The sequence below is a fragment of the Brachyistius frenatus genome, unplaced genomic scaffold (genome assembly GCF_029030835.1).
Source record: "Brachyistius frenatus isolate BFR_SWC_R1_liver_20210118 unplaced genomic scaffold, ASM2903083v1 Contig_48, whole genome shotgun sequence".
NCBI classification, from domain to species: domain Eukaryota; kingdom Metazoa; phylum Chordata; class Actinopteri; family Embiotocidae; genus Brachyistius; species Brachyistius frenatus.
Genome location: NW_027210647.1, coordinates 2,878,002 through 3,000,068, shown reverse-complemented (window position 1 = coordinate 3,000,068; position 122,067 = coordinate 2,878,002). Strand labels below are relative to the sequence as shown.

Sequence of the window (122,067 nt, the reverse complement as noted above, 5' to 3'; positions counted from 1 at the left end):
AATACAGTATTTTTAGATACAAGATACTTCTGCCATCTCTCTCACAGTGAAAACTGAGGGGTCTTTAAAAAAAAAAAAAAAGGATTGTACAAAGTGCCTTTCTGAAGTGGCCTGAAACATTTTGGCAATTTGGCATAACTGATGCATTATTATTAGAAATGCAAGGATTTAATCTCAAATTGAATGGATGGAGACACACTCTGTTCGGGCAATCACGTCTCAAGTCCACATTTTGCAAATATATGTATGCTGTATGTGGAGCTTAAACCATGAATGTTAAGCCAATTTTGCTCATTATTGTATCAGTAAAATCTGATTTATTCCCAGTGTCTTCATCACTTCCCACTATTACACAATGTCCCTTTTCTTTAGGCGGTGGTAAGTAAAAAACACATTGTTAGATACAAGATACCCACAGCGTGTGTTGCCAACGTTGTGTTGACTTCAAACACCACAGATGTGGTTGAGTTCAACAGTTCTGTCAGTCTGTCCTGCTCCTCCTCTGGATCCTCCCTCTCTTTCCTCTGGCTGAACAGCAGCTCTGAGGTTACAGAAAGTGACAGAGTTCAGCTCACTGATGGAGGCTCCACACTCACTATAGTCAATGTGACCCGCTATGACCAGGGACCATTGGAGTGTCATGTGTTTAATCCTGTCAGTAATAGCACCAGTGAACCAGTAAACCTCTCCATCAGCTGTGAGTTACTCAGCTACATGCTCAGTGATTTATCTGACAACATCTGCATGCAAACATTAGAGAGCCACATCTTATTTTTGTGTTGTTTCCTCTAAACTCAGTTGGACCAGAAAATATAAATTTGATGGTATCTCCATCAGAAGCACACTTTGAAGAAGGATCCAACATCAGCCTGATCTGCTCAGCTGTCTCTAGACCCCCTGCTCTGTTTTACTGCTTTCTGAATGGAGTCCTGCTGTCTGATACTGGACCAGAGCTCAGACTCATGAACATTCAGATGAGTCAAAGTGGAAACTACAGCTGTCAGGCCTTTAATAACAAAACTCTGAGATATCAGACATCTGAACCTTCAGCTTTCTCTGTGCTGAGTAAGTTAAAATTAAGAGATTTTGAGGATGTAGCATTGATGTGTCGAAGAGCTGTCATTTAAGTGTATGTGCACAGAATAATTATCTCAAATTAGTGGCAGTTACCATTAAATTGTAACTGTGGTAAAATAACCAATTTAAAAACATCAAACGGCTTTGAATTTAACATTAGATTACTTGAATTTTCAGTTCCAATCTTGGTTAGCTGATGGACATAACGAACATAGATTGCATATAAAAGTGGACGAAGCTTCCGGGTAAAAAAAACAATCAGTTCAATGTAGAAGTGCCTTAAGCTGCAACATGACTGATTGCCACTAGACGTTGGCTCCAGTAAGTTTCTGGCTCCATAGACTCCCATTCAGCTTCTCATCAAATTTGAAGTCTACATTTTTTCCAGAAGTAATTTTGGTGTTTCTAGCTACAGTTGCTCCTTCTTATTAGTTTTCTGGCCATTGATCTGAAAACAATCCTGTTGTTAATTAGAGAATAAGCCTCAAAAAGCTGTGTTTTTGGGGGTGTGTCTGTTTGATTGACAGGCCTGTGGTGCAGTCAGGTTACAGCTATCAGTGGGCAGGAAGTAGTATCGCCGGGTCTCCAATCAGATCAAGTCAGATCCACATAATCACAAGGTGCTTCAGTTAGGTTTAAGAAAATATCTCTAAGTTGAATATGTCACTTGCTTTCTCTTGGACTCATAACACCAGTCTTCTGGGTGAAAGTTTGTGTTTGATTCTTCTAACCACCTTCGACCTACTTGCAGACTTTCTACTCCATCACATGACTTCCTTCTTCAAAAACCTAGTCTCAAAAGTAGGAATCTCCAAGAATTTAAACTGTTCTTGTGAAACTAACAGGTTTAGTGCTATGGACCAATTTAGCGATTGCACATGGACACTGGTTTGTAGAGCCCAGAACAGCTGAAAGGAGAGTGAATGTTGTAAATGTGTCTCAGAACGGTACGTATCAGATGTGTAGCCTAAATAGGAGACTGTTTGCTAACTTAAACAAGGGTTATGTATCAGTGTTTAGTTTCTGTTCTGGATTTTTTTTCATTGCAACACCCTTTATCTTTTACCAACAGAGAGAATATCAGGAGCTTCAGTCACACCATCAACAAACCTGACAGTTGAGGGGACTTCTGTCAACTTAACCTGTGATGCTGCCGCCTCTATCTTTACCAGAGAGTGGAGAGTGAAGCATGAATCTGACGGGATCCGGGATGACAACTTTATACTTTACGACAACAACAGAGTGTTGTCTTTACTCAGTCTGAATAAAACAGACAGTGGAGAATATTTCTGTAAAATCAGCAACCCAGTCAGCAGCGATGAAGCTAGCTACAAACTGGTTGTTAAATGTAAGTAACATGATCTTGAGTTTACATTTCCTGTTCTCTCATAGTTTGACAAAATATTGAGCCATAAATGACAATAGATCACTGAAACATTTTGTTGTTTTGTTCAGGCAGTGGACTGGGATAAAAAAAACATTATTTGTGTGCTGTAAAAAATATTTCTCCTTTTTTCAGATGGACCAGAAAATGTTCAAATCACAGGTCAAAGTGAGATATACGTGAAAGACAACATCAAAATGATTTGCTCCTCTGAGTCCGTGCCGTCTGCCACTTACACCTGGATGTTGAATGGGAAAGTGATAAACAACAATTCAGCTGAGTTCTTTAAAGACGAGGTGGAACTTTCTGACAGAGGCAACTACACCTGTAAAGCACGGAATAGTGTAACGGAGAGAGAATCATTGGTGGTGCATCAACTGTCTGTAACAGGTACCTAGATTGAAGATATTGTTCATACTCTTGGATATTGTGGTCTACGTATAGTATTACCATGAATAATTTAAAGAGTAAAAGGCTTCCTGAAGTTTTTCCCTCCAGATCTTTCCTACCAACTAAATACGGAAGATTTAGTTTAAGCTCATGAGACAACAGTCGTTTGAAATGCAAATCTTCACTTAATTTAGCAAAAAATTTACCTGAGGAAAGATGCTTGCTTCACAGTGGATCCACCTTCTGCCAAACACAGGCTTCTCCAGCCAAAGGAGATATCAGTACTGTAATCTGAAGTGAACACTGAAATCTAGCCAAATATGAACTCACAAAAAGAAATAAATTATTAGATGCTTTTGAGATAATGAAACTGTCTGTTTAAAAAAAAAAAGAGTTTTCTTATTTATACCTTCCCAGACGAGATATGCCCATGTCCTGCTGGCTGCATCGCTGGAATAGTCGTTGCAGTTGCAGTCATTGTTGCTCTCGTTGTTGCAGCAGTGTGCTACATGTATCAAAAAAAGTAAGTGGAAAATAACTTTGAAATTCAGCCAGGCAAACATTCTTTTTTCAAATGAATTGATAATCACAACAATGGTAAAACTTTATTTCAAGAATTCAGCGGTGTAACTAAACATCAATGACAGGTTGATGTGCAACAAAAGGTCACTTGGCTGTGTGCAGCTTTTGGTAGTTCGAAAATATACATTATCTGTGTAGTTCTAATCCTTCGTCTTAGACTCCGAATGTCTGTGTAGTGCTTAATTTGCTTGTTGACGACTCATTATTTATTTAAACAGCAAACGTATGAAGCCATCATCCAATGGGAACACCTCCACCGTAACGGGTAAGTGTGTGTTGGTACATGCGAATGTGTGTTGGGTATATTTGTTGGTGCATTTGTACATTATTATTCACCCCTTTGATTAAACTTTAAGAATTCTTTATTTCTTGTTTTTAAAGGAGGTGCAGGCCAGGACAATGCAGCATTCTCAAATCAGGTACAAATTATCAGTCCCTCTACATATACTCAAATATGTAGTCATGAGACATCAGTTAACCATAATGCAAGACTTACATACAGTACTATCCACATACACACACAATCTTATACTGCACAGTACGGTTAAGCACAACATGTGCCTTTGTGCAGTATTAAAAGTAAATCCATAATTTCAATAAATGTCAAATAAATATGCATGAGATACTGAAATTATGCTCCCCATAGATGTTTTTTTTCAAACAATCTATTTTGTGAGATTCTTTTTGTAGTGGCTAATGTGTTTTAGCGGCTAATCTGTGATCAGGATTGTCTGGGCTGATCCACAGAGACTCCCCTCCCCCATCTGTCAAACTCATCTTCTGTTTACCAGTGTGCTCAAGATCAGACTTTGAACCAGGAAGAAAATATACAGTTAATACAATGGAATACAAGTTTATAAGTGTATTAACCCCACATTGCAGCTTGATGCAACTTTTTTTATTTCTTGTATACAGGGTTCCCAGGGGTCAGGGAATTTCAGGGAATGTCAGGGTATTAAAAAAAAAAAAAAAAAAAAAAAAAAAAAGTTTCCAGAAAGGAAAAGTCAGGGAATTTAATTTTTTTTTTTTTTTTGGCCAAGTCATGGAATATAAGGGAATTTTGTTTGCATGTTTAGATTTTAGTTACCATTTATCAAAATGTAATATTTTTCCATATATGTAGCTATAAAGTTGGTTACCTAGTTATAGTCAATGTGTATGTTTGGTGGCATTAGTGGTTACTGACAGACATTGAAAATGTAGCTTATTAGGTTGTGAGCTAATTACCAATATTGTTAGATAAAGTCTTTTCCTCTGCATCAGGCATTTAGACATGCATTTCATGTATTTCAATATCGGTGCAACCAGAGAGGCATGCGTCAACCTGTTTTTAACAGAAATGTTGCTGTTTCTTGTCTACTCACCACCACGGCTTTTTTTCTGTTCATTATAGGTCAGGGAACAGTCAGGGAATATGACATAGAGTGGGAACCCTATTCATATTTTGTTTATTGTGATTTTATTTTAAACCAAAGTTAGATTGCATAGAATTGAGATGATGAAATCTGCTGAACTTTACTGAAAACAGTTGTCTAATATCTTTCTCTTCTTCTTATTGTCAAGGAGCTGAACTATGCAGATATCAATTTTTCCCAGAACAGAGGTGGTGGGTCAGCCCAGCTGGATTCACAGAATGCCTCTACAGACTATGCTCAGGTCAGAATAAACAGGAGTCGTCCTGCAGCATCATCCCCCCCTTCGTATGATGTGCACTTGCAGCGAGTGAGGAGGCCAGCTCCTCAACCTGATGCACAAATGTACTCTCAGATCCGCAAAAACTGATCGCTTTAGAAATGATGGATCCTGGTAAGACTGGGGGCCAAAAGCAGCAGATATGAAGAGACAGCTGCACTTCCCTCTCAGCGCCTTTATGGCAGAATGATTTGGACCTCAGTTTACCTTGTCAAAGCACTTTATCAGTGGTTAATAATCAACCAGCGCCGACAATTATTGCCATGATTGATATCAGAAGGCACATTGTTTCCCAGTTTGCTGGCATGCTTTTAGTAGTTTTCCTGTCTCTATGTGTACAGGACATTAGTATTCTCTTTGTGATTCAGTTGTTTGCTTGGTCTTAATGTTTGTCACAGGTCTGATGTGATATTTCACTCCACATGTAAACTGTGTGAGATTCCAGTTTGCAGCTTTTCAGTTATAGATTAACTCTGATATTTATTTAACATTTTAGAAAATTTTAAATTTTTGACTGAGATTAGTTACACCAGTTTGATGCAGTATATAGTAATATTCGTTTAATTTATATTGTGAGGACATGGATTTTCCTGGACACTACTGGACATGAGTGGAGATTGTTGATTTGTCATTATGAAAGGGAGCTCTAATCATCTTTCGGCTGTCGAAAGATTAACGTTAAATTTAACTTTATCATCCCACAAAAGAAAGGTCTGGAGTCTCAATAATTGGCCATGCATGTAGAAATACATAAAATATTTTTTAGTTCTACTCAGAACCACAGAGGAAACAATAGATGACAAACAAAGTTAGAAGAGTCCAGTGGTTATTTGATGGATATCTACAAGCACAAAAAAAAAAAAAAATCCTGTAAGTCTTAAGTTCATCCAGCAGATATGCGGAAACTGAACTTAATAAGAACCCGTTTACAGTAAAGTCCGAAATGGTTATGATAAGATAAGGAGCTTCCTCTGTCCACAAATTTCAATAGTTGTAATAGAAAAAGGATGATAGTTTACATGACCACACACACTAATTGTACACAGTTAAATTAAGTTAAATTGATAAATATGATCAATTACGTATCAATACATAATAATTAATTTATATCATAATCACTTGTTTATTTATACATATCATGACAGTACAATCAATCATATATTAAGACATATTCAAATTAAATGTAAATGTCTTATTTTTATGACATTTGTCCTCTATAATATTTCTAAGGCATTTGGTACTGTTGTTGCATTGCCTTTTCTTTTCTTTTTCTTTTTTTTTTTTTTTTACAAAAAGGTTCTCTGTTCCATAAAGCAGAACACACTACTTGAAAGGGTTTATTTAGTTTGATTCAAGAGAGTTGCAACATGACACAGGTGTATTTAAGCAGAGGGACTTCAGTAAACATCTAAAGCCAGGTTTCTGATTAACCTCATTAGATCAACAACATACTCTTTTGTTAAAACTGTTGACCACCATCATAGTAATCTATTGTTAACAAACTCATGGTTCAGTGTTGCACAACGCATTTATTGAATCATATTTTATACACAAGCTCTTGGATATGGATCTTTTGTCCAGCTTTCCCTTCCCCCCCCCAGTTACTCATTACTAAAGATCAAAGTCCCTCTGTGTTGTTCACACGGCTGGCTTTTCCTGCGTTGAAAGGAAATATTGTTTTTAAAATGTAACTTTTTCAAACATTGTGTTTTATCATTACTTCTTTCCCACTGAACTCTGTCAACTCTTCATTTTTGTTTTACTATTCAACCAATGAATATAACTTATTAATAATAATTGTAATTAATAATAATGATGATAATAATAATTAATAATCTGATTGTTTTATTCAAATTAGTAATTTTTTTGTTTTGTTTTTGTTACTGGAGTTTGCAGAGCACATTCTGTTATTTGTGCATTTGCAAACATTGCACATGCACACATACCACAAAGTTCTCTTTTTTTCTTGTGTATACAAGTCTCAGTCCACAATAGTTTGTTTCTGTTATTTGAAATCCAGTAAATAGCAAACAGTGTGTCTTTTAAACAATGATAACACCCAGGCAGGAAATAAGTAAAATGCTTCTCTTTGCTCTCTGTAGTAACTGACCATGTCTTTATTAGAACATGCAAACTGGTCTAGCTTGATTTCATGCTTGTTTTCTTTGTGTAAGAAATGAAATACAAGGAGAAATAAAAACAAACAAACAGCTGTGAATGAATAAAGGAGGAAGGAGTTGTAGGCAGTATGCTAAATTAAATACATTTTCCAAGAATGGCACACCCTTTAAATTGCAGTAATAAATTCAAAGTTCAATGTGAAAAGACATGTTGCTGTGCGTACCTAATGTCATCACAGCAATAGAAATTACTCCAATAAAAGTGCTGTAAATGTACTATGTTAATGAATAAATGACAGAAGTTACAAAATATACTATTCTTCCGTGATGCTTTTACTCCCATTTAAAAGAAGACCTCTCCTAACAGACAGATTAGCGGCTGCACAGATAAACTTTTATTCTTTGTCTTTGACGTCTTTCACCAGGAGAGCCCCATCTGTTTGGACACAGACATTATTTACTGACTTATCATAGTGTGTGACAGCTGGGAAGACTCATCTCTCACAAGTCATAGTAAACCTTTAACTTAATAAAAACGTAATATTACAGAAATAAATATTGTTATAGTCAGGTAATTTTATCAGACGTACTTTACTATCTTGCTCACCGTCTAGCTTTCATGTAAAGGGACACAAAAGTTACATTCCTGTCGCTAAGTAAATACCTACCTACCTACCTACCTAAATAATGTCTCTGTTTAATGATCACACAAAGGACAAGAAAAGAGAAAGAACATATTGTCATGTTTGAACGAGATTTGCTTGAGCTGCTTCATACCAACCTGTTGCTAGGCTGCTGTAGTAACTACAATTCATTAAACACAGGCTCTATTTAGAGGAGGAGGAGGAGGAGGACTCTACAACTAATGATAAACTCCAGTCTGACGGCGCCATCTAGTGCTACATGCGGTGCTCTGCCCAAACTGACAACAATTGTGCAGATTTAGCACAGCTCTTTCTACATGTTGTGTCGGTGCTTTAGACTCATCATACATTAATGGAATTTATAATAACCCTAAACAAACAAATAAACTGCCACATCATCCCACAACTTGTAAAGCTCACATAAACAAACTCAACCTTCACACTTCACACATTATTTTGGAAATCTTCCATTGTTATGGATAATATTTCATTTAATTACCAAGTAAACAAGATGATGCAATGTTTATTACCATAGTCATACATTTTGAAAATAACTTCCTCCTCTGGTGATCTTAAATAAGACGGACTGTAAACCCACAGTGGAGTCACACCTGAGGAGTGTTCCTGTGATATTCTACTGGAAGAAACTTTACTGTGTTCTGCTGGTGGCACTAATGGGTGGGAACACTTCATTTCCTGACTGCAGAAGTAATTCTGATACAAAAATCTTGTACATGAGCAGATAGATACTAAATACTTTTAATTAAATACTTAATCTATCCATATTCGATAATCCTGACCACCCTCTCCACCACCTGCTGCAGGGACAGCGGAGCACTTTCTCCAATAGACTCCTCCAGCTCCGCTGTCACAAGGACAGATACAGGAGATCATTCCTGCCCATTGCAATAAGATTGTACAATAACTCACCTCTGGCCAAATCAATCACCCAACAATAACAACGTTGGTTGTTTGTTTTCTTGTTTGTTTAAATCCTTGCACTATTGTTTAGTTAGTTTAATTTAATTTAATATTATTCTATTTTATTGTATATATTGTGTATTTTTATATTTAATATTTTTTTACTGTGTTGTTTTATTGCTTTTCCTGTATCTATAATGCTGCTGTAGTGAAAAAAAATTCCCCTTGTGGGATTAATAAAGTAACTATCTATTTATCTATCTAGATGGTCTGGTGTGATGGTAATTAAGTTGATGATTGGATGGCTAATGTGATTATAGAGGCTCAAAAATATTGTCCTTGTTAATATTAATATATTGTTACGTTTTCTTATTCTGCTAACATACTGAATGTGCCCTACATATGTAGTATACTACTGTATTTGAGGATTATAACTCCGGATTTACGGATCTTTGTAATAATTTCACAAGGCCTGTAAAATTGCACCCATAGGTAATAACAAATAAGAAAAAAGCCAGCAGGAGGGCTGAAAAAAAAGTTCCACTCGTAATTCAAAAACAACCACAGAATTAATCATATTTCATCTAACAGTTAAAAAATGAAAAAGGATGACTTGCTTCTTTTTAAATATAAACTATTTTTACACGTCTGGTAATGCAGCTTTTTTTTTTTTTTCATTTGTGCTTAGAAAGCACATCAGAAAACAGTCTTTACTTCCTTCATGGGCATTGAAACCCAGATAAGAGAGTAAAACATTTACAAATCATGTGTCCTCTTCACATGTCTGATCTTATTCTTATTTGACATTGAAGCCTGATGATTCCTTGGTTTTGTGCTTGTTTATGGTGCATGCTGTCATCGTGACCTCACCATTAAAAAAAAAATACAGAGCAACAGTATTTTCAATGCACTGAAAATACTTTTCACCCATTCTACACGCGTAGAGTAAAATGTTGCGAGCTATGGGCTCGCTGCTCTGAATTCCATAACTAAGACTCTAGTGCCTCAGAAGTCAGCTTTCATCACAGCCTGATAATGCTTCCGGAAATTGTGTTTTACTAGAGTAACATTTACATAAAATTGATGTCTCTAATTATTGCATAACCGTTTGCTCATTGATAAGCCTGTTCTCGGTTACGTCCTCGCCATTCAAAACTCTGCATAATTAAGCTTTGTTTAACTGCTGAATAGAGATTTTTGTGGAGTCAAATGTGAAAATAAAACCTCTGACTCACTAACACTGCACACCTGAGGTTCGTGACTCACCTGTGCCTCCCCAGCCTTTCTGAAACTGAACAAATATGACAGATAAGAGAATCGCACAGAGAAAACTGAGGGAGACTGAAGATTTTCATGTGTTATGCTTCCACTGTTATCTTATGTGACTTAACAATAGTATCTGTTCCCTTTGTTGCTTTTGTTTTTTTGTTTCTCTTTTATGGATGAATCACCAGCGGTGGTTAATTTGGAATGTGGAAACAAAAGTAGAAACGGATTTAAAACATTTATTCATGTAAAGGAATAGAGTTGTATATTTTTCTGTAGAAACAGCAAACTACAAATCTGTTGTTTTTTCTGTAAATGTATGGTGGTGTTAGAAAAGCTATTAAGGTATGACCACCACTCAGCCTCTGTTCATGTTATAGTGCACCATCTATGTTTAACTCTCCCAAAACAGTGACTTTCTTGATCGGTTGCTGTCTTTCCATGGAATGACTGGTTTTCTTTTTTCTTTAATGTATATATGACACGATTAATAAAATGACAGAACAGCATTTTGAAATTCATGAAATTTCAAAATACTTGATAGTCAGTGAAGCATTGACAAAGGCTTCAGATCTGTAGGCTATTATGTAGGCAACAGAGATTCTTTGAGAATGAAAAACACCATTTATCCAACGTTTTATTCTAGTCTTTTGGTTTCGGTCAAGCTTTTTGATGAATTAATTTATTGTATTTTCAGTTTTTGGGCATGGTAAAGAGGAGGAGCTGTTCTCTCAGTAAGATAAGAAGTAATGTTAAGTTTAGCTGATACAACAGAACACTGAAGATACAATGTTAAGCTGATAAGGTGAAGTCCAAGACCTGTAGGATTTATAATGTGGTACTTAATGTGAATTGCAATAGGAAAGTGATTAGGCACACCACAAGCAAAACAAAGCAAAAAAATACCTGTAACATTATCATTAAAATCCCCTTAGTTTGATTATGTAACTGTGGGTTAATCTCACAACAGTTTCCCACAAACTATAATTTGACCTGGAAGCAAGAATACAATTTTTTTTTTTTTATATATATAGATTCTGACTAGACATGCCACTCAAGAATTCATACATCTATTTATGTCAAAATAGTCACACTTTTGAAAAAACAAAAAAACAAAAACCTTATTATGATCATAACAATGATAAGCTCTCAGGGCAAACTCGGGCCCCTATCAAACAGGTCTGTATCATTCATTTTCAGGCTCACTGCCATCAGGATGACTGTGCTCATTAATGATCAGGGTGTTAGATTATGAAGCTACGACATGAGAGAATCACGCAGCATGGCGCTTTTACTGCTTTAGTATTATTATTATATGTCTTCTAATTCCGTGTGCTTTGCCTGCCATGTCTCCGGTTCATATTTACGATATGTTTCCTGTTAAAATTGCAACATAACTTTGCATATGAAATATATTTAAAACACAATGTAGACTTCAATTAGGTCATGTAGTTTTATGATAATAAGACTGTTTAGATCATGTTTACATTAATTACAATAGGTGGTAGAACATGACTACAGTTACTTGAAGTTCTTATGTAAAAATTTGAGGCACCTGTAATTTACTTGAGTATTTTCATTTTAAGTCACATTCCTTGATGATAGATTTCTGAGGACAATATTGTACTTTTTACGTCACTACATTCATTTGACAGCTGGCTATTGGCTTTCATATTCATATTATTTAAAATATAACATAATAATTCAGATATAATCATCTGATACATTATATTGTAATATTATTGATTAACATACCAGTTTAAAAATAGTTCAAATCAGACCCAAGTTTTCCATCTTACAGCATCAGTTATGTTTCACATACTGTATAATGAATCAATAATTATCGTATGCAGTATAGTATACTCTATAAAAGGCCATACTGCTGTTCTGTAATAAAGTATTTTGGTAAACTATTTGATTCAGTGTTTAGAAACTGAATTTCTAAGTGCAGAATATTTGGCCTTTAAGCATGTTATTCACTCGCCATGCTCTAAAAATAATGTGACCTGGACATCAATCACCTCTTCTGTGTGTCAGGTACATAACACAGGTGCTCAGATACTGACCTTTGCACCACCACAGCTCAAATAATGCCACTGGGTGTGGAAGGTAAAATTATTTGCCTACTCAATGTGTAATGCTATAAAAGAGAGCTTTTCTTAATGTTCGAAACAGATAGGAGATTCATTGTTTCAGTTGTGAAAATAGCAGGTGTATTTATATTCAGTATGAAGCTGCTGAAAACATGTGCAGTATTGACGGGAAATTTTTGTGTTTGACACAAGAAAAAGAACAGCTGTGAAAGTGTCATATTTCAGGTGTGTACACCAAAACTTTCAGGACTAGGGGTGGAAAGAAGGGAAGGATCCCTAAATCCAAGAAAGAGTTCGTGAACAGAGACACAGGGCACTGATGTTGAGGAACAGCATTAATATTAAACAAAATGTGTGATATTAACTGCAAAAAAAACTAAGAAAAGGAAAGAAAGAAACTGCGCACAACCCCCTTCTCCCCAATCATGCCCCACATACCTTCTGTCATAATTTGTCATTTTGCTGATTGGGCATTTTCAGAACTTCGCCCACGATGGCAAACAAAAATGCCTGCATTTTGTAAGTTTGACAAGTGAACACCAAATAACCAGAAACACCTGCAGATAAGACCTGTTGTCGCTATATGCTTAAGGGTAGGGGGCTGGATGTACAGTGGGCAACTATAATAGATGAGAAATAGCAAGGAGATGGTCAGAACACGAAAAAAACATGGAAAAGAAAAGTGAAGGAATCTCAGCACTTGTACTCCTGGCTTTATTACAAGGTAGGTTAGTTGTATGGGTTTTTAAAATGAACTGTCATGGTGTCATTTGTGTCCTTTATAAAATTATTTTTTTCTTCCTTTTTGTCAGGGTTTCTGGCCTCTGGTGCTGTGGAGGTCCAGCCCTCTATCCACCCCGTTGTAGTCGGGAACACAGTGACGCTGTCTCCTTCTGTGACTCTGAACAGTGGAAACTGGGCAGTGGGAGCGTCCCTCATCCTCGCCTGGGCGGCGGGCGAACAGGTGGTTTTCCCCAGTCACCGTGACAGAGCGTCAGTCAACGTCCTCACTGGAGCTCTCACTCTGAGCTCCGTCACCGTGGCCGACTCAGGAGTGTACGTGGTGCAGAGCAGTGACACCCGGCTCAGGGCCAACACTTCCATCACTGTTCACGGTGAGACTTAGATTACTGTCACACACTGTCCTTTTTGGGAACACTTTGGGAAACTTTTGAGACTTACTCCAGAAGTGCTCAAATGTAATTATCGTTATTGGCCTTACTTGAAGGCAGGTGAATGCCGCCTCATAGCTTGAGCCCCTTACTCATCCTGAACTTCCTCCATTGTAAATATTATATTCATATTTATAATCATATAGTATCCATTTATAATCATATAGTTACATTTTATTACATATATTACTGACTTATATTGAGGACCGCTTTTAATAAACTGGCCATCGTTTAGTAAATACTATTAAGATAAATGCTATCGGGATGTTGTATGAGCATCCTTATTTCAAACCAAATAAACCTGTTTTATTTAAAGATCAGTTTGCCCTTGAAAATATGAAATAAGACTCCTGATAATTCCAAGTATAATTGATGCATTTCATATTATTTATCTAACTTTAATGATACAAGCAAATAAATTTAAAAAAAAAATATGCACAAATAGAACAGCATTAGTGGAAAACATGGAAAAATAAAGATACAGTCAAGAAAGAAGAATGTTGAAACTAGTATTTTAGTATTTTGTGACTGCAATGATCAAGTACAGGTAGAGGAAAAGGAAGAGAAAAATGTGCTGATGATTTGTTTATACTACCCTTTTTTACTGGAATAGGCTTCTGTTATTATGAGAAACTAGGATCCTAAACAATATTCAAACAGGGGTTGGAGAATGTTCATGTAGCTGCCTCGTGATATTTAGACTGACAACCAGCAGACTTAACAGCAGCTCGTTCCCCGCTGTACTTGTCTGCATGTGTTTTGGTTTTGCTGCCCTTATGCTTACATCACAGAGTCCTCTGGTTAGTTTCTGTCTGTGTCTGTCAACACTCACCTCCATCTTGTCCTTTTGTGTCATGTACTTGTTCTACAGCCGGCTTCTGCCGGGGAAAAAACATACAAGATATGTTCAACATGTTGTAAAAGAGGACTATTTTAACCTTCTTAAAGAAAGATATCATGCACGGCCGTTTTTATATATTTGTGTTGGACTGCATTATTAGCATCAACATTTCTTCATAAGTTTTATTTGTAAGGTGCTGCTGCTTGCCTTCTACAAAGCCTCGTCGTGTTCTGTGCGTGGATAAACATTTTGTCACATTCACTTGTCTTCCACAGAGCCCATTTCAAATGTGACGCTCGGCGTTAATCAAACCGACTTGATGGAGTTCAACAGTTCAGCGGTCGTTGCGTGCTCCGTCTCCTCTGGATCCTCCCTCTCTTTCCTCTGGATGAACAGCAGCTCTGAGGTCACAGCCAATGACGGCGTTCAGCTCACTGATGGAAACTCTACTTTGATAATAGTCAATGTGACCCGCTATGACCAGGGACCGTTCAGGTGTTATGTGTCCAATCCTGTCAGTAATGGCACCAGTGATCCAGTCAACTTTACCATCAGCTGTGAGTAGGACAATGTCAGTTTGACCAATGTAATCGTCCAGCTCCACCACACTGCTCTAATTCTGCATCCAACTCTCTTCCTCTGCCTGATTCTCTGTCTGTCTCTTTCTCAGATGGCCCAGATAACATGGCTCTCACAGTGAATGGACAGAACACAACTTCCTTTTTTGTTGGATTCAATCTGACCATGCTCTGTTCAGCACAGTCCAATCCTCCAGCTCAGCTTCTCTGGGCTTTCAGAGGAGAGCTTGTGAACGCGACGGGTTCGTTATTGGAGCTCTTAAGTGTCAGCGAGGACCAAAGTGGTCCATTTTCCTGTCTGGCTTTCAACAACCACACCAACATGCACAACAATATCACCACACATGTCATCATAACAAGTGAGTTTGTTCCTATAATGATAACAACTTCCATATTTCCCCCTTTTTTTTTGTCTTTCATTCTTACTTTAGTTTTGTCTATACAGAGTCTCCGTTTTCTGGATGTGAACAGCAGGCTGTGAATGTGCTGCTCCTGCTGATTTTGGCTGGATTCTTCTTCTCACTGCCAGGCAAGCTGTCAAACAACTTTTTGTTACTTTTTGTATTAAATTTATATCAACATTAAATCATGCATGGTTCCCATTTTTCTCCCAGATAAGAAAAAACATGTATTATCCCTTCAAAATAGTCATCAATTCAGATCATTTCTAGTCTTGAACATTATATCATGAGTGAAATAGTAAAACAATGTATGGAGCTGATATAAGGTGAAATCTATTTGGTAATCCAATGATCATTTTCTTTCACTTTGTGAAAATGAAAGATTTCAACAATTATTCAGATTCCGAGAATGTCTCCTACTTTTGTTTTGCCAAAAATATTTACATTATAAAGAACTGCACATTATGAACATTCAGCCATAGTTAGAATATAACCTAAGGGGAGGGAAGAAAATGGAAAAATATTTGTGACCACAATGGTACAATGGACAGACCTACAATAAGATTAGCAACATGACTAATAACTTGAATACCTTCTCCTCTTTCGCAGATGTTGGTGGCTCTTTCAGTCCATTGATGACTTTAATGTGTGAATAAAAACCTACAGTTGACTGTTTATTGTCAAACATTGTGTATGATTCCAGGTTTGGGTCCTAAACAAAGAAAATACTAAACTAAATGTATAAACTTCTATAAAAAAACACCTAAAGTCCATAATCACGTGTGTGTGTGTGTGTGTGTGTGTGTGTGTGTGTGTGTGTGTGTGTGTGTGTGTGTGTGTGTGTGTGTGTGTGTGTGTGTGTGTGTGTGTGTGTGTGTGTGTGTGTGTGTGTGTGTGTGTGTTCATCAGCATTTGTGCTAAATTAAATTTGTCCTAAGATTTGTAATAAATTAATGTATGTATATTTTGATTCAGAAATTAAATATGAAATATATTGTAAGTAAATTTTGGTTTAAATTACTGACCTTTGACCTTGTGTGTTGCCATACTGTGTTCACTAATCAAACACTTAAAGGGAGCAGAATATTCTTCACAACCACATACCTCAAACAAATAATCAGGTGCAGCTACATTAATTGTACTGCCCTACCAAAAAATATTGTATCCTTGACTTAAATGCCACCACATCGTTGCTCAATCCATATGCTTTGCAGCACTCATGATATCCTCTTTGACTGCTTTCATCGAGAAGATAAGAGGAACCCCTTTATGTAGTCATGGCTGATTTTTATGCAATCTTAAACAATAAGTCAGTCTTCATTGCCTTTGCTAATGCTCAAAAGAAACACACGAAAAACATTATTTGGCTTGATAGAGATATTTGGCAAAAGTTTTATTGCTAGTCTTATGGAAATTAAAAAGAAAAAGAACTCGTCCTTTGTTCATAGACAAATAGGATATTCACAGTCGGTCTTTGGTTACAGAAAACAGAGCGAAAGAGAAAGTAGTTATAGTAAAGGGCACATGGTCTTTTGTCCCGTATTAAATTTTTTCAGGATTAATATCGTGGGTGGAACTCATGACCAAACAACCCAAACACTACAACTGTCCAACAGGAAGACATTTATTGGTATGTAATGTTGAGCATTGCTTCCTTAGGTTTTTTGGCTCGAGATCCAAAAGAGAAATTTGGTGTTTCCATGGCACGCAATTAAAAAAAAATACATAATGAATTGCCATAATGTATAGACTTATAAGCTACTGATAAAAATTTTTTTTTGAAGTTTCTCAACACCTCATATGATGCTGGAAAACGCTATAATATTCCATCAGATCTATTTCGGGGGTTTTGAAAGTTCTGTTCCCCTTGAATGGCCTGGTAGACTGAGACTCTCAAACTTAGGCTTTTGACCCAAAATGGGTCCCGGACACGTTTTTAGTGGGTCGCCAGTCTAACGCGTACAATGCATTACAATGCAATAATATTCATTTTCCTCATAAAAGTACAAGAAGTGTGTTCTTTTTTTGCTATTTGAGTCTGTTCAGCTCAGATAAAGTGTGTGCGGGCTCTTTTTCTCTCTGTTCTTGTGTAGTTGACTGTTGTGTAGAGCAATGAGTGGCATGGCTGTATTTAAAAAGTGGTAAAAGAGATCTTTAGTAGTAGCTGCAGTGTGACCGCAACTATCGTGGTTGCTTTGCTTTTGGCAGCTTTCCGAGCATTTAATTTTTACTTAAGAGCCCAAGTTGGTATCAGCTATTAGTTTCAGTAATTTCATGGAATGAATGGAATATGTTTACTGAAAACATTGTTATTTTATGGGTCTGTTCAGCTCAGATGCTGTGTGGGGGCTGCCATTCTCCCTTTTCTTGTGAACCTGACCTCTGGCTAAGGTCACGCTGTGTAGAGTAATGAACATCGTAATGCAGCTGTATTTAAGAAGTGCTCCAAACCAAGAAGAGTTGGGTAGGCCCGCATTACATACAGTTTGTTTCAAAGTACACACAAAATGCCATATTATTGCAGAACAACACCTCAAGGGTCGACCGGCTCATTGTTCGTACCTGTCTTAATCAATCAAATGCCTTGCTAGCTCACAAGATGCTACGCTAAGGTTACCTGAATACAACTACCCACATTGCTCATACGCACAAAGTATTACATTTTCCTTCAGATAATCCTGCTGTCGAGAACACCTGATTCCACTAAATTGCCTTGTCATTCTTGTTACACTGCAGAGTCACATAGTGCACTTACAAAATATCCCCATGTGATTCTCTGATTGGTTAAAAGTTGCAGCGACAGATTCTAGTTTACAGTAAATGGACACTCCTCGGCGAGCGGTGAAACCTCAGTATACCAGGGCAAAACAAGGTGTGGCTGGGACTGTGAGGTGGTGATGGTAGACTAGGGGTAAGCCTTTGCATCAAGAGAACAGAGCTGGAGTGCTGTAGAGCAATTATTTGCTGATTATAAAGCTGTGACCGTACAATTCTGCCAAATTTGACTTTATCAAAACTAGAGACAAGTTTATTTAGCTGACAAGGAAGTTCTCACCTGAAAATAAACTGAAGAGCAAGATGGAGTCTTCGGTAGTGTTTGTTCTGATCCTGGCCATGATGACCTTTGCAGGTAAAGCTGAATTATTTTGAATTTGATCAGACCTATTCTCACCTCAAAGTATTAGTAAGTTTAAAGATCTTAATTATAAAAATGTTGACAAAAATGTTTTTAGATGTACTACTTTAATACATTTCAGTGTTTTTATATATACTTTTTCCCCCTATATTTCAGCATTTCTTGTGTGACTTATTGAACTGTTCTGAACTACATTCAGTGTTGACTAAATATATTCCTTTTGTCTCTGTTTTCAGATAATGTGCACAGCCAGGGCATATATGCCTCTGAGGACACTCTGCCAGTGGGCAGCAACGTTACACTTTACAGCCAGACCAATGTCACTACAGGGGCATGGATGTTCAACAATGATATCATTGTATTCATATTTCCTGGAGGTTTTGTCATAACTAACACCTGGACTGACAGGGTAATATTCAACTCAGCCAATTCATCACTGACTATCAGGTTTCTAAGGCTGGAGGACTCTGGAGTGTACAACTTACAGGCAGTCAATGATTTTCGTGCTCAGTTAACATTGTATGTTCAAGGTAAGACATTTTTCACTTTTCCCGTTTACTCACCAACACCAATGCATGTTAATTAAAGTTTAATGTACACGCACATGCATGCACATAAACTCTTCAAAAGCCTATCCATCCCTGTGGGTTAAAACCTGTTCTGTATATTTAAAAACATGCTAATATTCAAAACACAGTAATGACCACATAGCATTTGCATATTCCATTGTCTACTTCTATGTTTGCAAAGTATTGATTTGCAAGACAAAAAAGGAGAACATGATTGAGCAGTAATAGCTAAGTGTGACTGCAGCTATCGTAGTCACTTTGCCTTTGGCAGCTTGCAGATCAATTCAACTCTACTTAAGTCTCAAGTTGGTCTAAGCTCTTTGTTTCAGTAATCAGATGGGATAAATGGGAAATTCACATTGAAATGATCATTTTGTTTAATAGGATAAAACATTTTCCTGCTTATTTTATAAAAAACAAATGTACAATGACCAATATGCAAACATAGACTATATGTAAGAGTGAATGCAGTTTCCGGGTCTGAAAAGTGAGGCCAATGTTGAAGTGCTTTCATCTGCAATACTGCCGTAGGCCACTAGGGGTTAGCTCCAAAAAGGTGTTTGCTCTATACACTCCCATTCAACTTCTCTCGTGAAATACAAGGTCAATTAATTTTTTCCACAAGTCATAGTGGTGTCATTAGCCAAATTCACTCCTTATTAGTTTTCTGGCAGTCCATCTGAAAGTAGTTGCATCATTGTTTAAATATTAGGCCTCAAAAAGAGATATGTTTGCGTGCATGTCTTATGGCTTCAAAATAACAAGATGGCGACAGCCAAAATCTGAACATGAGGCTTCAGAGCAGCAGTTGACAAGCCAATGGGTGACATCACTGTTATCTGAAGCTTGGTTTTAAACAAGATGTAGCCATGCTTTAAGGTTTATAAGTATGCTGCTTTTTTTTAGCAGGCATCATGATGACCATAATAACAAATTGCTATTTAGGATGTATCACAGTGCAGTGCAGCTGAGGCCATTCAACAACTTAAAACGTTGACCTAATGATGGCACTAGATTAAAGACATGGTCAATGTGATGAGAGTTTATAAGCTAATGAACATGAATGTTGTGTTTGGACCAAAGTGGTGGACTGACCAAAAAACAGACCAGTATTGGCACAGACCCAAGCTGCTGGAAATTGAAATTTTGGCTTCGATCTGACTTCAGTTCATGTCATATAAGTCACGTTTTCAAAGTTGACAAAGGAAAGATGGCTGTCCATTGCTTTCCATAAAACTTGACACAATACTTTTTGTTTCTCTCTCTGCAGTGCCTATTTCAAATGTGACTCTGTGGGCAAAAACAACAAACCTGGTGGAATTCAATGACACAGCAGTTCTCATGTGCTCCGTGTCAATTGGCACATCCCTGTCTTACAAATGGCTAAAGGGCAACTCCACGGTCACAGGCGATGAGGTAGTACAGCTCAGAGATGGAAATGCCACTCTTGCTATTGTCAGTGTGACCCGCTATGACCAGGAGCCTTTCAGATGCAAGGTGTCTAATGGTATCAGCTATGGAATGAGCTCCCCTGTATATCTGAACATCAGCTGTAAGTTTCAGCCAAAAAGATTGTATGTACATGCATCTGTATTGAAAACAACTACAATCCTAACCCCTAAAGCAATTTCCCTCTTGTTATATCATCAGACGGTCCAAGTAACACCACGATGATGATCATGCCCATGAAGTACATTTACAAAACAGGATCTAATATCACACTGTCATGCTCAGCGGAGTCAAGCCCTCCAGCGATGATCCAGTGGATGATTGATGGAGTGTACCTAAACCAGTTTGGGCCACACCTTCAACTAGAGAAGGTTACAGAGAGCCAGTCAGGAAATTACAAATGCCTGTTTCACAACTCTGTCACGTCCAGGTTCAGCAGTACAAGTGCAATGATCAGGATTTTGGGTAAGGTTAGATTTGTAGTGTTTTGGAAGTTAATTTTCTTTCATTTGTTTGATTTTGCTTCTCTCAACATTGACACTAGATTATTCTAAAGCAAAAGTACATTTTGGAACATGTGCTTATTTACTTTCTTACATAGTTAAATTAGACGATTGTTAAGGCGTTCTGCCATGCAAAAATTCTAGGGAAGAATAAAGAGTCTCTGCTGGGTGCAGTAATGAAAACTTGCCACCATGAAATGACCAGGCAGCAAGCAGATTTTGTTGTTGTTGTTTCTTTTGTGGTAATTATTAAACTTCAGAGGTGCTGTAGGTGAATTTTTCTTCTTTTTTTCAGTCTTTATGCTAAACTAATCTAGCCACCTGCTAGCTATATCACTCCAGGATATATATTAAAATATATATTAATAAAATATATATATATAGACATATAAAGAGTGCTATCATTCTTCTTATCTCATGCTCTGTGTGCAACTCAGTCTATTTCCATGAACCCTGAATAACGCCTTCAAATTTTCCATTGGCATATGTCACATTCATTCAAACCTCACACATGTGTGAACCGTAATGATTTCCTTTCATCTCCTTTAGATCCATTAACAGCAGTTGTGGTGAATCATACCAGTGGACCAGCGATACTTCATGAACCGTTCACTCTGCGTTGTGAAGTGACTGGATCTGTTGACAGCATTCAATGGTGGAAGAATGGCAGTCTTATTTTTGCTGACAATACAACCGTCTTCCGCATGAACAACAAGATGCTGACCCTCAACCCTGTTCAACATTCAGACGGTGGAGATTATCAGTGTCAGGCTTTTAATTATGTGAGCAACATGACCAGCAGCCCTTACACAGTCAAAGTTAACTGTAAGTATGTGATAATCTCATCTCATATCCACATATAGTAGAATAATCCAAAATACCTACAGAAATGAAGTAAACGTCAGATTATTCAGAGGGGAAACTGCTTCCATGCACAGCTCTACAGTATCTGAATGCCTTGAAACTCATGTGAACATGCCTTCAGTGAATGTGATTTTTCCATGTGTTTAGATGGACCAAAGCTGACAATTATCATGGGACCAAATGTGGTGAAGACCGGAGACAGTGTCACACTCAGCTGCCATGCAACATCAACCCCCCAGAGCCTCTACAAGTGGTACTTCAATGGTTCTCTAGTCTCCAATATGTCTGAGTATGTCACATCTCCTCTCACCGCAGACATGAGTGGAAAGTACATCTGCATGGCCTTCAACGACATCACCGGCAAAAACAGCACCACCTACATAATGCTTACTGTTGTTGGTGAGATTATAGGGCTTTATTTATGTAAAAAAATAATTTTCTGACTTACAAATATTAAAGTTTTTTTTAGGAAAGAACTGAATAACTCATGGGTTTTGCTTTGTTTTCAGATCCAATTCAAAATGTACATGTAGAGGCACCAATGTATCCTGCCAAGGAAGGTTATTCATATCATTTAACATGCAATGTAACCGGACCTGCTGATCACGTTTACTGGATGAAGAACAGAAAACCACTGCACGAAGACAACAGAACTATTTTCTCTATGGATAACAAGAAAGTCACCTTCCACCCAGTGAAACGTTATGATACTGGACACTACCAATGTATGGCTATGAATGCTGTTGGTAACATGACCAGCCCTCCTTACGTGCTCCTTGTCAGCTGTGAGTATAACATTCAAAGGATTTATGCCACTGAGTGACACAGTTTTTATTTACCATTTGGATACTAACATCCTAAATTACATAAATGCAGAGTGTTTATATTTGCTGAAATGTGATTCAACAGTATTCTACTATCAGATAATTGGTGTCAAAGTCAACTATCTCCTTTACTTTTGCAGTTGGTCCAGAAAAACTCTTCATTCGTGGGTCACCTTACGCCGAGACAGGACGATATGCAGAATTGACCTGTTTTGCCATGTCGATACCTCCCAGCCAATACAGCTGGTGGTTCAATGGCTCCATGGTGGCCAACACTTCAGTGTTTACAGCTGGTCCTTTGTCCCTAAACATGAGCGGAGAATACACCTGTATGGCGTACAATGACGTGACAGAAAATAATAGCACAAAGTCCATGATGCTGACCGTGATTGGTATGTAAACTGCAGACCCATCAAATACTGATTTCTGTCGTGTTGTTAGAGTTTAAAAGTGCAACCAATGTGCCTTACCTTCGTATCTCACTGTTTATTTGTGTCCACAGAGGCCATAGAGTCAGTGATGATCCGAAACTACACCATTCCAATAAACTCTGAAAACTTCACTCTTACCTGTGAAGTTATTGGGCCCTATGACATGATCTACTGGATGAAGGACAACATGATACTCAGCATGAACCACAACATGAACCACAGCATGAACCACAACATGAACTACAACATGAACTACAGCATGAACCACAGCATGAACCACAACATGAACCACAGCATGAACTACAACATGAACTACAACATGAACTACAGCATGAACCACAGCATGAACCACAGCATGAACTACAGCATGAACCACAGCATGAACCACAACATGAACTACAGCATGAACCACAGCATGAACCACAACATGAACCACAGCATGAACCACAACATGAACTACAACATGAACTACAGCATGAACCACAGCATGAACCACAACATGAACCACAACATGAAACACAACATGAACCACAACATGAACCACATGAACAACCCTGCCACCCACCAACACATGTCCTACCGCATTGAGAAGAACATGCTACACTTCACCCCAGTGACCATGTACAGTGACGGGGCATATCGGTGTGTTGCTAACAATCGGGCTGCTCTGCTTTGGAGCCAATACTACATGCTCCGAGTGAACTGTGAGTATTTTAAAAACTAGTTGTAAAGGGTCAGTATGCCAGATGTCAAGTTAAAAAAAAAACTTCCAAAGTTAACTCAAATTAATGTACAGAATGTGAGGAAATAGCAGTTCATGTATTGTGTTGCACAGTCTACTGATGCTAGCACGCTAACCAGCTCTTTCCTGTCTTGTAATACCACCTCACACCTCATTCAAGTACTAACTAGCCTCAGGGTAAGAATACGCATAATTCGACCAAACTCCTGAAACTCTTAGCGTCAGATTGAGGGCAGACTGCCTGAACGCGACAATGACTCATTTTTGCCTCTTAACATACGTAGTTGTATTACAAGAAGGGACTTAAATCTTACATATTGCACCTTTAACAAAATCTGTACTTTTATTTTGAAATGTTGCACAAAAGATGTTTTGATACTTATATTTCTTCCAACAATAATGTTGGAAGGAAAAACCAAATACACTCATTTGACATTTTGTATTATCATTCAGTTGTTTGATCAGGCATGTTATACTTACATCACCTTCTCACTAACTGCTACTTTCTTTACCAGTGATAATAACTTGCACATGAGCATCATGTTGACCCTGAGATTATGCCACTTTTGTAGAGGAATATTTTACATTCAGCAGTTCAGCAGATTTTCATAACAATAATCATGATGTTTTGTTTTAGAAATACCTAAATTAGTTTTGGAAATCTCTTTAAAGGCCACACAGAATAAATGTGACTTTAGACCTGTGAACGATAGGACTCACGCCAAGGCAGTCTTATATGGATCAATTAACTGTACATAGTTCTGTCTCGTTCTGTCTGTTTGCAGATGGTCCTCTGACTGTGAATATCTCTGGTCCAGATTCAGCAAAAGAGGGCATCTCTGTGTCCCTAACATGCTCTGCTGATTCTCAGCCAGAGTGTGATTTCTACTGGTTCTTAAACAATAAGTCAATGGCCCTAAAGACTGGATCTGTTATCACCTTCTCTGCGACAAAAAAGAATGAGGGGAAGTACACATGTAAGGCGAGGAACCCTGTGACCAACATCACAATGTACCAGTATAAAACTTTTGCTGTTGCCGGTAAGTGATTCTTACTTCTCCGTCCTTATTTTTGAGGTATTCACTATCGTATCTCCATAAAAGGTCCTTTAATGATCTTGGATACAAGTCATGTTGTGATATCTGCAAATATAACATAAGTGAAACATTCAATATTGTAATAGGGTCATTTTAAAGGGCTTCTTTATATTGTGGAATATTTAAAAAACAAAGATGATTGAATTATTTTCCTCATGATTAAAACTCAGTGGGGACTCTACAACATGGCTGCAGATGTCTCACATGTGGAATGTAACTATCTCTTCTTCACTCAGAGCCACAGACATTTCTCTTTACTTCTCATCCTCAGATCACGCCTCTGCCATCCACTTCCCAGCCCAAGGCAGTCTGATGTTGATGTGTTTGTTTGCTTTGTCAGCCGCTGCGCAGTTCAACTGAGTCATCCACACTGAAAAGTCCAGTCAGCCTCAAAGACCTCCTCTTCCTCTCTACAGTATTTAACAACAATGTCACTGTAAAATGACTGGGAAAACACCCTATATATTCCCTATTCTTCATGTAGCATTCACACTGTGAGTAAAAGGGCAAATTATTTAATTATTGAAATGGCTGCTTTTTTAATCTTATATGCTATTATTATTATTATTAGCAAGTGAAAGTAGTTGTGTTAATGCTGCCATCGTGGTCTCTGTTGTCACTGCCCTCGAGGCTGTTTCAGAAGAAGAGTTGCAGAGTCTCACAAGGGAAAGCATGTGAGGGTGTTGCTCTAAACTACCACGATACTCCTTTGGTATAAACTGCAATTCGCCACTCTTAACACTTCAAATTTTCTCTGTTTGGTGTGATAATACTGAAACTGTACTGACACTTTAATTATCCGTATTTGTTTGTTAATCAATAAAAAACAACAATCAATTTTGTTAGAATTTTATTGAGGAGGATATAATAATGACTTTTTTAGACATGCATAAAGTTACAGTTAAGGCAAACTTTAGTCAGTGAAACATTGTCATAAGCACTTTGCTGTTAAAAAAAAAAAAAACAGAACTTTTATTAAAAAAAAAGAACTGCATGTGACAAAGATTAATACAAAAATATCAGTTTATATACAGTATAAAAGGAGTGCCTCTTCGTGTTGCTCATATGGGGGCACTGAGACCGAAGTTCCCGCGTTTACCGTTCTTTGGTTTGAAAAACCACCTGCACTTCTTCCGATTCTTATTTTTTTCCACGTGGCAGAAGGTTTTCACTTGTAGTTTGAAAAAATCCGGACAGATAAAGGAATAGGATAAGAAAAAAAATCTGTTAAATCATTAAACCTCCTAAAATATTTTTAAATCTGTAATTAACACTTTTAAAGAGTCCTTTAGTTTATAATCACCTTTCAGTCATGATGATATACTTACTAAATAAACCATTTTTCTTATCACCGATCCAGCCTGGTATCACGCCAAAGCATGTAATACACCCGTGAGTTCATTGTCATGTTTTGCTTCACCTAGGCGTGAAAACTACACACACGTATGACCAGGAATGTGACAAAATATGATGATGTCCACTTTGGAAGGAGCTCAGGAGTTGTCAGATGGAACGAACACAGGACTCTAACCCGTGAGACCGGTGTTTGAGTTTGAGTAAGCAAAAATCATCGTGGATTTTGTACCGTAACGTATTTACCTTGCAAAATGGAACCACATGGTTTTTGGGGCTTAAAGCTTAAACCTAAAGCAACCTACTTTCACTCTTAGACGTCGTAAAATGCAACGCAGACACGGTATCCTCCCGTGGACTAATGGATGTATTACAGGCCTCGGTATGATATCAGGTTGCTTATGCTCACTTATTACTGATTGCTTTACTTTATGATTTAATAAATTTCAGAAAGTTTAGGTAACTCACATTTCCGATGCATTCTGCCTCTGGCAGATGGCTGGCACTGGCAGTGGGTGTTCACCATTTCTCTTCCCTTTCCTGGGTGACCCAAATACACAGGAACAAAAGAGTTGAATGGGTTTGGATAACACACTTTACTAATACAGAGGCTGTGCTTACATAGAAAGGATTAGTTACTCAGTAGATATACAGCATATATATTCTACTTTATATTCTTTATAATACTCATTTCACCTTTACAGCTGCATGACCTGTTGTGCTGTCTTGGGGTGTCGATTGGACATGCGGTCGTCAGTAATTTTCCATCAGCAGTGGCTACAACACAATTTATTTCAAACTTAATAGCAAATAGATTGGTAATTACAATAAATGAATTAATTCAGATATAAAGAGATAACTTATTAACCAAACACTCTTGCTGAAGTGTGTTTTATAATAAATACAATTAATCTCACATACCATCATTGAATGTGCTGACAACAGCAGAGGACTGTTCATATGTCTCAGGAACACCTTTGGAAAATTAAAAAAAGGAAAAACATCACAAAAACATTAAGAGGATGTAAACTTCCTTTTACAAGTCATTTTAACATCCTGTTATTGTAAAGTATACAATACCTTGGCTGTGATTGGTGAATATTAGCAGCAAAAAAAACAACAGCAAAAGCATCCTTGGTCCCATGCTGTAATAAAGTCAGTAAAATACCAGTTTTGAGGGAAATAAATTCTGTGTACACTAACGTCCGTACCTCTGGGAATGTGAAATGTTTGTTGTCCTGGCTCTTTATAAAGGGTGGAGTGGATGTCTGAAATTCTAGCCGCAGTGCATTCATCAACTTCCAGTTGCATGACGCATGACCACACATCACATTTACAGTGGCTGGCAGGAAGATGTGCATTTTCCAACAAATCTTATCGTGGTTTTGAATAATGACTCATTGATGTTAGAAAGTGATGGATGATATTGATACTGAGCTGCAGTAGATGAGTATTTGAGTGCCAGATGTGCCCTTGTTTTTAAGTCTCAGGTGAAACTTCTTTGTCTGTGTTGTAAAATATGAATACACCTTTTCTTTAATATTTATGCTTTCTTTTACTGATCAAAGTTGGGATTATATTTCCTTTCCAGTATGCATGTTACACTCTTCAAAAAACATGTTTGGAAAAGATAAATCAAAGGGATTTTTGTGTTTATTTAACTTACTGCTTGTGTTTGGTGTACATCTCGGAAAAAGCATTTCTGTACACTGACTGGCTTAATATTGGTCACAATCATAGGTGCTTATTATCAATCCCATCAACACCACTGCAATGAATACTCCACTGACACATGTAAGATCATACCTGCTATTATCAGCCAGAAAAATGGGTATTGTGGTATTGTTTTGTGTGTGATGACTATTAGAAAAAGTCCCGCACTGATATCAACGAGGCAAAGCCAGACTTGTTCATCTTCTCAAGTTTTAGAAATGTAGCTCTCTGCTCACAGCCATGTCTGAGACTTGAACAAAGCCACTCAACCAAGAGCAATTTATCTCCTGTGGACATAATCTGTGTATGTGCCCTCTTGATGAACATAGAAGTCAGTGATTATGTTCTGCATCAGTGGCAATGACAGCGCCAGTATCAGCGCGCAGATCTCCTCAATCAATCAAGGGACAATCAAACCATTTTGTTTTGATATTTAATGCATTTATTTCCTCACTTACACATTCAGCCCTCCTGGACCACAATTCAAGTTCTGTAGCACGATCCTTATCCAAGAGTCTCACAAGCATGTTAGTGTGAAGTAAAGCCTTTTAAAAGGGTCTAATGAGCCATTATGTTGCAGAAAAGATTGAACTTGAAGCAAAGATAACTAGATGTATCAATACAACTTCACAACCTACTCGTACACATCTATGTTTGCAACAAAACACAATCTCGCACATGAAACTCTGTTGCTGCTACAATGGGTGAAGGAAAAAGATAAACGGGCATAATGAGATAACATGACATGATGAGAAGCAAGTAGACAGTAATGGTCATTTGTTTGCCACACATGTAGACAAACAAAATCCAAACCTTTGGTCATTCAAATTAAAATGTACAAAAAAAAAACATTAGACATAAACAATAAAGCCATCGCCAAATAAAAGTAACCTGTGGAACTCAGTGGAATTGAGAAGAGTCCCAAACCCTTCTCCAATTAGCTCCTGTTCCTACAGCCTCAATCTCAATCAGACAGAGTATTGCGTCATAGTGGGTTTCATTTATCGGAACTTAAGTTAATATTCAAAAGGTAATTTATAGTCTGATAGATTCATGAGAGCTGCAACTGAAGGGATTAGATCTGCAACATATGGTTTTGAGTACAGCTTTTAACCAGGATGAGCAAGTAGTGTCGTAACGAGAAAGAAAACGCTACTGCATATATTTTAAAGCTTTGATCACAGCCAATGAACATCTGGATTAATTTGTCTAGCTGCGTGTTCTCAAGCTCCTGACTGTTGGGTCCCTGGTGCCGGCACCCTTGGATTGCCCTATCTCCCGTCTTCTGTAGCATTGAAATTACATAATTCGTCAGTGGAAAAACATTTTGAGAACTAAAAGCTGGCGGAACAAGCGCTAACTGGAAAAATCAGGCAGGGCTTAGTCTCTCTAAAGCACAGCACGTTTAGTTTGTAAGTGTATCATAAACACACACAAAAAAAAAACAAAAAAAAAATATGGTCCCATTATCTGTAACAGTGGTCACCAACCCTGGCCATTGAGAGGACTACCACAAATAATTTGTCCAGCTCTTAGCCCTTAATAATTGATTCTATCCACCATTCAAGGTCTCACTAAGCTGAGTGCGATGCTCTCTGGAAACAGGGACGAGGACCACTGTAGTAGTGTAAGCTTGTAACCTGGTCGTTCAGTTCTCAGCGGGCTTATCTAGCATGGACTTGAGATGAGCGTGCAGGGGATCGCACACGGCCTGGTAGCCCTGAGGGGTCAGGTGAAGGTAGTCGTACATGTCTTGGTGGGAGATGCTACCATTGGAGTGGACAAAGCCAGGGTCCACGTTGAAGAAGGAGGCGTGGGGAAGAGATGATAAGGCGTCCTGGACTAGCTTGTTCACCATGGCATTTCGCTCCCGCAGAGGATTTGGCATTTTACCTCTGGGCAGTATACTCTAGGAAACAGATGTTGGAAAATGTAGAGACTGTTTACTATCTAAAAGAATGTTTAATAAAAGGACAATTAGGTTCAATCATACAATACTTATCGACATGTCAAAGGAGACTAAATATAGTGTGTAAAACTTTTCGCATATAACTACTGCAGTGCGTCCAGAACTCCATTGTTTACCTAATTTCAGAGAGCTAAGACGTAACTAAAAGGGTTGACATCACTGTGATGTTTGATGGTTGTGTGAACTTCATTTATCATTTTCAACAAACACGAAGGTGAGTAGATTAGATTCATCAGAAGAACTACCTACAAGTACAAGCGTGTTAGCGTGGGGCAGCTTGTTCTTGATGACTTGGATAATAGCCAGGATGCCCCCACAGATCTGCTCTGCAGTGTGACCATGATTGTTCGTGCCAACCCACAGCACCACGACCTACAACAACAAAAGACAAAAGAACGTGCGACTGAGGACAATGTCATTGATAGTTTTGGGGTCAATGTACCTGGAATTTGGATTTTTAGCACGACGTGACACAAACAGCCTTTTGTGCGATTAAACAAGCATGATCATGTTTTCTATTTTTGGCAGTGTGTCGGACCTTTGGGCTGATGTTATCCAGTTCACCATTGCTCAGTCTCCACAGCACATGTTGTGTTGCATCACCACCCACCCCAAAATTGAGGGCATGGAGAGGCGAGAACAACTGCCGCCATATCTGCAGACAAACCACAACAAGTAAGTGTCTCCATGTCGAACACTTAAGTTCACACAATTTTGAAAGCATTGGTAGACGTTACTAGAACATGACAGTCTATCAAGCAGAACGGACACATGTTTTACCCCAAACTGGTGCATTAGCTGGATAAGAGAGTCACCAACAAATAGGACATCAGGTTCTTTGTCTTTGCTGTCAGACACAAAGCGGTTGTGCTGCAAAGACAAAAAGGAAAACGTGCAGATTTGATTTTCTATCAGTATTAATACATTAATTGTGTTTTTCTTTTTTGACGAATTATCCACAACACTCTATAAAATCACACACAAAAAAATAAATAAATCGCAACTAACAAGTCATTTGTTTTCTTTCCACCTTAAGCCGCTTTCAACAATTCATGAAAATGCCTCAAGCAGTAACATGTACTACAATACCTGCACTGTTTTCATCTGCGATGCTTCCCATAATCTTCACTAAACTTGGCGAAACAATGGAAACGGGAAAACCGATATCGCAGCTTTGTAAAACTCACGGAGCAAGTAATACAAAACTCATAGCTGTAAGGTTATTTCACACACCAGAGACATCCATCGTCCGTCTCCCTGGGTGTCCTCACACGCAGTGGGTGTGGCGGCTGGATTTGGGTCTTCAGCACTCATGACTCGGCTCTACCTGTGTTGGAAAGCAAGTCACGTTGAGTTTGTGGTACTTTGAGCAACGGAAACAACCCGATTAAATCAACAGCACGTCGCTGTAATTGCTAGAAACAAACAAACAAACAAATCCAAGGAGGTTGACAGAATTAGCCACAGAAGCTAGCCTACTTGCTGAAACACAACATAGATGCACTTTAACAGAGATAACGGTCAGGCACGCGTAACACAAACTAACTAGATTATATACGCCAGCATTGTACAAAGTGGGGGAAGAAAAAAGAAAAGGTCGAGCTGTACAGCACGTTTACATTAAGAGGTATAAGTGAATACAGATTACCATTAAATCAAAAATATCTCCCAATTCAGTTTCAGGAAGTAAATTTTCACTGTGGTTGCATGTACCATTGTCCTCCGTGGGCCGCAATATATATGTTTTTGAGTATTTTCGAGTTTTCCGACATTTTATTTGCGTTTAGAAGTTTAATTTTGAATTTTAAAATACGATATTAGAAGAAACGATAAATGAAGCTCCGTAAAAAAAAATGCAAAAGAAGAGGAAAGCAGAGACCGTGTTACCTCCTCGTCTGTGTAAGTGGACTCGCCCTGCTCCTCGGTGTTCGCGGGAGTTGCTGCTGCGCGAAGAAACAAGTCTGCGGCGTGTTGCCGAGCAACGATAGATTTATATTCGATTAAAAAAAAAAAAAAAAAAAAAAACACAACGGCTGCTCATTGCGGTAAGATGTGATTTGTCAATTATAGTGATTTCTCGTGTGTATAAGAATGTATCTCGCCGCTTTACATGTTCTTTAAGGTAGGGTTAAGTTTCTTGGTTTCTTAGCAGCTTCACCTGCAAATCCACACACGTGTCGCCTCAAGATAAATTGCACCTGGTGGTTAACGACCAACTCGTTAGCATCGCCCAGTATCCAAAATGCCTGGTGCCGTGAACCACAGGGGACGTAGTTGCACGGATGTCACGGTCCCCCAGAAGTTGCTGATGTAATTGAGTGTTTCGAGAGATGTTTGGATGTATATTCGTCCGTTTCCAGGTTCAGGGCGCTCACATTTCCCGGTCCCTCCTGTCAGAAATGATGAAACAAAGTAGAAAACAGCTTTCTTGTTAGAATGAGTGAAACGAATTACCAAATATTTACTGATTTAGTTCATTACTGAATTGTAGAAAGTTGAAAGAAATTCAAAATTCAGATATTGTGTTAACCTATTGTCCTAAAGTATGTGCTACTTAACATGTTTTTATTTTTTTTATTTTTTTATGACTTACTGTGAGTTTATTGATTTAGGGCTAGTCCACCCATTCAGGTGCATAGGTCTAAAAAAAAAAAAAAAAAAATCCACATTTAATTTTTACAATTTGCTGAAGTTCAGGTCGTTTTGCTTAGTGCACATGGCACAAATACAGAATGCAAAAATGATCAAGAAATAGTCACTGCAAAATGTTTATTGTGCACGTCTACCCAAAACGCCTACCCAAATTAATGATCATGTTTTTAGGGGCTTTATGACATGCATCAGCTGCTGTCAATTGTAAATAAAGTGGTCAAAAATGCATTGCAATGTGGCTCTTGAGATCAGTGACATTGGTTGATAGGATTGGCTTATTCTGTCTTCTTGCCAGTGATAGAAAATCAAACACTGTGAATGCAGCATTTCAAAAGTTTGCCTTATGTGCATATTATGTAATTTGCTATGTGTTTCGTTACATTTAATAATATTTTTGCATGCAAAATATTTCATTATAATTTGCACTCTATGTAATATGATTTGCTCTCTACCTGATCATCAGTTTAAGAGCTCTGTTAATATTCATGTAAAGAGAACGTTTTGCCATACATTGCAGCATTATCTATCTCTGATAAACTATCCAAAGCAGCATATTCTGCACTCTTGCATAAATCCCTGACATTGCATTGAACTAAATACATTTTATGGCCAGATGGTTAAAAATTAGATTATTCTAAGAATAATTCAAATTATTCAACATGAATAAATTGTTTGATATTCTAGTGTTCTCGCGTTAACCTTTCTTCCGCAGTGGTTTAGCGGTCTGAGTTCTGTTTCTATTCCCTTCCGATTTACAGATAACGACTGTGGTTATCTTTCTACAGAAACCCCCCACAGTATGAGCCACATGTGTGGCAGGCGTTCATCAGAAAAAGCAGACTCCAAGTCTTTAAACTGTAAGAGTAAGACAGATGGACAGCACAAAATGAAACGCCTGCAGACCCGCAAGAAGAGGAGTCAGATGAGAAATGGTTGGAAAGAGACCTCAAAGACCAAATCACATCACCAACACTGTCGTCGCCAAAGCAATAATGAAATGGCACATTTCCATAACTGCTGTCATGGTAGCTGTCTTTGTCCTTCAAGGATAGATGCACCGTTTCCACGCGTTGTTCCTGTCACACAGGAGCCCAGTATCATCACAGACAGTCGCCTGATAGGACACCATGGCCTCTTCAACCATGAGGTGAAGTCTATAGATATTGAACGCTTCCTAAGCACGCAGAGGAAACTGGAACAAAGTGGAAAGCGAGTAATAGAAAAGAACAATGTTGCTTCACATCTGTCTGCAACATCCCACATTCCTGCTTCATTTTCCAGTTTATTGGAGGCTGATACTGGTTTTGTTGTGCCAAATGAAAAGGAGCTTGCTACAAAGTCCGACGATGACTGCCAGCAGAAGGAAAAGAAAAACCCTGAGTTGAATAGTCAGGGATCAGATGCTACCCCTAGGCGGCGACCTCAGCAACATCTTTCATCTGGAAGTTTGAAAAGCATCTCCTCTAAAAACAACTACCTCTGTGAAGTAACAACCAAGACCAAGGAGGTCAACTACGTCCCTTCTGAAAAGGGCCAAGAGTCACAACTGACTCCCACTGTTGAAAGAGACCATGTGAAGACATTCAAGAAGAAGATAAAGAGACCCCTGATTTCTACTCCTGAGCAAACTTTAAAGAACCGGCAGCCTCATGTCCACCAGAGGAAAACCGATGGTCTCAGCCCAAGCCCACTTCAGCTTTCCAGCCCACCAACTGCTGACAGCTTTGACATACAGCAGAGAAGACTAGATCCTGAATATGTATCCAGGTCTGTCAGTACAGTGGCAGCACGTTTGTGTGACTACCTGCAGTTCCCACGTCTGAGAGGGAGAAACCTGGTGTCAGAGAGCAGGGAGGTGCTGTTGAAATCTCTGCAGGAGAGGCATGGACCCTGGCTTCAAGAGAACCTCCTTAAGGTGCAACGATGCCTCAGCTTTGGTTTGGATGCCACAAAGGCCGTCCAGGATCAGGAGACAACAATGATGGGTGAAGATGAGCACCTTCCTGCAGGTAGGCATACAAATACAAAACTAGGATTCTCGGGTATAGAAACAGTTTGTCACAGAGCGAGAATAGCAGTGATTTGTTTTAGATTATTATTGTTTTTCAAGTGATAACTTAATGTTATGCTTTATATCTATCATTCTTATGTTGAAAGATTTTGTGGGATGCAGTTTTTATCGTTGAGTATGACTAATAAGTTACATTTGACCAAAATTGGAATTCTATAATATTCACATCGATGGCATCTGAGTATTGATAATATGGAAATTATATGGTAATAATTGCCCATTTTTTAAGTTTTCCTGTGGACTTTTAGTGTGTTTCTACATTCAGTCTTACTTACTAAAGCACATTGAGTGTTTCATGGGGGCCTGAGAAAATGCGTTGAAAGTATTTCTTTCCTCATAAAACATATGCAAGGCCAATTCTTAAAATATTTTATTTCACACATTTGTTTAATATTTGTGTCTACTATTGCTCAAAATAGCAGGAATTAAGCACATGACTTTGTGTGCTCTTGCAGTGCATGGTAGGAACAAAAATGGGTTCAGGACTTGAATGAATACAACAGAACAGCATGGATTCTCATCAATCTGTGCAGTCAATATCTTATTTTACAAAGGCAGTAGTAAGCACTGCTTAGTTTATTGGCAGTTTTTCAGTTGTGTTTCCATCTTTTTAGATACATCTGTCAAAATGACAGGAAGCAGGTACTTTAACTGGACGTCGAGCTTGCAGCCACTTCCGAGCCGGGAACAGGTGAGACCCTACGTTTACACTGCCACTCACTTATTTAGAGTAAAATATTTCAACTGTCACTCTTCCCCTTTTAATAAATAATGCTTTTTGGTGTTTCATGTGAAGACTGCTGAGTGGTTGGCGAGCCCTGTGGATACGTCTGTCGGTGTTTTGCATGATATCGTCAGACCTAGTTCCTCTTCTCAGTTCTGTATGGACTTTGAGCCATCTGGAGTTTCAGCAAGTCATTTGTTTTCCCCCTCTCCCACTTTATTCCGGGCAGAACGAGCCTCAGTGTCCGAGCACTGGGAAGACCGTTTCAACAGGTCAGACAGGAAAGAGTCAGTTATGTTTGATATCTTTGACAACAGCTTCATGAGCCACACCAGAGCAATTAGAGAGAGGAACTGTGAGCAGCCACATCACGACATCAACTTCCAGCCCTATTCTCCTTACCAAGCACAGCTGCCTGATAGATACTCAGCAGAGCGAATGCACTTTCCCCAGGAGCAAGACCCATTTGAAACTACCAGATACTCTTCTGCTCCCACCTTCCCTGCCCAAATTCTCCCTCCTCCACAGAGCAATCACTTCCAGCCTTTCAGCCAAGTCGGTCGCCCTTCAACGTACCCTCCCCTTAGGTCCCACCACACTGACATGATGCATTACCCTCCATCTCACATGCTTGAAAATGGCCCAGCACCTCCCCTTGCTTATTTTCCGAGCCCTGAGCACTGGTCCTTCCCTCCTATGCGACTGTACTGACGTGTGGGGAAGCTCTGCATGGAGACATGCCTGTGAACATTTCAGCTAAAAGAACAACTGAAGAACTATTCTCTGTCTCCATTCATACCACAAAGACTGTGTCCAGTCAGCAAAAACATGTGTTCCCATATTTTTTAAGATTGAAAACACAGTATTAAATGTCATAGCAATAGCTGTCATCTCAAGAGTTATCTCTTTATTCTTTTGTCCCATTTAAACTTGGATGAAGAAACTCACAATTATTCATTGTTTGCATGTTTGGAGTGTTTTTTTTTTATTGTACAGAAATGTACATTATTAACACAGAGGCTATAATGATGCATCTTTGTTGAGCAATAATTTTTTAAGCTGAAGAAGTGCTATTCTGAAAGCCATTTATTTTTTTGTTTGCAGGCTATGTTTAAATGCAAGAAAGTGCATTTGTAAAAAATTGTATAACAGAGATTCTGTATCAAACATGGCTAAATATAAAACAAAACTGATCACAAGATAATAAGTGAAATTGCTGAGTCATGCTTGTATAAAAGATGTCATTGTTAAGACTAAATGCGTTGCACTGTACATTCACACTACATTTTCATGGCTCTTCCGCTGAGCAAACACTGAATTATTAACGGGTATACTGTGATTAAAAACACAAATACAATTATCATTCTCTTTTCAAGGTAGCAAATAATAGTTTTCATCCGACGTGTGATTCTCAAAATGTTCAGTGTCTGCTCTGTCAGGAGCAACACAGCTTTCATTTCTGTCATCCCTTTCCGTCTGCAGTCTATTCCCCGCTCTCATTGCCCTACATAGCTGATTCCAAAACAGGTCTTGGGCCTGCATCGGGTTAGTGCAGTCTGAGCCAGGCCACTGCAGATACGTCTTTTTTAACATGACTTTCCTCATGCGGTGATAAGACGACAGCTGCCTCTCAGAGATCGGCTCCAGTAACACGAGCAGAAGAACATCGCGGTGCTCATCAAAGAGTCGGTAACTGGCGAGTTGGATTTCCAGAGAACACCACTCACTTCGTAGAAAATTCCTGCTTACCACGCAAATAGTTTTACGACTGCTATATACAGCAGTGACGATGTTGTCCACAATATCGCGACCCAACTCAAAGTCCCTGTGATGTAGACAAAGTTTAAAAGATGATCCATTCCCCTCCAGGTTGGGCAGCAGCTGGTCCATGACCCATTGTTCATCAGAAGAATTATAGGAAATGAATGCATCATATTTGTAATTTTTGTCCTCTTCTCTGAGTCTGCTCCACTGCTCGCTAAACCAGGAACGGAACACGTAGTAGCTGTACTTCATTTTCCAGTAGAGTTTGACATGAAGCAAAGGAGTAACTGTAAACAGGAAGATCACAACCGCTGTACTAAAGAACAAGTACTCTCCCAGATCTATGAAACAAACCTCGTTATTAAAGTTGTAGAATTTGAGTGTTTGAGATTTTTGGCAAGACAGATTGTACAGATAGACCACCTGAAGATTTTGGTCTTTTAGTGTGTAGTTTTGCAGGAAGATGTTCTCACAGGTGCAGCTTAGAGGAACATCACGTATGTCAAGGTAGTGGAGTTTAGGGAGACTCTCTAGTGCGTCCACGGGAATACTATGCATCACATTACGGTTGAGCTGCAGTTTGCGTAACGCTGTAAGATTTCCAAAAACCTCCTTTGAGAAGTTTTGAATGCCCATATTTTCTATGATTAACCTGGTCAAATTTCTTAGATTTTTAAATACCCCTGGTTGTAGTTGTGCCACGCCAACACAGCAGTTATCCAATGTGAGGAAACGTAAGCTTGTCAGATCATCAAAGATGTCAGCAGGAAGACGATAAATGTTATTGTTGGTGAGATACAAAGATTTCAGTGAGTGAAGGCCACGGAAAAAAAAGCGGGGTAATACGGTGAGGCCATGAGGCCGCTGCCCATCCAATTTCAGATCGCTGAGTTTGCTGAGATTCATAAATGGTGAACTGATTATGTTGTTGAACAAGCGAATCTGATTACCTTGTAAATCCAGCACTTTGAGTGTTGCTTGGAATGTGCGATAGAGGGAAGCGTCAATGTATTTGATCTTGTTTCCATCTAGATAGAGGTTGGAGAGACTTTTTAGCCCATCAAGGCCGTATGGCTTTATATGAGTGATTGTATTACCTCCGAGGTCCAATGTTGTCAAATTTGTGAGACTGAAGAAGGTCCTTTTGAAAATGACCGAAATACGATTGTTGCGTAGATTAAGGACTTTCAGGTTCAAAAGATCTTCAAATGTAACATTAAACAAATCAGTTAGCAGGTTATTGTCCAAATGTAGCGTCTCAAGATGTTTAAGCCCCTTGAGAGCTTCACGATCGAGATAAGCAATTGTGTTTATGTTAAGTTTTAACGTCTTGATAGCTGGTGTGTGATTGAAAGCATAAGAACCGACTGAGAGGATGCGATTGTAACGGTAGCTTAGCTCTTCCAGGTTTTTTAAATAAACTTTGCTTTTTTTTTCACAGGATGGGAGGGAGGTGAGATGGTTATGCTCAGCATTGAACTGTTTTACATAAGTCTGATTTTTGAGAAAGTTAAGGCAGCTGATGGTCTTCAGTTGGTTGAAGGATAGATCCAAAGTCCCTGTGATTTTAGGACAGTCGGAGAGTGTGTTGTCTGTTAGATTCTTAATCCCGTTGCTACCAAGTGTAAAATGTTGAATCCCATTCAGCCTTCTCCTCAACACTCTGCACAGTTCCATGAGCAGACTGTCATTATGTAGAGCTGTGCCCGAGAAATCAACATGACTTGCATTGATGTTGCTGATGTTCAAAAACTCCACTACCTTGACTCCAGTCGACCGCAATTGCAAACTGTTTATATGTCTCAAATCAATTCCTTGAAATGCCATCGTAGGGAGCCTAGAATTGTTTGACAAATCTAGCTTCTTGACATAGCTGAGAAATGAATTTTTACAACCTAATGTATGCAGATTATTTCCACATATGGACAATACAGCGAGGGATTTGGGCAGCGACACATTAGAGTGACTGAGTGATGTCAAATTGTTACCGCACAAGTCTAGTTTCATCAGATGTATTAGATGTGACACAGATTTAGCAACCCCTGAGAAATTGTTCAGTGAGTTTTGCTTCATGATTAAAATGTTGAGATTCAAAACATTTGAGAAAATGCGCTCAGGTAGCCGCTTAAATTTATTGTTTGCCAGCGAGAGGAAGGTGAGGTTGTGCAGGTCTCTGAACAGAGAAGGGTTGAGTTCAGATATGTTGTTGAAGGACAAATTTAGAGACTTCAGTTGATTCAACTTTTGAAAAGCTTGTTGATTGAAGGTCGTTAAGGCATTACTATCTAACCTGAGGTACTGGATGTTTGGTAGATGAGCAAAGCTGTTGTTGGGAATGTGCCACAGAGGATTATGGCAGATGGTGAGATTGACGACAGATATCGGCAGGTCATCTATAATATCAGACATGTCCTCTGTCCTTCGATTGATGCAGTTGAAACGCTTTCCTTTTGAGTATGCATCCTCAATGCAGTTTAGAAAGCTGTAGCAGCAGATGAGTTGAACAGCACCAAGAACAATCGTAACTGTCAAAAGCTGATGAGTCGCCATTTTGTCTTGTTGCCGTCCAAAGAAACAGTCCTTTAAACGTCTTTCATCAGTTTCTTTGTTGGTTTGATTTGTTAAAATGTTATGTCGAAATGTTCTGTTATTCAGGCCTCTGGGTTGTTCATCAGTTGAATGTGATGCAGTAATCTGAGGACAGAGAGCATTTCCAAATCAGGCTGAAAGCAAATTCCTACCTTAAATGCAAACTCCTACTTTCTAAGCAATCCTAACACAATCGTTAGGTGTATATATTACCAATTGTACTGTACAAGTAATTGAAAATTTAGGAAAAAAAATCATTTGAGTTATCCTTTAACTTTAAGGCTGAAATGTACCTTATAAAACACAGTAAAAACAACAGGCTAAAATAACATTTCAGATCTGATTCATTTTTAATAAGCACCATTTGACAGAAATATGTTTTCAGAGTAAGTCTGATATACTTTAAGATAAAACTGACAGAGCCCCAAATAACAATAGCCCTATTTTTGGGATGACATTTTTTAATGACTTGCTCAAACAGTTAAGTGCGTCTTACCTGAAGAAAACTGCAGTTTCACCAGTTTTCGGTGAACGTGTCAGGTGAAAGCGTCCTCTGATCCTGAGGGGGTGTTGTGTTTCTGAGAAAATTAGAATCTATTGTAACACAGATAACTTGGTTCCTCTTTTGTAATAATTTCATATCCCTTTTCATCTCTTCATTCCATACCAGGGTTGATGTTGTTGGCTTAATAGCAAATAATCTGGAGTTTACTGGTATCGTGTTGGGCAACATTTTGAAGTTGTCCCTGTATTAATTACAGACAACATTTCAGAAGTCATCCTGTATGTATACAAGGTGTATTCTGAAATAATCCTTGTACGTATTCTGCTTCATTTTTTTGTACTCCATTTAAGTTTCAACCTCTTTAAGGAAAGTTGGATCTTGTCCATGACACTTGTAAATAGCTGTAATATTTTTCACACAACAATTCACACAATTTCCCTCACACTCATTTGATCACAAAATATGTAAGCCATATTTGAAGTGAACTTTAATGACATTATTTAGCCATAATGTTCTTACCTTTTGAAATGAACGTCGGGCACCTCACATTGCCTCTTTAGACAGCTTCACGATACTGCGACACTAAATACGTTGTATAAATCAGAAAGAGGAAGATAGGCTACCCATTGTTCTCCTTTCAGATTCTGGTGAAGCTAGTGACTTTTTAGAAGAAAGAAAAAGTTAACCTAAAAACATGACAATTCAAAGTGGTTTTATTGAAATACTATTGCTTAATATACATTAGGCAATGACACATATTTAAGATACTTTATTGTTATTTATTATTTTTTAATTTTATTGGATATTAGATGCATACATGAAATATATTATTGAATAACAGTATATTGTGTTAAAAAAAAAAAAGGCTGTGTTAAGAGATTCTTACATTGCAAAATAAATAACGTATGAATTCACCACTAAATAAAAGGTCATTGTTGCTGTAAATCTCAGCATTTCCTTCTTCATTCTTTACTGGTTTGTTGCATCAAGGCAATTTCAGCACAGTGAGTCGCTGTTTTACTTATGATTAAAGACCTCAATTATTTAGCCTGGCTACAAGTCTCTGAATCGCTCACATTGCAGATATTTAATAATACATACCGTATAATATATATATATATTAGGTAATATACAATGATAGTATAGAATAATACAGAAAAAAATGACAGTTTACCGTGATTATCAGACTTTTATTCATTGTTTAGCAATAACATATCTATTTGTGGCCATTGCTGATGAATTTAAAAATGTAACTACAGTAGTAGTTTAAAGACTACAACAAGCAAATTTTCTCACATCATCTTGCTTTGTAATTTGAAAATTATTTAACGTCCCTTCTTCTTATCCTCTCATCTTCTGCTCCCTTGCCATCTGACACAGTCCACACAGGGGCAGGCAGGCCATGACGACCCAGTCATCACACACCGAGCCCTGGGGAAGAAGCAAAATCACAGTAAACTGGTGACAGACATCAGCATTTTACTCACACAAAAAAGATATGTCTCTGAAAATAGCTACAAAATTGCACCCGATTTTCAGTGCAAAATCAGCCGTCTTATTGGTTTTGTGGTCTAGGTAAGGTTAGGTTAGGTAGTTACTTTATTAATCCCCGAGGGGAAATTTTTTCGCTACAGCAGCATACAGAAGCAATAAGATAATAATAGAATAATAGAAAAGCAATAAAATAGCAGTACAATAGCAGTAAAAAATATTAAATATAAAATATAAAATGCACAGTATATACAGTACAGTATATATCTATATATATTATATACAAACAACCAAGAAACACAGACAACAGTGTTATTGTTATGTGATGGATTTTGTACAGTCTTATTGCGGTCGGCAGGAATGATCTCCTGTATCTGTCCTTGTGACAGCGGAGCTGGAGGAATCTTTTGGAGAAAGTGCTCCGCTGTCCCTGCAGCAGGTGGTGGAGAGGGTGGTCAGGATTATCCAATATGGACAATAGTTTGTTCAGCGTCCTCCTCTCCACCACCTTTTCCAGGCTGTCCAGTTTGTAGCCGATGATGGAGCCGGCCTTCTTAACTAATAAGTGTTTAGACAACTTTAGCACACTTACTTCAATGTGGTATCTGCTGCGCATGCTTGTCCTTAAAGCAATCATGGCTCCAGGAAGGAAGGGAAGGCAGCAGCTGTCCCTGTTGTCCTGAGCCACCTTACACCCCAGGATACAGGGAACAAATGTTGCACAAAGACCTGGAGGTGAGAGACCAAATGTCATGTTGGAATTCATTTCACGCTGTTCAGCAAAACGTCAGCTTTCTTCCACAAACCCGGGTAGACACGTACAGATGCTGAAGTCATCACAGCAGGCACACACGTTTGAATTCCAATCTGATAATTCAGAGGACACAGTGTATTGTGAGACCGAGATCTGAGGCTGCGAGTTGATCACATTTGACTGGAACGCCATGGCTACAAGTAAAAGGAAAGGAAGAGTCGCAATATTAAGAAAAAAAGTTACAGTATTAGTAAATATGTACGATTTGCAACAAATTTGTTCTTGTTCTTCCAACAAATATCCTCCTCCTCTTCCAGTCCTGTGTCTTCAAAGCTTCTTCAGGTCTCCATTCCAACACAGAACAAGTTAATCTTATCCAACTACCAGCGTACCACAAACCAAATAGAGAGGCATTTAAATAGTGCAACGAGTAATTATTTGGATAGAAAACTGAAATACTCCCAAAGTGCTAGATAACCTTGGACAACATTCCTTCATATTTTACCTTCTTGGGTTAGTCTGTGGCTCCTGAAACTACGGTCTGACGTTGAAGAGGGTTTTAATCCACATGCAGGAGAGCAAGGGCATGACCACAGCTATTATATCGAGTGCGACAACAATCGTAGGCTGAAACCTGGTTTCTATGCTGATATGACAATGACCATTTGGGCCGGTGCAGACATCTTGTAAAGGACAAAAGTCAAATGTTTAGTTTTGGGGCATATCTCTCCTTTTAAAAGGGTGCACCTAACAATTTATCAGCACAGAGTTGTTGAAAAACAAACTGAGCATGTAGTGCATATTTGTATTTCAGCCACTAATCAACCACATTTTACCTTTAGAGCAGGTGGGGTGTGTGTACACACTGAGAGCTGTGCCTTCAGTGTGTACACACACCACACCTGCTCTATGCATCACAAAATATCTTGGCTTGAGCTGTGACGCTTAAGCAAAGACCCGCGCTGACTTGGAAAAGGTTTGGTACTTATGTCTGCACACGCAGGTCTTGAAATTACAAGTAAAACACGTGCATGCTAGAGTTATATAATGTAAGAAACACAATATGCCTGTCTATTACATGAATATCTCCACGTTATCAGTGAAACCAGCAAAAATGTTAAGTCTTCATGGTGTTTATATATAACACATAAAGACAAAACCACTAATATTAAAGAGCTGTGAAAATGTAATTTAACTCAATATAACATTAGGGTGAGTTTTACAGTTATACAACACAATTAATACCAATATCAGAAATATAGCATGTACATAATACAAAGTAAATAAACGGACTTACATTACAAAAACTGACATTAAATGTTAACATATTATATTTCCATAGTGATCCTGCCTCGACTTAGACCGCAGTATCAATGTATCACTGTTTTCCCAATGATACCCTTAAAACTATGTCTCTTATTATGCATATGCAACTCACGAATACACTCAAACACCTGTAAATATTCTGGTACCTGGTCCTTTAAACATTACAGTATAGACTTGCTCCTGATACTTAATAATTAACCAAAATGTTCCTAATTTAACAAATTTTTCATGAATGTAATTTTTAACTGATTACATCTTTTAGAAGTACTTCTGTTAAGGGTGTCAGGGATTCCTGCTGTAACCTACAGATACATGCAATGAGATTTAAAATGCTCTTTAAATGAGACTGAGATGCTAGTTTCACACAGCACTGCCCATCCAATATATCTATGTGGATTATTGTTACTGGAGTTTTAGTCTTTATTCTGGGATACAACAGAGCCCAAATGTAATTTACATCACCATATGAGATAATGTATAATATTTGTTAATGTATAGTCTATATAAAACACTAAACATAAGCATATGGACATTAAACTATTTCCTTATTTGGTGTAATAAAATGTGTTATTCACATTTCTGTATTTTGTCCCTTTTTAATTTGCAAACCTAGTTTGTAAACAAAGGAATGGTCGCTACTTCGGTATTTTTCTACATGTTGGTTGGAATAACGTGTGAAGAACAACAGAAAGTTTATTGTTATAAATTATTTTATTGTGCTTACACAGCAGTGTCTCACTCAAAATCAATGAAGAAGTTTAGATAGTGTGAGCGAAACATAAACCATATTAGCAATATTGAACCACGATTTGCATGGGTTCTTTTGTACAGTGCACACCCATTGTAGACACTGTAGCAATTTGTACAACAGCATCTACTCTGTTGGTTCTGACCATACGGGCCAACTTTTGCATCATGCACCCACCAATGAGTCTTGGGTGCCCATGACCCTGTCACTGGTGATGGTTGTCATTCTTTGGACCACTTTGAGTAGGAACCAACCATTGCATACCGTGAACACCTCACAAGACCGGCCTTTTTGGAGATTATAAGTGTTATTAACTTCACTTGTCAGTGGCAATAAGTGGCAGATCGGTGTACAGACAGAATTTAGAAATATAATTTGTGTTGCACAGGTCTCTTTTAAACAACCCTGCCAGAAAAAAGCAAAACCAAATTAATGTTACACAACAACATAATTTACCAGAAGACCCCTAGATGAGACAGTCGTGACCGCAAGAATTTTCACTTCCTGACAAATTCAATGCATCAGTTGTTTTTGAAAAGAAGTCTACTAATACTGAAAGGGGATTTGACTTCTTCTGTCCATTGTCTCTCTCTCTCTCTGATCTACTTTATGATTCATCTGTGTACAAAATGTTTCTGCAGTCTGCAGTCAACCCCTGGTTAAACATACTTTATTAAACAACATCATCATTTTAACTTACTTTAAAATTGAAACCCCTCTCAAATTTTTGAAGTGGCACTTTAATGTGGACAGACAACCAGTTTCAGTTGATGTCGTTGACTCTATTGCACTGAAGCATTTGTGTTTATCACGCATCCTCTGGAAGGTGTGAAATCTTTAAGACAAGATTATTTTGATAAATTTCTAACACAAGAGAAATTGAAATACATTGAATTTTAAGAGCATTCTTTCAAATTCTATTTCTTTATGCGTTTGTCTAAAGTATTTGTAAACACTATATGAGCACTCGGATAATGTTCATGTTTGTCCTGAAACGTATGTTACACATAAACGTAACTTCGTATCCTGTTGTGCCTTTTTTAAGCATACCAAATTACATAGCGCTCAGAAAGCCCTGCACCAGCCCCTCAGTTTACATCCTGTCTTCTTTACAATATCTTTAAGGGTAAGTAAATCTTCTCTTATTAATGGACAATGTTTTTTTTAATTTTTTTTATTGATGAAGTTCTGCTTTTCGTCAAAAATCACTCATATCACAGTTAGAAAGTATTTTGAAATTCATTTCTGTTTTAAGCAGATTTAAATTTGTACATGTTCAGCTTTGTAAACCACACAAGAATAACAACAAGAAATACTCCTGAAACGTCTTCACCAAATTACCACAGTGTAAGATGAGTGTAATGCTTAATGTGTGAAAGAATGCTGAATATGAAGAACAACATAGTGGAGGTTGAAATTTCTGTCAACCAAGCACTTTCACTTCTCCTCTAATTGTAGAGGGTTGTTTTGTAAAAACAATTTCTTGATTCTTGAGGGTTAGTACCACAAATTTTCCCTTTTGATATTATGACTTGTAAGCATATGTTAAAATAAGATACATCTTCATAATATGTGGATACACATTCTTGGAAACAGATTTATTTATTTTTTTTTTTTTTTCCATGTAGACTACACTAGTCATGCACCATCTGTCTGGGAGAAATTTATAGCTGGTGGCAGACGTGATTTAAAAATATATGTCACGACTGATGAGACAGTCATCGATTCCCACTATAGCTCTGTGTGCATATGTCCAAAATGTGCAAAGATTCAGTTCCTGAAATACCCACTTCTTCTTTCTCATCTTCCGTCATCTGGACAAATGCAGCAAAGCTACACTGTGAAAAGGGAGGTTTAGCTCATGTTTTTATGAGCAGAGCGTGCTCTCTTTACTCTCTGAAGGTTCCTTTAGAAGCAAGGTGTTCTGCTGCCTCAATGTTTACCACAAATATGGATCAAGTCACACCAACCCCAGAGGATTACTGGGTGAGTGCATATTTTCATATTCCTTTGACAAGTAAAGTAAATTCCTGCACCAGATATTATTATTTATTACTTCATGTCATAAGAAGATCTTGAGCTAAATTAAGAGAAAATGAAGATGAGTGGAAACCCGTCAGTGAAGTAAGCTTTTCTTAGAAATCCCATATTCTTCACAAAAATGACAGAAGTCTGTTTCTCCCTCAGGACTATTTTTATGAAGACAATTACACCTCGTCCTCCGAAACGAGGGGGGTTATTGCACCCCCATGCTCTCAGCAGGACATCTACAGTTTTGCACAGAAGTACTCCCCTGTCATATACAGCCTGGTGTTCGCCGTGGCTGTTGTAGGCAACGTGCTGGTGCTGTGTGTGATCAGACGCTACAGAAACTCTCAGAGTGGTGGTGCCTGTGCCTTCTCTCTGACAGACACCTTCCTCCTTCACCTGGCCATTTCCGACCTCCTGCTGGCCTTCACCCTGCCCCTGTTTGCAGTGCAGTGGGCTCACTATTGGGTGTTCGGCTCGATTGCTTGCAAGATCTCTGGTGCCCTCTTCTCCCTGAACCGCTACAGTGGCATCCTCTTCCTGGCCTGCATCAGCTTTGACCGATACCTGGCCATCGTCCACGCTGTCGGCTCAGGCTGGAAACGCAAAACCTGCCATGCCCAGTTTGCCTGTGTCATCATCTGGGTGGTCTGCCTGTGCCTGAGCGGAGTGGACATTGCCTTCAAAGGCGTGATGAAGATAGACACTGTGGGCCACCAGACGCCGCCCCTTTGCCAAATGATGTATACTCTCAATGCCAAACAGTGGCAAGTGGGACTGCAGTTGGTCAGTATAGTTCTGGGATTTGGTGTCCCTCTACTGATCATGCTCTACTGCTACATCCAGATCTTCAGGTCTCTGTGCAATGCCAGTCGCCGCCAAAGGCGCAAGTCTCTCCGCCTCATCATCTCCTTAGTGTCTGTGTTCGTGGTCTGCTGGGCGCCGTACAACTGCTTCCAGCTGGCAGATAGTCTGCATAGGCTGGATGTGGTGACTGGAGGGTGTCAGTTTGGCTATGTGGTGGACATTGGTACTCTGATTACTGAAAGTTTGGGTCTGTCGCACTGCGCCCTGAACCCTCTGCTGTACGGCTTTGTGGGGGTGAAGTTCAGGAGGGAGCTGGTCAGAATGTGTAAGGGGCTGCTGGGACAGCGAGGCTGGCGAGGGATGGAGGGGTGGAGGGAGAGAAGGCGTAGAAGACCAACAGGCTCATTCAGCTCTGCAGAAAGTGAAAACACTTCTTACTCCGTCATGGTGTGATACCAGTATAGAGACACGATGAACAAGGGAGGTGAGGAGATACGTGTGTGGTTTTGTGTGTGAGAGGAGGCTTTGGAGTGAAAGATAGTAGAAAGTCTACTGCAGTGAATAATGGAAATAAGACTTTAAAAATGTTCTCTTAGAATTACGGTTTTTGCCAGTTATGTACATATCTTGCAGTGGTGCTTTGCCATCCAGGTGTTGGTAGCGCAGCTTACATTGTTTTTGTGTAATTTTTTTGCATAATCACTTATTTAGGGTGGAGCATAGAGTAAAACATTGCCACACCTCACAGGCTATTGTTTTCACAAACATTTCATGAGAGCGTTTTGATTTTTGGGTTCAAATGTCAAATCTTGTGAAACATAAAGATTTCTTCATCCTCTTAAAAAGCTTGTTCAGCAGTTAAGAGGTAGACTGTGGCTTTAGTTCTCAGTACATCTACATACTTTATACTTTTCTCATCAGATTTCACTCTCAGGTAAAACAAGCTTCAGCTTGGTTGTGTAGATTAAAAAGCTGTATGTGATGAAATTATTTTTTTTATGGATCTTTATTCGTGATGTGTATAAAACTATGAGCTTCAAAACTGTACTCTGTGCTGCAAAAGAGGAAATTACTCATTTTGTGAGTAACATTCATACGCAGCCTCCTTTGATGTACAAAGAAACAAATATTTTGGAATAAAAACAAAGCATCATGTCTATTATGCATCAACATGTCACATTCTTTCTCTGCAGGTTCATCCTGAGTAACTTTCATTCAGCACAATATGCAGCTGTTAAGTGCATTAACAGACGTCATGGTTAATGCAAAAAGCAAAAACACCAAAAAAGTTTGGTGCTAAAACCAGAAAAGTAAAGCTTATAATATTTCCTTAGCAGCTATATTTCTTAGAGTCCACAAGACAAATTAGGTTGGAAATACCTGTCTAACCTTGCATTTTATAATCCTAATCTCAAAAGTATAATTAAAATAAAGATACAACAATCTAAATCCTGCACTGAAAACCCTGCTCAAGTAAAAGTAAAGAAATAATCAGGAAAATGTACCTCTTTCCAGTAAAATTACCCAGCGAATGACTTTAACGTAATACATAGGCAGCATTACTGTTGTAGCTGGTCAACGTGGAGCTAGTTTTATACAGTAAAAATCCAATTTATCCCTCTGAATATAAAATAGGCTTCCAGGTACATGAAAACAGTTGAATAAATGTACAGTTGAACCATGATATATTTTAATATCCTAACTTCTTAAAGTAGTCCTCTTTTTTTATTGAAGTAATTTTCCAGTTTATTTAGTCAATAACTGAGTAAAACAATGATTCCTTTAAAAAAAGGAAAAATCCTCAGACACTCGGACATTTGGGATTTTATTTAGCTGATGTATCCGGACGACTTGCAGTTTTACAGCTGGTCTCGGGTTTGAAAACACAAGCGCAGTGGCTCCATCCAGTGGCGCGGGGCTCTTTGTGCGGCGCATTGTCTGCTTTGTGTCCAGCACTACGTGGTACCCGTCTCAAAACAAGCAGACAAATGTGTCAACACGGAAGTACGGTAATCTGACCTTCAAAATAAAACACGTTTTCCTCAATAATGGCTGAGTTCATCGGGACAGTGCAATGTGAGCACATCCATATGCTTTTCGCTAAACCGAAGAGCCTTGTCTATCTTTCAGTGTCTCTTTATTTTATTTTATTTTTATTTCTAAACGGTGTAGTGAACTTGATTGAACATTTTATTTTGAAAAAGAAACACGGCATTTCGTGTGATTTGGCAGAACTCAACGTATTTCCTCAACGTGTGAGCGGGGTGACACTTGATGGACCAAAACAACCCAGTGGGGCAGCATTAAAGTGCTCGTAAGTCCGTTCAGGACGTGCGAAAGGCTTTAAGATCCCTTCCGTCTCGATGTGCGTCTGTAAAACTTCCAGGTTTGATGATTTTCTCATCGCCCCTTTCTTAGTTTCCCTTTCTACCCGGTGGTTTCGTTTTTGTGGATTTACCCTTCGCTCATTTAAACGAGCGATTCTTCTCTAATGAGCCTCAAACTCGTATACATTTTGAGCGCAAACGCGGAGAAACGCTGTTTGTGCGTTGTAGGGTTGGACTTGACGGGCACTCGACCGCTGCAGGAGCTCGTCTGTCCTCCCTCCAAAAACACCCGGAGATCCCGTTCAAAGAGCCAGCTGGCCCCGGTGTGAAGCGATATGAGCAGGTTGTGTTTGTCCTGTGTATGGTATCACCGGTCCACAGCACACTGACAGGTTGTTGCCCTCAGACTCTGCGGCTGAAGCTCTTTATGGGAAGTAAGTGATTTTCAAACCTCTCTGTCTACGAATATATAACCTTTTGACTTAAAATATCTCAACTTTAGAGGATATTTCAGTTGTAGCGTTAACGCAGGAATGCTGCGTGCCTTATCTTTTACGCCTACAGTATGGTCTCATGACACTCTTGCATGTTTACTTTTGGCAAGATTAAAAAGTGACAGCTTATGCACATGAATATGTTTCATAGATCTGAATTGTGTGTGTGTGTGTGTGTGTGTGCGCGCGCGCGTGCGTGCATGACCAACGGAAACTGTACTTTCCGCTTAAACCCACTCCACAATTGCCTCATCCAGTGACATCGCACCATGTGAGTTACTGTGTGTCCGAGAGTGTTTATAAAGCCTCAACTGGGTTTCCCAAGGGGAGATTTTTTTAAAATGTACTTCACTGTCACTCATTGATGGTGCACAGAGAGAGAGGAGTTGATTCATTATTTTTTAACTTCCAGCTTCATAGACTCTGCAGCATTTTTTACTTCTCTGTGGGTTTAACTCTATCTTTTGTATCAACAGCAGATGAAAATGGACGTGGAGCTCGATGGAATATTTGGTCAGAACATCAGCTATGACTATGACAACTATGAGGAGGATTCAGAGCTAAGGGGCTGTAAGCTGGTGTGGATCCCGGTTCTGTTCTCAGTAGTGCTGGTTGTAGGTCTGCTGGGGAATATTCTCCTCCTGGCAGTTCTGGCTCAGAAGAGGCGATCATGGAGCAAATCAGACACCTTTATTCTCCACCTGTGTGTCCCAGACATCCTGCTGCTGGTGACGCTGCCATTCTGGGCTGCACAGGGCACTCAACATTGGGAATTGTGCTTTGGGATTCTCTACAAGCTCTGTAGAGCTGTTTTTAATGTAAGTACTGAGTACTGTGTGGAATGAGCCGAGACTGAAAGCGAAAGGGAGATCTGTTCAGTGCAGCTGTGAGAAAGTTGTTCTTGGATGGATTGTGTTTGGCTGCAGGCCATTATTTTCTGCTTAATCAAGACTCTTGGCAGAACAGGGTCATTGAACTTAATACTGCTATTGAACAAATGTACTGGCTTACTGACATCGTCCAGGGATTTCAGAATTTCTGAGTAGAGGCGGGAGAAGTGATTTTACAGGATGAAGATGGTTTGAGGTTTTTGTCTAACACTCAATAACAGTTTTCCTTCTTTTTTTTCAGATCAACTTCTACTGTGGCATCTTTCTGCTGGTTTGCATCAGTCTATATCACTGCCAGTCCACCATTCATGCTATCCAGTTGTTCTACAGGAAGCCCTGGTCAGTTCATATTAGCTGCCTGTCAGTCTGGCTCATCTCCCTGCTTCTCACCATCCTTGACTGGATTTCCCCGCTGCCTGAGGAAGGTCCAGCTGAAGAGAAAACACTGTGTGTTCCCAGCTACTCTCAGTCTGTGAATAATGGGGAGCTGAGGTTCCGTCTTGTCCATCACACGATGGGCTTTGTGCTACCTGCGGCCACCTTGATCATCTGCTGCTCCTGCTTCCTCTTTCGGCTCCAGTGCAGTTTTAAAAGCCTCCAGAAGCAGAGAGCTCTCATGGTCATCCTGCCTCTGGTGGTCATGTTCTTTCTGTGCTGGATGCCGTACAACATCACTCTCATTGTGGACTCCTTTAGGAAAAGCTCTAAGGAACATAATGATGTATCTAGAGCTCCTGATGGTTCCTTGGACACAGCTCTCATGGTCACCTCTGCTCTTGGCTGCATTCATGCGTGCCTCAGACCTCTGCTGTATCTCAGCCTGCGTGGAAACTTCAGGAAACAGTTGCTGGCCATGTTGAGATGTGTTACAGTTGAATCTAAAAGCTCTGTGTGGGAGCTGGGTGTAGGCGAGGAAGCCCCGCCTGACCAGAGTCATGAGAGGGAAGAGCTGAAACAGATGACAAGTGATCAGGTGCAGCCAGCTCAGTGCTGACAAAGGGACCAAAATTACCCAGTAGTGATCTGAGTAATGTTACGCCCTTAAGGGTAATTTAGTGTGAACTCGTGTCATAGTTTCAAGGGACGGGGATCTATTTTTTGTGTAATGGTGAGAACTCAATTGGCTATTTATAAAAAAGAAAAAGAAAAAGAGAGAGTCATATGCTGCATTACTGTGAAGGTTTGAAAACTATATCATGGTGACATGTACTCTTGTACTTTCATTTTGTAATCATTGTTGCTTAACTGAAGCTTGTTACCCGAAATCATGACCTGTAGATGTCTGTATTTTATATTGTATAATATTATTTTAAACAAAAGACAACAGGTTTTTTTGCAATATTTTATGATGAAAAAAAGTTGTCAGTGATCACTTTTTACACTGCTTTCCGATTGCCATAAAGATAGTGCCATAATCTTTGTAACCGGAAGGGATGTCAGCTATTATCCTCGCCAGTGTTATTGTAGTCTTCATGAAACAGTCCAACATAGTCCATAACCTACAATAAACTGTTTCGCTTTCCATTTTACGCCCTGTCTTCTATTTATCTTAAAGCAGTAATGACTGTGAACTCCACATTTGCGCAGTGAGTGTGTGCATGTCTGAGTAGGATCACAGTGCAGTGAGGGAATTTCCCCTTTGGTGAATCCCATAGCCTTTCTTTCTTTTTTACTTCATTGTTGCAACACGGGTGTTTGGAGAATAGGACACAGGCAGGCCGATACAAACGAGTGGTGATGTCATCAGTCAGGTGACAGAGTACAAGACAGGAGGAGGAGGAAGAACAAAACAGCTCTGTGCGTCATAGCTCTCTGTTTGCTCTCATCTGGCTGTTTGTTTGGTGGAGAGAACTGTGGAGTGCTTAGTGCGTATAAAACCAGTTCACTAGGAAAAGGGGTAGGTGGCAAATGAAGGGAAGTTGGAGAAGACAAAATCTTATTATGATGATCATTGTGTGCTGAACAACAAAATCTATGGTTTTTACTCCCAACAATTCTGGCTTGCATGCAAAGCCTAATTTCTGGGCTCATCGCAGGATAGTAATGTTACTTTAAAATATACATAGCAAGTGTATTTTGGAAACTTGGTGTACAGTGAGTTCACAGAAAATAAACAGTTTCCTCCTTTCAGCCCACCTTTTTTCTTCCTCTTTACGCTGTAACTTAAGTCTATTGACAGGTAAAGAATGGTTTAATCCGAGAAATACCAGTTGACTGTAACAGCAGAGACTCATCACGTTTATGAGATTACTGGTTATAATGAGTGTCACTTCAATTTGAAGCTTTGTTTCCTGCTTCAGGAAATAGCGCAGAGATAGAGACAAGCAGCTTTATCAGACTTTTCTGTCACGAGGAGCAAACTGAGCAGAGCTTGATGTGTTTGAATGAATGTTCGTATCTCTTTTGTCTGCTCTGTTCTTGACAGTTCAGGACTGAAATGTTTCCCCTGTAAACATTATGTTTGTTGCTGGGATGATCCCTCACACTGCCACCACCATCACCACCACCCTGCTGTAGTCAAATGTTGCCTTGCATGTAAATTATGTTGTGGTTTTTTGTTTCCAGATATGATATGTATATTAGTTAGTTTAGACAAGTACGTCAGAGGTCACATTGTGTCTTTCAGTTCTTTTTTCATGTCTTAACTAACCACTTTTTTTCTTCAACCACACGGTGGAGGATGTGCGTCTGTTTCTTCGTCTCTGTTTCAATTTCCTGTCAAAAAGTCAACTATTTCCACAGAAACCGCCACGTGTGGTTTTCTATTCTTATTTTTGCAGTTATTCTTCACCTAATCTTGATTATATCATCTTAGAAAGTTTAATACACATGCAGTTTATTTATTACAATGTCTCAGTTTCTCAATACGACTAGAGAGAAGACAGTGGATAAAAAAGGGATGTTGCTCTTAAAGTAGAACGTGTGATCTTCTATCTGCCACTACAGTGGCACAGTTACACAGTTAGACTGAGGTAATTAAAAGTTGGGGGTTGCTTTGGGTCCAATAAGCAAAGATCTATTTAAACAGGAACGTTATCGGCACTGTATACAGTTTAATAGCCTTTAACTAAATAAGATTTCCTTGGAGACCGTTGTGACGAACCAGCAACTAAATGAGAAAAGTACATTTAATTTACTCATTTAACTGTTCAATTTGACTTTTTAGGCAGTATTCCCAAGCTTAGTACACATGGACTTCTGATGGGCTGACTATTGAGACATGTATGTTACAAATTGTTAAAAAATAAATTGTGGGACATTTAGTGTGAAAAATCAGAATTGGCCTTCACAGTCCTGATGTTACTTATGTGTGTAATAACATCATCTATGTTGCTCTTTCCACGAAAATTTCCCCAAAATATTACAACTGTCCTGAATGGGCTCCACATCCCCTGGAAACCCTTGTGATACATTCAAGAGTAGCCTGTTGGTCTACACAGGAACAAGCTGGTCTGCAGGCTTCACACAGAAACTGAAATCTGGAGACCAACAGCTGCCCTCGCTCAACTTTAACTTTTTTCAACTTCAACTTCAACTTATTTAATGTCAAACCACCATATAACATACAGGTGGATCGAGAATCGTTCCACACAGTCAATAACACTTAAAATAACACTTTATTCTTCATTTGCATATTTTGCATGAAACATTTCATATAAAAAAACATAATGCAATAACCAATATAACTGGTATAAACTAGGTCACTCTACAGTAATAATATTTTCTACAGTAGCCTATTACATGATATCTTGATGTATTTATTTCACAATGCAGCCTGGCAATCAGAAAACAGAAATAGAGCAAGTCGAGAAAAACCTAGTAGCGACAAGTGCATGTATGAGTTCTAGACAGACAAATTATTTTTATGCCATGTTTATATTCAGCTAGTAATACACTGTGAACAATGAAAAAAGGAGAGAAAACATAGTCTCTTACAGGTTAACAGGAAATACACTGACACACATTCTATGCTCAGATGTCTCTGTCTTAATGTCGCTTTTTGTGAGCTCTTTTAATTTGTAAATTTTTTGTGTCTTTCTCAGACAGCAATGGAGTTGGAGGTGTCGGCAGACTCAGACCAAATGGAGCTTTTCCTTCTGGACTGGAGTTTGGCGCTTGTCTTCAGCTTGCAGCCCAGAGACCTCAGGATATCCAGGAGCTGACGCCTGAACTTGACACCCACAAAAGCGTACAGGATGGGATTGATGCTGCAGTGGAGGTAACCAATCGACGAGGTCACCGTCTCAGCTTTTTGCAGTGACATTCTGACCCCACAGGTCCGATTTTTGGAATAAAGTGTGTCCACAATGAGTGTGATGTTGTATGGCGTCCAGCAGAGAAAGAAAACCAACACCACAGCAATGATGACCCTGAAGGCTTTCTGCTTTTGAAAGCCCTGGTTGCCACACCGCAGCCGCAGCAGGATGCAGGAGTAGCAGAAGATCAAGACAGCTGAAGGAATCATGAAGCCTACTATGTGGTAAAGCAGACGTGATGCCAGCCGCCAGTCACCTACTGCTTGAAGGGAAAACTTCAAATAGTTGGCAGCACACTCTGTTGTGTTTCGTCTGGGATCCTGCACAGCTTCTAGAAAGATCCAGTCAGGGATGGAGAGGAGCAGGGAGAAGGACCACACTGCCAAGCAGCTGACCTGAACCACCCAGGGCTTCCTGCGGGAGTACATCTGGGTGGCATGGACGATGGACAGGTAGCGGTCCAGACTGATGCAGGCCAGGAGAAAGATTCCACAGTAGAAGTTGATCTGAGGGTACAGAAAAATCAGCAAACTTTTTTTTGCAACCTCTACTATGTTAATCTTTCTATAATGCAGATGTTTTCAGTGCTTCCTCACTGATGCACAATTCTTACCGTGAAAACAGCTCCAGTGATCTTGCAGAGGGGAGTACCAAATGTCCATCCATCAACTTGAGTAGCCTGTGCAGCCCAGAAGGGCAGCGTCAGCAGCAACAGGACGTCTGCCACACCCAGGTGGAGGATGAAGGTGTCTGTCACACTCCAGGTCTTCTTGCTCTGAATCAAAACGCCCAGCAGCACTCCATTCCCCAGGATACCCACAACAAACGCCACTGAGTACAGAACTGGTATGAACAATGCTTTAAACTTCATACCCTCATCCAGATCACAAACATCATCCCCAGTCAAAGAAGAGTTATCAAAAGAAGAATAATTTTCAAAAAAATCATAACCCTCAAGCCACCATTGGACATCGTTAACCTGGTCAGGTTCCATCGTGTGCATCTGTGAAACAGAGGAAAGGTGCACATAAATTAGACCAGTGTAATCTGTGCCAACCACAAGGTGGTGCTATCTATCTATCTATCTATCTATCTATCTATCTATCTATCTATCTATCTATCTATCTATCTATCTATCTATCTATCTATCTATCTATCTATCTATCTATCTATCTATCTATCTATCTATCTATCTATCTATCTATCTATCTATCTATCTATCTATCTATCTATCTATCGGTCTCTGTCTTTGTATACATTTTTTGGAGCAAATTTAAAGGAAAAGAAAAAGTGCTTTCTTTTGGTTTAGGAAAATATTTACTTATTTAAGCCTTATGAAAACACTCTCATTTTGAATAAGTTGTTTCTATGAAAATGGTAAACAATAAAAGAAAGCCTTTACATTAAATCTAATCTGCTGGTGACAAAAATGTGCATTAGATTTCCAGTGCCTTCTGGACAGAGAAGTTGGCAACACCTTTAAATAGTTTGAAAGTGAAGAAAGAGTATTTATCTTTTTCTGTAGTATTTTGTATGTAAGAGAAGGTAAGAGAAACACCACCGTCCACACCTGACTATCTCAACTCCGATGTAACAATCTGCTTTTTGAAGTTTGTGGTGCTATGTCTGATCACCTGCACGACTTCGCATCAACTTATCTCAGTTCCTAATTTAGAGAATGTTTTCAGTTGCATACTGTTCAGATATGTACAGATTTGTGCTTGCAGATGGGGAAGATAAATGAATGTCCATGTCCAAGAGGACGCATGTGTAAGTTCACAGTTTGCATCAAGTTAAGAGCCAGTGTATAAAATAAAAAAATAAAAAAATGTAATTACAACTTTAAGTAGCATCTAATGTTGTATTGTATTTATAATCATTAATTATCCTTGGTCTGGTTGAATGGTTGAAAAACCTACTCTTGCACAGAGCTTACTCTAGCTCCATTCTTTTCTCTTTGTCTCATTCCTCACACATTGGTGAAACTTTTTACTGAATGGCATTCCATCAAGCTATAAACCACATCAGTTTAACACGCTGTGGTCTCTACTGCGAACGGTGTGAAACTAAACACCAAAAGAAATACGATTAATCGATTAATAAACGATTAATCGAAATACGATTAACGTGGTGCTATCTATCTATCTATCGATCGATCGATCGATCGATCGATCGATCGATCTATCTATCTATCTATCTATCTATCTATCTATCTATCTATCTATCTATCTATCTATCTATCTATCTATCTATCTATCTATCTATCTATCTATCTATCTATCTATCTATCTATCTATCTATCTATCGGTCTCTGTCTTTGTATACATTTTTTGGAGCAAATTTAAAGGAAAAGAAAAAGTGCTTTCTTTTGGTTTAGGAAAATATTTACTTATTTAAGCCTTATGAAAACACTCTCATTTTGAATAAGTTGTTTCTATGAAAATGGTAAACAATAAAAGAAAGCCTTTACATTAAATCTAATCTGCTGGTGACAAAAATGTGCATTAGATTTCCAGTGCCTTCTGGACAGAGAAGTTGGCAACACCTTTAAATAGTTTGAAAGTGAAGAAAGAGTATTTATCTTTTTCTGTAGTATTTTGTATGTAAGAGAAGGTAAGAGAAACACCACCGTCCACACCTGACTATCTCAACTCCGATGTAACAATCTGCTTTTTGAAGTTTGTGGTGCTATGTCTGATCACCTGCACGACTTCGCATCAACTTATCTCAGTTCCTAATTTAGAGAATGTTTTCAGTTGCATACTGTTCAGATATGTACAGATTTGTGCTTGCAGATGGGGAAGATAAATGAATGTCCATGTCCAAGAGGACGCATGTGTAAGTTCACAGTTTGCATCAAGTTAAGAGCCAGTGTATAAAATAAAAAAAAATAAAAAAATGTAATTACAACTTTAAGTAGCATCTAATGTTGTATTGTATTTATAATCATTAATTATCCTTGGTCTGGTTGAATGGTTGAAAAACCTACTCTTGCACAGAGCTTACTCTAGCTCCATTCTTTTCTCTTTGTCTCATTCCTCACACATTGGTGAAACTTTTTACTGAATGGCATTCCATCAAGCTATAAACCACATCAGTTTAACACGCTGTGGTCTCTACTGCGAACGGTGTGAAACTAAACACCAAAAGAAATACGATTAATCAAAGACATCAATATACAGTACTTGCCAGCATGTTGCATAAAAATACAATTTATGCTTATGTGGTAACTTCTTAATAAGGTAAAGAACACATACACAAACCAAGTGCACAGTGGAGAGCCAGCAGTTTAAATGCTTAGTGTGATGTAACGTAATGTGAACAAAAATTCTGTCCAAAAAAATAAATAATGATACATGCATGTGAAATTAAATATTTTTGGTAAAAGATATTGTATAAATAATCAAAAATAATATAAGGTAAAATAAGAACTTACCTGACTGTAATCCTCTGACATTGCAGGTCACAAGGCTACACAGGGGGAAATGAGCTCTAGGATTCAACGTTGCTAGTAATAACATCACCCACCATGTAGCTAAGAGACACTCACACAAAAACCACAACTCACCTACCACACATTAAAACGGTGTGAACATTTTCCGACGTTCATAATGAGGAGCAAAATAACCAAAGCACCAGGGTTTGATGTTTTGAAGGGGATTTATGGAAACTGTCATCATGCAAAAAACAAATCTATGTTTCCATTTTAGTTTTTTGTTTCCTCTCTTTAAAATAAAAAAGCTTGAAAAGCAAGTTTTATAATAAAAAGGGTTTAAAAAAATGCTGTATAGCTTGAAAACTATAGCCAAAACTGTCATCCATTAAATTGCTTCACAAATCTTAAGAACTGGGGGTATCTCCGATGCCTTGAGCCATTAAAACATTTGTGCAGGTCACTGAGCACCAACTGAAGTTTTACTTTCAGGTGTTTACTTGAGGTGTTTTGGACTGTTTTCACACTTCCTGTATGAACCACATCAGAGATAAACCATCAGCGTGCCCTTTGACCAGAGTCGTTCATATCTGCAATGAATGGTTGCTATTTTCTAGTTTAAATTTCATTTATGTGTATATTCATACCCTGCTGGCATGGTGTATAGTATCAAATAGAAATGGTGAAGCCATTAATTCAATTCCTCAACTGCACATTTAGATTAAATTAGATCATTTTATAAAATTAAGACCCATCAGATAATACACGGACTAACACATGTTCAAAACGGAAATCAGGTTAGTTTATATGAGCCTGCTTAGCCACAGAATTAAAAGCATTTGTTAAGCGATTAATAAATAAAAGGAGTGAAGGACCTAAAACTGTCTAACACAATACAAAATACACATGACACTAAAACGTTAGTTATTATAGACCCCGGTGAGAATTACGGGGATACCCTCAGCTGCCTGCACGGGTCTTGCTGACTATCTCCCTTTCCGAACTAGTTCGAGTACCTGCCCCGACTCCGGGATGATTCCATGTTGGGAGAGATGATTATTGGCTTCCAGCCATCCTGGACTATTTCTGTGTTTATGCACCTTCAGTTTTATTTTCCCCCTGCTGTTCTGGAAAACAAAAACTTCCTGTGGTCAAGTTAACTGTTGTGTGTTTGCGTTTGGGTCCGTTTATCAACACCACCACATAACATCCATCCATCTTCTTATTCTGCTTATTCGGGATCGGGTGGCAGCAGGCCAAGCAAGTTGGCCCAGATCAACCTCTCCCCTGCAACATATTCCAGCTCATCCTGGAGGATCCCAAGTCGTTCCCAGGCCAGATGGGAGATATAATCCCCGGCCCAACCCGGCCCGCCGCCCGGTCTGCATTGCACCCGACCCTGATTCTTGTCCACGGGGTGGCTGCTTCATGGTGTTTTTTCGGGCTGAGCCCGACCGAGCCCCATGGGCGAAAGTCCAGCCATCAGATGCTCGCCAGCGAGGTCTGGTTCTGGGAGGGTGCCCCAGTTTCCCTGATCCGAGCGAGGTGGCTACATTTCGTGTGCTGCTGTTCATCGGGGGACTTTTGAACCGCTCTTATTGTGGGTTCTCATACCACATAACATGAGCAGTGAAATGAATGCATGCTGTTTGCAAAGACAATAACTGCGTGTTCTTGTGCTATTAGAACAGATTCGCACACAAACACGGCAGCAACTCAACACACAAAGTTATTATTCTACACAGTCTAATTAAAATGAATGGGAAAAATAGGACTGAAAATACGAATGAACTTTTGCTTAATCGGCTCTTAAATCGATAGCTCTATCAAAACCCCTTGATACTATTTATATGTCTCATATCAGTGTCAAATCTGTCCATAGATCATCTTCATAACGTGCCATGTCAGTGTAGTTATCGTCTTCAAAATCTCAAGATTTTTATCACACCTTTTCTTTTTTTCTCTCTTTCGATATAGCTCATATTATGTACGCAGCCACACCGCCATGCAAACGCAACACCTGCGACAGTAGAGTTTTACTTTGTTGTGAAATCCCCTTCGCCCATATCTGGCTCTCAGATCGTGTTCCTGTTTTTTTTCTCACCTTTTTTTGCTCTGCAACTTAATGCAATTCTTGTATTCAGAGAGGAACATAACAGTACTAGCACCTGCATAGGTATGAATGCCAAACTAGAGACTTTTTCAACCTACAACCAGGCAAACACAATCGCTGGAAATGTATTGAATTGTTACTTGTACTGACCATTTTACAAAAATGCAAACAAAACTCTTTTTCTGTGGATTGCAACAAAATTATTTCAGTTTCATCAGAATTTTAAATCTCATGTGGCATTACAGTTTTCAAATGTTTGGAGAAGAAGGATTAATTATTTGATGGCATATAGGAGAAATAGAAATGTTGCTTGCCTACATGTGGTTTCAGAAGAGTTTTGTTTCATTTGAATATCCATAAAAATACCTTCTGCATATGAAGGTTAGTTGAACTAATGAACCTGACTGAGTGCTTGAGAGGAAAATGGTTTGAATTTTTCTTGCCTGTATGTCACTGACCAACCCCAAAAACCACATCACAAAAGTATAATACCCTTTTTTTCATGAGTCACTTTCAGTGATTTATACATTTATACACAGTAAAGTGTTAGGTTACAGGTGTGCCCATAAATATAAATTTTGTTTAAATCTGTAGCCAGGAAAACATGTCAGTTGAGGAACTGAAAGAACAGAAATGTCACAAAAAAAAAACACTTGTTAGTTTTAATTCCTAAAATCTGTCCCAGAGTGTTTTTAATCTGTTACTAAGTTTTCATAACAACGTGTCATTTTATGCAGCTAATTGTAATTAAACAGTTAAACTCACTGTTGCATCAGCTTCCTGTAAATATAGTAAGTAAATAAGATCAAGGTCATGTAAAATGAATACATTATTTTGGATGTTTCTGAAATATTATTATTATAGAATTAAAAGAAAAATAATCAAAGTACCTTGAGAAGATTTTGTTTGCAAAAGTTTGAATATCTGTAGAAGTGGTTTAATGCACAGATATTTATTTTGAATCTCACATTCCTTTTGCAGCTGTTTTAAATGAAAGTGGGTGATATCACTGACATCAAACCCAAAGAGACCCATAAGAGATTATGTAGTGAAATGTTTTGGTCGTAACACATGAAGTCTGGTTGTTTCAAGCTTCATGATTAACAGAAGGAAAGTGGATGGGGCCCATTTCTCAAATCTCTGACCAAATCAATTTGACAGTGTGGCTTTTACAATGCTGATAATCACAGCAATGTACCTTTCTTTAAAAATAGAGATAGTGTTTTAATATCTCTAAAACGTTTATCGCCTCAATCAAAACAACAACTTAAAAAAAGAGTGAAACCACAGCAACCTGTGGATTTCCTGTGACATTTGGTACCTGTGACCGTCAGAAATGACACTTTAGCAGTGCAGCTTGTAGTTCACAGAAATAGTGTTGAACAATATTACTGATGTGACAACAGAGATGTAAAGCTTCTTTCAATTTTGTGTTGACAGTGAGCAAAATTCACCACTTGTGACAGTAGCACTTTACACTTTACATTTATTCAAAAGTAAAATAGTAGCCAGGTTTAATAAAATATATAGTGATGTTACTACATTCTGGAGCTTTATCATTAAAGTGGAGATGAAAGTCCTACTCCATACTTGATAGACAACTTTCATGTCATGCTCTCATTGAAGTTTCCAGGGAAAACTATTAATATTCAAAGAGCCTCCTCATGTTCTGTTTAAAGGATGGAAAGTCATCACGAGTCTATGAACCTAAATCGCATGGAAAATGCTGAGGTGTTAAAAAAAAAAAAGATCTGCGTTTGGGTGAAAAATATTTTCCTTCTGTCATTGCTGTCAAGTATTTTAGGGCATGAGCTTTAGTACATTAAACTAAAAAACACTGTGCCAGCTACAGACTCCATTATGCCCATTAATAGTGCTATGTGTCTTTCCCCTTGTCTGTTTCTGTATTGCCTTGCAGGTCCTTGGTAGACAGAGTTCTTCAACATCATCAATGAACAGTCCTCATAACATTAAGTATGATTTTGGTATTGTTTAAATATTAATTTGTTCACTTTTCAGTTTAAAACTGACGATCTTCAGTTTATTGTCATGGCTTTCAAGCTGGAACACAACAGACCTTATACGTATACACAGGTGTATTCCTTTCATAACCTATTCAGACATTTGAATTTGCCACTCCGGTCACATTTTAGAGTTATATTACAATATAGTCAAGGCAAACAGGTGCACCTGACCAATAAATAAATAGCTTTTTTTTTTTTTTTTTTAAATCTACAACAAACTTAAGTATGCAAAAAGTGAAGGGGTCTGAGGACTTTCTGAACCCATTGTATGTGGTCCAAGGCAGCAGACATGCGTTGAATCATGGCTATTCTGAGGTTCACTGCTGTAGTTCATGTTTTAAATGGTTGCAAAGATTCTTTAGTGGACACACACAAAGATGCAAGTCTACCTGGTATGGTGTTTTAGCAATTTTTTCTAGCAGGGTAAGAGACACACTCACAAGATGGCACTGTGGCTCCACCTGTTGGATATACTCGCAACAGTATAGTCTCCAGAATGATGTTATGGTATTTGGTTGTCTGTCGCTTTCTCGTGAACATGGGAATGCCTTCCCGAACTCAGGAATGCCTTCAGGAACTTCTTCAAATTTGGTACAATCGTTCACTTGGTCCCAAATGTGAACTGATTAAGACTTTGGGGGTCAAAGGTCAAGGTCACCATGGCCTCACATCCATCCCATTCTTGTGAAGGCGATACACAGGCCCCATAACTCAAGAATTCATAACCAATTATGACGACATTTTACACAAATTTCCAAAAGGGTAAAATTATTAAGTTATGACATTTTACATCTCAAAGGTCAAAGTTCAGCTTGTCTGTGACATCATAAAAAACACTTTTTGTGACCATATTTCACATTTGGTTGGATACTGAAATGGTGATACTTATCTCCCACCCTAAAACTGCGATGATTGTATAAATCGTATGTGCTGTTGGATTGAAGATGTCCGTGAACATCCACATTTTAGAATTTAAAGCTTCTTAGCAGCAACATCCATTTTTTTAAGGATTGTCCAGCATCATGGCTACTACTTTGTGTTTAATAAGAATTAACTTTATAAATTAAACATTTAAAAACATACAAGAATTCCTTCAAAAGCTTCACTAACTAGCTATATTATAAGTCTGAACAGACAAGGATGTGAACTGAAACCTGGTTGGCAGAAGCATACATGCATAATTAGTTAAAAGCGGAAATACAATTTGAAAACATGGCAATTGCAGACAAAACTAAATTCCACAACCATTAAGGCTATAAAAACTGAAAAAAATATTTCAAAAAATTCTATACATAAGATAAAAAGTATGAAGTGTATGGGATTATCAAAAAAATAATTGATATAAATGTGTGTAATGATCTCCCGATCCCTTAGAGGGCAGTGTCGTAAAAACCTGTTCCGGTTACTGTCTGTTCCAGGAACTCGGAAAGGGAGTTGGTGGGGAAGAGAACTTGATCCACTCGGAGACCGTTCGTGTTTTGTATTTTCCACCTATCTGCTAAGATATGTTTTCATTAGTTGTGAGTCGTTACAAACGCGCGAGGCCGTGATATATCACAAAGAGCCAGGCGGGTGCGTGTTGGATTTGCGGGATTGTTGAAAACGAAAGTAAACTAAAGGGGGCCCGTGAAGCCATGGCTGACGGGATGGACGAGGACGTGTCCGAGGGTGCTGTATCGCTCCAGCAGGAACTCACCTGCCCGCTGTGTCAGGGCATCTTCCGGGACCCCGTATTGCTGCCATGCACCCATAGTTTCTGTCGGGAGTGCCTGGAGGAAAGTTTAAAGTTCGGCAAGACATGCGGCCTCTGCAGGAAAGAGTTCCGGCAGGAGCATGCCATCGCCAACCGCGCGCTCAGCAGCGCCTGTGAGACTTTCCAAAAAGAGATGAACAGGTGGCCGAGCCAGAGTCGCCCCACTAAGGAAGTCTGCAACATCCACCTGAAGCCGCTGGAGCTCTTCTGTGAGAAGGATGAGGAGCCTGTGTGTGTGGACTGCGTCACTCTCCACAGTACGCACAGGCTGTGTTCTCTGAGGGACGGCGCACCTATTTGTAAGGTAAAGTGGTCTTACCAGTTTTAAACCGAGTGTTAACCCCCAAAACATGTATTTCCTAAAGAAAAAAAAACGCTCAGTTTTGCAAAAGAAAAGGGAAGAACAACTATTTGAACGTTTGCATAACGCAATGCATCTGTGTACCAACAACTATAGCCTCCAAAACGTGGATGTAGGATTTGTGTCTGTTCGACTCAATTAGTTTAAACTATGTGTTTACAATTTTGGCAAATGCAATGCTTTAGTGCATCCAACTATTTCTTCAGATTTGAATTAAATTAAATATCACATTTTGGGCCTTTCCAAAAACATGGGTCATCGCAGGTCAACTAATTTTCACTTTTGCTGCAGTATACTGTAGATTTACACAAGGTCGGGTATAATGTCACATTTACAGGTGTACAGTTGCAATTTTGGATCTTCTGTAAATGGAGGTGACTGAGGGATGACAGGAACACCTATGAATGAAGGTATACGTGTTCTTGATTTTGGCACAACACTGATTACTAAAATATCTTCTGTTGTTTTTGGGCTTTCACAGAAAGAGCTCAGCTTCAAAGTCCAGATTTTTGAAAAGAAAGTGGAATCATACAAGAAAATGACTCGTAAACTCACAAATGCAGTGGAGTACATCAAGGTAAAGTTACTGACGTGTCTCATCATGTTATAGTTATTCATGTTTTTGTTTTTTTTCCATGTACTGGAGAACATGCAGATGGCTGGATACTAGGAATTACTTCTCTTACACAAAGAGAGTGACTAAGAGTTTTTCTTTTTATAGTAAATGCATGGCACATAAACAACAAGATACTCCATACAGGGCAAAACATGTGTACAAAACATATAACACACCAGAGACTACACATACTGCATCTCATCTTTTCTTTTATAAATGTATGTGAACTGTATATGTAAACTATTTTCTCTGACCTGACACAGTATCAGGCTGGGCAAGCAGAGAACCAGATCAAGGCAGAGTTTGAGAGGCTCCACCAGGTGCTTCGCACAGAGGAAACTCTGCGGCTAACAGAACTGGCGACTGAGGAGGATGAAAAGACTGCTGCCATACAGGACCTGATTGCCAACACGAACAAGGACATTGTCGCTCTGAACGAGCTCATTGAGACTCTCAAGAAAGCGATGGGCGATGAAGATCTCCCCCTCCTGCGTGTAAGAAAGGGCAGCCCGGCGCCACCTTGTTTAGTCTCTGATGTTTAAGTGTTTTATGACTTGTTTTGACCTAATCTCAATCATTCTCTTTCATTTTTTAGAATTTCCAGAATTTAAAAAGAAAGTAAGTCATTGCAAAACTGAATAGTCACTGTGAAGTAAACTGGAAGTAAAATTCTGCCTATATTTAGCAAATATTTGCATGATTGTTGGATATTTAAATTGAATATAATGAAACTCTGCATTATGAAGGTTTCTGCCGTATTTTGTTGATTTATTTTTGTTAACGTCAACTGTTCCCATCTCTGCTGTAGAGCCCAGTGGCCTCGTGAAGATCCTCGCCTTCTTAACGACTCTCTTTTGAACATGGGCAAGCATGTTGGTGCTTTGAGTTTCAAAATATGGAAGAATGTGCAGGCCCATGTTAAATATCGTGAGTAAATTACATGGCGGGGGATTAGAAAGGCTTGTGGTCCTAAGGACCAAAATTGTATGTGCATACTTCAAACATCATTCCAGTAAAAACTGAAATAGATGATTGGCACAACAAAACAACATTCTACAGAGTTAGCCTAAAAACATTGTACATGCCATCAAAGACTGCCAGTTTATTGAACACAATTTTAAAGAATCAGTATGACACTGCAGTGTTTTGTGTCTTTCTGTGTGTGCAGAGCCAGTGGTGCTGGACCCGAACACAGCCTCTCCATGGCTGCTTTTGAATGCTGACCTGACCAGTATGAAAGAAAGCCCAGAGCGGCAGACCGCCCCTGAAAACCCAGAGCGCTTTGATCCCTGTGTCTTTGTCCTGGGTGCTGAAGGTTACACCTCTGGGAAACACAGATGGGATGTCATTGTTGGTGACATCCCCAAGTGGACTCTGGGAGTATGCAAAGAATCAGTGGCCCGTAAAAAGAAGTTTACAGTCTCGGACCACCGTGGTGTGTGGTCATTAGGTCTGAGCAAGGGGGCGTATACCGTCCTAACATCTGAGCGCACAACGCTGCAGGTGCTGCAACGTCCTGAAAGGATTCGCATCAAGCTAAATATTGACAAGGGGGAGGTGTCATTCTGGGACGGGGGTACAGGAACAGGTACGCACCTGGTCACTCTTACTCACAAGTTTGAAGAGAAGATATTTCCAATTTTTGGCCCTGGGCTCTGTAGTACACCTATGGTTCTGGCTCCGGGAAAAATGGCTGTACACACATCATAAAAGACCAAGATGCTGAAGAAGAATGGTTGCTGACCCAAAGCTGTGCGATTGAAAATACAAAATAGAAAGAAATATGCAGCCAGTGGAAAAAAATGCAAGGTAAAATTTGGTCTTATGTTATGTGAATACTGACATCATACAGGGAAGTGCAGAAACTGAGATGTAATTAAAGTATGACTTTGATACTTAGGGCCAAGAGAGTATAAAATAATTGATTAAATAGTCTCTTGATTTGTGATTTTGCTTCAGGAAACTTAACATTTAGCTCTTAATGCCTGAGAGGTCAATAATAACACAAAAACCTTCCTCGTGAATGTGATTCAAAGCGCTTGGTTCTATACTTCGGGGGATGTTGTATTTGTTATCTTTGAATATATGTGGAGGTATTTCTATCAGAAATCAAAAGAATGAAGTGTTTTTGTTTAAAAAAAAAATGATTTGAATTCACAGCTTTTCAACTTTACCATGATTTTGTTCATTCTGTCACAATAAAGTGGTCTAATGTACTCTTGAGTCAGTGCTGGTTTGTTGGTTAGGATAATGGCATTTCCATGGTGTTCATCACTCACTACACAGACTGGCCAAGAAGTGGTCATGATCAGCGGGATACAGCTAAAGCAATACTTTATAGTATGACATACTACTGCTGCTCCAAATCTAGCTGTATATAATATGCTGTCTTTATAACACTTTCTCACGATAATGGTTTACAATCAAGTTTAATTCACGAAAATGCTGCACTGGGGGGAGAGATACAGAATTTACTTCTGGTAAAATACCACGTTATTGTCCGTGTGGTCTCGTCCAGATGTTTAAAACGTTGTTTCCCATCTCCGCTAGATGGCAGCAGTGGGATCAGGCCATTCGCGGCGCTGTGTTTTTGTGTTGGCGACCACCTTGGTTACTGCCAGCCGGCCATAAACAACCCCCCCTCCCACCCCCCTCCAAAAAAACAACAACAACAACAACGGCGTCTGTCCGTAACATGGACCGCGGCTGTGGCGCGCAGACGCTGTCGAAACGTTTCTGTTGTCGGCAGGCAGCATTTCTTTTACACGCGTAAATATCCGGAGTTGCAGAAACATAATTTGGAGATTGCATAATTACTTCGCTCCATAGAATGATTTATTCCGGTTGACTGCAAGCCGCTGCAGATTTGCGCATCTGGATTGGGCTTGATCCGAACGAAGCTTAGGAGAGCTCGGTGTCGTCAGCCCCGGTCCGTTTGGGCTGCCCTCCGCCGTGACTCGTTAGCAACAAGCTAATTCAGTTAGCGGTCAGTTTTACCAGCCTTCACTTAAACGAGCTGGCCGACGTTGAAAAGGTCAACCGAAAATGTAAATGATCATGGAGCCGCAGAGACGGGATTTGGTAAGTGTGATAATGTGAAGTAATTAATAAGCAAAGTGGGCCTCGGGCTGTTAACGGTGTACTGTTAGCTCAGCCGAGCAACCTGCTACGTTGGCTTTGTTGTGATAGCCTGCGGAGAGCCTCTTGTTGCTGGTTTATGCGACATCTGTTTGGATTTAGGAAATGCAATGAATAAATTCCATGTTGAGGTGTATTTTTTTAATTTATTTATTATGATGTAATAACGTTTGTTAAAACCCTTGTTTCCTGTTTGTTTGGTCAGATTGATGCGGTGTTAAATGTTTGCGAGCTACCGTAGGTGTGCGTCGAGCTAACAGTTGTTCGCTACATCCTAATCAGTGTTGTTGTTTGTTTGTTTGTTTGTTTTTTCTTTCCAGAGGTTTCCTTTGAGTCTCACAATGCGCAGCAAGCGTTGTAATTCATTCTTCAGTGGTGCAGTGTTACTGTTAATGGCTTCTCACTTTACGGAAGGGTCATGTAGATTTAAACTGGAACTTTGCAGTGAGAACAGATTGTTAAAAAAAACAACATAATTATTATTATTATTATTACTGAGAGGACGATGTGAGGAACACACGAAGTTGTTTGAGGAACCACCAGATTGGATGACTATTGGATTTCTATTAGAAACATCCATTGTCCAGCTGCATTGTCTTAATATCTCCCAATTTAAGAGATTTGGTCTACATATTTGCGGCCCAACTTTTAGCACCAAAAACCCCTATTTTTGGTAGTAATGTGTCTGTTCAGATCAACTTCTCTCATCCTTTCAGGGTTTTCATTACAATTATAACTAAGGATTCAAGTGTTGTTGGTTTTTTGACAGCATCTAAGCCATTATAGCTTCACTAAAGGCTTTGTTTTGTTTGGTGGTAATCATTTATAGAGAAGACAGTTCATTTTAATTTGTTCAAAATTATGTTAAAATGCATAGTTCTTAGTTTAATAACTATCCTCACCACTACCACAGCACCTAAACCCTTCAGATACCTTGGGGAAAACCTTGCCTTTTTCTTCCCATCCTTAAGGCTGTGCCGGTAATGGCCTCCCCCCTTCCTGTCTCCTTCATCCTGGTGGCTCTGCTGTTGGCGGAGCTGCCTGCCTGCCAAGCAGGGGACTGCAAGGGCCACAGGCAGGTGTTGAGGGGACCACCAGGCTATGTCACAGATGGACCAGGAAACTACTCTGTCAATGGGAACTGCGAGTGGCTTATTAAAGGTACAATGAACTACAATTGCATTTTATACACAGGAAAATAGTTTTTTAAATGGTAACTTGCGCAATATAGATGGTTAGTTTTCTGGTAGGAGTGATTGCAAGTTTGACATTTATCACGCTGATAGTCACCATCTTTTTTATGTCTTCCAGCTTCCAGCAACAGCCACCGCATTGTCTTGAATTTCACCTTCATGGACACAGAGTGTACGTATGACTACCTGTTTGTGTATGATGGAGACTCCTACCAGAGCCCTCTCCTAGCCAGTCTTAGTGGCAACACTTTGCCTCAACCCATTGAAGCCAAGTCTGGCAAGGTAACCAATTATGTCATCATGCATGAAACTCCAGTCATATTTGGATTTGCATTCTCACTTAAGTAAATTGTAAATCGTGATCAACATTTAATTTCCTTTTTCACAGATGCTGCTTCATCTCTTCAGTGATGCTAATTACAACCTCTTGGGTTTCAATGCCACCTACACTTTCTCTGTGTGCCCTGGAGCCTGTGGCGGTCATGGGCGCTGTGATTCCTCTACATCGAAGTGCCACTGTCATCAGGGTTGGGGAGGAGCCTCTTGTGCAACCCCTGTGTGCTCCCAGGCTTGTTCTGTGCATGGCCTGTGTGATAAGGTAACAGTAGGGATGGGGAGGATTTAATGAACATGCTTCTTTTACTCAATAAGCCTAGGCTAAGTCAGTTAGTTTTGTGGTTAAATGAAACATTTATTATTTACTTTGCATGTTTTGTCTCAGAAAGGGGAGCGCTGTCTGTGCAACTCAGGCTTCCTGGGTGAGAGCTGCCAGCTTGGTCTCCATGACGACGGTGGGGCAGGGCAGTGGTGGCGAGTGAGTGAGGGAAACCCCTACACACCTCCCAGGACGGGTTCTGCTGGCGTGTACCTGTCCTCCACTGGAGCCATGTACTTATTTGGCGGTGAGCGTGACATGCTGTTGAATTATTCTGTTATTTAAATATTGAAAAAAAATATCTGACCTTCCACCCACATATTTAACAGACTGTTACGTTACTTGTCTTTTATTCCTGCATAGATTTTTTTTTTTTTTTTTAATTCTAACTCCTGAAACAGTTAATCACTTTTAAATAACTATTGTTTTAATGGTTACATTTTAACCAGCTTTTGGACCCAATTTGACAAATATTCTCTTTTAGTGTCTGATTGTATTTTGAAAAATGTGCGACTTTCTTTGAATATTACGAATCTTCCCTGCAGGATTTGATCTGAACAGAGCTCTTGGTGACTTGATCAAATACAATTTTACATCCAACCAGTGGGAAAGCAGGTCTTACGGTCACTCTCCTGTAAGTATTTTTGTTGATATACACTAAAAATAGGTTTCATGGTAATCAGGTTATTGCAGTGCATGCAAATGTTTTCTCTTATTTTTTGATATTCCCCCATTTTCCTGCTTCTGGAGTATATGTAATGTGAATATATTTAACATGAATATTCACTCTGCTATTTATTATTTAACATATTTGTGTCTCCTGTGTTATCAGATGGCTCGTCATTCCCACACAGCAGTAGAGTATATGGGTAATATGGTTGTCTTTGGTGGAGAGCTAGCAAACGGCTCCCTGGCCAGTGATGTCTGGATGTACCGGCCACTCTACGATGACTGGCAACAACTTGGCTTTTCCAATTCACGCGGCGCTCCTAAATTGGCAAATCACGCTGCAGCTGTAGTAGACACTTATCTCTATGTGTTTGGAGGTGTGTTTCACTAATATTTTGACTTTACAATGTGTGTTTTGATTGACATTTTTATCCCGAAAGAAATACATTTTACCTCATCTTATTTCCCAGGTCGCACTGAGGAGGACATGTTTTCTTCTTCGCTGTATTGCTTCGGCCTACATGGATCTGGACGGTGGGAGACAGTTCAGCCCACTGGTGGGAAGCCCCCAGCCACTGCTGGTCATTCCATGGTGTTCCACAGCCCATCCAGGACACTGCTGGTCTATGGAGGCCACAGACCTACAACTGCCAGGTACATATATTCTACTGCATACTGGACACAGTAGTACAAATCGCCACTGGGATGAGTGTGAGAACATTTAACATTCTCTACACACATTTATTTGTTGTTGTGAATTAGGAAGGGCAACATTTTAGGAAAATAATTATGAAAATTACATTCTATTTCTGCCAAAAGATTCCCCTAAATCCTATACACTGAACCTTTAAGTACTCCACAACAGAAAAAAGATGAAAATAGATATAAATAAAAAATAAATGGCAGAAAAATGTAAGACATTTTAGGTAAGCGAGTGATTACCCAAAGAACATTCTGAACATCAAGTAAAGTAACAACATTGATATTAAAATTATACGTGCCGTATATTTTTTTTAGGTTCAGCGTGAGGGTCAACAACACAGACGTGTTCCACGTGAACCGGCGGTTTTGGACATCCTTCCGTTCCCGTTTCCCAGCAACCGGCCCCAGAGAGAGAGCTTTCCACTCAGCCACAGTCATTGGAAACTACATGGTGGTCTACGGTGAGAATAGAGAAAATGAACAGATATAAACTGTGTTAATCAGTGCAGCCCTGTGTGTATTTGTATATTTATCTCTTTTCTTCCTGCTTTTCTTTCCCAGGGGGGAATGTACATATACACTACCAAGAGGAGAAGTGCTATGATGAGGAGATCTTTTTTTACCATCTGGGTTGTCACCAATGGGTGTCCGCTGGGACGAGATGGTTACTCAGTGAGTTCCTTGAGGTTGCAGCCCCTGTCACAACTCTCGCATGCCATGACTCAAACAGTGCTGGGTTTTTTTGCCTTATTTTGCAAAACTTGGTTCTTGGTGGTTGTTACTTGTGCACTTAAACTTTCCTTTTTTCTAAGGTGGTGATGCTGTCAGGGGACGTTACTCACATGTTGCTGCTGTGATGGAGGGACGAGTGCTGCTGGTTGCAGGGGGCTACAGTGGTGTTGCCCGTGGAGACCTTGTGGCTTACAAAGTACCACTGTTTGTCAGTAGTGATCAAGGTGACAGGGTGAGTGAAAGTACCAAAAAACAAGAGAATGGGAAGTCATGGGAGAATGGATGAAAAACATTTTTTGGCCAGGAGCCTCAAATGAAAACTACATTGTTGTGTATATCTGCGCATTTGTGTTCCCTTACCAGGATTCAGTTTGTGCTGAGGCACTAGATGAAAGTATGTGCCTTAAGAACCCGGAGTGCAGCTGGTGTGAAGGCCGCTGTCGAGAGTACCAGCCCACGGACCCGGTAACACTTCCCTCATAGCACCCTTGTAGTCTTTTCACTGATTCATACAATAGTAAAACTATCAAACACTCAATCATTTTCTTTCTTTAGTTTGCTGTGTCTGTATGAATCTGCGTCTGCATTACAGTTGTGGTGTATAACCTCTGTTTTCTGGTCACAGTGTGGCAGCACTGGTTGCTTGGGCCTGGCTCGCTTCCTGTCTGACTGCCAGTCCTGTCTGGTGTTCAGTGGCACTCCGGCTTCTCTGGCTCGTGCCCCTGGTGAATTTGGCTGGTGTGTTCAGAATGAGTCCTGCCTACCCGTGTCAGGTGAGACCCTGGGAGGGAGGGAGGAAGGAGGGTGGAAGAGAAGGGTCAAGACTGAGAGAAAGATATTGGTTGTTGACATGGGAGGGACCAGATTCAGATTCTTGCTGGGTGTGTTTCAGAGGTGAAGTAGAGTGACTTGACTACACCCAGCAGAGATTGGACAGGCCACTCACACCATGATTTGACTTGCCTGTCCAATCCCATACTTCTTTTGGTGCAGTGAGGTCATTTTTCTCCTTTTGAAAACACATCACACAAGAGTCAACGATCACACCCATTTCAGTACAGTAGTAGATCATAGGAAACTGCTGTAAGAGATTTTAAAAGCTCAGATGTGTTCTTTGTGTGCTGACCTCTCCCTCTCGGTCTCACAGAGCAAAGTGCGTGCCGTGTGGACCAGATCTCAGGGGCGTACGGCTGGTGGGGGGAGCGTACCCTTTTCCTAACCTCCCTCCACTCCTGTCGCACCGAGAACTATGTCCCGGGACTGCACCTGCTCACCTTCCAGCACCCCCGCAACGACTCCCAGCCTGATAAGGTACGGAGTCCAAACCTCAAGTGCTAACTGTACTATTTGTTGTTGTAACTACTTCCCTTTCTGCTTATACTTATTCCTCCTTCCTTCCTCCAACATTGCTTTGAGACTTTGACTCCACTGCAGTTCCTCAACTTAAATATTATGGTTGCCTTTATTGTCAATTTTTACCGTTTGTTTTCTTGGCTTTTTAATTTATTGACTCCGATGCTGACTTCTATTTTATTATTTTTCTCTGTTTGTTTTGCATAGACAAGATTCATTTTTTTCCAAGTAGTTTGTCAAACTTCTGGAGCAGTTTGTAGAGAATAGTGCTGTTGTTGATGTGTTTCCACTTCCGTCCATCCTCCACTATCCTCCGTCCTCTTCCCCCCTCCACCAGGTGTCCATTCTCCGCAGCACTACCATCATCCTTAGCCCCACCACAGAAATGGATGTTGCCCTGCAGTTCAGGGGCTTCATCCACCCGTTGTGGGGGGGGCCTCCACCAGCACCCCCTCCCACAGAGATGGTGTCCATGTGGGGTCGCATCCAGAGGCTCCACTTCGAGGCTCGAATAGCATCAGGGCCCAACTCCAGCCAACTGGTGAGTTAAAGTGCTTGTCGACAATAGAAACTAGTCTAGTTCTGTAAATTAAAACAAATCTGTTATCTGATTTTGATTTAGTAATCGTGGACATGGTTATATCATTGTCAATAGGCATAATGTAGTAATATTAGTCCTGTAACTTTTGGAAAGCAGGCATGTTTACAGAGGTATTTAGTGCACATTAAAAAAAAAAATTTAAAAAATCCCTGTGTATTTGTAACCTGAATTGAGTCTGTTTGCTATTATTGGGATTTCATTTGACAACAAGATTTTGGCTTGAGTGATGGGTCTTGAAAAAGTAAAAACATTTGACTATAACTGTAGAATAACATGATTGTAATTCACTGCCTTATTATGGAATATTACATTTTACACATTGTTGGACTTCCTTGAATCTGTCAATAAGGGCTATTCCACTGCTATTAGTTATATTTTAAATTATAAGGCAGAGATATTTGCTTTACATATTGTTACTTAATTCTTTTCCATGTTTTCTTTCTCTCCAATTCTCTGTAAATTGTGAAACTGTTGGCTGAGCAGGATGTGGTGGGGCGCTGGGCAGCCCAGCAGGAAAAGGAGCTGAAGCTGCTGGCTCGGACAGATGGCAGTAGACTGTTCTCTAACCTGACCAGGGGCAACCATTACCTTGTTCAGGCTGAGGGCTACCTTAACAACTCGGGCTCAGGACAGACCAGTGAGATGGCCCTGATCTGGAACAGAACATTGCCTGGAGGCAGCGTGAGTACTGCCATGGTTAAACTTCTTTTCAACAGTTTAACCTGCAAGTAGTGAAATAAAACCAAAACTTTTTTTTGGCATTAATTGCACTTTTAGGTTTCTGTAAATTTGGTGCACAATAAGTTTTCTCGAGTTATAACACAAAAGCAGATATTTACCTCATACCCTCTTTTTCCTGTAACTCATTCTTGTTCTAGGAGATCTCCTTCCTGTTCTTGGAGCCCTACCGCTCAGGCTCCTGCTCAGGGTACATGTCCTGTCTGGCCTGTCTATCTGACCAGTCCTGTGGCTGGTGCCCATCTTTGTCCCGCTGCCTTCTGCGGGAAAGTCTGAACCTTGAACCCTGCCCTGAGGGGGAGAACGGTGAGGGGGAGAAGGGTGAAGGAAAGGGAGAAGGTCAGCGCCATCTGCTGTTGGCACCACAGCACTGCACTTTGTGTGAAGAATACAGAGACTGCTCTGCTTGTACTCAGGTACAACACAGATAACACCTGAAAAGTCTTACTATGGTGCACATATTGTGTAGCTTCATTAGAAACTACTCTACTCTTGACTCATGCAAAGCTAATTTTGGCCTGCAGGACCCTTATTGCGAGTGGCAGATAAACTCCAGCAAGAAAGGTGACTACCAGTGCAGTCGTCGGGGAAGACTAGATGGATCCATACGTGACCCAAGAGGATGTCCTAAAGTCTGCAACCAGTGAGTTGAAAAACTGCATTTTTTTTTTTTAACATGGGCTATTTCATATTGAACCTACAACTCACCTGTTTTGTTTCTCCCCTCTTTTTTCTTTTAAAGGAGAAAGACGTGTGGTGAGTGCCTCTCGAACTCCAGCCAGTGTGCATGGTGTGAGTCAGCCCAGGCCTGCTTCTATTTTGCTGCCTACCTCACAAAATACCCCTATGGAGAGTGCAGGGACTGGTACGACAGGTAAAACGAGGACATTTTTTAAAGACTTTTCCATTTTTTTTTGGGGGGGGGGGGGTTGAGAGTTGTCACACATAATGACTACTTGTAGTTGCACATACAGTCCAAACCAAATATTTGGACAGTTACACATTTTTTGGTTTTGGTTCATCAATGAACAGTGTTAAAGTGCCAAGTCTCAGCTTTATTTTTATTTTAGCTTTAACCTCTATATAGACTGAACTGAACTGTGAGAGTTATTGCCCTTTTAACACCCATAGTTTAGGGGTTCAAAAGTAATTGGACAGATGACACATGAATACCCCAGTCAAACAAAGTCATGATATTTTGTAGGAAGTCCTGAAATCTTTGATCCAAAAACATTAGCTTTGCATCTTCAATGTTCATGCTGTCCAATAGCTTCACTGTTGCCACCTACAGATATGCCTGTTGAGGGTTCTCTCTTTGCATTTTGTCTGGATTTGGGGTGGGATGCCATTCAATTAGATTCAGGTCATGTTACTGACTTGGCCTGTCAAGAATATTCCACCTTTTTACTTTGTCTGTATGTTGAGGAATGTTGTCCTACTGAATTTTTGAGCCTCATTAACTGTTTTCTTACTCGCGCTGTACCCTCTTTTCTCATATTGATAGAAAAACTTCCCCTAGATGTAATAACAACTCTCAGGCCAAGAAACATTTAGTCGCCAAGTGTTCAATTACTTTTGGACACTTTCGGTTTATTTACTGTGTTATAAGGGCTAAATTTCACACAGTTCTAAATCAATAAATATTGATGTATAAATTCTCTAACTATGCTTGAGACTAGTCACTAATGTGGTGGTCGTCATGATTTTATTTTAAACAATGTGCTGAAGCACAGACCATGAACAAAAAAATGTCTGACTTTCCAAATTCTTACAGCCATGACTCTATAGTTACCTGATTTCTTTTTTGTTTTGATGATATCAATTTAAACACATAGAGTAGTTCACTCACATTACTTAAACAGAAACAGAACAGACGACATTCATGTATATTTTGTCATAGTTGAATTTAATCTAAGTTCAATAATGACTTATGCTTTTTCTTGATTCTCTTGCTCTTGTCCAGTGTCCATTCAGTTCCTCAGTGTAAGCAGTGTTCAGCATTAAACACTTGCACTGACTGCCAGCGAACATTCCAGTGTGGATGGTGTGGTGACTACAACAATCCCACGATTGGAAAGTAAGTATGGCAAACATTGGAATGTACATAAGGCACCTAAGATACCCCTGATAATAAGTAATAAATCCTTTTGTGAATTTATTTTATTGACTTCTTTGTATTTATGTTTCCTACCTATGTTTTCAGATGTTTGAGGGGAGACTGGGCAGGAATGGATGATCCTTCAGTGTATAATTGCAGCGTGGCTGTGGCTGAAGCCCGGGCTGCAAAGTAAGATATCTCTCATTACACATTGTAGTGACTTTTTCTTATGAAAGAAGAGATTCCTCTGTTGTATGGGTAATGTTTACCTAAAATGTTGTGGGTACAGTGTTTACAATTAAATATGTGTTTGTGATCTTTAACTTGTTGTTCACAAAAAAACTAGTCAATGGTAAGTATAAAGCAGTAAAATAATGTTTTGTGTTTCTTAATGATGGCAAGCTTTTGTTTTCTGAAGCTTCACATACCTTAAAAGACCAGCCAACTTTATCTTTCAAACTAAAACAAAACTTCCACATCGGGCCTTAACAAAATGGATGGATGGATAGATACATATTATACCTGTCCACCATTTTATCTCTTTGTTCTGCTCCTCCAGCCCTGAGCCCCAGACATCGGCCCCACCGCGACCCCTGGAAATGGAGATGGAGTTGGAGCACTTGGATGACGAAGACCAAGACGCAATCTGGTCCTACCCCACTTGCCCTGATGTAGAGGAATGCAGGCTTGGCCTCCACAACTGTCACCCCTTTGCCACCTGCATCAACACTCCCACTTCTTACGAATGCCACTGTGAGAGAGGATACACAGGAGATGGCACACTGCACTGCAACCAGACGTACGAGTCTTTGTCTAAAAATATATTCATCTGTTGACTCGTTCTTCACTTTTCTGAACATAAAGGGCTTCTTAACCTATGGGATTTAGTCCTCAGGATTGCTTCTAGTAAATGTGGAAAAAGGACATAATCTTTCTCCCTCCCACAGTTGTTACAATGAGTGTCGTGAGGGTCAATGTAGCGGCAGCCCACGCTTTGAGTGTGAATGTTCCCTGGGATGGACGTCTGACCCCGCCACTCTGGTTCTGAGTGGTGTTGAATGTGACGTGGACTGTGGTTGCAACTTCCACTCCACCTGTATTACTGCTCCAGGGATCTGTGATGAATGCCAGGGTGAGACCTTAATAGATGGATTTCAATACCTTCTTCTTTCAGCCATCATTTTGTTTCTTACTCACTTAATCATGAAGTAAAATCACGATCACGATTCATAAACTTAGCCTGTGTTCTTGTTCCTGTTCATTCATTCTTCTTCTGTCTTCCAGATTGGACCACAGGGCCTCACTGTGAGCACTGCCGTCCAGGCAGCTTTGGCTCAGCCCTGGCCGGTGGCGGTGGCTGTGTTCCTTGTGAGTGTAACGGACATGGAGATCCTGTCCGAGGTTACTGTCACAACCAGACAGGCCAGTGCTACTGCACCCACAACACTCAGGGGCCACACTGCGAGTCTTGCCTGCCTGGTTACTATGGAGACCCCAGGTAAGGAGATCATCACTATACAGTTGGAAGATCTATCCACATTTCTTTTGTGTCTGAACTGAGTTAAAAGTATTTGAAGTAAAGGATTGGACTACATAAAAAAAAATAGATAAAAGTACAAAGTGTGAAAACAGTAGGAATATCTTTGATGCAGGTTCTTTCATTATGGCTTGTCTATCCTGACTATTAGGAACAATGGCACATGCTACCGCCAGTGCCAGGGCCGTTCTGTCCTGCTCTCCTCCACCACCTCCTCCGCCATGCCTCTGTCCTCGTCTTTGGGATGGCGGAGTGGCACAGAGGGAAAAGGGGGACTTTCACATTGCCTGTGGGTCCTGTCTGTGACTGAGAACCTGGCACCTTGTCTGCCCAGACAGCTCTGTCCTCCAGTCGCCCTCACGCTACATCCAGACTCCCATACATACTGTAAAGTGAGTACAAACATGGCCTTAAATTAACATGTTGGCTGCTCTGCCTCAGAAATTGTCAGCATTTCCTTAAGTGTTTTAATTCCATTGACTATGCTTTGTTTTTCAGAGCTCTTATGTCTATGTGTTCGATGGCCTACCTCGTTTTCTGAGCAATGGAGTTGTACATTCCGATCACAACCTCATTGGTGCATTTTGTGGCACCACCAGGACTCAGCCTATCACAGTGGAGGCCACTTCAGGTATGTTTCAAACTTCAACACTTTCAGAATTAAAAAGACTGTTTACATTATTCATTCGTCATTGTCACAATTTTGTGTCATCTCTTATACCACCAGGTGTGATTTCCGTGTACTTTGAAGCCAATGTCTCTTCAAACAAGCCTCAAGGGTTCAATGCATCTTTCTGGGTACGCCGGTGTCACCAGAGCTCTGAGGAGGGTGAAGAGGGATCTGTCTGTCCAGGTGGGGCCCTGTGCCAAGGAGGGCTCTGCCAGTGCCCTCAGGGATATGGGGGGCCACACTGCGACCGGCCCATGTGCCCTCAGGACTGTGGAGTAGCAGAAGGAAGAGGAGCTTGTAATATAGTAAGTGTTGGGACAGTTTCTAACAAGTTTACATTTGGATACATTTTCCAAGTTGCTCTAGAAGCCACATTTTTTAACAGTTCAGCTTTCAAAGCCTGTATACTAAAGATGCGAGAAGACATGTCCTAGCTAACCAACGTATTCTTCTTTGTCTTAGTCGCTAGGAGTGTGTGTGTGCTCAGACAGCTGGGCAGGCTCTGACTGCTCTGTTCCCCGGGACTCCAATAGCCTGGTTTGGGAAACGCTGCTGGACACACAACTGACAGTGGTAAGAATGGAATATAGATAAACAAACAAAAAAAGGTTTTTTTTGTTTTTTTGTGCAGCTCATTAATTACACATTCCACAACACACTGACACACATTCATATGCACTCTTGTTTGACAGAACCAGGCCCACAGGTTCCTCCACAGGATGGGACACACTCTTGTGTCTGGACCCCAGGGCAACCTCTGGATGTATGGAGGGCTTTCTCTGTCAGAGGGCATTCTGGGAAATGTCTACAGGTAGGAGAGTGTAGCCTAAACTTTTAAAAGCTATGGCCACACAATCCCAAGAGTTTACTTTGTGTAGTTTTCATGTTATGGGATTTTTAGGCATTATCATACTTTATCTAGATAGTGCAATGTTCCATTGGTTTACAATAACACATTTCCCACTGGTCGGTTTAGATATTCTGTGTTGGAGCATCGTTGGACCCAAATGTTGACGAGCTCTGTGGAAGAGGGTTCGACTCCCAACCCTCGCTATCACCACGCCTCTGCACTGCTGACCAGTCATGACTCTGGGTCTGGAAGCCACGGAGCCAGTCACAGCTTCATGTTGGTGGTAGGCGGTGTCACTCAAAACGGTGTCGCTATGGATACCTGGAGCCTCAATCTCAGCAGTTTAATCTGGAGAGAACACAAGGTTGGACTTGATATCTTGTAGAAAAAAAATGAGAAAAATCTCAAGTTTCTCTTCAAACTAATTACATTTTCTTCTTCTTCTGACAGAGCTCAGTGCTGCCCCCAATGGCAGGTCACACTTTAACTGTACGTCGAGAGTCCTCTGTGTTATTGATCGGAGGTTACTCTCCAGAGAATGGCTTCAACCACCATCTACTGGAGTTCGGCCCTCATTCCGGAAACTGGACAATTGTCCCCCACACTGGCACACCACCTACAGGTTTTTGAAACCTTTTGTTATGTTGTGACATAGTTTTTACTTGGCCAGGAACTTATTCACTGATGCACCAGTTGTATAAGTATAACTCACATTTTGAAAGTGTGTAAAAAAATAAACAATACAAATATAGACGTAACAAAGTAATTTCCCCCCACCATAAACCTGTTTTGCTTCATCTGTTCCTCAACCAGGTTTATATGGCCACTCGGCAGTCTACCATGAGCAGACTGATGCCATCTATGTCTTTGGAGGATATCGTTTTCACGTGGAGACAGTGGAGCCGTCAGGCGAGCTCTACAGTCTGTATTACCCCAACCTCACCTGGTCTCTTCTGGTCCCCTCACAGGGTAATAAGGTAAGAAGCTGACCTCAACTAGTGTTTGTCACCCTCCTACAATTACACAAGCCAATAGTTAACCTCTATCAACTGCATGAAGACAACTTATCTATCCCTGCTGTATCATCTCTTTGTTTTGTAGCCCCTATCCCGTTTCTTCCACGCTGCAGCCTTGATCAAAGACACCATGGTCATTGTCAGTGGAAGGACAGAAGCAGAAGACTACAGTAACTCTGTGTCTCTGTATCAGATCAACTGTAACACCTGGATACAACCAGGTGAGCCTCTTAATGTCTGGCTGCAGATTTAGTTCTGTTAAGTTTTAAATCCTAACTTAAAATTTGCATCTCTCTCCCCCAGTGTCAGCTGTAGGAGATCCAGTAAATCGTTCGGTGTCTCTTGCCATGACAAGCTGGGGCGGTCGCCTCTTCCTCTCTGGAGGCTTCAATGGTGTCACGCTGGGCAGACTCCTAACCCTTTCTGTGCCCTCTGACCCCTGTGCCCTGCTGCCCACACCAGAGACCTGCAACACCACCACAGGCAGCTGCGTCTGGTGTAGAGCAACCTGTGCGTCTTCTGACACTGCTGAGAGGTAACGCATTGGTAACTCTAAATGAATGGCACTGTTCTGGAGTTTGCAGCTACTGAATACGATCTTACTTACACGTCTGTCCCCCGTTGTTCTTCAGAATGGGCTGCTTCACTGGCCAGTCTCCCTGTTCCCCGACCCCTCGTCAACCAGACCAGTGTCGCAGACTCAAGACCTGCAGTGAATGCCTTGCCCGACACCCTAAAACATTCTCCAGTCAGTCACAGGTAACATACGACAACCCAACTTTAACAGTTTTTATCAAAGAGAAACCCCTACTGTCAAATAACACCTGTCCTTTATTCCATTTCCCAGCCTGCTTTGCAGTGCAAGTGGTGCACAAACTGTCCAGAGGGGGCTTGTATCAGCAGCTCAGTAAGCTGTACATCTGAACATGACTGTAGGATCAACCAGAGGGAGATTTTCCTGTCCAGCAACTGCACTGAGACGAGCTGTGAGGCTTCTGACTGCCCCAAGTGTACGGCTTCTGGAAAATGCATGTGGACTCGCCAGTTCAAACGCACAGGTACGCAGGCTGTGGTGATGAAGAAGTGTTAAGTCTGTAGCTTAAAATGTATCCATGTAAGAACAACTTTAAAAGCACAAATAATTGTGATTTATTTACTATGATAATCACACCTAGCAGCATATGGATGAATTATTATGGTTATTATTATTTGGGGTACTCTGTTCTCATGAAAACAACTGTCTTCTTCCTTCTTCAGGCGAGACGAGACGCATTCTGAGTGTGAACCCAACTTATGACTGGACGTGTTTCAGCTACGCTCTGCTCAACGTGTCACCCATGCAGGTGGAGTCATCTCCTCCTCTGCCGTGCCCTCCTCCCTGCCACAGTCTCCAGAACTGCAGCCTCTGTCTGGGCTCCAGAGGCTCTGATGGCGGCTGGCAGCACTGTGTGTGGAGTATGGCTCTGCAGCAGGTAATAATAAAGTGATTGAGCTTTTTATTTTGTGTTTTTGATTTGATAAAAATATTAGCTTACAACAAACCTTATCCCCTCCCCCTCCCGCCTGTAGTGCATGAGCCCGTCCTTCGTGCCCCTCCGATGTGAGGCGGGCCAGTGTGGTCGACTGCTCTCTGGGGGCGACTCCTGCTCTCCTCAGTGCTCCCAGCTCACCCAGTGCTCCCAGTGCATTGCCAGGCCTCAGTGTGGCTGGTGTGCCTCCCGGGGGGGCAACGGGGCTGGACGCTGCCTGCAAGGAGGACTTGACGGTGAGAAGAGTCTTCAATTTGTCAGTTCAAGAGGCTGAGCATCGTACAGTGTTACCAATCAGAGTTAAATATCTGCTCTTCTTCTCCCTTCATTTTGTCTCTCAGGTGTGAGTGAGGGTGTTTGTCCCCTGAGAAACAGCAGTTGGTCTTTCCTCCACTGTCCAGAGGAGGATGAGTGTGCTAACAACCATCACCATTGCAACAGTACTCAGGACTGCCACGACCTACCCCAGGGATACCACTGCACCTGCAAACAGGGTTACATACTCAGCAGGTAAGACACGATGATAGTTAACGAATACCATGTTGCTCTTTATAGAAACTGGACAGGTTTATACAAATTTTCTCTTGTTGTTCTTTTCTTTGTACAGTGTTTCTGGTCAGTGCGAGCCAGTGTGTGCACAAGGTTGTGTGAATGGGACGTGTGTGTCTCCAGGAGTTTGCCAGTGTCACTTTGGCTTTGTAGGGGATAACTGCTCCTCTCAGTGCAGCTGCAACAAACACAGCAACTGCGCTGGTGTTAACAAGCCAGATGTTTGTCTTGAGTGCCACAATAACACTATAGTAAGTGCTCAAACGTGCACATCCGCACACTGTAGACGTGTTTTTTTTTGCACATTCAGTGGTGAATATTTATTTCTCTTTGCCCCAACTCTAGGGTAAGCATTGTGAGAAGTGTAAGCCGCTGTTTGTGGGCTCAGCAAAGGGGGGCGGCACTTGTCATCCATGTCGTGAGTTTTGCAAGGGAAACAGCGCTGTGTGTCTGTCCCGGGATGAACATAAGAAGGCCCTTGAAAACCCACGGCTGTTTCCTCTGGACCCTAACAGCGTAAGTGTATGAAATCTTTGTGGCCTTGTGGCTTTGATTATATGCAAAAACAAAAACAACAGTAAGTTTCAGAGGTCCGTCTTTCTTTATCCTTTTATCAGATACAGAACTGGGTGTCTGAGGGTCCCACAGAAGATAACGCCGTGTGTGTGAACTGCCAGAACAACAGCGTCGGGGACAAGTGTGAGAGCTGCCTTAGTGGCTTCTTCCTTCTGCAGGGGAAATGTGATAAGTGAGTAATGTTTGCTGCTGAGCAGTCAATGTATTCCTATGCCGTGACACAATAACAATGCCTTCGTTAGTTATATATAAAATAATATAAGGCTTTTAAAAAAGCTCTGGCAGTGTCCACAATCAGTGTCATTTTGGGTGCACACAATGACTGGTCTGTCGGATATAATCAGCTTAACCTACAATTCAATGCATGTTGTACAGCTAAATAATGTTTCTTAATTTAACTCGCCATTATAGTGACAAAAATTGCTAGTGATAAAACAAATCTCGCCATGGCTATAAATCGGATAAATGCATTCGTGCAAATGGCATAAAAAGACCATCACTAAAAACCAGATGGACACACAAACCTGGTGAAAGTCAGTTTCTCTGTTTTTCTGCTTTCTTAGCGCTTACATTTTTTTCTCTTAACTGCAGGTGTCAGTGTAATGGCCACGCAGACACATGTAATGAACATGATGGTACAGGTTGTCCCTGCCAAAACAACACGGAGACCTCCTCCTGCCTCAGCAGCCCTCAGAGTGACCGGAAAGACTGCTACAGGCAACAAGTATGTAGAAATGTGTGATGGAAAAAAAAGATTGATCTCTTCCTCTTGTTTGCATTGTGGCTCCGCAGGCTCCGAAAAGTCTCTTTTGTTTTCTCTCTTATTTGCAAGTGATTCCTTTTTGTTTTACTTTCCGCATTTGATTGGCGACTCCCCTGTGTCTTTATCTTGTGACCTGCAACCAAGTCTGTATTACCATACGAAAGCAGATACAAAGGGAATGGGGGTGACTGTCAACTGTTTGTCACACTGTGTGGGGGCTGCCCTACGGAGGAGTGACGTGAGCAATGCTGGACACCTCTCTTTGAGGGTGGCATGTATTTGCTCCTTCATGCAAGAATAAATGTCCGATGTGTTTGATTTTGAACCAAGCCTCCAAGTAATTTTTCCAACAGTGTGATATCACTTTGAAGAATGTTCTACACAGAGACCATAGTCTATGTCACAATGTATCCTTGATTTTTCTTTCTTTGCTTTTATTAAGCAATACTGAGAGAAAAAAAAAGTGTATTTCCCGTAAAGCATTTTGCTCAGATTGTATTTGTTTATCTCTTCCTCTTAGTGTGCTAAGTGCAAAGACTCCTTCAACGGCACACCGGTGAATGGCCGTCAGTGCTACCGTCAGTTCAATGTGGACACAGAGTGCTGCTTTGACCCCACGTCGCAGACCAACTGCTTCCATGATCCCACCATTCGTAACCTGCCCAAGGGGCGCACTGTGTTCTTCGCTGCCCAGCCAAAGTTCACCAATGTGGACATTCGGGTCACCATCGATGTCACCTTCGGTGAGGTGGAGGTCTACGTTTCCAACTCTCATGACACCTTCATCGTCAATGTGGATCGGTACACGGGGATTCACACCATCAAGATCGAGGAGGAATCGGTGACTCGGGGGACAACGACTGGGGCAGATAAGGATTCACCTCCATCCCCGATAAAGGTGTTTGCCAATGCCTCTTCAGGCCTCGGAGGTCCCGTTCTCTCCCACAACCCACTGCAGCTGCAGGCAAAAGCTCCGGGCGCAGATAGGGAAATTAGAGAGGAGCGCTCTGAAGGACTCATCACCTACATCACTGTGTGGAAACCGCAGACAGTGCTGATTGTCCGCAGTGTTCGAGATCGTGTGGTCATCACCTTCCCCCATGAGGTGCACTCCCTGAAATCCAGCCGCTTCTACATCGCTCTGAGAGGTGTGGGAACGGAAGAGGGACAGGGAGAATCCCAGGGCCTGCTATTTCTGCGACAGGACCAAGCGCACATTGATCTTTTTGTCTTCTTCTCTGTTTTCTTCTCCTGCTTTTTTCTCTTCCTGTCGGTCTGCGTCCTCTTGTGGAAGGTTAAGCAGTTCCTCGACTTCCGTCGGGAGCAGCGTCGCCACATCCAGGAGATGACCAAAATGGCATCAAGGCCCTTTGCGAAACTCACCATATACCTTGAGCCGGAGGAGCCTCAGCTCATCTACCTGCCCTCAGCTGGTGGAGGGGTGGGGGGCAGCACTGTATCGCTTGCTCATGCCCGCACGGGCAAGTTAGGTGGGGTGGTGGTGGGCCAGAGGGGCAGAGCAGGACCTGTCTCCTATAAACATGACCCAGGCTCGGGACCCACAGCCCACCACCACCTCACCTTAGGTGGAGGGGGCAACAGCGGCCAGCACCTACCACTGCACTACTTGAACACCCATCACTACGCCAGCACCACAGCTGGCACTCCCGCCTCACATCATCACCACCCATCCACGTACAGCGGCTACCAGCACTTTTGCCGCTCTGACCCTTTCCTCTCTCAGCTCATGGGCTTTTCCTATTCCTCCTTTAAGGTAGGGCCCATCACCCTCGAGCCCACAGATGACGGCATGGCTGGGGTGGCCACTGTCCTCTTCCAGCTGCCTGGAGGGGTCTTGGCTCCAAATCGTGCCTGTCTGGGCTCTGCACTGGTTACTTTGCGTCAGAACCTGCAGGAATACTGTGGCCATGGCAACGGAGGGGGGCATCCGGGGGCGGGTGCAGGGCGCAAAGGGCTGCTCGGGCATCAGCACCTGACCACTATGGCCATGTAGGGAAACAAGCAACAGATATAAACGAAATAAGACGATGATAAAAAAGTGTTTGGTCTGTAATAAATTAATTTTTTTTTTGAAAGAAACAGCTGCAAGGCAAAGATTAAGTCCAAAAGAAAGAGTTATGTCAGAGTCAGTTAACTTGAGCATTTTGAACAGAGATGTACATACACTGTATAATGGATTAATAAGTGTCTTTTATTGTATTATGTATTGCTATACTGTATCTCAGTGCTTCACGTGACCAAGCCAGCTGTCTCTAGAATGCACTACAACTGCTATACGTATCAACAAATTAACGTCACATTGTCTCTGTGATCTGCGAGCACACTCGACAGTCAGTCTCACGCGACTGAAGACTGAAGCTGGACGGTTGTTAAAGTTATTCTCATTGACCAACAGAGATGTAAAAAAAAAAAAAAAGGAACTAAATCTACATCTGCTCGCTTTGGAACCAACATGTGCTTTATACCCCAAAAAGTGACAATCAAAGTTGCCATCGAGAACAAAAGACTTCAATTGGTTCAGCATAATAATGTGCTAAGTTTTGATTGTCCGCCGGGTGCAGGAAAAAAAAAAAGTCAAAGTTGCTTGTGAGATGTTTTTTTTTTTATATATCATAGTCGACAATGAGTAAATTTTGAATTGTAACTCCGTATATGGCAGGCTTCTAAGCTATGTTAAACAGACTCATGAGTATGTTTTTGCATATTCATTCCCCTGCTGTGTCACATCATTATTTGTCTTTCTGCTCATCTGCCTTCACGTCTTGCCTTGTCTGTGAGTCAACTGGCTTACACTTAATACTTGTGTTTATGGAAATGTGTGCAGTGCAGCTCCTGGAGGACGTACAAACAACATATTTTACTGTTATTTTTGTAAAAGAAATTATGAAGGATAATGTTTCCAATATTGATCTTCACTCCTTGACACTATGATAATTTAATAACACAACAGAGCTCGTCCATAAGAATGAAGAAAATCACGTGTTCTTTTTACACTTTTATTTACATTTCGTTCACAAGAAATGTATGTCGATGTTTGGCTAGTCTCGCTGGGCTGCTTTTTCCGGGCAACTTGCCTGCTTAGATGATTGTATCCGCCAATCGTAGCTAGAAATGAATTGAAAATATGGATGTGGAAAAAAAATTAAGTATGAGAAATGTTACCTTGTTGAAATTACAGTCGTGGTGGAAAGAGGTACATTGGAAAGTTCTCCTGGTGAGAGATTTCGGAAAGATTTGACAGCATTTTTAGGCTGAATTACTCGTTCACTGGTTTGTGTTGACGTTAAGTATTTTTGTTTTCCTTTTTGCACTGCGTGGAGCCAATGAGCCCCATTATTCATGTGAAATACGAAAGAGGGGTGTCGCCGAGCCTCAGATGACACTATTTGTCATGGATGAACTCAGAATGGTGCTACTGGCTTCTAATCAAATAAACAAAACCATGAGATTTTCTTCATGAACAGTAGAACAGTTACACAAACTTAAGCTCAAATGAGTACTGACACTATTTATAGCAGCCCTCCATATACAAGCATTAATAATGGTTGTTTTTTTTGTCTTGTATCATTGTGTATTTTTTTTAACATACTTTATTTTTGTACATAACTTTAATTGTTTTTTGTTGTTGTTTTCAAAGAAGGGAACAGTGTTGTACAGAAGATTGTGTGAAGATTGTCTCGAGTCAGCTGAAATAAAGTCTGTGGAAGAGGATTGCGTGTTTTGTTCAGTAGAAAAAAATGGTGCAGTTATTATTAATACTGCTGGAAGATTATATAGGATGACACCACACGAGCCACTCTTTGGCTCAAACCAAATAAAAGGGATATTTTATAAACTTTGGCACATGTTGACAACAGAAAAAAAAAATCTAGAAAATACATATTTAATATTTGGATATTTCAAATTGGAAAAAAACAAGTCATTAAGGTTAGGTGGGTAGGTAGGTAGGTCGATTAATAGATTTTATTGCCTTCACTTTAATTGCATTAGGGGTGTGAAAATAACTTATTTTTTTTTTTCCTAGGATAGCGAAGACATGACCCGCCCTACTCTGCCTCTGATTGGCTAGCCCTCATTGCCGTCGTTGCGTAAAGAGCAATGATTCGTTAAAGTTACGGCAACAACATCAGGCTAAGCCAATCAGAGGTAGAGTAGGGCGGGTCATGACGTCGCCCTACTAGGGAAAATATGTGGCACTTTGAGCTGGTTGGTCAGATCCCCAGGAAGTATGTCGGTGCTCTTCCTGTGTTATTATCGCTTCACTAAAAAGTAGACAGTCAGCGAACCTTATCCTCAGGATTCACAAGCAGCTTTTGCTGAAGCGTCTGATTTCCAACTGTAAGTGTTTTTTTGTTTTTTTTCCCTTCTTTATAGCAGATAAAATCTGAACTCCCGACAGCTGCATAGGTTCAAGAAAGCTGCAGTAAACGACCCGGTGTGCTGGTATTGCGGCTAAGCTAATGCTGCTGTTAGCTGATGATGCTAACGTCAGCTAACCTGAAGATCAGTGGAGCAACATAGACAAATGATTAGATTAACACCCTGTTTTCTGTTCCGCGCATTTCCCTGTGTGCAGCCGTGTTTGTTTTCTACGATGCACACCTCAGCAATATATATCTCTTTGATCCACAGCACACTAAGAGAGAAGAAGAAGAAGAAGAAAGAAGAAGAAGAAATCCTAATGGTGCCAACATGAAGATGAAATCTGTCAAGAAAGCAAAGACAGGAGGGAAACAACACGATGCGATCACAGTTAAAACAGAGTACGGACTGGAGCAGGAGAGAGAAGCAGAGGAAGGTTCTTATGAAGTGTACACTAATGGAGATGGCCTGAACGTCCACATAAAGGAGGAGCCACATTCAAAGGAGATCAATGAGGAGCACGACGATTTAGACACCAAGCCTGACACTGTGACAGATGTCCATCTTCCACAGGGACACGTAAAGGCCGAGTGCGACTCGGACCGTCAGCCAGAATACAAATTCAGTGAAGCCGCTGTCAAGGAGGAGTCGGAGCTGTGGATTAAACAAGAGGAAGGCAGTGAGGAGGAGGCCGAGGATAAGAGCAACATCCAAGAAGATTTTGAAGAAGGGGAGGAGGCCTGCACAGGTAGAAGCCAGTAGTTTGTTAAAAAAAACACACAAAATCTGGGTGTTACTTTGTTCTGTTGTCACTTCTTATTTGCTTTTGTTCCACAAAGTGAGAATTTTAGACGTTTCACCAACACATTTCAGAGGAAGCCACTGTTCAGCCTGAAAAAGTAAATATAAAAAGCATATTGTCAATGTAAGGTCTACAGGTGGCCAGCGTTTTTGCTGTCCTTGTGTCAGATGGTGGGAATATTTGAGGTATCATATCAGTTTCATGTAGCCTTAATTTAGTTTTCATAACTTTAAAATTGGTATATCAGGGTTTCCCCTACCAATCAGCTCTTAACACCCGAGTTGTTTTGGGCACCACCCAAGCTGAATCAATGTGGAGCATGAAATGAATTAATGACCCAGATCTAATGGGTTCTAATTGTTCCTCAGTGGACATCTTCAGCAAGTTTTTTTTAAATTTTTTTTATGTGTGTTGTCTAGCTTTTCCAAACTTTTTTTTGTTTGTAAATATGACATTCTACAATTCTACCTATATGGTAATCACAAAGGTAAGAAATTTGAGGCAGGACCCCCACCAAATCTGTGCGCCTACTCAGGGAAAACTCTTTCTATTTTAAATTGTTATACAACAGGGAAGAGTAGATTCATATATTCCTCTCTCTTTTATTTTAATGTGCTCTGCTTTCTGTGTCCGTCTTTCTTTCTCTCTCGCGCAGATACGTCATCTGACTTCTTTCCATGTCCTCACTGCACTGTCTCCTTTACTGACCTGGACTTCTTGGAGAAGCATGTGAAGTGGGTCCATCAGGAACAGTATCTTGCTAAACTTCAAAAATGCCTCTCGAGTCACGCACTAAACCTCATCCCTAAACACGCCTGCACTATCTGCAGCAGCACTTTTAACTCTAAAGTACACCTCCGGGTCCACATACGTGAAGTCCACCCTTCTGCCCCCCCCCGCAGGCTCCACCCCTGTCCCACCTGTGCACGCAGCTTCCAGTACCTGAAGAACCTGAAGAATCACTGTCAGCGCTGGCACGGCATGTCTGTGGTTACGAGGGGAGGGCATCTCAGTTGCGCTGATTGTGGCAAAAGTTTCAAAGCTACCTGGGGTCAAGGGCCACATTCGTGTCATGAACCGGACAACGCTGAAGCTGAAGATAAGCCAATCTGTCTGGACATTGGCGTGCAGTGTCCTGAATGTGGCAAGAAGGTGCGCACACCTCAAAGCCTGGAGGATCACATGCGCACCCACACGGGTGAGCGGCCATTTGTCTGCAAGGACTGCGGCAGACGGTTCGTGGAGCGCAGCGGTTGGCGGCAGCACATGAAGATACACACGGGGGAGAAGCCGTACAAGTGTCCCGTTTGTGGGAAGGCCTTCGTAAGGTCACACCACCTCAAGTGCCACTTAACCACACACTCGGGCAAGAAGGAGTACTCTTGCTCTGAATGCGGAAAGGAGTTCGGATTCAAGTCGAGTCTGAATCTTCACCTGAGGACACATTCCAACGAGAAACCCTTCCACTGCAACGTGTGCGGGAAGAACTTTAACACCCAGAGAAACCTGAAGGTTCACGCCAAACTTCACTCCAATGAGAAGGCTCACCAGTGCGGGGACTGCGGGCTGAAGATCGGAGATCTCGGGGCTTTGAAAATACACTTACGGACACACACCGGAGAAAGGCCTTACCACTGCACAGTCTGCGGCAGTCGGTTCATCCGCCTCGCGCACCTACGAAATCACCAACGCACCCACACTGGGGAGAGACCCTACAAATGCACTGAATGCGACAAGAGTTTCACGCAGTCTGGTGACTTGGTGAAGCACAAGAGGATACACTCCGGGGAAAAGCCCTTCGCGTGTCCGGAGTGCCACCGCCGTTACACTTCGTCTGGTGATCTGGGCAAACACAGGAGGAGTCACACTAACCTGCGGCCCTACACGTGTCAGGAATGTGGGAAAAGTTTTCGCTTGTCAGGCCATTTGAAAACTCACATGTTAACTCACACGGGCGAGAAGCCATTTTCTTGCCCCAACTGCCTCCGCAGGTTCGCTCGCTCCCACCACCTTTCGGGACACGTGGCTAAATGTCGCTGAACCTGCCTGAGAAGAGTGCAGATAAGGACGGTCCTAATTTACAGTGTCAGTCATGTGACCCAGTTTACCACTAGATTTTTCCGATGAATGTGCTAAAAGTAAAAACTCATATCTGTAAATAATTATTTATTTGAACTTTCTGTACCGTCCTTGACTCGGACGACTGTTTTAACTTATTATGAAAAGTGTATTCAAAAACTGACTCGTGTTATTGCATGGACTTTTTTTTTTTTTTTTTACAAGCACTGTCCTGAGCCTCGTATGAATTTCATTCTGTGTACATCTAAACTGGTTTTGCAAAACACTATAACAATGGAGGCTTGAGGATATGGTATGAGGCACAGTTCAATGGGATGTGCAGAAAAAGGTTGGTTTTTTTTGTTTGTTTGTTTTTTTCCTCCCGTTGTTGAATGCGGAATTATCTGTAAAACTATAATAAATTATTTGATGAACGCATGAAAACTGTGTGCGGTGCAGCTGTTCAGTCAGTCAGTCAGTCAGTCAGAGAGGCCAAATTGTTTTAACCATTTTATCTACACATTAAACGCCCACAATAAGAATAACCATAAAACCAAGCGATTAAACAAGACTATTAAATCACTTGAAGTTTAGTATCAAAGACAGACCTGAGACAGGTCTTCGGAGATACATTTGACTGGGTAACACTGCTGCTTACAAATTGAGTAGCGAAGCTGTCTGAGGATTTATCTCATCTTTAGCAAAAAAAACAAAAAACGAAAAGTGCCGCTGTCCCTCAGGCGTCCCCATCCTGGATCTTACGTGTTACGTCGTGACGTCACGGTAAGCGTTTCGCGTTACTTCCTGCCGCACGTTGCGGTGTGCAGCTGTTCGCGGATTCTGGAGCATTTCTTCGCTCACAACACCAAAACCTCTGTATAGCGGCTAATTTCAAATTGTAACTCACGTTGGCTCTACTCATCAGCTGTGTTGAAAAACTTTAATAAATATAGTTGTTTTTTTTCATAGCAATGGAGCCGAGGCTTACAGAAATGCAATCGTTGTCCCGTACCGGTAAAAAAAAAAACAACAACAACAACAACCCATTAGCTGCGGTAACTAATCAGGGTCTTAGTGGCCGATGCGTAGCTCGTGCCGGGCCGGGTGGGGGACGGACAGCACGAGGGAAGCACAGACCCTAAATCATAGACCGTAATCAGAAGCCGCTGGTAACCCAGTCGAGGCAGATCACCTCAGAGTCGGATTCTGATAGTGTTTTCTCACAATTCAAAAGACGGTTTTTTTCCCCTCCACACCCCATAATGTAGCTCCTGCTTCATAAGAGAATTGTTGGCTTTCTCTCTATAATATTGTAAAGGTCTTGACTTTACCAAGTAAAGTGCCCTGAGATGAAAAGTGATGTGATTCACTGTACAAATATAACTAAATTGAGCACTCCAGTAGATGGTAGTAAAGTTCAACAGTGACAAAATGGTGTACTCTAAAGATGACTCGCAGTACACATTCCCCGGTACCAGTACTCCTCCAGGATACACGTGTGCTTGATTAAACTTACAGCAATCAGTCTTTATGGAGCTTAGGGGGCAGTGAGTGATTTTTTTTTTTTTTTTTTTTAATAGGGGAACACAAACTGGTGCAACAGTGGAGATGTGCTTTTCTGGGCTTACAGGTGAACTAGATCAGCTGAAGACCCTTCAATGTCAACTAATGACATTTTGACTAGTCCCCGCAGATAAAGCATGGGTGAAACTACTGGCTCAGTTCCTTTAAATGTCCCAGTAAGACATGTCAGTGAGCTGAGGCAGCATGCACAGCAGCTTGAACCCCTTATCCCTATGTGGAGTGCAGCCATCCTTAATACACCTGTGCTTTCCTTGCTGTGACATGTCAAAACGTCTGCTGTGAAATAGCTCTGCAATTCGGATTTTCTTTGTGCGTCCTCGCCTGTTGTAGTGCATCACATGTTTACTATAAATTGGCCTCTTCAGTTTGTCATATAATCAATAAGCTTTTTCTCTGTACTTAAAATGAAGAGAGGGGATGTGACACATTTTAATTTGACAATAATACATGTATTTTAAACTTCTGTTAGAGTGGCTTTCAAACCTGCACACATGATGTAAGATTATCTTGTAGAAACATTGAAATGATTCCAGCAATAGTAACAATCTGTGGTCTAAAGCTCAGCAAGATACAGAGACCTCTAGTGGAATTTAGACGTTTGTTACAACATACATCAAGGAGGAGGTGGACAGGAAATCACAGGTTCAGAGGAGTCACAAATGCAGTGAAAGAGACTGTGTAATTTTTATTCCCAAACAACAGTTGGTTTTGATTGCAGATCAATTAATGGCTCCCCTCAGTGTGTTTGCACAACACTCATTGTCAGTAGACAATATTTTTGTCCAAAAGTCAAACCCATTGCTAAATTTACAGTCAAAATGAAATGTTATATTGTATAGAGTAAACTTAGATAGAAATGGGTTTAAATCAGAAATTCCAAATTAGTATGTTTTTCTATTTAGCAAGTGTTTGGCAAGCTTATATTGACTTCTGATTCCTCTGTCTGCAGTTCATTTCCTGTACATTGAAGACAAAGGCAGCAGATAAGATGAAGAGGACTTCAGCATCATGAAAAGACTGCAGACATGGCGGAGAAAACCCAGTAAGATTTAAATCTCTCAAAACTGTACAACTTGCAGCTGTCCCACACATCAAACTAGGAGAAGAAAGGAGGAAACCCTAACAAAAAGGTTACGAGGCTTACAAACTTTGGTGGAATATACCCTAAAAGACAGAGTTCAGCCAGTGAGAGACACCACCTCGTTATTTACATCCTGAAGCATGCAAAAAGTACACCTCGATGAGGGGCACACCCAAATAATCAACATGATCAAGTCTGCAAAAAAGTGGAGGCCCTTGAAAATTGCACTGTACAAAGTGGAGAAGAGTGGAAAAATGAAGAAGAGAACACAATCTGAAAAGCAAACAAGTCGAACAGGCGCCAGCAGACTCTGAGATGCATGAAGTCTGTAACAAAGTTTGGGAATTGAGAATTTGAAGGCCTGGAGGCATTTGTTAAGGGAGACACCAAGGCACACTTAACTGGATACTATGAGGCGACACCACAAGCCGAGGCTGTGGAAAGCAACACAAGTAAGCAACCTCACATCTAATCCTCCTCAGTGCAGCTAGATGCTTTTCTGAAGTGTTTTTTTTTTTTTTAAAGATTGCTTGTTTGCTCATTGGAAGATTAAGCTCTTGTTTAGACCAGGACCGAGTTGATTTGAAGATACAATTTTTGCTTTTGGATTTCGGCTTTTTTTTTTTTTTTAATTTATTTTCTGCTGTAGCAAACAGTTAATCCCTGCACATCTGAAACAATAAAGTTTGAGATACAGCAGTTCACAGCTGACCATAAGTGAAGGCAAAGAGAGGTCATACATTCAATAGTTATACACAATGGTTTTATCACCACTAAACCATACGCAATTACACAAGAACTCATGTAAATTTGTTTGCCAGACCGAGCCGCTGGGTTGTGACGTCCTTGAAACTGGTCAGTGTTGCTTTGTTTACAATGTAGATTCAAATATATCTATATCTATGTACATATCTATATCTATATAGATATATCTAAACTGTACTGTTAGATTAGCCTGTTTTTTTTTTAATACACTCTGAAGTCTGTTAAAATCACCAGCATATTCACTCAGTCCTTTACTGTTTTTTTGCTTTGGAAAACTGTGAACTGAACCTAACCAATAAATTATACTTTGTGTAGTTATTGTGTTGGTCTGATTGTGTCTGTAAGAAAATATACAACAGACAAGCCTAAGAAAGTCAAAAGCCCCTTTTCCAGGAATAATTTTGGCATATTTAATGCAACACAAAACAAAGTAATATCCTATTTAAAAAAAACAAAAAAAACCATGGATTTTACACAAGAAAAGAAACCCCAGGGGGCTTATGGAAGATTTAAAAACCAACAAACAAAAGTAAGTACATGACAAAGTGCTATGAGTATAGGAAACCCTTTTCTAAAACAATACTGGGAAGAAGATGAATTGTTATTTTTGTGTTTCAGACATTTTAAATGCATTGTTGTTGCTTCTGTTCTGTTTTTTCATTGTGCCTTTTGCACTTTATTTCCCATTTGATATGGAATATATATCTGCCTCTCGCAGGGCAGTCATCAGAGGAAAACCTTGCTCACATTCATTTACACCCAGGATATGCATCACTAGGACAAGGGCCACAGCCAAACCTATCTCGGTCAATTCAGTGGGAATTGGTCTATTATTTTTATGTCCGCAATTACAGGGACAGAGCAGCAACTACAACTGCAGCGCAGATAACAAAGATATATTTAGGAGTAAATAATATTGACTGTACCTTTGTTTAAAGCTGGAATCAATACTTCTTAAAGCGTGTCCATTTTTCATTTAGCCGCGTCATGTCTGTGTGGAGGAGGGGCAGAGAGATGAATGGGGTGGATTCTCTAATTCCCCCTGTTGCAGTTATCATAATTGTTGAACAACCACGGTTTTTAAAGATCGGGCTCGAGGAGAGGCAGGCCACACAAAGAAAGTTAATAGATTTGGAAAATTGAGATAGATTGCACAGCAGCCATTTTTGGAATGTTCCATTGGCGTGGCAGGCAGATGGACAAATGTGATCCAGGGATGATGAGGTGTGTGGGAGAGGGGGGGAGAGCGCTGCAGCACACAAACACAGGGTGACAGAGAATGCATCCTGATAAATAAAGGTGTTACTGTTTACCCTTTCCATGCAGCGTGTGTGTATCTCATTGCCTGCTGAGCGATTGCAGGATACATCTCAGTTTGAGGCCTCGATCAGCTTTAGAGCAGGCGAGTCGGCCGAAGAGTTTCCCCCCCAAAAAGGCCACATAGAAGTGGCAGTAGTTCCTCTCTTGAGGCAGCAGGGGGAAATGGATAGCTGTGGAAAGGATGCTTCAGGGAGCTCGTCTCTCGCTCAGAAGTTCGGGCCATTTGCTAGAACTATGATGTGGAATGAGCCTGTGGTCAGCACAGCATCCAGAAAAATATTTTATGTCCCATTGTAAAGCAACATTATACCTCCTCCCTCCTCATAAACAGCGCTGTTTCAGCTGATAGTGCTCGCCGCGTAAGACCTTTGACCCTCTCATTTGTCTGCTGAAGATGGCTTTTAGGATCTCTAAAGGATATTTTACAGCAGTGATTTATCCAGAGGGGCCTACATTTGTTTCCATCCGTTTTGATATCGGTCATTGTTTTCACATTTGATGCATTCAGGCTTTTCTCTGCTCCTCAGAAATCTTTCCCATATCCAATTTTCACCTTTCCTGTGTCCAATTTTCCCTAATATTCAGATGATTACGGCATGATGCTTTCCCTTCCTCCTTTCAGCATTCGTGTCTTTTTCCTCTCCTGCTTCTATTTTCCCTTGATTCTCTTTCACTCTCTTTATTAGATTCTGACATACAGCTACAATATATGAATGTTTAGAGTGACATTACGTTTCATCAGTGCAGATAAAGATGTAATACAATGGCTGAGAGTCTACGCCAAATCATCAGCAAATCGAAACTTAAATCCTTACATTTATTTCGCCTTCCTTCTCCCAAAGCCAAATGGCAAAAAACCTTTTCAATCTGCCCCTTTGACAGACAGATGGTAGTGTTTTAGGTTGCAGTCTGAGAATTAAATTACCCTGTATTGAATCTTATAAAAGTCCAGTTGAGAGGATTTTCTTTTTGTGATGTAATTTGAGCTATCCAATTTTCCTTGTATTTACTGTCTATATTTTTGTCAATTTGGCAGAGGAACACATTGTGTGCGTTGGCGCTGGGTGTCACTGGTGTCGTCACGCTACAGTGGTTTTGGTGTTAGCTGGCCTCGGAGGTCAGTGTGTGGGAAGAGATGGTGGCTCTGCAGGGCTTTGCGGCGGCTCCTGGCCTGTCCCTTTGGGCTCCGGTAGGCCCACATCCACTCCTCTCATTCATGAAGGGGTCAACACACGGTTCAAAACACACAGTTTGACTCGCTGCAACACACTGGTGTGTGTGGGCGTAGATGAAACCGAGTATTTTGTGGGCCTTTGGTAAACTGCAGCTGGTAGCAGCTCCTACTTCACTCCCTCTCAAGTCCAAATATGCCTAAAAGCATGGCTCACACAAAGGAAGGAGAGAAAAAAAACGCCATTAAAAATCGTGTTGCATTGAGTGCTGAGAGTGGGCTGCCGAGTTACACATAAAAGGATGGAAAGACACTGTTTATTCCCTATTAGTATCACCACATTGACAGCTTGGTCAAGAGGTAAGGAATATTTCTCTCTCCCTCAACTACCTCTAATACTAACACTGAGAAACAATGTTAGTCCAGACTAACGTGTTCCCCACCAAGCCAGCTGCTATCATCTCGACTGCTGGAGTGGATCTTTTGGAGGTGGCCTCCCTCCTCCTCTCATCCCACTGTAACCTCTTGCTCCCTCTGTCTCTTTAGTGGAGGAATAGAGATGTGGAGGGCAAGAGAGACTGACAGTGTGCGCTCCCCTGCTCAGTAAATATGAACTGCACCCAGCAGACAGACCCATTCATCACAGGGGAAAGGGGTGGGGGGAGGGGGTGGTGGGTGGTGGGGGGAGGCTCGGTGGAGGGATACGAAAGGACTAAGAGAAATGTCCAAAAGACAGAAGAGATGGAGGGAGGAAGAGGAGAGGTGGGAGGAATAGGAAGCAGATGGAAAGAGGATGAAAGAAAGGAAAGTGTTCTGGGTGAAATGAGTGGGAGAAAGAGATAACAGGCTGAAAAGGGGGAGAGAGTCGTGGATGATTGAAGGATAAATAAAGGATGGTGGATGTGCATGGGGAGGAGAAACCTCAAGCATGGGAAAACCGATGAAATATAGGAGGACATTTTATATCTCATCACCAAGAGATCTTGCGTTGTGATCGCTGACCTTAAGCGTCTTGTTACAACAGCAATATTAGTTTTGCTGCCTTACAGTCAGAAAGCTCATGTCTCACTCAGACTTGTTGCTTTTCACATTTTGACCTTGAATATGCACTCTCGGATACGTGCTCGCAACTGGAGGTCATGTTCAATCACTGCAAACTCCTTTTTTTTTTTTCTTCTTCTTCTTTTTTTCTCTTCATACATATTAAAATTTAGGTGCCGGTTATGTGAGAATATGTATGTATGTATGTGCAAATTTAACTGAAATTATTGTTTAGTGCTATGTTAGTAGAGATTAAGACAGATGATACTCTAGATTTAGTTTAGTCAACAAATCCCATTAAAAAGTGTCCACTGTGGCCCGCTCATTCTTACTGTTGACTAAATTGGGTTATGTTTTTTCAAAAAGCCAAATAATTTGCCAAATAGCTCGGCAATTTAATGATCCTCAAAGTGGAGTAAAGTGGGGCTATTTTGTAAATTTGGTCCCCTAGTGAGTATTTACAGAACCAACTTAAAATAAACCACACTGTCTTTGTCCATTGAAATGAACTAACACGACACATATTGCACAGGTGTGACTCTGTGTTACAGACAAACAAGCGGAACTACAAGCTACATACAGATGTTTGGCTTCACAGGTAAGACTTGTCAAAGGATTTGACTTTTGTTGTTGTTGGTTTTAGCCTTTACAATGGATTTGTAGATGAAGAAAAATTATATCCTAATTATTAGTATGAAACTGTACTCGTATAGTTTGTTGTGGTAAACTTTTCAAAACAAAGTAACTCTTGTCTTACAGCTAGCTTTCAGATTCCTCCACAATAAAGAATGGCCATACATACACTATCCTCTAAATTAAAATATATATGTAATGTTGTATACAAAAACCCCAAAACAAACAAATTAACTGAAATCTGTTTAAAATCTATATTTTGAAAGTTTTGGGGTTTGGCCCCCTCTAGTGACAAGATCAAAACAAAGACGCGTTTGAATATTGAGGTACATGGAGTAGTTACTATGCATTTTTGTCTCGCTTCTAGTGGATATTATAGCTATTTTGACTCTTAAGGTCTTTTTATGCACCAGAGACATAATGAATAAATGTCACAAAAATGCAAAAATCATCAGCAAATATTTTGTAACAAAACTATTCATACCGGCAGCAATGTGAATTTGCAACAGTAATCAGTGAAATGATGGGTTCGACATCCACCAGTGATGACGATCCTGTCCTGCTCCTCCTCGCTGTATAAAAGAAGAGGAGATTTTGGTACATTAGCTAAACCTGCTGAGACACACTGCACACTTTACCAACATTTTTGCACTCTGTGTCATCTAACAGTCAAAATTGTCATTAGTAGTTGTGGTGGGACATTTGTTCCACGATGCTTATATCTAAATCTCAGAATAACCCACCTCCTACCAAAAAAAAAAAGCACAATATTCAAATTCAGCGTGAAAGTACTTATGACAAAAACAACAGTTTAAAAAAAGATATATATTAATGCGATTGCACTATTAGCACAAAAAAAATGCCCCCAGTATGTAAAGATATTTCGTCAAAATGTTTTAACCCCAACTTAATTGATTTAAAATGTTTAATACTTCAGATAGAGTCGGTCTGAATCTCTGATATCTGTTTGAAAACCCATAAAAAATCATCTCTGCTTGAGAGAATCACTTATAGCTCTTCCTCTGATGTATTTGTATTTGACTAAATGTTTAGATGGTCCAAATACACGCCAAACCAAATGCGACAAGACAAGAACAACAGCATAACATTTATTGAAAATCCCACAGTCCTTTGCCCTTTCCGGTCCATGTCCTCAATTTCCAACAACTTCCCCCAGTCCTCACTCTCACCAATACAACCTCCTCTTTGTCTTTTTCCACTCCAAAGAAAGACAGGAGAGAGTGAAGATGATGTGTGACAGATGCCATATTTCGACTTTCTGTCAGGGAGATTAATATTGACACATTGTGTTTCTTACCAGAGGCTTGTTGACTGTGTGTGTTGGACTTTGATTTCATTATCCTCTGCTCAGCCACTTTTTTCTTAAGAATCAGACAATAACAGATGTGGCGACTGAAATAGAGACACTGATATTGGAAGGGCTGAGTGAACAAGTCATATTGGGTGGGTCGGCCATCAGTCCTGTTTGCTGTGGAAGTGTAAACCCCCCAAGGATAGCCAGAGCGCACGAGACCTTTCAATTTTATCAGGCCTTTCAGCTCGTCAGCATGGCCCGTAGGCTGCTGGACATAGTGTTGTAGTTGTTGCCACAAATATCTGCGTGGAAATATGTTTTAAGTTTAAGATTAGCAGTGCATTATTATTATAATATGGACAATGTATTTACTTACAGCCTATTATACTTGTTTCAATTTTATTCTACTAACTACATTTTACAGGCAAAGATTGCACTTTTAACACCACAACATTTATTTAACTGGTAGTTACTAAACACTTTGCATATTAAGACTTTAAAAAGCCTAATTGAGCAGAAGATAATGTGCATTTCTACACAATATATATGAAACAAAACTGATGCTGGATTTTGGAGGTATACATTTGGCAGTTGTTTTTTTTTAAAAAAATCTGATACTGATGTATGTGCCAGTAGGTTTTTTTGTTCTGTTTTTGTTTTTAAATTCCAAGAAGCATTTTTAATTTGGATCCTGTAAATTACTTTTGTTAAGGTTTTACAACCAAAATATGTACTGAGCGCGACATTTTAAAGTTCAGAATAAAGTTGTCAGTACTCACTAATGGACAACAAAGGAAATGACATCACCGTTTTTATATTAGTCAAACATATCTTTGGAAATCTGTGCCACACTTTGTTGTTGGTTGACATTTGTACAGATAGATATAGATCTCCAATAAGCCAATCTAATATTAGTTTATTGATATGATACATCTCAAATTAGTCCTCCCTCCATTGTCTTACGTGCATGTTAGGACTGTAGATACACTCAGTTTTGTCAAAATGTAACAAAATATATAATTGGTCCAATTTAAAATCCTTTGTTAATTCAAGCAGTCTACAGGTGGCTTCATTTCTTCCAGCCAAAGCTCACCGGCCTTCATCTCCAATTTGTAAGCCTCTGAGAACTTTCTGACGCTTATCGAAACATTTCTGAGGTAGATACAAGAGATGGATCCTACAGCTTCCTGATTTTGTAATTTCAAAGTGTGGGGCTTGCTGTTAGTGGAAGAATAAAATCAATAGACCTCTCTGGAGAGGAGTATATAGGCTTGTAGTCCTATGATATGAAAGAGGATCTGAAACAGGAAACGCAGCCGAAGGAGGAGGAAATAGGGAGGAGCAAAGCAGCTCCAGTGAATAAACAAATAGAAGGCAAAACAAGAGAGATAATGCAAGAAGGAGACGAGAGACCGATGGGGGAAACAGTTGTCGCCAGAGACTTTTATTGACTTTTCCCCCCTCCTCTGCCCACGTGACTACCAGATAAATTCACACAGAGAGGGAGAAGGGTAGTGAGGGGAGAGAGAGAGAGAGAAATGAGAAAATAAATTACTCTGGAAAGATATGACGATAGGCTACACGCGGCTTTAAATCTAAAAGGGAATTCGCTACACACTCGACCAATTTGTCACTGTGCTTTTTGCCTCTTTTCATTTCTTTTTTGATACTTTGCCCCCCTATTATTTTTCATCCCCTCCATACCCCGATGCCCCTAATTTACCCCACTTTTCCCATGTAGGCCTGTCCAATTCTTCTTCAGTCCATGTTTTCCAAATCTTCTTCAGGGTCTACACATTGTAGAGATGTCACTGCATCTTTATGTAAGGATTTTCTTTCTTTCTTTCTTTCTTTCTTTCTTTCTTTCTTTCTTTCTTTCTTTCTTTCTTTCTTTCTTTCTTTCTTTCTTTCTTTCTTTCTTTCTTTCTTTCTTTCTTTCTTTCTTTCTTTCTTTCTTTCTTTCTTTCTCTCTCCTGTCTCTCCTGTCTCTCTTTCTCTCCGTCTCTCTTTCTGCCTTTCTTTTTAACCTACCTGTCATCAAATGTATTTCCCCTGTATGGCAAATCTATAAATCCATCCTCAAGAACTCATCCTCCAATAGGTTTCCCTTCATCTGTAACTACAGTCAGATCTGCGCCTCCTCCTCCTTCTCAGCAAATACGGGTCTATCAAAATCTGAGAGAAAGGAGGAAATGAGATGCATCGTAAAAAAAAGAATGAGGGGGGCCCACGGTAAGGGATGGCTGGAAAAGAGGTGGAAGAATGGAATGGAAAAGAGAAAAGAAAGAAAACGCAGACTTAAAGTATACCCCCCTCTCTTTTATTTAATTTAGACGCCAGGCGAAAATCGATCCTGCCATTCGATACGCAATCCGAATCAAGGCGAATTAAGCGGGCGGAAATTAACTCTGAAAATATTTTTGATGGAGTGGCTTGTAGTCTCTCGGCCAAATGGACTGCAAAGTGGAACAAATGACAGGGGCCTAGTGGTGGAGACAGCGCCGCTCCATCTTCCATTAGGCCGTAATGGGATAGGTCCAGCCCCCTAGCTCGACTCGGCTGCATTAATCAAAACAGCCGCTATATGAAGATTTATGGTTCTCCACTCCAGCGAAGCCGGAGCCGGAGCCAGTTCTCGGTGTGTATGTTTGAAGGAGGGGGTCAGGAGTCCCCCCCGCCACCCCCACTCCCTCTCCCTCCCCTGCCTCTCCATCTATCCTGTAGACTTTGCCCCTACCTGTGGGCCTATACACAACATGCTTGTCGCGCCTTTACGCACACACACAAGCACCTTTAATCCAGGGACTGTGTAATCGCACCTTGTCATTTATTGTCAACATTCGTGTCAAACCCTGATTCTTTTGTTGACTCTGTAATATACTCGTAATAGCCGCTCTATATGCATATGAGCATGGTATTTAATCAAACATTATGTTAAGTGATGTGGTGGGAAATAAGAAAGGCTCCAGATGACCTTCAGATGACATAAGGGAAACCATAAACCAAAAGTCTGACATGTTGAAATTCACAACCTTTTCTCTCTTAAAAGATTGATGTTATGTAATTTATTATATTTTCTTTTAGGCTCATAAGAAAATCCACTCCAGATTTAAAAAAAAAAAAAAAAAAAAAAAAAAGAATAAGCTTGTTTTGATTTGTTGTTTTGTAGTTTCTCAGTCTTTTTGGGGTCTTCCCTGAGCAGCATTTCTTCTCCTAATCTGCTGCCTGTATGGTTTGCCCGTTGTCACCTCTTACCCATCCAACATAACAAACAGCAGACGAACCAAATAGGCATCCTCTGGCATTCAGTACTGAGACTTTAGATTATAGCCCCTATTGCTGCAGCTCCTCTCTCCATGGCAGCCTATTAGGAGTGTATAGCCCAGTGATCAGGCCACTGCTGTGACGAGCCAAAGGGACAGACAGGGGGAGACAGTGTGACGGAGAAGAGTGTGGCGGCAGGAGGAGATTGGAGCTGGGAATCATCCAAAAAACTTCAGCCAAGTTTTGATGAGATGAGACTGATCGGACCCACTGCTGAAAGACCCTGTTTTACTTTTCTTTCTTTTTTTTCTCTCTCTCTCTCTTTCTCTGTTTTCAATAGGGGGAGGATGGATGAACTCTTCCCAACAGATGGATCACTCCTCCATTTCACACAAGCAGCTCTCTATTACCGAACTTTCACAGCTCTTTCCTATTCCCCCCTCCCTTAACCCGTGTATCTTGTCTGTGTTTTTTCCCCATTATTTGTGTACCCTCTTTTTCCCCTCCATCCAGCTCCCTATCTTATTCCACTTCAGTCTCTATATTCCCTCATTGCCTGTCCTCTGGCCTCTAACTCTCCCATGCGGATAAGTAAACTGGCATGGAGACATCTCCATCTATCTATCTCCCCTTTCCTTTTGCCCTCTCTCTTTTCCCCTTTTCCTTTCTTCTCCCTCTTTTCCTTGCGAGCAAAGGGGAAGCTCGCTGCCAGTTTCAGTCTGCCAAAGGGTTTATTTAAATTAGAAACGCTTCAGTCTCCTCACTCTCCCTCGTTCCTTTCTCTCTCTCTCTCTCTCTCTCTCTCTCTCTCTCTCTCCCTTATTTCCTTTTCTTACCTCTTTCTCTTGGCTGGGGGTGACTCCCACCTTTGCCTGCTGACAGCCTCTAGAGTCCCGTCAATGCCAGGCAACTTTGTTTTGTAGATGGAATTGGTGGAAAGAGCGGTTGGAAGGAGAGAGGAAATGAGGAAGAGGAAAAGTAGAGGTGGGAGAGTGGGAGTTAGAGAGGGGTCAGGGGAGACCTGTTAGTCAGTGTACTTTAGTTCCTTCTTCCTCTCACGGCTCATTCCTCTCAGATTAGGACCTGTAAATGGCTTTAGGCTACCTCACCTGGTTTTGGATATCCCCATCTCACAGGAATACAAGCAAACTGTTACCATTTACTTTTTCATTAACGCACACTCAGATCTCCCTTGTCCTAAAAGGTCTCTTCCCTTCCACTTTTGTGTATTTTGTGTAATTTATTTCCAATTTCACTGCAGCATTTGACCCCTAATTATTGCCACAGCTCTCCTCCACTGTTTCTGCAACCAGGAAGGGTCAGTCATCGTACCTAATCATCTCCTCTGTTAACAATGACCCATCTCTCTTATAATCCTTCTCTCCCTCCCTCCCTGGGCTCTAATCCCCCTCAACACCCATTAACACACAATTATTTTGGGGGGCTGACACAGGCGAGGGGGAGGAAACGAGGTGTGGAGAACACAGAGAGACTGTCTCTCTAATGGCTGACTGACACAAGACGAGCTCATAGATCATGGAGATTATTAATACCACTGTTAAACACCCTATTCAAGGGCCGCCGCCATCCGCACTTGCCGACACATGCAACCAATTTTTGTCCACACACATGCACACGCACACGCACACACACACACACACACACACACACACACACACACACACACACACACACACACACACACACACACACACACACACACACATATTCCCAGACCCCCATCATATCTCATTCGAGGCACACATCTTCATATGAGCTGTCATTCAAGCTCGGTGAATCGGCATCAATTTCATTTGAGTCATTTAAACAATGCCTGGTGCTCATTGCAGCATGTGGTTGAGGGGTAGAATCAGATTTACAATTACAACTCTCATTGGCAGTGTAGGCTATTATTCACGAGGTCGTTTCCGTATGATTCGCCTCCTGCAGTATTTCTAATGATGGTATAATTCCAGGTTTGATCTGATTATCGTGTATACAGTGAGGTGAGAGATTCTCTGTGACTCACCAATAATGACCAGGGAAATGTGGCCTTTATGTGGCAGTGGGGGCCCATCCAGGGAGAAGAGATTGAAAGGCAGGCAGGCAGAGACAGAGAGAGAGTGAGTGTGTGTGTGTGTGTGTGTGTGTGTGTGTGTGTGTGTGTGTGTGTGTGTGTGTGTGTGTGTGTGTGTGTGTGTGTGTGTGTGTGTGTGTGTGTGTGTGTGTGTGTGTGTCAATGACCTGTCCGTTTAACCGCCGGGGTTCTAGGGAGATGGTAGGGGGAGCCAGGCGTCCCCAGAGAGCTGGGTCTGGGGAAATCACACTCTCACTTTCACCAAACAACCTGGAGGCTGCATGGCAGCTGGCAGCAGCCAATACACACACTCCCACTCTCCATATCCTAGTTTATATGCAAAGAGACTCCTAAAAACGCTAGAGCTGTGATGTATGGCCCGTGTAAAACCAAAATCAGAATTCAGTGAGAATCATACGTAGCACCTGCAAAGCATTAACATCCACAGCCTTCAACTCTTAGTCAAATACATCTGTGAAAGGAATCTAAAATGAATGCAGAGCTGCATCCATTATTGATCATATTTATTGGTAGTTTTGTTGAGCACTTGACTGACTCTTTGCAGCATCCCTAACTTCAGTATTTGAAGGTTACTCTTGCAGGAAGCAGCCGATAACAAAAGGAGTTTCTTGTCAAAGCAGAGGTGTAAAAGCTTACTTAAGTGTTCTACTGCTCCATTAGCTGATCGCAGGTCTCCCTCTGAGCTTCACTAGTGCCAGCTCATTGATTCCTTAACTAATCACTCTAATTAAAATGCCTTTTTTTCATTCAGTGGTTTACATGTCAGCCTACTATTTGCATTTAAGGATCAATTGCCACACAAATGTACAGAAATTTCTGTCAACAATTTCAGTGGATTGCCTACTGTTTTTGTGTAGATCGAATGTCTGAAAAGTGATGATTCACTTTTTTAATTAAGCAAGATGATGCTGGATTGAGCAAATTTAAGGCCTACCTAGCATGTGGTGTGCAGCTACCAGCCTGACTGTTCCTTAAAATAGTTTGTCACCTGAGGAAATTGGTTTCCTGTTTATGCTGCATGTTATAAATGGTTCCCTTTGTCTATGAATGATTCAGGCAGAAAGACTTCACACCCTCATTATTTGGAGAAATTAGAATAGTATAGTCATTAAATAATTAAATTACACTGCCAAAGAATTATACGTTGTCTCAAGCTGTCTTCTTTTGATGGATGTCTGTTTATGACTCGTTCCGCTTAGAAATTCCTACAACATTTCTTTCCTGATAATATATCAATTTATCAGCAGAGATTTTTATGTTAATTTCCTCCCCCCTCCAACTAAAACAAAGTATCTCACTCTCAAACGATCTCGAACTAATTAAGCAAACGTTAATTAAAAATTCGAGAGGATAAACGTGGTAGAATTGTTATGGAAACGTTGAAGTTAATCAAGCTTTCAAATTATTGATAACATCCTTAGTACAGTGATCGATCGGGAAGACATTAAGTGGCAAAATAAAGCAGCAGCATTCAGATTTGATGGGTGCCCTTGTGTGTGTGCGTAAAGCAATGTGCAAAAACAATTAGGTCCATAATACATAATATTAGTCCGCGTGACAAATAGGATATATTTTGTGTCATTCCCAAACTTGCCTGCGTGCACGTGCGAACCGCGTGCATGTGAGCAAGTGCAGGGTGGAGGGGGATCTCTTTATCCCACAAACGCCATTAATCAAATGCGCGCGTTCAAATTGCATTGTGAACTCCAAGAGACTGAGATATTGATGTCTGCTGATATGAATATTTCCCCTTTTTGCACGGCTCTGCGCCTGTTTTAAAAGCAGCGTGCCTCCCCGCGTGTGTTTACATGTTTCTCCCCTGCCTGCATGTCTGTTTACGCCGGTGTCAGAGCCTGTGTGGCATGTACTTACAAGGCGCTTCATCATCCCACCAGCGATAGGAGCAATTCACCCATAAAGTGGGTCTTTCGCCCATAAATAATATTCAAGTCGCTCTATTGTTAAGTGAAAAGTTGACTGGTGTTTGATTTTTTTTTTTTTTTTTTTTTTTTTCCTTCTTCTTCTTTTCCGCGGCGACCTCGGGTTAGGACTCATACATCACGGGATGACAGCTATAGAAAGGCCCTAAATTAGCAACTAAATCGAATATTGATCAGCTATGTGCGGCCCTGCGAGTCGCGCCTCCTTGCCGGTTTTTTTCCAGAGAGAAAGAGAGAGGGGGTGGGGGGGTGGAGGGGGTGGGGGGTTAAACCGAGAGATAGGGGTGTGTGTGTGTGTGTGTGTGTGTGTGTGGGGAGGGGGGGGGTTGAAAGGTGCTTCTCTCCTCTCTCTCTGTCTTTCTCTCTCTCTCTCTCTCTCTTTGAGTTGAAGTGTTTGTGTGTGTGTATTTTATTGTCCATTGCTTTGGACTGAGAGTAAAAGCATCTGTCCTGCAATTGGATGTTTATGATTTTTTACATTTATTTTGTTCACCTATAAGCAGATGAGGTAAAAGCAGCACGGATCTGTTTCTCTCACGGGGTAAGCAGGTTCTGGATCCTGCTTTAGCTGTCCATCCATCAAGGTTACAACCTCCATATCTGCCTCGTTCCCCTGCAAGTACCTCCTTATTGTTTACATAAAGTTCAAATGAAGTCCCTCATTACCCACTCGCCTATTGGCTCCTGTTTATGGATCATTGGCTGCGTTGGCTCTGTTGCATCGACTTCCCCCTCATCCCCGCTGCTGGGACGTGTGGGAGGTTAGCGGCGCGCTCATGCTCGCGCAGCGGGGACACGTTTGATGAAACGATCAAGCGGGCTCTTTGTCTCTCCCGGGAAGCGTTGTGTGTCCGGGGCGGCGATGAACCAAGCCCAAGGCCAGGGGAGTGGGTGGTCAAGGTTGCGCCGGGTCAGTGAGATTAGCCCCGGCGTGCTCTTTAACAAAGGGCCGGATCGTCAGGTGCCGCGAAGTCTGGATCAAAGTATCGGCTGTAGGACAAGTGGGGCGTAAAACAGGGATGAGCTGCGGATTACAGCGAGCTAATTGGAAAGGATACTTTCAGTCAATTGGAGGCTCGAGTACAGGCCAGCGTTTCAGTTGTTGACGTTTCTTTGCCTTTTACCAAGATTTAGAATTCAAATAACAAAGTACATTTACTTAAGTACAATTTTGAGGTATTTGTTCTTCACTTGACCTAAGTATTTCCAAATGACTTTATAATTCCACTACACAACATTTCAGAGCTAGGCCTAAATGTTGCACTTCCTATTCCACTGTTATTTGACAAGCTTTGATTACTTTTAACACCTAGATTTCACACACTGAATAGTAGCTATAACAAGCTTTTAAAATACAACATATTATCAAAGATTAAACCAGGGGTTTCAAACCATTTCGGCTCCTGACATCTTGCACAAATCAGTGTGTAGTCAGGGTCATATAACAAATAACTTTGAATTGTTAACAGCTCCACTAAATAGTGCTTTTCTCATATGGTTTGATTTCAATAAATTATCCACTATTTCACCTAAAATCAAATGTAAGAGGAAAAGTCTAAAACCTGAAAACAGATATGTGTAACTTAAGTTCTTTCCTCTCCCAGTACTTACCTGAAGACCCCTTTGATTCATCTGTTGTCCCTATATGACTGGATATAAAGTTGTTCAAACTAGCTGTACCTTTAGCAGCTACATGCTGTGTACGCACTGATGCCTAATAATCTAATGATGTCATATATAATACTGTGTCAGTCAGAGAGACCAGACCACTACACTTAAATACTTTACTAATGCTTAGTAGGATTTTCATACCGGCCTTTGACTTGTGATGTAACATTGCTGTATAGACTGCTTACATAACTTCTACGACTACAAAGATTAATCCACAACATACACTTATCTCAGTACAGAATATGTTTTAAGGAAGAATTCGTGCTGAAACTCTTACATTCCCTCTCCTGGCATTGGTTGAACTTCTAATAACTCATCTCTGATTAACAAAATCACATATTTGAAAGTGCTTTCCGAGAAAAAAAAAATCCTCTTCAAGTGGCTTTTGCTTTCGCTGTCCATGGTGCTGAATTTACTTGGTCCACTGTGGACACGTGTTCGCTGTCCAAGGTGCTGATTTCACAAGTCTGGCATTCACTAAAAAAAAATCTGTCAACCGAACTCTATGTCTCCCTTCCTGTTCTCCTTTTTAGGTGCAGCTTCAAATATCTCTAATCTTGCCAGTTTTAAATAGGATTGCTTATAATGCCTGATAACCCCCCTCCAACCCCCCGTTAACTGGAAACCACAACTCACCCTAAAGGGGTCATGTCGTTTAGCTCAATGCTTCCAAAGCTTTGTCACATCAACAACCTCTGAAACATGCACACTATCTGAACTAAGAAGTCTACATCCCAGTTTCAGAGGATATTTGTGGAAAACTTCAGTACATTTTATAGGAGTCTGGTAAAATTAGAGCCACTCTTTATCTCAAAAACAATCTCAAATCAAACTCAATATGTACAGTCTTGCTACATTAATGTTTAGAAATAAGTGAATAGCAAAACTGATGTGGCTTTAAACAAGTGAACATATTGACTCATAGATTGAAAATCAGCATTTTAGTTTTACAACAGATCAAGATTTATACCTGACTCTAAACTTGTACTTCCTTATTAAATCAGGAAGTTAGCACTTAAGTGCTCATAACTAACTAAATAAGGTTTCTTTTCTCGGTGAAGATTTCTTTCCGCTGAACTCTGATTCAAGTTCTGCCCCATGAAAGCAGCTCTTACTGTTTTTAGTCTACTCATTGGCTTCAGCACGAAGGTTGCGTTTGTTTTAAATGCAGCGGGTGGGTGGGTGGGTGGTGGTTTAGTAGCAGGATATAATGGCGCTGGTATGGGATGCAATGATAATGAACGTGCGTTTAGTCTCCGCCACAGCCTTGCGTATGTTCATAGGCCTAATGCACAGCCAAGAAAGCAGAAATTATCCGTCACAATTGAAATAAGCACCAAATAATCACGATAGGCCCACTTTTTCTGTGTGATTAGAGTGAAATAACAGCAAAAATGAAGCTACTGCAGTTGCTTCTCCTGCTTGACATTCCAATCACACTGAACTATTATTAAGTATCTTAATCGAGCAGGAAGAGGGAGAGCTACAGGGAGAGGCAGATGAAGTTAAGTTTGTCAGAGAGATAACACGCACCCTCCCTCCTTCACACGCCTCTCGGGCTACTCGCAGCTCTTCAGAAGTGTGCTCGAGGACATTCCGGGAACCATCTGTTTCCGGCAGAGCACAGGGCGCGGGGCATGCAGGAAGCGAGGCTCACAAATTTGCGAGGAAAGGTGGTTGTCTGCCAATGCGTTTGTTGATAAATCCTCAACCCCCCACACACCGTTTGAGTTCTTATCTTGTTATACACCTAACAGGAGAAATGAAGTGTTGCAGAACAGAGCGGAAGATCAACCTAATCACTCTGCAGGAGGAGAGACTGTCAGCTGAGGGTATTTTGTAGCGATACAGTGTATCACGGATGAAATGACGGGGGAAGTCTTTGTGGTACAGTTCACTATAACCTTGCCTTCTCATAACTGCACAATCCACTATTAATGGAGATAGGCATAGTCCACCAAAACACATAGGTGTTCAGGCAAGTGTGGGTTTTTGAGGGAGAGTGTGAGAAAGAGTGGAGACAGTTAGTGTCGAGGTACAATTGCAGCTCTTTTTGTAATTTGTTCCGAATTATTTTAAGACAATAAAGTCTTTGAAAAAAAAATATTGTATTGTGCATTTTATGTAATTTATTCTATTTACATTTATGCTTTGTCTTTTATCCGGAATCTAAGTCTGTGTTTTGAAAACCAAATTGACTTTAAACAAATGAATTTGAGGGTAAATTTTGATCACTGGTATAAATTGGTGTTGTCACTTGCAGGATGACACTGTTGGAGGATTTGGGGCCGATCCAGACAAATGAGCCCTCCACTTGCCTCCACTTGAGGGGTGTGTGTTTTCTCCTACCCCTGCAAAGGTGAGACGATGCGGCCTGCAGAAGCATCACCCGAGACCAGAGGAACCTGCAGACATCTAACAGTGAGTGGAAAGTGTTAACATGAGCGTAGCCTGAGGCTAAGAAAAGACGTCTCTATTCATGTGTATTCAATACAACATGATCTTTCTCCATTATATGCAGTGTGTGAAATTCTTTGTTGTACTTATTGCTTTTCATGCTGTAAATTCCCTCATGTAAGCAAATCACACAGTACTCTGGTCTGATGTTATAATTATTGTTTTTCTGAGAAGTATACAAATTAGACAGATGAAATATAAATAATTTCCACAGTTGTAGCATTTTTTTTTTTTTTACTTTACAAAATACAGGAATTAGACAAAATCACGTAAAGTATTCATGGAAGAGACTTTAAATCCAGAGAATCTTTAAATAAGTCAATTAGAAATACAAACGCTGCAACAATCATGATAGGTTACAATGCCAATTAACAGCAATCTTCAGCCATAGAACAGATCTGGCAATAAACACTTTGATCTGTGACTTTTCAAAGTAAAACATGAGGCAGCTAACAAAGATCAAATTGAGGAAAGTTATTTGTGAAAAATTGTCAGCAAAACTGCAAAATGAGTTAATTGCTTCAGAGAAACAATCTTTTTCCAAATTTGCACAAAATTAATCAACAAATAGGAATGATATCACAACATGAAACGAAATGGGTATGATGGACATATTTATACAGCTTTAACAAATACTAATAATGGCCAAGTACCCTGAAATAGCTTACCTTTTTGCTGCAAAATCTTTGCTGCAAAATCGGTGGTTATTTTTTTCTTTCCTCTCTCTATCCTCACAACTATAATGTAGCCTATGTTTCTCTTGGCCATATTGCAGAGGCTCAGAGAAGAATGTTATCACATTTGGAGAGTGATATTGATTAATGAGAACCTTGTTGTCACACACAGAGGATACGGGAGACTGATTACTAAAGATCAAAACAAAGGAGAGAGCCAGGTAAGAGCAAACAAGGAGGAACAATAAGTGGGGGGGGGGGGGGGGGGGGGGGGGGGGGGGGGGGGGGGGGGGGGGGGGGGGGGGGGGGGGGGGGGGGGGGGACAACTGACAATGGTAGATGCAGTGTTGTTAGCCAGAACACGACTGGAGAGATAAAGGAGAAGAGGGAAGAGGAACGCAAAAAAAAAAATCTCACAAAGTAAAACGGAGTACCACCAGGAGGAGAAGGGTGGAAGTAGTAGAAAGAGAGGGATGGTTAGGGAAAGGGGAAAGAAAGGACGAATGAGGGATAATTGCATTAGAAAGAAGAGAGGGCCAAAAGGAAGGAAATGATTAGAGGAGAAGGGACTGATATCCGATAGAGAGAAGGAGAGATGAGGAGGGAATGGGCGGGAGAGGAGGGCTCACTTACTGCCCGCCGTTCAATACATACTGACACTCTCTTGTGTGTCAATACACACTGTGTTGGGTGTGTGTGTGTGTGTGTGTGTGTGTGTGTGTGTGTGTGTGTGTGTGTGTGTGTGGGTGCGCGCGCTGGTTTAGGTCGGTTAATCTTAGTCTAGTCCTATCTCACTTGTCCCGTCCGCAGTCTCTGAGGAACCTTCATGTCAGTCTCACATGTTCCCTGCCTCGCAGTTCTTCTTGAACTTCCATGTTGCCTTCTTAAGTTTCCAGTTGCACTTATCATTTTTAGCATTTTCAACCACTATTTCCATTTGTGTGACCTCACCTGCTCTAATCTCTTTTACCACATTATTTAGCTGAAAATCTAGAACAAGAATCCAAACCATCCTTAAATATTGTCGTGTTTGGTCTCTCGGATGCTTGTATATCGCTCATCTTCATCTCTCTCCTCCTCCCTCTGGCACGTCCCTCTGTGTTTCTGTTTCTTTCACCTTGTATGTCTCTTGCCTCAAAGTTATATTATCTCGCCACATATCTGTCGTGCCTCCCCATCTATCAACCTCCTTCCCCTCCTCTCTCCCTTTCTTTCTACCTCCTCTCTGAGCTCCCTTTTTCCAGGCGGCCTACCTTTTGTCATTGACCCCTGCCCTGGGTGTCTGGGCATTGACTGGCTCTCTCCGTGTCACTGGAGCTCCCTGTCAATACTTACCAGGTTTGGCCACCCTCTGCGCTGTGGTCAGAGAGTCGGGGAGAGAGGGAGATACACGAGATGCTCCACAGCACTGGGAGATAAAACTAAAATGAATGTGAGGGGAGAGTAAAACAAAGAAGAATGGAGAAGAAAATGACAGAGGCAAGCAGTGTGAGAAACAGCTGGTTCACAACCTTATGAGGTTTAGTATACTTTGGCTGAGCCTCTCACTTTTTGGCATGTGAAGCTTTACAACATATGAGCCCACAAACGGTGTAAACCATCAGCTGCCCCAGGTGTCTGCAGACATCATTTACAAGTCTTGATTTTTAGTAGTATGTCAGTCTGTTTTAACTTGAAAATAGAGAAAAAAGGCCAAGAATTACATATCAGCACAAACGCTAATGTTAATTGTGTTAACTTGTCACACTCAGACCATTTCTACAAACCCTGACAAATTCCATTGACAAGATGATCCAAAAACCAATAAATATAAAAATGTGTGCAATCTAAATGATATGCCATAGCACACAACAACTACAGCAAAAGCAACAATTATGTGAGGCGTCTGCCTTTAATAATAATGACAATAATGAAAACAACACATCAACTCCACTTCACTGAAAAATATAAAACATAACAAAGAAATATGGCATTAAACATTGATGAAATAAATAAACTTGCAATTAATTTACCCAGTTTAAGGACAAACAGCTGCATATAGTCAACATTTATTTTGAACTTGTGATCACAAGCCAAATCCTCAGGAGTATTACATCCATATTGTGTGAATCTAATTATTTATATTACTTATTAATGATTGTTTGAATTATCTGATTTAACATAGATTAATATTAATATGCAGAGCTGCTATTTCTAAGGTTTGCCTTTGGCTTGATTTTGTTTATTCAATCTATTAAATAACATTATATTCACTGACTCAGTGAATATAAATGACATTAAGTATTTTTTTTAAAGTTCCAGAGCCATTGATTTACTAGTAGTTTCAATAATGTTATGGTTAAGCTCATGTATGAAGACATCATGCAAATATACCAGTATTGCTAAATAAGATACAGATAAAACTGTCCTTTCCATGCAGTGTTATTTACAAGTAGGGCTTTGTATAATATGGTTTTGTTAAGATGTAAATACTTTATCCAGGAGATACCCAATATAAGATTATGTTTTCAATATTTTCAAAATTGGTCACAAAAATGTTTAAATATTCATTGGCTTTTGGGATTCTTGGGGCAACTCATTTTGGTGGGTGACTGCTTTTAGCTTGTGCATATGCAAAGTAAAGGGTGATAATGTTCTGTTAAAGGGTAAATGCAGTTTTAAGAAACAATTACTGAGAATAAGGCAAAGCCAAAGAGAGCAATGACAGATTATGATTGGTGTGTCGATAGCCGTACAGATATTGTTCATGCTTAAAGATGCTGTAGATGCAATGGGCTTTCGTATTGCACAGCCAGCCATACAATAGTGTGTGTGTAATATTCCAAATCATGTTGTGGGTTGTCATTCTGCATATCCAAAATTCATACAGTATCATATTAAAACCATACGCGCGTCGCCCCCTATTTTACAGTCTACTCCATCTGCAACACGCTCTGCCTCCCATTCCCTCTTCCCCTCTTTCCTCTTTACTCTTTTCATTTCCTCTAATCTCTCACTCCCCCTTGCTCTACCTCCATGTCACTTTGATTTCCCTATCCACTGGCCTGTGGGATGTGTGTGTGTGTGTGTGTGTGTGTGTGTGTGTGTGTGTGTGAGTGAGTGAGTGAGTGAAAGAAAGGGAGGAAAGGAAGTGTGTGTGCATGTGTATTGTCTGTTAAGAGACCATGACTTAATTGTGTAAAGCAGTTTCACAATCGTAAGTGAATCAGTGGATGTGTCCTTTAGCACATCAGTAGAGGTAGCATTGGAATTACATGGGGTGTCCTGTGTAATCCACAACACCCAGAAACACACACACATTTTCTATTTTGTAGTAGTTGTGTCAATGCATTCTCTGCTTTGTTTGAATTTATACGGGTATCGGTAACAGGCTTTTCATGCATCCGTATATAGCCGTCTCAGTATATGATTGTGCGTCTGTGAGTCCATGCATGCGTGTGTGATTGCCAGTATATGTCTCATGTGTACGTCTGTGTTTGTAGATGTGAGTGTGGAAATACATGAGTAAATATGTGTTTTTGTGTGCGTGTGCACGGACACCCTTGCGTCTGGGCTTGAGCCTGGATGGGCCTGTCTATATGAGAGTAGACAGTGTGCGCGAGGAGAGCAGGGGAGTGAGAAGGACGTAGCGGCAGTTGGGGGGTGGGTGGGAGGGGAGGCAGCGCCTGGCCGAGGGGCCCCCCTCTCGTAGACAGTTTGACTGATGACATGCATTAAACAGTTAATCTGTCTGATTGAATGTTTGCTTCCTCCAAATTGAAACATTAAACAACAAGGCGAGAGAGAGAGGGAGGGGAGAGCCCGAAGAGGAGAGCGGGATATGGCTTCATCTATTGCCCAAATCATGCAAAGCATGAGACTGGAATATATAATACTGTCCTGTGAGCTAGAGAGAGGGGGTGCGAGAGGAGGAGAGAGATTGGAAGGGACAGAGCGCGGAGTGTGAATGAGGGAAAGGGAAAACGAGTGAGGGAGAGAGATGAGAATGGAAAGGTTGGTGGTGGGTGGAGGGGATGGGGGGGGGGGGATCAGTGAGATGCAGAGGATGCAGCAGATGCAGCAGAATAGGCCCATAGAGAGAGGCTCTGCACAGCCAAAGTTCTCCTTTACTCACAGCCCAACACTAAGATAGATTGAAACTATTTAAAAGGATTATGTTGATATCTTAAACAAACCAACACTGATCAGTTATTAAGACCATTTTTATCTTTTACAAAACTCCCACAGATTTTGTCTAAACCAAGCTTCCTTTACGCAGGTCGAAATCATTTATGTGTTCAAAAAGACTTGTTGTCTGGCTTTATGTTCCAGACAGGAAGACACGAGGCAACTGTCACTATTTCCTAACCTGGTTTTACTTCCGGGGTTCATGACCCCTCTCAGGCATCTTGGAAGCTCCTTATGTTGTCAGCTCTCTCCCAGTGGAGCTGACACAAAAAGCAAGGTGCATCCTTTCAAACTGCATCATGTGCTCATTGATCATGCGCATCTGCTGATAATTTCAGCAGTATTTCTGAGCTGCAGTGTGACGTTAGCGAGAGATGAAATGACATTTCCAATAAAATACACCCACATTAACGGACTTAAATATGACCATTTGTGAAGCTGTGCAGTGTTGAAATATGATGTTATTTTATGATCTAACAACCAGTATAATAATGTTTAATCTTCAGATTTTTTATTTTTTTTAGAGCACATGAGATAATTCTATGAGCAGTAGGAGAGGACACTAAAAGACAGACATAGGTTAGCTTTTAACAGAGCTGTTGTCTCAGAAAAGCTGGTAGTAGATTGGAAGAAATTGGGTGACCCCTAGCTAGTAATGTGATGTGTCATTTAGCCTTAGCCCGACCCTGTCCCCTCTCAGAGTTCACCACCGTCACCATGCTCCAAATGGGTTTCCCTTCCCTTTGTCTCAAGTGCATATTCTCCTCAGCAAAAATGACCATCATTTTCTCCAATGGTTGATTTTGGTCTAGCTTTAAGACTGCAGTATAATTGCACAAACACACACCCACTATGTCTTGATGAGCACATGAGCTTAAAGCCACTTTACCACCCAGCAGTGAGCAGCCAGAAGGAAGAAAAAAACAAAACAAAACAACAACAAGGGAAGATGAAAACATTAATGGATAGGTTGCAGGATGGACGGATAAATTGATAGATCTTTTAGAGAAGGTCAAACTTCTGTGCCCACACGCGGGACCATCATGAAGAGAAGAGAAATTGATTGCCGCTCACAAAGGCGCTGAAATGACTAGAGAAATTATTTTCTGGGCAATGAACATTCTAGGAGGTATGGGGGGAAGGAGAGAGAGCTGAGGGGAATAGTGTGAACCTTTCTCAAAGGGTACAAAATGGCTCGAGCAAGCTGCTGTCAAGTGCAGTTGTTGGTGAGAAAGCTCATTGAGTGGATCTTCAGGGAGATCCCACCAAGCCGGCTGAGGGGCTGTTAGTGCGTGTGTGTACATGTGTGTGTTTGTATGTGCAGGTACATTCCTGCATGGTGCAATATCTAAAAACGACTTCGGAGGCCTTGGGTAACGTTTGCTTTAATTAGAGATCCCACTAATTACAAACAAAATACATCTATTGTTACTGCCTTCCTAAAGAATATCCTGGTCTGTCAGTACCTTACAAAACCTTTACAAATCTATTAGAGGAAAACAAAACCGCTGGTCTAACTAACCACTGGTTAGGGATTAATTCAGCTAAATTAATTAGGTTCAGGTCTGATAATACCAGGCTACCTTTTCCCTGTTGTCACATGTCAACCTCACCAGTTAGCTGCCAGGAGGTATTCACAGGACACCGGTCCATATCACCGCTGGTTCAGACACAAATGCTTAACTCGAAGCCTGACGAGGGATTATCACGTAATTTCCTGATGTCATGAATACAGCTGTTATGCAAGGTAAACTTACTGAGGCAACTGCATCTGTTATTTTGATGATAAGTCCGTGTCCTAAATCGAGAGTCCTGCCCATTAACCTTGTGCTAAAAAGACTTTACATCCGTGATCTCATGCTGCTGAAAGCTCATATTTGCTTCAGCTAAACCTTGGACTGCATTGTTACACAGACCAAGGAGTATGGATTTTGTTTCCCATCTAATCTATGCCTTTCTGACATCAAAATAGGGGTGCTGCATCCACCAACTTGTGCAACTTTCTGAAACCAACAATTCAACAACCACACCAACTTCACTCTGTGATTGGCCAACTGTGCAAAGGTCAGAGAGTGAGCAGGAGTTTAACTTCGCTTCCCAACAACTTTTTATTTTTTTATTTAAATTTTTTTTTCATACAAATACTTCCATGCCTTTTTGTATGTACAAATGAGTGCAATGTGAGAATTAGTGCTCCACAGGGCCGTGTGCTCTCACCCCTGCTCTTCTGTCTCTACAACAACCGACTGACTGCCCTTCTCACAGAGACTCTGTTAAACTTATCAAGTTTGCAGATGACACTTCACTGATCAGTCTTATCGCAAACAATGATCTGTCCACATACTGTGGGAGGAAGTATTTGATCTGATCTACTGTATGTTACCATTTTATGGTGACACCACAATAAATTCCTTGTACACTCGTTACTTGGTAAATACAGATCCTGATTGTGATTCACTGTACATATGACTTCAGATCAGATCTTACTCCTTAAGATGCTCCAGTTCCAATTGCTACAGAATGATTTGACTGTAAGCTGGTGATTTTTACTTTTATACTTGTTAGTCCCGCCAGGAACCTTGGGGGCCATCAGTATCATTGCTCTTCTGATTTCTGAATCACTGGGGTGTTAGACACCTTCATCGTGGATGCACGAATGAATGTAAAACAACGAACAAACTGCTCCCAAGAGACTTCATCTAAATTTGTTTTTATGATATTACAAGAGTCACAGCACTTCCCCCACTAGACCCCACCCCTAAAAAAAACACAACAATGAATTAATACAAGCATTCCTTATTTGATGAGGCATAATGACTGATCCCTTGACACACAAAGTCTTCTTTGCACCAACTTATTATTGTACTTGGCAAATATATTAATTCCATAAACAAATCTTTTACCTCTATAGCTAAACCCCATCTCAAAAATGAGTGATCCTCCTATCTATAGACAATCTGCATTTTTTGATGACTGTGAGGCCCCTTCCTCCTCCTCAGCTTGCCTAATGACACTCGGATTGATAGAGTCCTCCACCAGCAGCCCAACAAATGGTCCAACATCAGGACCAGGCGCTATGGAGTACAGTGGTGGATATGTAGATTGGGGGGGGTGCAGACAAAGATGGATCGGGGGGCTTATGTGTGGATAAACAGAGTGAGTTTGATTGCTAGCACAGAGAGGGGCCATTACGGCGAATCCGCACGCTAATCATAATGAATCACTTACTTATTAAGTGTTAATTATGGCACGCAAATACATCCCATGCAGACGAGTAAGCAGGGAGGCAGGCGGTGGTGCTTGCCACTGTTCTGGGGGGTACAGGAGGAGGCGAGGAGGCCACATTAATTTATTCTTATTTATTAATTTCCCTAATTAAAACAACAAGGCTGTGGAATAGAAGTATTTTCTTTGGGTGAAACAAATGAAGGCCCTGGAAAAGCGGTAGGAAACCAGGCGTGGCATGGTGTAAACATTAAATCATGTGAAGTGATGGTGCTTGTTCAGCTGTTCATTATTAGAATAGCTTTATCCAATTGGGCTGCCCTCTCTAACCCCCTTTTCTTTGTGATTATACCACACAGCCGCCCCTCCTCTGTCATAAGGAGCGCACGCGCGCGCGCACACACACACACACACACACACACACACACACACACACACACACACACACACACACACACACACACACACACACACACACACACACACACTTGTACTTGATGTGGATGGCAGATTTCATCATCATTATTCAGTAAATGGTTTACTTGCGGCATGCAGTATCACAATAAGCCACAGTTCCTCCTTGAACGCATCCTCCTGAAATGGCATAAAATCAGACAAACTCCCCATCTTCCCCATTTGATTGTCACATGTGTATACCTTCTCTCCCCAACTCAATCTGAGCTGCTTCTCCTATTTTCCCAAATTCATCCATCTCGTCGTCATCCCCCTCCTCTTCCACAGCGCCTTCTCCCAATTTCCTGATCTCTCTCTCGGTCCCGGAGTGGTCCACCTGAGCGGGCGGGGCGCGATAATGGCGTTAATGCCCGGTAATACGGGCCAGATATTATAATCTCAACACTGTCACATTGCGTTAGCCGCGGGAGACTGACGTGTCAATGCCACGGCGAGCAGGTGACGCGCGGGGCTCAGGAAGCGTGGCCCGGTAATCGCCCAATACAGACACATTTATTTTGGAGTTGAATATTTTCGGCACGCTGCTTTTGCCGCAGCGCAGCAGGTATTTAGGGGCAAACTTGTGTCAGTCGGTCAGGGAAGAGGCACTATGCCATCTGGGTGGTAAAAAACTTAGTTCCAAAACATATGGTTTTAAATTCAAATCTTAGTAGCATGTGATCTTCGTTCTTGTGTAACTCTTAAGAGGCTCTTTGAAAAAAAAAGATTAACCCAGTAAATCTGAAGTGGAATCAGTTGTTCTACAAAATATAGGCATCATGACTGTAAATTCAAGTTTTAGGGGCTAATAAATGTACCTATAATGCTGCTGTAGTGAAAAAAAATTCCCCTTGTGGGATTAATAAAGTAACCATCTATCTATCTATCTATCTAATTCTAGAAATCGATCTCAATATTGGGTAGTACAGCCTTTTGTAATTTAGAGGTCTGAAAACATATTCTGTTGCCTAACAACCAGGTTACACAATTTTGCTTTGTCATGTTGATGGATCCATTTAGGACATCTGTCTCTGTGTCAAGCCCAACAGTATTTAGGAT

General features: G+C 40.7%; 11 protein-coding genes across 16 annotated transcripts; 7 read left to right on the top strand and 4 right to left on the bottom strand.

Moving 5' to 3' along the window:
* Positions 1 to 372: 372 nt before the first annotated feature.
* On the top strand, positions 373 to 6,209 carry LOC138623943 (carcinoembryonic antigen-related cell adhesion molecule 5-like; the record flags this gene model as incomplete). Its single annotated transcript, XM_069703745.1, has 7 exons — positions 373 to 697; positions 799 to 1,065; positions 2,150 to 2,425; positions 2,597 to 2,788; positions 3,642 to 3,698; positions 3,815 to 3,852; positions 4,997 to 6,209. Coding segments are annotated over 7 exons (1,374 nt in total), but the record flags the coding sequence as incomplete, so codon positions are not given.
* Positions 6,210 to 18,747: 12,538 nt separating this feature from the next.
* On the top strand, positions 18,748 to 25,689 carry ceacam1 (CEA cell adhesion molecule 1). Its single transcript, XM_069703919.1, has 10 exons — positions 18,748 to 18,827; positions 20,137 to 20,418; positions 20,517 to 20,780; positions 21,368 to 21,643; positions 21,830 to 22,081; positions 22,192 to 22,467; positions 22,647 to 22,898; positions 23,009 to 23,641; positions 24,465 to 24,719; positions 25,048 to 25,689. The coding sequence occupies exons 2-10, from the start codon at positions 20,208 to 20,210 to the stop codon at positions 25,134 to 25,136; spliced, it is 2,508 nt and encodes an 835-aa protein (XP_069560020.1). The 5' UTR covers positions 18,748 to 18,827; positions 20,137 to 20,207; the 3' UTR covers positions 25,137 to 25,689.
* A 2,572-nt stretch (positions 25,690 to 28,261) lies between these two features.
* pafah1b3 (platelet-activating factor acetylhydrolase, isoform Ib, gamma subunit) lies at positions 28,262 to 31,725 on the bottom strand. 4 transcript variants are annotated; one of them, XM_069703916.1, is made up of 6 exons: positions 31,699 to 31,725; positions 31,045 to 31,138; positions 30,592 to 30,681; positions 30,350 to 30,466; positions 30,061 to 30,183; positions 28,262 to 29,751 (listed from the first exon to the last, which is right to left on the bottom strand). In XM_069703916.1, the coding sequence occupies exons 2-6, from the start codon at positions 31,123 to 31,125 to the stop codon at positions 29,491 to 29,493; spliced, it is 672 nt and encodes a 223-aa protein (XP_069560017.1). In that variant the 5' UTR covers positions 31,126 to 31,138; positions 31,699 to 31,725; the 3' UTR covers positions 28,262 to 29,490. The 4 variants fall into 4 exon arrangements, with proteins under 4 accessions (XP_069560017.1, XP_069560018.1, XP_069560016.1 ...); XM_069703917.1 differs by lacking the exon at positions 31,699 to 31,725 and adding an exon at positions 31,453 to 31,530 and having other exon boundaries at positions 31,045 to 31,132; XM_069703915.1 differs by lacking the exon at positions 31,699 to 31,725 and adding an exon at positions 31,460 to 31,528.
* Positions 31,726 to 36,343: 4,618 nt separating this feature from the next.
* tlr21 (toll-like receptor 21) lies at positions 36,344 to 40,817 on the bottom strand. Of its 2 annotated transcripts, XM_069703913.1 has the most exons (3): positions 40,636 to 40,817; positions 40,108 to 40,189; positions 36,344 to 39,716 (listed from the first exon to the last, which is right to left on the bottom strand). In XM_069703913.1, the coding sequence occupies exon 3, from the start codon at positions 39,570 to 39,572 to the stop codon at positions 36,630 to 36,632; it is 2,943 nt and encodes a 980-aa protein (XP_069560014.1). In that variant the 5' UTR covers positions 39,573 to 39,716; positions 40,108 to 40,189; positions 40,636 to 40,817; the 3' UTR covers positions 36,344 to 36,629. The 2 variants fall into 2 exon arrangements, with proteins under 2 accessions (XP_069560014.1, XP_069560015.1); XM_069703914.1 differs by lacking the exon at positions 40,636 to 40,817 and having other exon boundaries at positions 40,108 to 40,212.
* A 36-nt stretch (positions 40,818 to 40,853) lies between these two features.
* On the bottom strand, positions 40,854 to 42,999 carry cnfn (cornifelin). The gene is made up of 4 exons (XM_069703737.1): positions 42,867 to 42,999; positions 42,430 to 42,555; positions 42,200 to 42,336; positions 40,854 to 41,547 (listed from the first exon to the last, which is right to left on the bottom strand). Exons 2-4 carry the CDS (start codon positions 42,551 to 42,553, stop codon positions 41,458 to 41,460), a joined length of 351 nt encoding a protein of 116 aa, XP_069559838.1. The 5' UTR covers positions 42,554 to 42,555; positions 42,867 to 42,999; the 3' UTR covers positions 40,854 to 41,457.
* A 3,297-nt stretch (positions 43,000 to 46,296) lies between these two features.
* cxcr3.2 (chemokine (C-X-C motif) receptor 3, tandem duplicate 2) lies at positions 46,297 to 48,436 on the top strand. Its single transcript, XM_069703736.1, has 2 exons — positions 46,297 to 46,421; positions 46,623 to 48,436. Exons 1-2 carry the CDS (start codon positions 46,305 to 46,307, stop codon positions 47,721 to 47,723), a joined length of 1,218 nt encoding a protein of 405 aa, XP_069559837.1. The 5' UTR covers positions 46,297 to 46,304; the 3' UTR covers positions 47,724 to 48,436.
* A 1,066-nt stretch (positions 48,437 to 49,502) lies between these two features.
* On the top strand, positions 49,503 to 52,505 carry LOC138624044 (C-X-C chemokine receptor type 3-like). The gene is made up of 3 exons (XM_069703912.1): positions 49,503 to 50,031; positions 50,568 to 50,909; positions 51,223 to 52,505. Exons 2-3 carry the CDS (start codon positions 50,571 to 50,573, stop codon positions 51,973 to 51,975), a joined length of 1,092 nt encoding a protein of 363 aa, XP_069560013.1. The 5' UTR covers positions 49,503 to 50,031; positions 50,568 to 50,570; the 3' UTR covers positions 51,976 to 52,505.
* A 2,074-nt stretch (positions 52,506 to 54,579) lies between these two features.
* Positions 54,580 to 58,766, bottom strand: cxcr3.1 (chemokine (C-X-C motif) receptor 3, tandem duplicate 1). The gene is made up of 3 exons (XM_069703911.1): positions 58,674 to 58,766; positions 55,851 to 56,240; positions 54,580 to 55,743 (listed from the first exon to the last, which is right to left on the bottom strand). Exons 1-3 carry the CDS (start codon positions 58,692 to 58,694, stop codon positions 55,021 to 55,023), a joined length of 1,134 nt encoding a protein of 377 aa, XP_069560012.1. The 5' UTR covers positions 58,695 to 58,766; the 3' UTR covers positions 54,580 to 55,020.
* A 5,448-nt stretch (positions 58,767 to 64,214) lies between these two features.
* Positions 64,215 to 67,753, top strand: trim35-28 (tripartite motif containing 35-28). Its single transcript, XM_069703910.1, has 6 exons — positions 64,215 to 64,864; positions 65,403 to 65,498; positions 65,801 to 66,031; positions 66,133 to 66,155; positions 66,346 to 66,464; positions 66,706 to 67,753. The coding sequence occupies exons 1-6, from the start codon at positions 64,442 to 64,444 to the stop codon at positions 67,245 to 67,247; spliced, it is 1,434 nt and encodes a 477-aa protein (XP_069560011.1). The 5' UTR covers positions 64,215 to 64,441; the 3' UTR covers positions 67,248 to 67,753.
* A 426-nt stretch (positions 67,754 to 68,179) lies between these two features.
* Positions 68,180 to 88,638, top strand: megf8 (multiple EGF-like-domains 8). Of its 2 annotated transcripts, none has more exons than XM_069703908.1 (44): positions 68,180 to 68,618; positions 69,647 to 69,836; positions 69,987 to 70,150; positions 70,257 to 70,466; positions 70,590 to 70,770; positions 71,069 to 71,157; positions 71,356 to 71,569; positions 71,663 to 71,846; positions 72,210 to 72,355; positions 72,456 to 72,566; positions 72,707 to 72,858; positions 72,990 to 73,091; positions 73,252 to 73,399; positions 73,774 to 73,937; positions 74,317 to 74,520; positions 75,064 to 75,261; positions 75,459 to 75,734; positions 75,843 to 75,961; positions 76,061 to 76,192; positions 77,282 to 77,395; positions 77,522 to 77,605; positions 77,976 to 78,215; positions 78,364 to 78,548; positions 78,701 to 78,914; positions 79,105 to 79,345; positions 79,452 to 79,584; positions 79,681 to 79,928; positions 80,086 to 80,196; positions 80,316 to 80,434; positions 80,600 to 80,837; positions 80,924 to 81,095; positions 81,287 to 81,450; positions 81,575 to 81,710; positions 81,793 to 82,024; positions 82,122 to 82,248; positions 82,349 to 82,547; positions 82,747 to 82,961; positions 83,059 to 83,254; positions 83,360 to 83,528; positions 83,626 to 83,818; positions 83,913 to 84,083; positions 84,185 to 84,315; positions 84,735 to 84,867; positions 85,427 to 88,638. In XM_069703908.1, exons 1-44 carry the CDS (start codon positions 68,589 to 68,591, stop codon positions 86,918 to 86,920), a joined length of 8,673 nt encoding a protein of 2,890 aa, XP_069560009.1. In that variant the 5' UTR covers positions 68,180 to 68,588; the 3' UTR covers positions 86,921 to 88,638. The 2 variants fall into 2 exon arrangements, with proteins under 2 accessions (XP_069560009.1, XP_069560008.1); XM_069703907.1 differs by having other exon boundaries at positions 82,337 to 82,547.
* Positions 88,639 to 89,600: 962 nt separating this feature from the next.
* LOC138624040 (zinc finger protein 436) lies at positions 89,601 to 92,587 on the top strand. The gene is made up of 2 exons (XM_069703906.1): positions 89,601 to 90,037; positions 90,747 to 92,587. Exons 1-2 carry the CDS (start codon positions 89,620 to 89,622, stop codon positions 92,129 to 92,131), a joined length of 1,803 nt encoding a protein of 600 aa, XP_069560007.1. The 5' UTR covers positions 89,601 to 89,619; the 3' UTR covers positions 92,132 to 92,587.
* Positions 92,588 to 122,067: the final 29,480 nt, after the last annotated feature.

Bases quoted from the DNA above. Each gene is read 5' to 3' on its own strand.
- ceacam1 (XM_069703919.1), top strand. From the start codon at position 20,208: ATGTGCTCCGTGTCAATTGGCACATCCCTGTCTTACAAATGGCTAAAG. The intron at 20,781-21,367 runs GTAAGGTTAGAT...CATCTCCTTTAG, and splicing joins TGCAATGATCAGGATTTTGG to ATCCATTAACAGCAGTTGTG. The intron at 22,468-22,646 runs GTGAGTATAACA...TTACTTTTGCAG, and splicing joins TTACGTGCTCCTTGTCAGCT to TTGGTCCAGAAAAACTCTTC.
- pafah1b3 (XM_069703916.1), bottom strand. From the start codon at position 31,125: ATGAGTGCTGAAGACCCAAATCCAGCCGCCACACCCACTGCGTGTGAG. The intron at 30,682-31,044 runs GTGTGTGAAATA...TTGTCTTTGCAG, and splicing joins ACGGACGATGGATGTCTCTG to CACAACCGCTTTGTGTCTGA. The intron at 30,184-30,349 runs GTCCGACACACT...TTGTTGTTGTAG, and splicing joins TGGATAACATCAGCCCAAAG to GTCGTGGTGCTGTGGGTTGG.
- tlr21 (XM_069703913.1), bottom strand. From the start codon at position 39,572: ATGGCGACTCATCAGCTTTTGACAGTTACGATTGTTCTTGGTGCTGTT.
- cnfn (XM_069703737.1), bottom strand. From the start codon at position 42,553: ATGGCGTTCCAGTCAAATGTGATCAACTCGCAGCCTCAGATCTCGGTC. The intron at 42,337-42,429 runs GTACGTGTCTAC...TCTCACCTCCAG, and splicing joins CTGTGATGACTTCAGCATCT to GTCTTTGTGCAACATTTGTT. The intron at 41,548-42,199 runs GTAAGTGTGCTA...CTTCTTCCCCAG, and splicing joins GCAGCAGATACCACATTGAA to GGCTCGGTGTGTGATGACTG.
- cxcr3.2 (XM_069703736.1), top strand. From the start codon at position 46,305: ATGAGCAGAGCGTGCTCTCTTTACTCTCTGAAGGTTCCTTTAGAAGCA. The intron at 46,422-46,622 runs GTGAGTGCATAT...TTTCTCCCTCAG, and splicing joins CAACCCCAGAGGATTACTGG to GACTATTTTTATGAAGACAA.
- LOC138624044 (XM_069703912.1), top strand. From the start codon at position 50,571: ATGAAAATGGACGTGGAGCTCGATGGAATATTTGGTCAGAACATCAGC. The intron at 50,910-51,222 runs GTAAGTACTGAG...CTTTTTTTTCAG, and splicing joins TCTGTAGAGCTGTTTTTAAT to ATCAACTTCTACTGTGGCAT.
- cxcr3.1 (XM_069703911.1), bottom strand. From the start codon at position 58,694: ATGTCAGAGGATTACAGTCAG. The intron at 56,241-58,673 runs GTAAGTTCTTAT...TCTGTTTCACAG, and splicing joins TGTCAGAGGATTACAGTCAG to ATGCACACGATGGAACCTGA. The intron at 55,744-55,850 runs GTAAGAATTGTG...CTGTACCCTCAG, and splicing joins TCACTGGAGCTGTTTTCACG to ATCAACTTCTACTGTGGAAT.
- trim35-28 (XM_069703910.1), top strand. From the start codon at position 64,442: ATGGCTGACGGGATGGACGAGGACGTGTCCGAGGGTGCTGTATCGCTC. The intron at 65,499-65,800 runs GTAAAGTTACTG...GACCTGACACAG, and splicing joins ATGCAGTGGAGTACATCAAG to TATCAGGCTGGGCAAGCAGA. The intron at 66,465-66,705 runs GTGAGTAAATTA...CTGTGTGTGCAG, and splicing joins GCAGGCCCATGTTAAATATC to AGCCAGTGGTGCTGGACCCG.
- megf8 (XM_069703907.1), top strand. From the start codon at position 68,589: ATGATCATGGAGCCGCAGAGACGGGATTTG. The intron at 72,356-72,455 runs GTGAGAATAGAG...TTTCTTTCCCAG, and splicing joins AAACTACATGGTGGTCTACG to GGGGGAATGTACATATACAC. The intron at 76,193-77,281 runs GTAAAACGAGGA...GCTCTTGTCCAG, and splicing joins TGCAGGGACTGGTACGACAG to TGTCCATTCAGTTCCTCAGT.
- LOC138624040 (XM_069703906.1), top strand. From the start codon at position 89,620: ATGAAGATGAAATCTGTCAAGAAAGCAAAGACAGGAGGGAAACAACAC. The intron at 90,038-90,746 runs GTAGAAGCCAGT...TCTCTCGCGCAG, and splicing joins AGGGGAGGAGGCCTGCACAG to ATACGTCATCTGACTTCTTT.